Source organism: Dermochelys coriacea, chromosome 5 (assembly GCF_009764565.3).
Source record: "Dermochelys coriacea isolate rDerCor1 chromosome 5, rDerCor1.pri.v4, whole genome shotgun sequence".
Lineage (NCBI taxonomy): Eukaryota > Metazoa > Chordata > Testudines > Dermochelyidae > Dermochelys > Dermochelys coriacea.
The window spans coordinates 51,411,480-51,516,232 of record NC_050072.1 but is presented as its reverse complement, the minus strand read 5'-3'; the positions used below and the strand labels follow the sequence as shown (position 1 = coordinate 51,516,232).

At 41.2% G+C, this 104,753-nt stretch overlaps 1 protein-coding gene across 3 annotated transcripts; it reads left to right on the top strand.

The window, feature by feature from the left end:
- Positions 1 to 3,559: 3,559 nt before the first annotated feature.
- Positions 3,560 to 100,765, top strand: MCCC2 (methylcrotonyl-CoA carboxylase subunit 2). Of its 3 annotated transcripts, XM_043514282.1 has the most exons (18): positions 3,689 to 3,816; positions 10,004 to 10,107; positions 14,469 to 14,535; positions 19,688 to 19,772; positions 23,429 to 23,530; positions 27,244 to 27,371; positions 34,847 to 34,959; positions 42,870 to 42,983; positions 65,519 to 65,583; positions 73,810 to 73,909; positions 75,085 to 75,180; positions 76,621 to 76,693; positions 76,942 to 77,018; positions 83,133 to 83,199; positions 83,426 to 83,582; positions 84,436 to 84,550; positions 92,717 to 92,802; positions 100,359 to 100,765. In XM_043514282.1, the coding sequence occupies exons 3-18, from the start codon at positions 14,484 to 14,486 to the stop codon at positions 100,474 to 100,476; spliced, it is 1,548 nt and encodes a 515-aa protein (XP_043370217.1). In that variant the 5' UTR covers positions 3,689 to 3,816; positions 10,004 to 10,107; positions 14,469 to 14,483; the 3' UTR covers positions 100,477 to 100,765. The 3 variants fall into 3 exon arrangements, with proteins under 3 accessions (XP_038258242.1, XP_043370217.1, XP_043370216.1); XM_038402314.2 differs by lacking the exon at positions 10,004 to 10,107 and having other exon boundaries at positions 3,560 to 3,816; XM_043514281.1 differs by lacking the exons at positions 3,689 to 3,816; positions 10,004 to 10,107 and adding an exon at positions 13,108 to 13,569.
- The last annotated feature ends 3,988 nt before the right edge of the window (positions 100,766 to 104,753 follow it).

Below are 104,753 nucleotides of genomic sequence, written 5' to 3'. Positions count from 1 at the left end.
CTATAAATGAATGGGGAGAGGCAAGGGTCTTAGACCCCAATTCACAAAAGCCACCAGTTAAGTGGGGAAGATGCCTAAACTAGCAAACGTGAGAGGTCAATGAGAGGGGTCTGTTCAAAACCTTGCGGTCTTAGCTTCATGTTTTAAGTCTGGCTTCCAATCTGCTGCTGCCTGCAGTGGTAGGTGAGGGGAGTTTAGGCCAGGCTCTCGTCTAACCCCACAAACGGGCAGATTTAAATACATCATTAGTAACTGGCAGGCCCTGGATTTAGGCTGAGTTTGAGGTTCTAGCACACGCAGTGTTTTCCCTAGGAATTGAAATGGGGGTGTGTGTGTTCAAAATTTACAGGGGAGGGGGGTCAGGGCCAATGAGGGGTGAGACCATGAGGCTGAAGGTGGGCTCTATGACACCATAGTAAAAACTGAAAAATGTTTCATGACCATTTTATTAGATTTTAAAATCATCACACAAATTAAAGTGGACTACTCAAGCCTTCTATGAAGCACTACATCTACATCCTTCTTGATTTCTGGTTATAATTTTGCACAACTCTGTTAATGAACTTCTTGAATGCAATGCATTCATCTTTGGTGGCTTCTCGTACGTCCGATACTTCCATTTCTTAAATTGATACGTTCATTAGTTCATTCACATGATCAGGCAGAAGGTGACTTCTTTCAAAATACAAAATTCTATTCAATGATGAAAAAGAACGCTCAACTGTGGCTGTTGTGACTGGGAGCAGCAAGAGATGAATTCCTACTTCTTTCAGCCAAGGAAACATAGCATAAAGATTGGGTTGAGCCACTAGTGATGATAAAAAAGAAGCTGAAGTCAAATCATCTTTAATTCATCGCGTGATATTCCACTCTGTGTTCAAATTCTCTCTTCTGTCCTGAGCACATGGCAGCTCCATTGCTGGTAGTGCCTCACTCCACTCAACTGTCAGTGTTGTATAAGACAGGGATCTGTAAAAGCTACTTAGAGGTTGAGTAGAATCTAGAAGTTGCTGTTGTAGATTTTTAAGAATCAAGTCTGTGTACTTTTTCAGTTGTCTTAACAAACACTTCTTGTCCTCTTCACTTAAGGATTCAATATAAATGCCTTCATTGGTCAACTTCTGGACTGAAGTCTTTGCTTCTTCCAGTACTTTTTCAATGGATAGCTCTCTGATTGATCCAAATGTAGCTTCTGTTGCTGGACAAAGATCTACTACTGTTGTAGCAGATGCCTGGATGGCATTGTTTAATGACCCAAATGGTTTCAACAGTAGACTTACAAGAGAGAGAATGGCAATAGTCTTCTCTGAACATAGTAGCAAAAGTAATCCACCAGCTTCACTACTTAGATCCATCTCATCTTGGTAGATACTTTTCAAAGTCAGTAATAATGGCTGGAATAATTTTAAGACAACAGCCAAGGATCGCTCATGAGAAAGCCAGAGGGTTTTCCCAGGTTGGACTAATTTGAGCTTCAGTCCCAGTGTATCCTCTATATTTTCCAAGATAGTCAGTCTTTTTGGACTCTTGCTGGAAAAAAAAGAATATAATGAAGACATTAAATTTATAGCTTTTTTAAATGTCTTTTGAAGAGTCTACAGCTTGTACTAGTGCTAGTTGGAGTAGATGGCCTCTGCTGTGCATATAGGAGAGACAAGGGTTACACTTTTCTCTGAGCAAAGCTTGTGCTCCACCATATCTTCCAGAGAAATTTGCAGCTCCATCAAATGCACAAGCAGCCATCTATTTGGGGTCCAGTTGACGACAAGCATTTAACTTTAAGATGTAGGTGTCACAGGTGCAGCCAATCTGTCTTCTATAACTTGAACATTTAGAAATGCATCTACTGGCTTATCACTGACATCAAGATAACGTACATAAGGACTTAATACTTGATGACCGTTTGCACTGATGCATTCATCAGCCATGTATGCAAATTTTTTGAATGGGGTAAGAGGGTTCTCCATTTTTTCAACTGTTGAGCCTTTCACTGTTGCACCATGTGCATCTAGCCAGTCAGTTGAGTTTCTTACAGAAAGATAGTGAGCATTTGCTGGTCTTGTTCGGAACCAGTGTTCAACTTCAGGATGAACAGGTGACAATGCACTTAACGTGGGCCTCCAGTTGGTAGTGTGTGGTATCTCTTGCTTAAATAGAAAGTATGACGCCATGGCCATGTTTGTTTGCATGAACTGTGTTGTGTCTCCAGCAATCTTAACAGCCTCATTAACACTCACTGGTGGTGTCCTTGGTCAGTGGAGACTCTGAGTTTAGAGGTGCTTTCACATGAGTTCACCTCCCACGTGGGGGGTAAGAAGGCACCTTGCTCCTTCCTCCAGCTGCTCACTGTTCACTCTGGCCACTGTTTCGTTGTGCCACAGTTCACTCCATCACTCTGTTGCCAATGGCCCTGTGCCATCACCTTCTGCTGCCACCTGCAACTATGACATCTGTGAGTTAGTCTCCTGAGATTTCAGCTGAGCTCTCAGGGGGGAAACCTTGCTGCTAGTGCAGACTGGGCTCTTCCACAGGAACACTGTCCTACAGCCCCTCTAAGCACTTAGACCTGATTATCAGTGATTTCAGCTGTAGCGGTCACTTAACAGAACAAAAGACTATCTATGGAGCCTAATGACAGGTTTCAGAGTAGCAGCCGTGTTAGTCTGTAATGCATCTGATGAAGTGAGCTGTAGCTCACGAAAGCTTATGCTCAAATAAATTTGTTAGTCTCTAAGGTGCCACAAGTACTCCTTTTCTTTATGGAGCCTAATTAGCTCTGTTTTTAAACAGTGGAGAGGGGCAGGTCAAATAGTACTTGTGACTCAGGCAGATTATCAAGCAACACACCTGTTTCTCCCCCCGCCCCCACCCTCAATCAGCAGAGGCTAAGTACAATCCTACCACCCTTTACTCGTACAATAAGAACAATAACATTTCTTTATGCGCCCCCTCCCCCCCATTCAAGTGATTTGTAACCCAGCCCCAGCCAAAATCTATCCCTTGGGCAACATAGCTTTGTTTGCTGGATACCTACCTAGATTAGGTGTGAATGTAAATACAATTTGGTCCTGAAGCCTTTCGCTCCAGCACCCAGCTCATCACCAGCTGTCAGGGAGAGCTCATTTAGACTTTGCTTTCAAATCATAATTTGAAATTGTTAGGTTGGCCCACATCACCGAAATGAACGCACTGACATGGTCATAAAAACGACAGCTGTATAAGGAAGCTAGTCCATGTTCATACTTTTCAGCTCTAGTCTACTTTTTCAGATACACCTATTTTATCATACACTGGATACGCTTTTAAAGTGTGTATTAATGTTTCAATTTCAATTCACATTTCCAAACAATCACTAAACTGGCAACGCTGCGTGTAACTAGTTCACAAAACTGGGGGTGGGGGTGCTGGGGAAATTCGGGGGTGGGGGCGGGGTAAGAGACCCCCCCCCATGGAGGGGTGTAGGGAAATCCCTGCCACAGGGCGCCGCGGGGCCCGACAGCCGTGTGAGGGGCCGGCGGCACCCGGGCTACTGCGGGGCGGGGCGGCTCCGTTCCCAGCGGCAGCAGCCTCCTGAGGCCGCCGCTCGGCCCCGCGCTTTCCATTGGCTGCGGCGGCGGGGAGTGGCGGGGCCGCCGGCTGCAGGCCGGGGAAGCTGCCGCGGCCGCCCCCCTCGCCCGGAGCTTCCGCGCCGCGATGCTGTCGGGCCTGAAGTGGCGGCGGCTCTGCCGCCCGGCCGCGACTCTGGCCCGCGCGTACCACGGGGACAGGGTGGCCGCGGTGGGCTCGCCGCCTGACGCCGGCTCCCCGCTCTACCAGGTAGGCCGGGCCGGGGCAGCCTCGCCACCAGGCCGGGCTCTGGGGCTTGTCTGGGCCCCGCTTCTGCGCCCGTTGAAAACTGCGAAGACGGTCTGGCCCCGGCTACTCGGCTGTGCCCCGGGCCTGCCGCCTAGCGCTCCCCCTGCGAGGCCACACACAGGGTGTCAGCCCTCGCCCCCTGCCGCCTCAGGGAGCCCCGGAGAAAGGGGAAACGTGGAGGCAGGAACGTCTCCCCGCAAACACACACCTCCGGTTATTGTTTATCTACCGGGGTGGGGGTTGCGCCCGCTGGGTGCCAGGAGCGTTTCAGGAGCAGGTGGCCCCAGCTCTAAGCAGCTTCCACTCTAAGGCCGCACATGAAACGTCCCTTTCTTCCCTCGCTCCCGCCCTTCTGCAAGGGTTTCAGAGCAGCAGCCGGGTTAGTCTGTATTCGCAAAAAGAACAGGAGGACTTGTGGCACCTTAGCGACTAACACATGTATTGGAGCCTCAGCTTTCGTGAGCTACAGCTCCCTTCATCGGACAAATGGCCGGATTCTGATCCCTCGGTATAGCTTGAGTAAATGGGCTTTGTTCAGGAGATCCTACAGTAGTCCCTCTGATAGATCGCTTGGCTAAGGAAACCGAGGTGGAGAGCTAGTGTGCCTTAGTAGGCATTGACTGATGTATTCAAAGCTGGTTTCAGAGGAGCAGCCGTGTTAGTCTGTATTCGCAAAAAGAAAAGGAGGACTTGTGGCACCTTAGAGACTAACAAATTTATTAGAGCATAAGTTTTTTCCACCAGATGCATCCGATGAAGTGAGCTGTAGCTCACGAAAGCTTATGCTCTAATAAATTGGTTAGTCGCTAAGGTGCCACAAGTACTCCTTTTCTTTTCGTATTCAAAGCTGGAAGCAAGGCTTTGCTTGGAAATTCAATGTGAATTGATGGAGTGAGCAGTGTTTTTACTAAGTCAGTATCTGCAGTAAACAAGGAGGAAATCGGTAAAAATATCCTTATTTTGGAAAGGATGGGAAGTTTGGGTTGGTGCAAATTGGCTAATCTGTGCATCATTTTAAAAAGACATTGTTAATTTCATCACACTGCGAACAAAGCTGCGTACTAGTAAACTTGGATTACTTAAAACTGTACATGTTAGGATTCAGTTTACTTTTTAACAATTAAACTGGTTGTGTACATGCATTTTCCCCCAGCTTGAACACTGAAAATCAATCACTTGCACTTTTTGATTCATAGTGCTGTAGTATGTGGCTTGCAGACCCTGTAGGGGAATATGCATTTATTTTAAAATGTTTCCATTGAAATAAAAAAAATCCCCAAAAAACAAAACAAAAAAAAAACTGAACCACCCAACCAAACAAAAACATGTTACAGAAAGATTTCCATTAATCTTCGGTTTTGTTTTGCAAAATGTAAATTTGGGGACAAAACAGCTGACTGTGACACTTTAGTAAGTATGACAGGTTTCAGAGTAGCAGCCGTGTTAGTCTGTATTCGCAAAAAGAAAAGGAGTACTTGTGGCACCATTGTTTCATGTTCTCTGTGTGTGTGTATATAAATCTCTCCTCTGTTTTTTCCACCAAATGCATCCGATGAAGTGAGCTGTAGCTCACGAAAGCTTATGCTCTAATAAATTTATTAGTCTCTAAGGTGCCACGGGTACTCCTTTTCTTTTTGCGAATACAGACTAACACGGCTGCTACTCTGAAACTTGTGGCACCTTAGAGACTAACAAATTTATTAGAGTGTAAGCTTTCGTGAGCTATAGCTGAAGTGAGCTGTAGCTCACGAAAGCTTATGCTCTAATAAATTTGTTAGTCTCTAAGGTGTCACAAGTACTCCTTTTCTTTTTAGTAAGTATATATGATAAACCAAACGAGTCAGAAATATTGTAAGTGTTCAATAGTTACTTTTTACTTTAGTCAACTAAATTGGCATTAGCCATCTGTGTGTGCCCTCAGAATTCAAACTAAAAATGAGACCTGACTCAGTATTTTTTTTTTTAAACAAACTTTTCACTATTTTTTCAAATGTTCATGTATTTTGGCAGCAGTTTCCTATGGGGCGTCAAGACAGGCCAGGTACGTCCAGCTATACTGGACAAGCACATTTACTTGGATACATCTGGTACGTCATTCATGCAGTAAGGTGGCAAACAGTGTTAACATTTTTGTAGAAGTAATTACTTATAGAGCACTGTAAGTATATGTGATGTTTTACAAATACAGAAAAGCCAAGATCCCTGCTATAAGGCACTTACAGTCTGAAACAAAGGTATTTACATGGGATAACACTGCAAACACAAGAAGGCGTAAGGTGAATGATGAAGGTCGCGCTTCCCTTAGCTAATATTTGTCTTTATGGCTGTAAATTCAGCAAGACAGTTTACATTTAGAAGGCCAACCTATTTTACAAACCAGAGGGGCAATTTTAAAAAGAGAAAAGGAAAGTTTAAATTCTGGAAAAAGACCCAGAGGACCAGATCCTGTAGCCATTTTGCAAGTGTGGCTTCCAATGGAGGTCTCAACCTTGCAGTAATTGCAGGATTAGTTTGTAATTTCTGCCACCTCAGATTTGCATTGCGGTATCAAGAAGTTGTTATATTAACAACAGATTTGTATAGTATTCATAAAGTAAAGACAGTTTTCTTCTAGAGAAGAATGCATGGCATCTTGCTTGTCCTTTTAGCGTTATATAACAAAAGTTCAGAAATATATGATAGAAGTAATAATGCATACTGCTAAAAGCAACCTTTTAGTTTTTAATTTTTTATTATTTTGCTCAGAGCGTAAGATAAGATCTAAAAGTATTATTGTTGCTGCTTTGTAGAGTAGAATGATTTACTGTTCTAGTTAGAGAACTAGGATTAGAAATGGAGATATTCAAGTCTCAAATTCACTAAGTAGTTCCATTTTATGATATATTAATCCATGCTTGAAAAACCCTTCTACCACTGACAAAGCAGTGGTAGAAGGCATGGGAGTGGTCGCTAAATGGTCTGATCCTGCAAAGACTTAAGCATGCCTCTGTCTTTATGTATAAGAGTAGTCCCACTGAATTCAATAATTCATATTCATAAAATTATTTACATTCTTAATCCTTTGCAAGTTCTTGACCTAAATTGTCAGTTTATGCAGCTTTTAAAGGGATGTGGTCAACTCAAACTCTAGTCAATTTAAAAAATGAGTTTAGTTTCAGCTAGAGTATCTGTTTCCAAGTCCCTCTGCCAATATTTGTGGTTTTTCAATCACTTTTTTTTAAAGGGGGGTTTTATCTCCCTGATACTGTGTGAAAGAGAGACATGTGGGGCAACTGAATAAGGGAGAAAGCATCCTGGCAAATGAACCACATAAGAAAACAAAGAATAAAGAAAATATTTTTTCTTAATCACAGTTACAGAGATTTGGGGTGCTGTAACTATCGTAGGCTTAAAAATAAAACAGACGTGTGATGGTTATTTTATAACATTTTAAAAATTTGGGGAAGTTCCAGAATACTGGAAGAAAGCTAATGTTGTGCCAATATCTTAAAAAAAGGTAAATGGGATGATCTGGGTAATTGTAGGGCTGACTTGATCCTGGACAAGATAATAGTGGCTGCTGTGGGACTTGGTTAATAAAGAATTAAAGGAGGGTAATATAATTAATGCCAGTCAACACAGGTTTATGAAAAATAGATCCTGTCACACTAACTTGATTTTTATTTTTTTTAATGAGATTACAAGTTTGGGCATTTGGCTTGTTACTTTGTGATATTTTGATTAAAAAACTAGAATGATATAAAATTCACATAGCACCTGTAACATGGATTAAAAGCTGGCTAACAGATAGGGCTCAAAATGTAATTGTAAATGGGGAATCCTCCTCCTCCTTGAATGGATGTGTTTCTAGTGGGATCCTGCAGGGTTTGGTTCTTGGCTTTATGCTATTTAACATTTTTATTGATGACCTGGAAGAAAACATAAAGTCATCACTAATGAAGATTGCAGATGACGCACAAATTGGGGGAGCGATAAATAATAAAGAGGACAAGTCACTGATTCAGAATGATCCAGATTGCTTGGTAAACTGGACGCAAGAAAACAATATGTGTTTTAATATGACTAAATGTATACATCTGGGAACAAAAAAGGTAGGCTGTACTTGCAGGCTGGACGACTCTCATATGAGAAGCAGTGGCTTTGAAAAAGATTTGAGGGTCATAGTGGATAATCAGTTGAACATGAGCTCCCAGTGCGCTGTAGCCAAAAGGGGCAATGCAATTCCTGGATGCATAAATAGGAATCCCAAGTAGGAACAGAAAGGTTATTTCACCTGTGTATTTGGCCTTGGTGCGACTGCCACTGAAATATGGTGTCCATTCCTGGTGTCCACAATTCAAGAAGAATGTTGATAAATTGGAAAGGGTTCAGAGAAGATCCACAAGAAACAATTAAAGGATTAGAAAGCATGCTTTATAGTAATAGACTCAAGGAGATAAATGTATATAGTTTAACAGAGAAAAAAAGTTAAAGGGCGTCTTGATTATTGTCTGTATGTACTTACATGGGGAACAGTCTAGTAGAGAAAGTTATAACACAATCCATGGCTGGAAGTTGAAACTAGACAAATGCAGACTGCAAATAAAGTGTAAATTTTTTTAACAGTCAGAGTAAATGACCTTGGAACAATTTACCAAGAATCGTGCTGGATTCTCTGTCACTTACAACAAGATTAGGTGTTTTTCTAAAATAGCGGTTCTCAAACTGTGGGTCAGGACCCCAAAGTGGATTGCTACTCTGTTTTAATGGGGTCACCAGGGCTGCCGCTAGACTTGCTGGGGCCCGGGGCCAAAGCCCCAGTCCCACCACCTGTGGCCAAACCCCAAGCCCACAGCTGGGGGCCAAAACCTGAGGGCTTCAGCCTTGGGCGGCGAGGCTCAAGTTACAGGCTCCCCCCCACCTGGGGCAGTGGGATTCGGACTTTGGCCCCCAGCTCAGGGAAGCGGGACTTGGGTGGGCTCAGGCTTCAGTTGCCCCTCCTGGGGTCGTGAAGTAATTTTTGTTGTCAGACGGGGGTTGCGATGCAATCAAGTTTGAGAACCCCTGTTCTAAAAGATATGCTTTAGCAATTATTTTGGTAAAGTTCTATGTCAGGGGTGGCCAACCTGAGCCTGAGAAGGAGCCAGAATTTACCAATGTACGTTGCCAAAGAGCCACAGTAATACGTCAGCAGCTCCCCATCAGCCCCCCCAGTGCCTCCCGCCCACCGGCAGCCATGCGGATCAGCACCTCCCGCAGTCAGCTGTTTTGCATGCACAGGAGGCTCTGGGAGGGAGAGAGGAGAAGTAAAGGCATGGCAGGCTCAGGGGAAGAGGAAGGGGCAGGGGCCTTGGGGGAAGGGATGGAGTGGGGGCAGGGCCTGGGGTTGAGCAGTGAGCACTACCCGGCACATTGGAAAGTTAGCATCTGTAGCTCCAGCCCTGGAGTCAGCACCTATGCAAAGAGCCGCATATTAACCTCTGAAGAGCCACATGCGGCTCCGGAGCCACATGTTGGCCTCCCCTGTTCTATGTGCAGTGTTATACAGGAGGTCAGACTAGGTGATCACAATCATCCTTTCTGGCCTTAGACTCTCTGATAAAAGAAAAAGCTAATCAATAAGTCTACAAAGAGAATCTTTTGGATGTGAACTGAATTCAGTTTTGTCTCCCTTAGTCTGCTGAGAGCTTTTGCACAACTGCTGCAGCAGAGCGGTGAAATTAACAAGACTGGTCAGTTTTTTGCTTGCTATTGGGAATCCTGTGACACCAGTAAAACTAGCAATAATCAATTGCAATGTGTACTTACTATTAAGGAAAGTGGTGAACAGTAGAAGTAGGTACTGGAGCTATTTGCAAGGTGAGGGGATTAAAATAAAAAAAAAAAGACCGAAAGAGGAATGAAGCATAATAGACCACTTCCCCCCCCCCCCACCAGGAGCCTGGAAAGTGCGGGGAGGGGTGTAGGGTTGTGGAGATGCCCCATACTCAAAGCAGCCAGTAGGCTATAGAGTGGTAGTATGTGAAAGAGAGTATCTCTCTTCCAGCAGCTGAGGGTAGAGGCTTTAGTCTTTTCAGATGCTTATTAGCCAAAGGGCGATAAATAAAGATGGCACATATAAGCAGTGTCCCAGGAAAGCACCTTGCTAAGAATATGAAACCTTTTTCAGGAGCTGGTATGGGGGGTTGAGAGCTGGATTTTTTAAATCAAACTGTGTCCTTGGATCTTGCTGATCGGTCCCCACCCACACATCTTTTATATCAGCTCTGAGTAGTAGGTGACTGGCAAAATTTTAAAGCCATGTATTAGGACCACATATTTTCACTTTTCAGTAAAGATATTTTAAAATGGATTTCTCACCTTTCAGTAATAACTTCAAAATGCATGTGATGATCTTTTGCAACAGAATATGACTTAGTATGAAATTAAAATAACTCAAATGAAAATTGTCTTAGTGTTTGTTTGTTTTCTGTGTGTATGCACTTCATCTCTTTCTTTTCCTTTTCCTCTCCATCACCATTGTGCCCTTTCTGTAACTAGAGGAGTGAGTCAGGGTATTGTGTTGACCTGAGAGAGCTTTATTGTTGTGAGACTCATTAGATATCTGGGGGACAACTTTGATTGACAATTCTAAATTTTCAGAATTAAACAGAGTGGTTCTATTGATATTAAAGCAGAGTTCTATATTTTCTAACTGGGTAACAATAAGATAACTCAATATGAATGAGTACACAATAGCTATTGTCTTGTTTCTTTGTCTACTATACCCTATATGTGTGTGTGTGTATATGTAATCTATCTATCTATATTTAAAAATAGCAACTCTTATTAGAGTCTTTAAAAAGCCATATTGGAATACGGTGGGATAGTATCTTTAATTACTGAGGTATGCTGCAATAATAATTTTGTGCAGTGACTCTGGCAAACAGGGCAGTAATTATGAGCTCATTAATGATTACTCACATCCAAAAACATTAGAGCCCGTTTTATTAAAAGAAGGTATGTTGGTGAGGACACCAGGATATTTTTATTCTTTCTTTGATAAGCATCTTGGTGTCTTTAGCCTATACTAGGGCTGTCGATTAATCTCAGTTAAGTCAAAAAAATTAATCACGATTAAAAAAATTAATCACAGTTTTAATCGCACTGTTAAACAATAGAATACCAATTGAAATTTATTACATATTTTGGATGTTTTTCTGCATTTTCGTATAGTATTTTGTGTCATAATTGAAATCAAAGAGTATATTTTTTATTTAAAATATTTGCACTGTAATAATGATAAACAAAAGAAATAGTATTTTTCAATTTACCTCATACAAGTACTGTAATGCAATCTTTGTTGTGAAAGTGAAACTTACAAATTTAGATTTTTTGGTTACATAGCTGCACTCAAAAACAAAACAATGTAAAACTTCAGAGCCTACAAGTCCACTGACTCCTACTTCTTGTTCAGCCAATCAGTAAGACAAATCATAGAATCATAGAATATCAGGGTTGGAAGGGACCCCAGAAGGTCATCTAGTCCAACCCCCTGCTCAAAGCAGGACCAAGTCCCAGTTAAATCATCCTAGCCAGGGCTTTGTCAAGCCTGACCTTAAAAACCTCTAAGGAAGGAGATTCTACCACCTCCCTAGGTAACGCATTCCAGTGTTTCACCACCCTCTTAGTGAAAAAGTTTTTCCTAATATCCAATCTAAACCTCCCCCATTGCAACTTGAGACCATTACTCCTCGTTCTGTCATCTGCTACCATTGAGAACAGTCTAGAGCCATCCTCTTTGAAACCCCCTTTCAGGTAGTTGAAAGCAGCTATCAAATCCCCCCTCATTCTTCTCTTCTGCAGACTAAACAATCCCAGCTCCCTCAGCCTCTCCTCATAAGTCATGTGCTCTAGACCCCTAATCATTTTTGTTGCCCTTCGCTGTACTCTTTCCAATTTATCCATATCCTTCTTGTAGTGTGGGGCCCAAAACTGGACACAGTACTCCAGATGAGGCCTCACCAATGTCGAATAGAGGGGAACGATCACGTCCCTCGATCTGCTCGCTATGCCCCTACTTATACATCCCAAAATGCCATTGGCCTTCTTGGCAACAAGGGCACACTGCTGACTCATATCCAGCTTCTCGTCCATTGTCACCCCTAGGTCCTTTTCCGCAGAACTGCTGCCGAGACATTCGGTCCCTAGTCTGTAGCGGTGCATTGGATTCTTCCATCCTAAGTGCAGGACCCTGCACTTATCCTTATTGAACCTCATTAGATTTCTTTTGGCCCAATCTTCCAATTTGTCTAGGTCCTTCTGTATCCTATCCCTCCCCTCCAGCGTATCTACCACTCCTCCCAGTTTAGTATCATCCGCAAATTTGCTGAGAGTGCAATCCACACCATCCTCCAGATCATTTATGAAGATATTGAACAAAACGGGCCCCAGGACCGACCCCTGGGGCACTCCACTTGACACCGGCTGCCAACTAGACATGGAGCCATTGATCACTACCCGTTGAGCCCGACAATCTAGCCAGCTTTCTACCCACCTTATAGTGCATTCATCCAGCCCATACTTCCTTAACTTGCTGACAAGAATGCTGTGGGAGACCGTGTCAAAAGCTTTGCTAAAGTCAAGAAACAATACATCCACTGCTTTCCCTTCATCCACAGAACCAGTAATCTCATCATAAAAGGCGATTAGATTAGTCAGGCATGACCTTCCCTTGGTGAATCCATGCTGACTGTTCCTGATCACTTTCCTCTCCTCTAAGTGCTTCAGGATTGATTCTTTGAGGACCTGCTCCATGATTTTTCCAGGGACTGAGGTGAGGCTGACCGGCCTGTAGTTCCCAGGATCCTCCTTCTTCCCTTTTTTAAAGATGGGCACTACATTAGCCTTTTTCCAGTCATCCGGGACAAATAAGTTTGTTTACATTTGTAGGAGCTAACGTTGCCCTCTCTTTATTTACAATGTCACCAGAAAATGAGAACAGGCATTTGCATGGCACTTTTTTAGGTGGCATTGCAAGATATTTACATGCCAGATATGCTAAACATTTGTATACCCCTTCATGCTTCAGCCATCATTTCAGAGAACATGCTTCCATGCTGATGACGCTCATTAAAAAAATAATGCGTTAATTAAATTTGTGACTGAACTCCTTGGGGGAGAATTGTATGTCTCTTGTTCTGTTTTACCTGCATTCTGCCATATATTTCATGTTATAGCAGTCTGTGATGATGACCCAGCACGTTGTTTATTTTAAGAACACTTTCACTGCAGATTTGACAAAACGCAAAGAAGGTACCAATGTGAGATTTCTAAAGATAGCTACAGCACTCGACCCAAGGTTTAAGAATCTGAAGTGTCTTCCAAAATCTGAGAGGGACAAGATGTGGAGTATGCTTTCAGAAGTCTTAAAATAGCAACACTTTGATGCGGAAACTACAGAACCCAAACTATCAAAAAAGAAAATCAACCTTCTGCTGGTGGCATCTGACTCAGATAATGAAAATGAACATGTGTTGGTCTGCACTGCTTTGGATATTTTCGAGTAGAACCCGTCATCAGCATGGATGCATGTTGCCTGGAATGGTGGTTGAAGCATGAAGGGACATATGAATCTTTAGCGCATCTGGCACATAAATATCTTGCGACACGGCTTCAACAGTGCCATGAGAACACCTGTTCTCACTTTCAGGTGATATAGTAAACATGAAGCGGGCAGTATTATCTCCTGCAAATGTAAACAAACTTATTTGTCTGAGCGATTGGCTGAACAAGAAGTAGGACTGAGTGGACTTGCAGGCTCTAAAATTTTATATTATTTTATTTTTGAATGCAGTTTTTTGTACATAATTCTAGATTTATAAGTTCAACTTTCATGACAAAGAGATTGTACTACAGTACTTGTATTAGGTGAATTGGAAAAATACCATTTCTTTTTTGTTTTTACAGTGCAAATACTTGTAATCAAAAATAAATATAAAGTGAGCACTGTACACTTTGCATTCTGTGTTGCAGTTGGAATCAATATATTTGAAAATGTAGAAAACATCCAAAAATATTTAAATAAATGACAAATTGTTTAACAGTGCGATTAATCGCGATTAATTTTTTTAATTGCTTGACAGCCCTAGCTTATACCTAAGTAGTCAGCTGGAATAAGTATAGAGAATCTGAGTTTTAACTTCTCCTCAGGCTGGGACTTGAACCAATGAACTTTTGGCACAAAGTAGGAGTACTAGCATTTGAACTCAGTCCTTCTGATGTATGTTATAATGATTAGTTAAAAACAAAACTTAAAACTTAGGTGAAAAAACCCGAGCACCCTTCCCCTGCCATAGCCTCCTTTTATGGATAAGCTGATTTCTGATGGACTGAAACATAAAACAAGTCTTCTGAGAATCCAACTCCACTAGAGCTCTTGTGAGGCTTGTTTGAAAGCACTTTGAGATGCTTGGATAAAAGATAAGTGAAAATTTTGTTATTAGTGTAAAGAAAATATAAATTTTTTTGAAGAGGAACAAACAATGTGATATCACCAGTAACTAACACATTTTCCTGTGACATGATTCTCTATTAAAATATAGTACTGTTAGTGTTGGTTAAAGTTTAAATGCTCATCTTTTTCCCCTATCTAGGAAAACTATGAACGAATGAAAGCATTAGTAACTGAACTCCAAGAGCTAGCAGAAAAAATCAGATTAGGTAAGTTCTGTGGATGTGATTTTAGAACATTATTTAAAGTAGCCCTGGATTTATTTTTTATAGAATTTATCTTAACTGATCTTATTTTTTAATAACTGGACAAATTTATGTGCTGTGTGATGGGGTTTCTTGTGTCAGTAGGTGGCAGGGCTCATTTATGTTCCTAAAGCTCATGCTTCAGGGCTTCACCCAGCCACCTGCAAGGGTCAGGAAAGAATGCCCTCCCCTCCCCCTCCCACCCTGCCCAAGAAAAAAATTTTCTGCAAGAGTTTTTGGTCTCTTCTTCTGAAGCATCAGAGATGGTCATGGTAGGAGATGGGATACTGAACAGGGTGTGCCAGTGATCTGAGGTGACATTCTCTCTCTCTCTCTCAGCCGGCTGTTTCTTTCTCACATGCTCAGGGCCTAACTGATCATCATACGTGGTGTCAGGAAGGAATTTTCCCCCAGATTGACAGAGACCTGTATTTTCACCTTTCTCTCTTGCATTTGGGTGCAGGTCACTTGCAGGATCTTCTAGGTCAGAGGTGGGCAAACTATGGCCCGCTGGCCACATCCAGCCCGTGGGACCCTCCTGCCCGGCCCCTCAGCTCCCGTCCCGGGAGGCTAGCCCCCTACCCCTCTCCCACCATCCCCCCTCCCCACAGCCTCAGATCACTGCGCCACCAGTGCAATGCTCTGGGTGGCGGGGCTGTGAGCTCCTGGGGCAGTGCAGCTGCAGAGCCTGGCCTGACTGGTGCTCTGTGCTGCACGGTGGCGTGGCTGCCTCCAGCTGGGCAGTGCACCTGTAGCGCAGCCAACCACTGGTGCTCCAGGCAGTGTGGTAAGGGGGCAGGGAGCGGGGGGGGGGGTTGAATAGAGGGCAGGGGAGTTCAGTGGGTGGTAGGTGAGGGTGTGGATAGGGGTCGGGGCGGTTGGGGTTGAATGAGGTCAGGGGTCTGGGGCGGCAGTCAGGAAGGAGGGAGGGTTGGATGGGTGGTGGGGGGCAGGGGTTCCAGGGGCAGTCAGGGAGAAGGGGTGGTTGGATGGGGCAGGGGTCCTGGGCAGGCAGTCAGGAAGGCGAGGAGGGGTTGGATGGGGCGGTGGGGGGCAGTCAGGGGTGGGGGTTCCGGGGGCGGTCAGGAGACAGGGAACAGGGGGGTTGGATGGGGCAGAAGTCCCGGGGGGGAGGGGCCATCAGGGGGTGAGAAGCAGGTGGGGAGATAGGAGGCAGGGGCCATGCCATGCCTGGCTGTTTGGGAAGGCACAGCGTTCCCTAACCGGCCCTCCATAGAATTTCCGAAACCCGATGTGGCCCTCAGGCCAAAAAGTTTGCCCACCCCTGATCTAGGTGTATTTCACTTAATCATTTCCTTGTGATTGTAGATCCTTGGCCATTGGTGCACTTCAGTCCCTCCTATGGGGACATAAGTCTAGTCACCTATGGGCTGTAATGCTTTGGTCCAGTTTCAGTTGTTGGGTTTAGTGTGTGGGGGCTGGGTGGTGTTGGTGGCCTGTGATATACAGGAAGTCAGACTAGATGATGTGGTGGTCCTTAAACTCTTTGATTCATTAATAAATCATACATTAACCAGGTGTATACTATTTACTCAGGTACAATGTGCTAACTGTATTCCTGAAATGTAGAGCTATTCCTATTTGAGTCTAGCTCAGCTACCTTACATTAGTTGAAAACTTTGAAGGGATAACATCAGGTCTAATTTGGTTCAATAAGGTTTTGCCATAATAATAATAAATCTTAACAAAAATCTAACACCAATAACATGTTTCCATGACATTTTAAAAAAATTGCAGTGAAGTTTTTAAATTAATGTACCCTATGTTTGCCATTCAAATAACACAGCTGTGTGCTGGTGCATAAGGACCTGAAACAGACTCTAAAGGAAAGTGAAGTTGACTTGAAATGAAATTAATGAAACTATATCTTGTATCTGTATCTGTATCTTTCATTGTCTAAGCTGAGAGAAAGGCAAGAAGTAAGCAAACTGAATAAATAGTAGAAAGTTGATTATTAAAATGAAATAATTTTAAATTCCTAACATCTTAGGAACAGCTAAGTATGTTGTTTTAATGAATTTAATGACAGTATTCGTTTAAACAAATAGGACTGTTAATAAGAGACTTTTACTGATATGTTTCTGAGTAGCAGCCGTGTTAGTCTGTATTCGCAAAAAGAAAAGGAGTATTTGTGGCTCCTTAGAGACCAACAAATTTATTTGAGCATAAGCTTTCGTGAGCTACAACTCACTTCATCGGATGAATTCAGTGGAAAATACAGTGGGGAGATTTATATACATTGAGAACATGAAACAATGGGTGTTACCATACACACTGTAACCAGAGTGATCACTTAAGGTGAGCTATTATCAGCAGGAGAGCGGTGGGGAGAGTGGGGGAACCTTTTGTAGTGATAATCAAGGTGGGCCATTTCCAGCAGTTGACAAGAATGTCTGAGGAACAGTGGGGGGTGGGGATAAACATGGGGAAATAGTTTTACTTTGTGTAATGACCCATCCACGCCCAGTCTCTATTCAAGCCTAAGTTAATTGTATCCAGTTTGCAAATTAATTCCAATTCAGCAGTCTCTCGTTGGAGTCTGTTTTTGAAGTTTTTTTGCTGAAGTATTGCCACTTTTAGGTCTGTAATCGAGTGACCAGAGAGACTGAAGTGTTCTCCAACTGGATTTTGAATGTTATAATTCTTGACGTCTGATTTGTGTCCATTTATTCTTTTATTCTTCTACATAAAAGAATAAATTGTCACAAATCAGACGTCAAGAATTATAACATTCAAAAACCAGTTGGAGAACACTTCAGTCTCTCTGGTCACTCGATTACAGACCTAAAAGTGGCAATACTTCAACAAAAAAACTTCAAAAACAGACTCCAACGAGAGACTGCTGAATTGGAATTAATTTGCAAACTGGATACAATTAACTTAGGCTTGAATAGAGACTGGGAGTGAATGGGTCATTACACAAAGTAAAACTATTTCCCCATGTTTATCCCCCCCCCCCGAACTGTTCCTCAGACATTCTTGTCAACTGCTGGAAATGGCCCACCTTGATTATCACTACAAAAGGTCCGCCCCCCACCGCTCTCTGGCTGGTAATAGCTCACCTTAAGTGATCACTCTGGTTACAGTTTGTATGGTAACACCCATTGTTTCATGTTCTCTATGTATATAAATCTCCCCACTGTATTTTCCACTGAATGCATCCGATGAAGTGAGCTGTAGCTCACGAAAGCTTATGCTCAAATAAATTTGTTAGTCTCTAAGGTGCCACAAGTACTCCTTTTCTTTTTACTGATATGTTTTTCACTTCACCTGTTTTCCCTTCTTCATTCCAGTCTGTTGCTATGCTTTTTGCCTTTATAACCAGTCAACTGGGCAAATACACTAACTGACAACTTGAAAAGAAGTGTATCAGGTCTAGTTTACACCTAAAAATTAGATTGTCCTCTCTACATTGCTCAGGGCTTTGAAAAATTTTGTGGCCTGTGAGATATTGTTATGTTGACCTAAAACCTGGTGTAGAAGCAGCTAGGTCCGTGAAAAAATTTTTCTGTTGGTTTAACTACTGCCTCACGGAGATGTGGGTTAACTATATAGATGGAAAAAACCCTTCTGTCAATGTAAGAAGCAACTACAGTACAGCACTGCAGCTATAGCTGTGCTGCTGTAGTGTAGATATACCCTCAGTTTGCAGAGATGACCTTTGAGGAACTTAGCCATGCCTTGTACTATAGGAAAACTACAAACACAGGGATTAATCTTCAATGATAGTAAAATCCAAATTGACTAATTCCAACTAAGTGAAGAATATAAAATTTAAAATCACGGCTGCACAACTAACTGTTGTAGACCTCCAACTGCACAACTAACAGGGCTGGACCTCCAACTTCAACTCTGCCCCTTTGTTTGTCTGCAGTATGAGAGTTTATTTGTCAAGTTGCTATTTCTCAAATTTTACAATACAATTTCTTCCACAACTTCGGAAGGGAACAGAGTTAAAGTTGCATGTTTAATTTTATCGTTATTACTTGCTTGCAGGATTGGGCTCCAGATTTTCTTCTGGGAAGTGCTGAATATCGTTGTTTCCCATTAATTTCAATGGATGTGAAGGGTGATCAGTGACTCCCAGTGGTGCTCAGGACTAATAGGATAGGGCTGTTTGTTTCTGTGACTCTTCCTATGTTTTTCCCTCAGATGGGGATAGGAGAAAAGCAAAGTATTGAAGTCACTCTCCTTTATCCTGCTCACTTAAATTCCTCCTGAGCATTAGTTTACCCTTCAGTCTGTGGAATTCACTAAAGTTGTGAAGTCTATAGTGTAATGAAAAGGCATAAAAGCATACAAAAATGATTAGGTGGCTGTCTGGCATAATTCTAAAGGGTAAAAGTGTCTCTCTTTCACCCTGTCAATAGGAATGGCTCTCACTGAATTAGCCTTCACTGACATCTGTGGGGTTAGTTTCTGAGGAAATATAAAATGATACATGCCACTGCTACTAAGGGGGTGAGAGATGTCAGCTGGCAACAAGTGTTGGAATGGTGTTAAACGCCAAGGAATGAAAGGTATAATTTAGGGTAGTCCAAAGTGAGATAACGAAGTAATGGATGAAGAGGAGCAAAAGGAAATGTAGGCTGAATGTTAAATGCTGTACACCCCAACTGTGAGGTCTTCTACGCTCTAGAGTAATCTCCCGAGAAATCTCCCATCAGTTGAGCAATTTAAAAGTGAACTCAGAAAAGCAATTTAGAATGTGCTGTAGGGAAATGAACACAACCCATCTCTCCTTCCTATGATCCCTGAAAAGTAAGCTTTTGAGTGCTCTGTTAGTTCATTGTCAAAATGACAACTCCAGATGACAGCAGCAGATGAGCTCTATTAGCTGAGAGTTTATTTGCTTTCAAACTTTGTTAGTAAAGAATGTAGAAAAAGTAACTTGGAACATATGACAAACAGAATTATCTGCATCATCATCTTAAATCAGTCATCTAAAATGTAAGCTCAATTAAATATATTGTCTCTTTAAGGTCTGTGTTTTTGTAATTGAGAATTCAGATCTGTTTTCATTCTAAGTTAAATGATAATAGTGATTTATTCATTTGTGTGTACAGTAGATCTAATGAATGATCTTGTATCACAGGGGGTGGAGAAAAGGCACGGAAGCTTCATACATCAAGAGGAAAGCTGTTACCCAGAGAGAGAATTGACAGACTCATAGATCCAGGGTGGGTAATTTATTTTTGGCTATAAAGCATCAAATACTCTTTTGTGTTGTGTAAACTAACAGAACTGTCTCTTTTTTTGAAGTTCCTAAACTACTGGCAAGCAGGGTGGATTTGATTTAAATCAAATTGATTTAAATCACTAGTCAGGAAGACTAGATTTAATCATGGATTTCTACATAAAAGTGCATTCTTGTTGGTTGTTATAACCTCCATACATGTTCTTCACAACTCAGGTTTCATTTTTAGAAGGTATACACCATAAATTTTTAAAGTGATTTATTTTGAAAACTTTTCAGATTAGTTTTACAGCTGTATCAGAAAATGAATGATTGTTTGGTTATTTCATTTACCAAAAGTAATTGAAGCAGATATTTATGAAGTCATTGGGAGGTGAACTATCTCCAATTCAACAGGTTAATCATTAATATTTGGAGGATTTTCTTGCCAGGTTGTATTAGGAGGAGAACATCACCAGACAGACATTTAAATTGTTTTATTTAACTAAAACAACAATATTATGTATTCAACAGCAAACGTATAATATTTTAACAAAACAAACATGAATTTTTGAATTTAGTTAAACGTTCAGGTTTTTTAAAATCAGGTTCAGTTTTGTTAAAATTGTTTTTAACTAAAATAGTTAAATGAAGTATTTAAAAAAACCCAACAAAAATTAAATTGACTATGTTAGCCTGGTCAACATGAGAAACTTAAAATATTGGCTTCTGCAGCTGACTCAGTAATCTTCATCTTCATTTTCCTGTTTGTTCATAATCTAGAAAAGAAAAACAAGCTTTCCTGCTTTTTCAGGTCCCAAACTATTTCTCAATTTGGAATGAATTAGTCTAAAGAAAGAAAATTTTCTTTCTACACCGGCAGAAGATTATCACTTCAACAGTCTCTGAATCCAAGTGCTTAAGTGACTTCCACCAGTTCACTGTTTATGACTTTCTTTAAAACATCATAAGCCAACATATAATTCTTGAATGGTTCACCCTTAGCTCTGAAGTTTATTATAGTTGTTGTCATGGAGAGCTGATTGCTGGATGTCCATGTCACAGCCAACTCCTCTTCTTCAGCAGTTAAGGTTTGACCCTGGTACCGAGTATTGAGAATATTTGCAAGAAAATGAGCTGTAGAGAGTGCTTGTCCCATTAGTTTTTTTTAATGCTTGTAATTTAACTCTGTCAGCTATTTCCCTGCATTTTGTTCAAGGCTACAGAAATAGGCTTCAGGGTACTCAGCATGTGTTCAACATTTCTCTTAAGCCCAATGTTGAGAACTTTGGCTGTGACAGTGCCATCTATTTTGTCATGATTTTGTTCACAAACTGTCATCAGATTGGGCCAGTTCTTGATATAGTGCTTGAAACAGTCCACCACTGAGTTCCATCGCACGTCTTGTGGGAGAGTTAGCTTGGTTTCTTCCATTTTTTTTCAGAGCAGCTGTTGCAAAGTGGTTGTTACGGAAGTATTTTGCAATTTCAACATCATTAGCCTTTATTTCTGGAACACTGAAGTCTTTGGCTAGGAGGTGTGTCAAATGAGCACTGCAATCGTATGTTGTTAGCTTGGGAATCTCTTCTAAATTTCTTCTCATCTTGGATACATTTGCAGCATTGTCTATGACCAAGCTGCATACTCGACATTTGAATTTTTTTTCACAGTTTGTTATAGCTTTTACTGCTACTTCTTGAAAGTATTCTGCTATGTGTGCATTTCCTGATGTATCAATTGTTTCTGTAAGGAAGACATTTCCTTCTTCTGTTGTCACACAAGCACATACAACATTCTGGACATTGCTCCACCCATCAAGACTCAGGTTAACAATTTCACCCTCTAGACCTTTTGCACACTGCTCAATTTCTCTTCCATACACTTTATCCAGCAATTTGCCTGCGACATCTGCTCCATTGGGTGGACTGTATCCTGGTCTTAATGACTGAACCATGTTAATGAAGTGTGGGTTCTCAATCATACGGAAAGGAGAGTTTGTTGCATAAAACTGGGCAATTTTTTTCATCCATTGCCTCTTTTTGTAATCTGCTGGTTCTTATCACAAACTTATCTATGTTTGTTTCTGGATGATGGAGATTTTTCTTCCCTTTTTGCTACAGGTGATATACTGTGGCTATGTGACACACATGATGTGACTGAAACACTATCATTGGCAGATAACTCTGAAACTATAGAAAATGATGGTGATCTTGAAGGTAGATAGTCTTCAGAATCCTGCATGTTGAGGATGGATTCTCCTTAACAAAATAAGTCAATGCAGTTATTTAATTATTATTAGCATACTGCTCATTTAGTATTATCATTGCATTCACTGACACTCGGTACTACTTTAAAGGTGAAATTGTAAAAGGAAGATCTCGCCTATTTCAGCTATTTATTTTTTATCACAACTGCATCTAAAGTAACAACTATGTTCTTTGATCAAACATGAATATTCAAGAATAGTCCAGAAGGAAGACAGGCAGTCCTTACGAAACAAGTATGAAATTAAAAAAGTTTACCAACCTGAAGATCCTGCATGTTCAGACATGTTCCTTTCATCATCTTCAATGCAGCTACCTCCTGAGAAGGAACGCTTCTCATGATGTTGTTTCATTTGGGCAACCAGGCCTTGCATTTCTCTGTTGCACTGTTTGCATTTTGCACTCATGCCTGTCTTACCCACAAGTAGGGGAACTTCATTAAAATATTCTCAAACTGGGTCTTTTTTATGGCCTGCTGCCATTATAGATTTTCCCTTCTAGTGAGAGAATGGTATGGTAGATCTCAAATCAATGAAGGGTACACTCAGAAAGGCTTCCAGACTTCTGGAATATGCTGCTCAAACAGTTTCACTTTCACTTTTACTGCCTGTCCCTCTCTTCTCACGTTTATCTCCAGACTTCTTCTCCTTGTCCAGATCTATTCCACCCCCCAACAATCTTCTATTCTTTGAACTTTTTGAAACTTTTCGCTTTCAGAGAGAGGTGAGGAGTTGACTCTGTGTACACAAATTTGCAGAGGGACAATAGGATTGAGGTCTGTTATTTCTCACCTCTATATATTATTTATTTATTTAAAACCATTTTTGCTGTTAACAAGCACGTTATCTCTGAAGACACAAATCCACAGTTTGAGAACTGCAAAACTAAGCATTTCTGATGGTATCTTCTGGATAGAGCACTGAGTCCCATTGGGTATGTAGAGATTAACCTAAATAATCTATACGGAAGCCCCTGGAACCCCATAAGGTTGTGTCCCTGTTCCATGAACTATTGGAACTCATTTACAAAACTTTTCTTAGACGTTATATGACTATATTGTCTCATACTATAGAATTAGAATTTATAATCCCTATTCTATGATGAAATATCTTTGAGCTATATTGTATCTTAATTAAAACTATCTTTAGATAGGTTTTTTCCTCAAAAAATCCAATTTAAATAAAAAAAAATCCAATTGTTTTATTTATTTTTAAAAATCATTGATTTTTATTCACCCTGCTGGCAAGTAGTGTTGGTTCGAAATTTTGACATATCAATTGTTTGGAAGATGTATTGCAAGAACACATTTTAAAACCATGAACTTTACAAAAGAAAATAATGTTTGTCAGGCTGCTTCCGGTTAATAATCTTGTCAAAATGTTTGTCATTTTTTTAGGTCTCCATTCTTGGAGTTCTCCCAGTTTGCAGGTTACCAGTTGTATGGTAATGAAGAGGTACCGGCAGGAGGCATTATCACAGGCATTGGAAGAGTGTCGGGGTAAGTAATTGCCAGTGATCTACATATTATGTCTATTATGCAAGCAAGAGGATGTTTTTGTGTGATTCCTAGTTCCAGCTCTGGGAGCCATCTAGGCCTGTGTTTCCAATATTAAGTTGAAGGCTTTCTCGTATTTCACTCCTGTGACCCAGAAGATTACTAAAATGACTATTCTACCGATTTAGTTTTGACTTCAGGGAAAGGATTCAGCTGGGTTCTTATTATTCTTATTCGTAGGGCTTGTTTACACTTAAAATTCTGCGGCTGTGCTGTCTATGCCAGTGGGAGAGGTTCTCTCATCAGTGTAGGTAATTCACCTCCCTGAGAGGTAGTATCTAGGTTGACAGAAGAATTCTTCTGTCAATTTAGTGCGGTCTACACGGGGGTGGGGGTGGGTGGATTTAGGTTGGTTGTGGATTTTTCACACCCCTGACTGATGTTATGATGAGATTACTGGTTCTGTGGATGAAGGGAAAGCAGTGGATGTATTGTTTCTTGACTTTAGCAAAGCTTTTGACACGGTCTCCCACAGCATTCTTGTCAGCAAGTTAAGGAAGTATGGGCTGGATGAATGCACTATAAGGTGGGTAGAAAGCTGGCTAGATTGTCGGGCTCAACGGGTAGTGATCAATGGCTCCATGTCTAGTTGGCAGCCGGTGTCAAGTGGAGTGCCCCAGGGGTCGGTCCTGGGGCCCGTTTTGTTCAATATCTTCATAAATGATCTGGAGGATGGTGTGGATTGCACTCTCAGCAAATTTGCGGATGATACTAAACTGGGAGGAGTGGTAGATACGCTGGAGGGGAGGGATAGGATACAGAAGGACCTAGACAAATTGGAAGATTGGGCCAAAAGAAATCTAATGAGGTTCAATAAGGATAAGTGCAGGGTCCTGCACTTAGGATGGAAGAATCCAATGCACCGCTACAGACTAGGGACCGAATGGCTCGGCAGCAGTTCTGCGGAAAAGGACCTAGGGGTGACAGTGGACGAGAAGCTGGATATGAGTCAGCAGTGTGCCCTTGTTGCCAAGAAGGCCAATGGCATTTTGGGATGTATAAGTAGGGGCATAGCGAGCAGATCGAGGGACGTGATCGTTCCCCTCTATTCGACACTGGTGAGGCCTCATCTGGAGTACTGTGTCCAGTTTTGGGCCCCACACTACAAGAAGGATGTGGATAAATTGGAAAGAGTACAGCGAAGGGCAACAAAAATGATTAGGGGTCTAGAGCACATGACTTATGAGGAGAGGCTGAGGGAGCTGGGATTGTTTAGTCTGCAGAAGAGAAGAATGAGGGGGGATTTGATAGCTGCTTTCAACTACCTGAAAGGGGGTTTCAAAGAGGATGGCTCTAGACTGTTCTCAATGGTAGCAGATGACAGAACGAGGAGTAATGGTCTCAAGTTGCAATGGGGGAGGTTTAGATTGGATATTAGGAAAAACTTTTTCACTAAGAGGGTGGTGAAACACTGGAATGCGTTACCTAGGGAGGTGGTAGAATCTCCTTCCTTAGAGGTTTTTAAGGTCAGGCTTGACAAAGCCCTGGCTAGGATGATTTAACTGGGACTTGGTCCTGCTTTGAGCAGGGGGTTGGACTAGATGACCTTCTGGGGTCCCTTCCAACCCTGATATTCTATGATTCTATGATTCTATGTCATTAAACTGATCTAATTTTCTAGTGTAGATCAGACCTTAGACAATACATGTAGCAACATCCCTATTAACTCATTTGAAAGCTGCATTGTTATCTTTCTGATGAGAAATAAGTGGTTAATTGTGCCAGGACATAGGTGAGGTAGAAAGGCAATTTTAAACATGTGGAAAGGTGTCCTGGATTAAGAATGGGGTTTGTTCATTTAAAGTCTCTCTAAGGGAGATTGATGCACTTGTTAAAACTAGTGTAATGGGATATTACTTTGGGGATGATGAGCCAGGAAGCTGAAGGAACCCGAGGAGGGTAGTGATTTTATCTAATGCCTTCTCATGCCACCCACAATGTATGGCTTAATGGCCAAGCTCCTCTCGTATTTCTTTCTTAAAAAAAAATATTCCGATCAGCCATTTACCTTTCTTCAAAATAAAATCTCTTTTAGTAAGGGCATTCAAATGGCTTGTGGCTTTAAGGGGATGCCACTGAGGTGGAACTGTTCTTTGGTTTTGTTTCTAATAATGAGGAGGGTTTTTTTTTTTTTTTTTTTTAGTTTTAAGTACCTGGGTCACTCTGGGAGATTTCTGGTGTTTTTGGATTTCACCTACTCTGTTCTAACATAAGTTGGCTGATCAGTGAGCAACTAACTGTTGCTGCTTTGCTTTCACAGTCTGTCTGGGTAATTCATAGATTCATTGGTATGAATCCATGGTAGATTCTAGGTAGAGCCACTCACAGGCTCTTCTAGCATGAAGTTATGGTGCTGCAAAGACAGAATGGCTCAGAGTTAAGTCAATAGTTAGTTAGTTAATAACAAATTTTTTAAAAATCAGCTTAAATATCTACAAGAGTCTTAGTGCCAGATTATCAGCCTCAGCTAAGGTTCTGAGGGGAAGAGCAGATCACATGGTGCTCCACTGATTCTAGACTGGTGAAGTGATCCCTGTTGATGACTGCAGCTCGCGTAGTTTAGAGCATCCTTGAACAGCTCAGAACTGGGTGATTGAAATGTATCTTAGAAACACCTTTTCTACTCGACTACTACTAGCTTCCCTCAGCTGCTCTGAGCTGAGAACCTGTCTCTTGTTCTCTCAATAACCCAAGAAGCCAAGTTAGTTTATCTGGAACTGAAAAGAAATAGTTAACAAAATATATTATTAATTCATAGTTCCTTGGTTCTAAACTCCCATGTTGATGCTAACACATCAAGAGCCTCATTTCTGCCATCAAAGATGTATCTATCTAGTCATGACTGTTGATTACTATTTCCAGTTTCATCAGGAATGATGACAGCAAGTATTTTATTTTCAACCAGGTTCCTACGTACAGTTAAGAAAATGATGTATTTTTTTCTTCCAAAAGTATATTAGACTGCGAATTTCCAAAGTGTATTTAGCTACAGTTGATTTTAAATCCAGCATGTATGTTATGTTAAAATAAACACTTTCTCTTTTTGTTAATGCCTTGTGGGTGGCCTTATGTTGAAAAGTAATATCACTGTTGACATTGACAGTGTGGGAGCCCTGCATTGTAAACTATTTTTTTTTTCAGCTTATATACTGCTAATCAACAGAACAATTGCTTTGCCACATGAACAACAATTGAAGCTATAAAGTTGTTCCTTTAGTTGATGCAACTGTAAAGAAGGTTGGGGGACTGCTTTATAGTTTGACACACGACTGTCATACTATGGGTCCCCCTCTCAGAATATGAATGCTGCCAATACAGAACACAGAAATGGGGATTTTTCGAGAAGGACATGCACATTGCAACAGATTTTGAGAGTGTAAGAAAATGTTTAACAGCTGTGCACAGTAAAATGCATGCAGCTTTCTTTAAAACTAGAGATTTCAGATGCTTCTTCATTAATAGTATTTTTTATAAGAACTGGAAGCAAATATGACATGAAATCACATGCAGCCTTGAAGAGAGGTATTGAACAGTGAAACAGTTTAAAGTGATAAACATTTAATGCTGATGGAAGTTGTTGCTGTTATCATGGTTATAGTGGTAAAGTAGGTCAGTTGGGAAATATGTTTGGTTCTCATAAAGTTTCTACTTTTCAGAATGGAGTGCTTGATTGTTGCTAATGATGCAACTGTCAAAGGTGGTACCTACTATCCAGTCACGGTGAAGAAACATTTACGCGCTCAAGAAATTGCAATGCAAAATCATCTCCCTTGTCTATATTTAGGTAAGTCCCATTACAAAAATAGTAAATGGCTGTTGTTAAACAAAGGTCGGGGATTCTAGCTAGAAGACTGCATTTTTAAATGGACGCCATCAACACTATATCTTGACTTTAATAAGGCTTTTGATGCCTCAAATGACCTTCTCATAAATAAATTAGAGACATATAGCCTAGATGAACCTACTATAAGGTGGGTGCATAACTAGTTGGAATACTACTCAGAGAGTAGTTATCAATGGTTCACAATCAAGCTGAAATGGCATATCAACTGCAGGGATTTGTCCTGGGTCCAATACTGTTCATTATCTTTATAAATGATTTGAATAATGGCGTAGAGAACACATTTATAAATGTGAACAGTACCAGGCTGGGAGGGATTGCAAGCCTTTTGGAGGACAGGATTAGAATTCAAATGATCTGGACAAACTGGACATATGTACTGAAATAAATAGGTTGAAATTCAGTAAGAACAAATGCAAAATACTACACTTGGGAAGGAACAATCGGTTGCACAAATACAAAATGGGAGTGCTGCAGAAAAGGATCTGGGGTTTATAGTGGATAATAAACTAAATATGAATCAACAATATAATACCATTGTAAAAAAAAGTGAACATCATTCTGGGATGTACGGTAGAACCTCAGAGTTAGGAACACCTCAGGATTGGAGGTTCTTCGTAACTCTGAAAAGTTTGTAACTCCGAACAAAACTTTATGGTTGTTCTTTCAAAAGTTTACAACTGACCATTGACTTAATACAGCTTTGAAAATTACTATGCAGAAGAAATATGCTGCTTTCCCTTTATTTTTTTAATAATTTACATTTAACAGAGTACTCTACAATATTTGCTTTTATTTTGTGGGAGGCTCTGCTGTTGCCTGATTGCATACTTCCAGTTCCAAATGAGGTGTGTGGCTGACTGGTCAGTTTGTAACTATGGTGTTTATAACTCTGAGGTTCTACTGTATTAGCAGGAGTGTTATAAGCAAGCCATGAAAAATAATTCTTCCACTCTACTCAGCACTAATAAGGCTTCAGCCATAGTATAGTGTCCAGTTCTGGGCACCACACTTTGGGAAAGATGTGGACAAATTGGAGAAAATCCAGAAGAGAGGAACAAAAATGATTAAAGGTCTAGAAAACATGACATATGAGGAAAGATTGAAACAAGTGGACTTGTATAATGTTTTAGATGGGAGTATTTCAGTGCTGAAGAATTCATATTAAAAATATACTACCTCACAGTAAGCACATTTAGCACACAGATGAAGAAAAGACTGAGGGGGGGGCATTACATGCTAAGTCTTCAAGCACATAAAAGGTTGTTATAAGGAGGAGGTTGATAAATTGTTCTCCTTAATCACTGAGGACAGGACAAGAAGTAATGGGCTTGAATTGCTGCAAGGGAGATTTAGGTTAGACATTAGGAAAAACTTCTAACTGTAAGGAACAAATTACCTAGCAATGTTGTGGAATCTCTGTGACTGGAGGTTTTTAATAACAAGATAAATGAACATCCGTCAGGGAAGGTCTAGATCAGTGGTTCCCAAACATGTTCTGCGGCTTGTGCATGGAAAGCTCCTGATGGGCCGGGCTGGTTTGTTTACCTGCCGCGTCCGCGGGTTCGGCCGATCGCGGCTCCCAGTGACTGTGGTTCACTGCTCCAGGCCAATGGGAGCCGCTGGAAGCGGCGCGGGCCGAGTGTCATAGTGGCTGCTGCTTCCAGCAGCTCCCATTGGCCTGGAGCAGCGAACCGTGGCCACTGGGAGCTGCGATTGGCCGAACTTGCGGACGCCACAAGTAAATAAACCGGCCCGGCCCGCCAGGGGCTTTCCCTGCACAAGTGGCAGAACACATTTGGGAACCACTGGTCTAGATAATACTTAAACATGTCTCAGTGCAGAGGACTGAACTAGATGACCTATTGAGGTTCCTTGCAGTCCTACATTTCTAAGGGTATGTCTTCGCTACAAATTTAGGTCGATTTTATAGAAGTCGATTTTTAGAAATCTATTTTATACAGTCGATTTTGTATTTCACCACTAAGCGCATTAAGTCGGTGGAGTGTGTCCTCAATACTGTGGCTAGCATCGACTTATGGAGCAGTGCACTGTGGGTAGCTATCCCACAGTTCCCACAGTCTCCATTGCTCATTGGAATTCTGGGTTAAGCTCCCAATGCCTGATGGGGCAAAAATATTGCCGAGGATGGTTTTGGGTACATGTCGTCAGTGCCCCTCCATCCCTTCCTCCCTCCCTTCCACCGTGAAAGCAACGGTAGACAATCGTTTTGCACCTTTTTTTCCTGGGTTACCCATGCAGACGCCATACCACTGCAAGCATGGAGCCTGCTCAGCTCACTGCTGCTGTTGTGAGCATTGTAAACACCACTTGCATTATCCTGGAGTATGTGCAGAACCAGGCTAAGAGACGCCAGCACAAGGGCATGAGGACATGGACACAGACGTTCCTGAAAGCATGGGCTGTGGCAATTGGGACATCATGGCAGCAGTGGGGCTGGTTGACACAGTGGAACGCCGATTTTGGGCCCGGCAAACAAGCACAGACTAGTGGGACTGCATAGTGTTGCAGGTATGGGATGATTCACAGTGGCTGCGAAACTTTCGCATACATAAGGCCACTTTTCTTGAACTTTGTGAGTTGCTTTTCCCTGCCCTGAAACGCAGGAATACCAAGATGAGAGCTGCCCTGACAGTTGAGAAGCAAGTGGCGATAGCCCTGTGGAAACTTGCAACGCCTGACTACTACTGGTCAGTTGGGAATCAATTTGGAGTCTACTGTGGGGACTGCTGTGATCCAAGTAGCCAGTGCAGTCACTGACGTTCTGCTATCAAGGGTAGTGACTCTGGGAAATGTGCAGGTCATACTGGATAGATTTGCTGCAATGGGGTTCCCTAACTGTGGTGGGGTGATAGACACCTATCCCTATCTTGGCACCGGACCACCTTGCCAACCAGTACATAAACTGCAAGGGGTACTTCTTAATGGTGCTGCAAGCACTGGTGGATCACAAGGGACGTTTTACTGACATCAGCATGGGATGGCTGGGAAAGGTGCATAACGCTCGCATCTTTAGGAACTCCGGGCTGTTCGAGCAGTTGCAAGAAGGGACTTACTTCCCAGACCAGAAAATTACCATTGGGGATGTTGAAATGTCAATAGTTATCCTTGGGGACCCAGCCTACCCCTTGCTCCCATGGCTCATGAAGCCGTACACAGGCAGCCTGGACGGTAGTAAGGAGCAGTTCAACTATAGGCTGAGCAAGTGTAGAATGGTGGTAGAATGTGCCTTTGGACATTTAAAAGCTTGCTGGCGCTGTTTGCTGATTAGGTTAGACCTCAGCGCAACCAACATTCCCATTGTTATTGCTGCTTGCTGTGTGCTCCATAATATCTGTGAGAGTAAGGGGGAGACATTTATGGCGGGGTGGGAGGTTGAGGCAAATTACCTGGTGGCCAGTTTTGAGCAGCCAGACATCAGGGCGATTAGAAGAGCACAGCTAGGTGCACTGCGCATCAGAGAGGCTTTGAAAACAAGTTTCATGACTGGCCAGGCTATGGTGTGACAGTTGTGTGTGTTTCTCCTTGCTGCAAACCCGCCCCCTTTGTTGATTTTAATTCCCTGTAACCACCCAACCACCTTCCCCCCTTTGATCACAGCTGGCAAAGAAAATAAAGTAACTATTGTTTTGAAACCATGCATTCTTTATTAATTAAAAAAAAAAAAGTGAGATAGCCTGGGTGGGGTGGGGTGCGGGAGGAGGGGAAGGACAAGGCCACATTGCTTATTGTAGCCACACTACAAATCAAAACTGTTTGAATGACAGCCTTCTGTTGCTTGGGCCTTCCTCTGGAGTTGAATCATAGAATATCAGGGTTGGAAGGGACCTCAGCAGGTCATCTAGTCCAACCCCCTGCTCAAAGCAGGACCAATCCCCAATTTTTGCCCCAGATCTCTAAATGGCCCCCTCAAGGATTGAACTCACAACCCCGGGTTTAGCAAGCTAATGCTCAAACCACTGAGCTATCCTCTCCCCCAGGAGACTGGGTGCCCTCCCCCCCCACACGTTCTTGGGTGTCTGGGTGAGGAGGATATGGAACTTGGGGAGGAGGGCAGGTGGTTATATAATGGATGCAACGGAGGTCTGTGCTCTTGTTGGCTTTCCTGCAGCTCCAATAGATGCTTCATCATGTCCGTTTGCTCCCCCATTAGCCTCAGCATTGCCTCCTGCCTCTGCTCTTCGCGCTCGCTTAATTCTTTCCTGGCCTCTGACACTGAATGCCTCCATGCATTAAGCTGTGCCCTATCAGTGCGGGAGGACTTCATGAGCTCGGAAAATATGTCATCGCAAGTGCATTTTTTTCGCCTTCTAATTTGTGATAACCTCAGGGATGGAGATGATGGGGGAGCATAGAAACATTTGCATCTGGGGGGAGATAAAAAGGGAGAGTAAAATTTAAGATGATACATTTCTGAGAACAAAAGGGAGACTCTTTCACAGTGAATCAAGCAATTCACAGCAGACAGCACCTGTGCTTTTAGGTACAAGGTCGCATTTTGCCTTTTATATTGAGTGCCTGTCGGTATGGTGACACATCACAAATGGCTGGGCAACAGAATTCGGTTTCCAGGCAGCCATGGTAAGCCTTTTGGTATGCGGGGTTGGCTTCTTACGCCTTCATAACATGTGGGAATGGTTTCAAACTGCAGCGTCATCCTTTCCCATAGTTGGGTTTCACATTTTAAAAGGAGGGGCTGCGATTTTCAGGTGGATGTGCAGCACACACCTCCCCCCACCCTAGCACATGGCTATTCTCTGGGATGATCCCTTCATCCCTCCTCCTGCTCCATGGCTATTCTCCGGGATGATCCCTTTTAGCCAAGCGCAAACAACCCAGCATGAACGAGGTCCTTTTACTGTTCCCTTACAAAAATTCCCCTATTTCAACCAGGTGACCATGAATGCGATCACTCTCCTGAGGCTAACGCAGAAAGATAAAGACCGAATATTGCTTGAATGCGACCAAAACCCGGGACCATTCGCTGCCATGCTTTCTGCTGCAGACTACTTGCTACTGGCTTGGCGAAGTAAAGTGTCCTACCATGGAGGACGAAATAAGACATCCCTCCCCAGAAACCTGCAAAGGCCTTCAGAGTACCTCCAGGAGAGCTTCATGAAGATGTCTCTGGAGGATTCCCGCTCCATCCCCAGACACGTTAACAGACTTTTCCAGTAGCTGTACTGGCCGAGAATGCATCCCAATTCTTCAGGGCAAATCAAACATTAAACATTATTGCTTTTAAATGCTGTACTGTAGTTACAAATGTGCACTCACCAGAGCTGCCTTCTCCGGCTTCGGGGTCGAGGATCCCGCCTTGGGAGGGTATTGGCTCCAGGATGATGATGGTCCTGACTGCCGGGGAGAATGGATTCACTGCTTGCCTGCTGTGCATTCTCCTCCTCCTCCTCCACAAAATCCTCCTCCCTGTTGCCTGAGACTCCCTCCTTGCAGGTGTCCATGGACAGTGGTGGGGTCTCCCCATAGAATGTCATACAGCTGATCATAGAAGCGGCATGTATGGGGATCTGACCCGGAGCGACTGTTTGCCTCCTTTGTCTTTTGGTAGGCTTGCCTGAGCTCCTTGAGTTTCACGTGGCACTGCTGTGTGTCCCTGTTGTAGCCTTTCTCCACCACGCCCTGTGCAATTTTGGCATATATATTAGTATTTCTTCTTTCTGATCGGGGTTCGGCCAGCACAGATTCTTCTCCCCATGCAGCAGTAAGATCCAGTGTCTCCCTTTCGGTCCATGCTGGAGCTCGTTTGCGATTCTGGGGAGGACTGAATGGTCACCTGTGCTGCTGAGCTCGCCACGCTGACCAAACAGGAAATGAAATTCAAAATTTCCTGGGGCTTTTCCTGTGTACCTGGCTAGTGCATCGGAGTTGAAAGTGCTGTCCAGAGTGGTCACATTGGAGCACTCTGAGATAGCTCCTGGAGGCAAATACCGTCGAATTGCGTCTGCACTATCCCAAATTCGACCCAGCAAGGTCGATTTTAGCGCTACTCCCCTCTCCGGGGAGGGGTACAGAAGTCGATTTTAAGAGCCCTTTAGGTCGATGGAACAGGGTTGGTTGTGTAGACGCATTCATTTTAAAATTGACCTAACACGGCTAAATTTGACCTAACCCTGTGGTGTAGACCAGGGCTAAGACTGATATACCCCCATATTTGACCAATCAAGTGTTTTGGATTTCAGACACGTTCAAAAATACAATGCTTTTTGATGATATACTTATCTGTTCATTTCTTTTATAAAGGTAGTAAAGTGAACTAAAGACCCAGAGGAATGGGTTATTTCATTTTACTACCTGTGTAACAGAACAAAGCAAAAGAGCCCAGTGGGGAAAAGTTGTGTGCACACACCAACTGTAATTCAAGTTGTATGTAAAAGACAGGAACTGAAGTCATTTTGTTGTTTTATTATTTCTGTTGAAAGGTTCTCTTAGAAAGTTACTTAGATTTTTTGAAATACTCCCATCTAAAAAAGAATAAAAACTCAAACTTCATCTCTAGTTTCTGTTAATAGCTTTCTACAATTTGACATTTTATTTTTTTAGTATATTCCATCTCAATGTGTTTTTTTACTCCGTTTGTTTAATCAGTCAAAAAAGTCAATAGTTGAGTAAATTTTTTTTTAATTTTAGCATGCTTAGACATTATTTTATTAAATAAGCAAATGAGTGTGCTAAATGTGCTTGCTGTGGTATAAGTAGTATATTTTTAATATAAATTCTTCAGTTTAACTTCTTAACGAACAATATTTGGCTTGTAAACTTTTACTGTCAGAGTGAATGGGTTGCCAGTGAGCAATTCTGTGTGATCCTATTCTTTGAAACCAAAGGTATGCTCTTCTGTGATTTATTGAGTTACAAGCAAAGCATTAGGCTCTTGCAACCATTCATGAAGCAACCTTCCTTAGAATGTCTTTCCTTTTATATTGTTTTAATTAAGTGTAGTTTTAATTTCTGCAGCTACAGTGAATGATATTAGATTGTATATATTTAGGAAGGAAATAAGTTTATCCTGGAACACAGAAAATTTAATTTTTAGTTTCCTGTTTTAAGGGAGTGTCTTTTTTAAAACAAACAGATGTTTGTCAGATGAATTTCAAAAGATTTGTAAAGCCAAGTTTAATTACATCTTTATATGCAGCTACCATTAGTTTACCTAAAAATGTTTGGGATGCATAATAGCTGCTCATGTGTGCTCACCAATTTTCCTTTTGCAAATGGAGACGCCTGGCCTGTTTTTCATGATTAGTATGTTGAATATATGTTTTTGCAAACAGGTGACATTTCAAGTAATTTTTAAATAATATAAAATAATATCTCTGTTTAAAATTGTGCAGGAGATAAATTGTATGTAAATCTATTTTTCATTCCACTTGACTTAGTTGACTCAGGAGGAGCAAACTTACCCCGCCAGGCAGAAGTATTTCCGGATCGAGATCACTTTGGTCGCATTTTTTATAATCAAGCACTCATGTCCTCACAAAGAATTCCACAGGTAACTTTTTTTAAATCAAAAATTTCTAGCTACTCTGCACGCCTGCTTCTTCTATCTGGGCTTAAGGCTCATCTCAGCACCTCAGGTTTTTGGCAGCTTAAAGTTTTGCTGACCTGATGCTCAGTGTGGGGATTTGGAGACATTGTAAACACCATGACTGTTCACAGAATGGCATTATGGTTTACAAATAGGCTGTCTTTCTTCTCAGCCTCAAGGTTAGTGATATGACTTAGCTGCTCCTGGAGTGGAGAAAAAGAGAAATTGTCAGCCTGGGATGAAGGGGTGAAAGAGAGCTTTAGGATATCATTTGCAACAGTTGATTATTCTGAATCAATGCTTGAGAGGTGAGGACCCCTGTGCATGATGGTGAGTGTAGACACATATTTAGCTAAGTCGGGAAGAGGTGTATGTATACCATTTTTGTACTGCTGTTGACAGAGGCCATTTTCTAATGTATTAATGATTCATAGAATTACTGTTAGTCATGATGTCTCAATTAAAAATGTTTTTGGGGGTCTTCATGTTTTAGACACTGATATTACTGGTAACATGAGCACTTAATTCTCTGTATTCGTTGCTGCATTCAATAAATTGATATCTAGGAGGGAGGGAGGGAGGATTAATAAACTTGGCAGACTAGCTCACCTAATTAGAAAAACTGTACGTATGGAAATGACAACTGGAATTTTGTACATATTAGATGAGTGTGGATTTTTGCATATTTTTTGCTTTCTGTGGGTATTGTTACTAGGTCTTTTTTTCGGGATTCTATTTTTGGTGAATTTTTATTTTGAACCTTGTTCGTTAGAATAAATTTTACAGTGGAAATCACATGGGTTTTTCTCCTTTCTTTGATTGGCTGAGGCTATGTCTTCTAATCAAGAGGGACAGCTTGGTCCAGCAGAAGCCATTTTTATTTGGATTCTCTGAGAGAGAAACTGTTTTAGCTGACTGTTCTGATCTAGGTCGGGATGTTGGAAAAGAACATTTCCTTCTGGCTGGTGGCAGGCAGTGGCCAAGAGTACAATGTTACATTTGCTATTTTCCCTGCTTAGCAGTCAGTGTCTCTTTATTATGATACAATAAAAAACTTTATCCCAGTTTTACAAAGGGAAATCAATTTCCTTAACAACAGTAAGTTCTTCTCTTATTGAAGATGAGGCCTAGTCCAGCCTTCAGTTCCAGCACATATGTGAGTGGGCACAAAGCTGATGAATCTGAACCTTGGCTATGATTTACAATGAAATTAGACCATAGATAGGAAAAATTAGATTCATTTAAATTTAATTCTTGTTTTTAACTTCAGGGTCTGAGAACCTAAGTGAAACAATTTTCACATAATATTAGGGGGGCGGGAATTATGAATTACATTATTCTCTTGTGAACCCATTTCAAACTGAACTTGGAAGATCTCATTCAGCTCTACCATGGCATATTGAGAATTGTAGCCAACCACTAATATTGATTTTAGAAAATATAGTCTTCAGGGTAGTAAGTTCTGCTTTCTACTATTTTAGCTTTATTCTTCTCCAATACTCCTACATATGATTGTTACTGAATGTCTCCTCTATGGAAAACAGGGCAGAGGCAGCCTTTAGCCCTTAGCCTTTAGCCTTTTCTGCTAGGTATAATTGGTGTCCCACCAGTTCAGTGGAATACCATGACTCAACAGATAGTTATATTGCTATTGTGCTGAATCGGTGAGTGATTTGTTTGGAAGGAGTTTTAACTAACTTTATTCTCACTAATGAGTTCCTTGTAGTCTTTGAAAGAGACTAGGAGGCTTTAGGGAGCATAAGAAGAGTCAGCAGCCAGGCGGGAGACTGAAAATGCTGTGGACATGGTACCATCCTGTGTAGATGGAGTACTTTGTATTAAGCAGTGTGTACTCTACAGGTGCTATAGTGACGTAGCTATTGCACTGTAGTTATGCCATGGTAATACCATAGTGTAGACACAGACTATAGCAATGGAAGGAGTTTTTCTGTCACTGTAGGAACTTCACCTTCTCACGAAGCATTCTTCCATTTCCCTACCTGCTTCTACATCAGGCGTTAGGTCGGCATAGCTGCGGTGATCAGGGGTGTGGATTTTTCTATGCTATGTCAATTTAATTTGTAAGTGTAAGACCAGACTTCAATCAGTAGAAGCCTAGATGATTAGCACTAAAGTGACTCCTGTCATTGTCCAGCAGAGGGATTGTAGTCTGAAGATAGTGACTCAAAATGGGAAAGTTCAAAGCAAGAAAAACGGGGCTGGAGAAATCTTGATTTTTTTAGCAGGGTCCTGGATGCTTTTAAAACATTTAAAAAAAAAATCATGTTCAGTATTTTCCTTAATACTCTGAAGTAATGAAATGTCTAACATTTAAACACATTCAAAATATAATGCATTTATAATGTTATATTTTTCATAGTTTGACCATTATATGGCATAAAAATAGAGGAAACATTGGGTTTTATATAAGCAAAATGCTGACTGCAGGAAAGAAATTACTTTTGATTAAAACATATCAATCCCTCAGATTAATATCGCAACGGTAATAGTTTTCTGAAAGCATTTACACAGGGAAAGAAAAGTGGAAAACATTTTTATTGCAGCTCTTATTACTTTAGGCTTGTTTTAGATTCTCTATCAAGATATCTTTGCTTTCCCTGAAAGTTTTTGTTTTTTATATTTATTTCAAAGATATTTGTGTTTTGAAAATCTGTTAATGCGTAGCAGTGACTTAGATTATCTTTCTTGTCTGACAAGACATTTTCTTAGACTTGTATTGAGAAAATACAGTGCTAGGTTTTTTTTTTCCTATCCATGTTAATCATGTTAATCATTGTTCTTGGCTTGATGTCCATTGTTGGCAATATCAATACTAAAAAGTTGTGTTCTGCAGAAAATCAGACTGTTGGCTGCAACTGGAGCTTAATCTAGTTTGGCAACACTTACTCTACTTGACTATTCTTATTTCTTTTTGACTGAAATGAATCCAGAATGGGTGCCAATCTTGATTATACTCTGTTACTAATTAAGATAAAATTTATTTTTGAACATGTTTTCCATTGCGAGTGCTACTTTCAACAGCCATGTTTTTTTCTTTTCATTTAGACAAAAAGCGGATGTGAATTAATATACCTTAAAATTTCCTAACAAAGCACTATGACCAAATAAACTTCTCTCTCAACTTACTGCGGTTAGACATACAAAATTGTTTCTCTTGGGCAAGAAAGAGTATCCTCAAAAATAACTTTTTAGCTTAGATATTGCCTTCACTTTCTATAACACTGGTGCTGTCCATGACACTGGTGTCACAGTAGAATGCAAATGCTTCTCTTTCTAGATTCATAGATTTTTAAGGGTAGAAGGTTCTACTATGATCAGGGCCAGCCCAAGACCAAACGGTGTCCCAGGTGAGAAGCATCTTCAGTGCCCCCTCCATTTGTCAAACTTTTGACTACCTTATTTTTTATTGCATTTGCAGCCCATTTCATGACTTTGATGCATGATTTGCATGCATGAGTTATCCCTGTCTTATAAAACGATAAATTTGCACACTAGGATCTGTAAATCTGTATTTATTCATGCCATATATAAGCAAATAAAAAAATTGTTTCCTCTAAGCTTATAGAAACTTTAATTTTAAGAATAACTGAAATGTACTGACATCAAGAAATTGAACTGTGCACCAACATTGGGTGGACCAGTATTAAATAGTGTTACAATAGGTGACAGCCTTAAATGTTGACTCTAGACATTTAGTTCAAAAGGTTGCTTTTCTCACCTTTGCCATCGTGAACTGAAGCACAGTATCCAAGAGATCCAAAGACTGGCCAATGCCATTTTCAGGTGATAAAATAGCAAGTGATGTCACTCATTGGCAATATGTTTTATCGATTTGAAAATATGTTTTAATGAGCTGAGCTTCAAAAACCTGCACTCACCACTCCTAGCTGTGACCAGCAGCATGAGCAGAATCCTCAAAGCTATCTGCACATTAGGAAAAGTATCCTTCAGCTCTGCATCATGAATGAGTTGGAGAACTTGCAGGGGAGAGTGCTTTCCGTGTGGCAAACTGTGATGGATGTTGTCCAATTTGACACAGAGGTCTTTATCAATGACATCTGAAGATTACCCAGGTGTCAGTGTCTGGTGAAGGTCTGTAGAATTGTTCATGAGTGTTTTTCTGTATGCCGAAAGCTTACTAAGGTCATACATCCCTCCCAGGTCTTTTTGTGGAGCTTCATTTGTCTGAAACTTTCTTCAATGGGCATTCGAGCAGTGTCAATGAGTGAGCAAAAAAAAGTTCCCTCTTGAATTTTTCTTCTTAGCTTCCCATCACCTCATCTTTGCCCTTGAACCAAACTGTCTCTTCTTCCGATGAATACTAGTTTCCTTGAAGACAGGCTCAACTGCTAAGTTTTCTTTTGCAGCAGTTATGGCAGCTTCAAATCTATTGTCTCTGTAGGCCACAATGAAATCAAGGCAGCTTCTCCTCATAATAATGGTCTCAATGTCCATCGACTGAGTTTATAATGCCTTGCTTACAATGTTTCCTGTAACAAGATATTGTGCCAAATCACACTGAGACTAGAAATTTGAAGTCAATGATCTGTTTTGCCAGGTGCTACTTGTGTCAGATTCTGGCCTGGTGATTGTGCCAGTTCCATCAGGGCATCATAAACCTTAGTCACTTAGTAGCTCACCGGCCTTATGCTGTCATTCAGCTTTCCCAGCGAGTATCACTTAGTGGCTTCACGGTCAGATTTTGTAACATTGGCCATGAAGATCTTCCACCTGATAGTTGATGCTGAAAACAGGACATATATTCTTTGTAGTAATCTGAAGAGAGATACTGAATCTAAAGAAGATGCATCTGACACAACCAGATTGAGGGAATGGCAGCCACAATACATGAAGAAAGTTCTTGGATTTAGCACAAGAATCCTTGCCTGGATACCACTGTTTCTTCTTTTCATGTTCACACTGTTGTTGCAGCCTTGGCTGCGGCTTTTATTTTGTTTTCATTCAAAATGTTTATAAATAGTTCTATTAAGCCTTTTCCAGTAGAGTTGTCCACTGACCTTCTGGCAAGGAAGGTGCTTGATAACAGAAGGTCAGTCAATTAGTTTTGAATTGTTTTGCTGCAGTAATGGTCCATAGCTTCTTTATGAACTACTTGACATAGGTGCTCACACATGATATCGTATTCCCAAGATCTCTACCAAACTGAGGAAATTACTGTTATGTTCAGCCTGGTCTATGTTCTGTTTCAGATATTTTCCCATCAAATCTGCTCCCTGCTGAAAACTAAATTGCAGTTGAGCTTTTTGCTTCCTATATTGAGCTCCTGAAGGCTGCTTTGGAGGCATCTTTTATTTTCTATAGGGGCAAACAGACAGTAATAGGGAGAGCAAAAGTCTATGTTCTGCAGTCTTAGAAAGTCATGAAATATTATGTGGTAAGGATGGCAAAAAAAAGTAACAGTATTTCTTTTATGTTGTTGCATAGATAGGGGTTTGATAGATATCTCTGGCATCTCATTTAAATATTTTCTTTATTAATCACTACTTACATTCTTCAAGTCTTAAAACACAAGTACACTTTCACAGTTATACAATAAAACAAGGTTTACAATATTGCAGCTGGGCTCTCACTTCACTTCAGTTTGTTCTTATATCTCGCTGACTGAGTGGCGATGCCCCTACCCCTCATATACCTGCGAGGGCATGACTGACAACATTTTAGGAGGTTGGAGGAAAATTTAGGTCTCAGAAGGTCTGGAAGGTTCCACAAGATTCTACAAAGGAATGCAATCAGTTAACTAGCTCTGTAGTCTAGCGATTTGGAGATCTGTTTTACTTTGGATCCCAGAATTTTGAAATCCCATATTTATATTGAAAAATTATTAACACAACTTGTATATCAAACAACATCATAAAAAAACAAAAGCCCCTGTGGGGGGAAAGAGGAGAGGGGGACCATCATAAGTGGTACTCTAAAGGAGTCTTTCATTAGGCTTGTGGATACCTGATGCTGTCTGATAAAATGTGTAAGAGAAAGTCCCATTGGTTCATCACTCTGTCCTAGGTGTAATTTAGTGCACAGGATGCCAGTTGATGAAAAAGCTCCATGCTAGGAGGCGTAATAGCATAATTCAGGCCTGTTTCAGGTGCAGGTGAAGCCCCTGACCATCTATTTTTGAAGAGCGCATTTGCTTTTTAATAGCAGCCAGTGGCAGATTAGTCACTGGGTCTACAGGACCTGTGTCGGGTGGGCAGGGTAGGAGAAACCTCCCAACTCAACTCCCCGGCAGCAGTGCCAGGTGGGCAGGGCAGCCCCCATGCGCCCCAACTGCACTCCTTGGCAGAAACTGGGGGGCGGTAGGAGAAGCCCCTAGTGCCCCCCATCCCTGGCAGAAGCCTGGGACTGCAGTGGACGTCGGGGAAAACTCCTGCGTCTGACCCCGTTCCCAAGCAGAAAAATAAAAATTTGTCCCGAGCCTCGCCCCTGCAGAAGCGTGGGGGAGGGAGTGGCAGGGGAAGCCCCAGCACTGGGACCCTAGCTGTTGCTCGGGGACTAGAGGAGCTCTCACTGCCTGCTACGGCCTCAGGGCTGAGGGAGCTCTCACTCCCCGCTGGGGCCGTGGCAGGGGGACAGAGCTTCTTTGGTCTTAGGGCTGTAGCGGGGACCAAAAAATACCAAATGGGTTGCGGGGCTGCAGTTGGGGGGATGGAATGGGGGGGTACCCTGGGTGGAATGGGGCGGAGCCCTGGGGAAAAGACAGAAAGGGGTGGGGGCGTGAGCTGGATCACAGGTGGATTGGGTCGGATGGGGGGGCGGGACCACAGGTGGACTGGGTCGGATGGGGGCCCCCCCACTTTCTCTGGCTCGGGGCCCCAGGAAACCTTAATCCACTGCTGATAGCAGCCATTAAGTTATTGCCAGTGTGTAACAGTGGAAGATTGTGTGTTTTCGCTTTTTATTAATATTATCCCAATCTCTTTCTGTGGTTCAAACTGTATTTTCAGTAGGTGAGAGAGCAAATAATAATACATTAGACAATGGTATGCTTTGCACTGCCTGGCATTTCTGTGTCTTCATTAGTACCCCTTTTTTTGTTTGCCATATGACCACTTTGTTCTGCAAGCTGCTTTGAAAGGATTTTCACTTTCTTGTGAATCCTTTTTGAAACTGGAGCTGAGAGAAGACTTCACTCTAGTATCACAGGCTGCTCTTTATTTATTTATTTTTATATATATACGTTTGTTTTTGGATTCATAACAATCCACCCATCTGATGGTATCTGGGGACAAGCCAGTTCTTTAAAAACACCACTAAATTAACTCTGTCTGTAATAATACTTAGACTTCACCTCGCCATTAGAAATAAACATGACACCAATACCATATCAGGCAAAAGCCTGAGAAAAGCGGTGTGCATTATGTTTTGCTATTAAGATCAACAAACGTGGGCTTTATTGGTAGACTGCTTAGAGGAGCAAATTAATTCCCACTGAAATTGAGGCACCTTCTCGGAAAATGTCCTGCCCTCAGTCCTCGGATACTTAAACCAAGGGATTTTGTGCTTATGTATATCAGCTGATCTCAGCTGTTGACTTCAGTGGAGCTGTGCTGATTTTCAGCAGCTGAGGATTTGGTTTAAATAATGAGAAAGCCCTCACATGCTAGGACTATGTGGGTCATAAACACACCTAGAGTGATTCCATGTAGTTTCCAAAGAAATGCTGAAAAAAATCAGAAAAAGGTCCTATCTGTTCTGCATGGACATTAACAATCCCATGTCACTTCTAGTGAGCCTTTGACAAAATCTGCACAATAGAGATGAGTGAACAGGTGCCTTTGAATTTCAAAGAGTTTAGACTTATTTGTTAATATATATTGCTGTTTTTCTTTCAGATAGCAGTGGTAATGGGATCCTGTACAGCAGGAGGAGCATATGTACCTGCAATGGCTGATGAAAGTATAATAGTTGGCAAGCAGGGAACAATTTTCTTGGGAGGACCTCCCTTGGTAAGTAGTCACATCTTTTTAGCAACATCATTTAAAACAATTTCTGCCTTTGCGTGTCTGAAAATTGTACAGCTGTACAAGTAACTCAGCCTTTCTCTATGCCCTGTTTTGCTCCAAAGAAATGAGTAACTTTTAATTAAGATTACTTTTGCCTTTTAAAATTTTAAATCAACCCTTTTCTTTCTCATACTCATCTGCAGTAGCAGTATAACAAGTGTATAATTGAGATTATGTTAAGCTTTTCATAAGAGAGACGTAAACTATCCTGGCAATAGCACTTTTTGCCAATATAATTGCATCTACTCTAGGGCTTATACTGGCATAGCAATGGAGGTTAAATAAAATAAAAATTAAAAAAAAAAATCACACCCCTGCCTGACATAGTTTTGGTGATATAAATTTTAAATGTAGGCCTTAGGCAGGCAATTCTACTTTAAATTAACTACGGGATGCAATTTAGAAAAGAAGTTAAGATGTGGTATTTGCTGAATGTTAACTGTTAAAAAAAAAATCAATAGAATACAATTAAATAAGGAATTAGGTAGAGTCCCCAAATTACAAGAGGCACTGGAAATAGATGACATGCTAAAAACAATAGATAAAATCTTGGCCCCATCAAAGTCAGTGGGACTTTTGCCATTAACTTCAAGGGGGCCAGGATTTAATGTGTAGGACCTTTTAGAACTAAGGGCTTGTCTACATGGGAAAGTTGAGCAGAATAGCTATTCCATTTGGATGCTCTATTTCAGAATAAAAGTCACTTCATTCTGGAATAATTTGTATGCTCACAAAGCACACTAATGATTCTGGAATAGTTTAGTCCACGATAAACTATATTGTTAAACAAAGTGATGTAATGCAGCACTTTGCTCTACTGCTAGATGGTGGAGTGTTTTGGGAATAATCTGAGGGGCTGCAGTTGCCTAAAATTAGTAGACACCAAATATCTCTCAAAAGTGCTTCCATTTGAGTATGTAAAAATGGGGAAATCAGCTGTTAATCTATTACTGATTACATCACACTACCCAATTCCTAGGTAGACAGTGATGGAGGACTCTGGTGAGGGAGTTTGCTTGTGTCAGCCAGTTAGGTCACAGGGAATATATAACAATGTCATTTCTAAGTATAGCTAGATGGAAACAAGATTTATTTTTTTTAATGAAAATTATTCACCAAACAGTTGTGCATGATTCCATAACTTTTCTCCTTCAGGCACAAAATTACTGCTACTAGCCATTTTTTCACATTCTGTGTTTATTTGAATGGCATTGTTCTTATTCCCAATGTCCACCCTGGCATTTGAAGCTATTCCCTTCACTTTAGTTTTATTTAGTCATATTAATCAGGTATTTCAGTATTTTGTAAATTTACTTGACTCCATGTACATATAACTCCTGTGAGGTTCAAAAATAAGCATATATAGTTATTAAACATATTTCTGTGTGAACTTGATATTCCTGAACGTTAACAATTCTTTCCAAACCTGTCAACAGAAACATCATTGAAATGTGTGCGTGGGAGGGACATGAAGCACAAAATCATGTTGTTGTTTAGCATGGGAAAGTATTTTCTATATTCTTCTTTGAGAGGTGTCCCTGTAGGTGCACCATTCCAGGTGTTGGTGCGTCCCTGCGCCTGCGCTCGGAGATTTTTACAGCAGTATTCATACCGGTCGCGCATGCACAGAGCCTGGCCCCACGCTCTGAGTGAGTAATGGTACGCGTTCGCGACCAGTCTCCTCAGTTCCTTCTCTACCGTCCTTGGCCGTAGACGGAGCTCAGCAGACTCATTAGAGACTTTTCTCTTCCTTCGTTCATATACCTTCCTTGTTAGTTTGTTTGTTGCCGGTAGTCATTAGATAGCAATTTTCCTGTCTTTCTCTAAAACTACCAAAAAAAAAATTTTTTTTTCTTCGTTCCTGTCAGAGGCAGCCGCTTCCGACATGTCTGGTTCCCCCAGGCTTTAAGCGCTGCTCTAACTGTAATGATGCCATCCCTCTTTCGGATGGCCATTCAAAATGTGTAAAATGTTTGGGGGAGTCCCACATCCCCCCCAAAATGTGCCCACTATAGCAAATTTAAATCCAGGGCACATAAGGACAGGGAGCTGAGATTAAAATTGCTCCTCCTTCAGAAATCTCTAGGGTCAGCTTCAGACCCAGGCACTGACTCAGCTACATGCCGCAGCCCTCCCACCTCAAACAAAGGCAAGAAGACTGCAAAAAACAAGAACCCTCTCTCACCCGCAAAGGGTTCTTTGTGGGACAGGTCTACAGCCTCCCTCCCGGCGCTTCCCCGGCTGAGCACTTTCGACGTGCTGGGCTCCTCTGGCGCCGCGCGAAACCTGCCTGCGGCTGCAGTGATAACACAAAGCTTCAGTGCTGAGGCTTCAGGCTTCCAGTTGCCTGCCTCTCTTGTGGCACCGTTCGGCACCGTGACAGAAGCGGTGCCAACATATGTTGACATGCCTGACCCCCCGCAGGCTATTCTTGCTCTCCCTGCACGGTCTCCCACAGAGCTGATTGGCAATGAAACAATGCTCTGGACAAGGGTGCAGAGGAACCATTCTTCACGGCAGATTCCTCTTGCTCACAGAGGAGCTCCAGCACTACAGCTTATACAGTCAAGGGTGCTGGTGTCACCTATTCTGCAGTCACTTAATGCCTACCTCTCTCCAAATGCTCAGTCAAGGTCCAGACAGCATTCCTCCAGTGATGAAGAAACTGGTCTGCAGAGGGAGTTTTCACCATATCAAATCTCCCATCCTCAGACCCCAATCAATAGAGGTCATAGAAAAATCACCTCATCATACTCTCCGAATCCTGCCCCATGGTGTGTGAACCCCTGGATAGCACCACCCATTCCCTTCCCACCACAGTGGCAATATTGGGCTCCACGAGCATCTTATCCTTGAGACCACACTCGCTACACCACTACAGCCAGGCGCAACACCTGCCTGCCATCGCCAGCTGATGAACCTGCCGCTGACATAAGGGTCCAGGCAGCACCATCACAACTACAGGATCAGTCCTGACCTGCCTCCAACCCGTTAGAGCCACTTGTTACGACTGATGAAGCCCTATTGCCTCCTCCGCCGTCATCCTCAGACGACTTCTCAAAATTTCAAGATCTTTTCAGAAGAGTTGCTAGTGAGTTAAGAATTAGCTTGAAGAAGGTTCCTGAACAGCAGCATGAGTTGACGGACATCCTACAACCCTCTTCTTCCTCTAGGATTGCATTACCGATCAACGCAGCCCTTTTGGAACCTGCTACGGCCATCTGGCAGACTCTGGCTGCAAGCCTACCAACTTGTAAGCAGGCGGATCATAAGTACTTCGTCCCTTTCAAGGGCTCTGAATTCCTTTTCACTCACCCAGCGCCAAACTTCGTGGTAGTAGACGCAGTCAACCAAAAGACCAAGCACCAGTTTCCCTGCTCCACCCCATCTGACAAGGACAGTAAGCGATTAGATCTGCTCGGATGCAAAGTATGCACATCTTCTGTGTTACAGTTTCACATTTCTAATTATACTGCCGTTCTGGCAAAATATGACCACAAAAATTACAACAAATTCCGGAAGAAAAGAAACAACAATTTGCGGCTCTAGTTTCTGAAGGACAAATCATCTCATGAACTGCTCTTCAAGCGGCTCTCGATGCAGCCAATACTGCACAAGATCTACAGCTACAGCAGTTGTCATGCGCCGAGGTTCATAGTTCTCCTCCTCCTTCTTTCTTTGAGAGGTCCATTGAAGATCTTCCCTTTGATGGTGACAAACTCTTTGCCTCCACGACAAATGACGTACTTCACTCAATGAAGGACTCAACAGCAACTCTCCGGTCTCTGGGAATTCAAACCCCTACGACCAGAAGGCGACAGTTTAGATATCAACCTTATCAGCACCCACACTACCCCACAAACACCCAGCAATTCTATAGGTCACATGAGCAACAAGAACAACAGCAACGCCAGAGATCCAGATACCAGTGTCACCGCCTGAATTCTTCGGCAGCGTCTCAACCCCGTCCAACTAATAAAGAGATTGGTCGAGGGTATAGAAAACAATGTTCCCACTTCAGCGCTTACACCCCTTGTCCCTATTTTTGGACACCGCCTAGGTCATTCTCCCACCAATGGCAAAACATTACCACTGATAAGTGGGTTATAGAGGTCATCACAATTGGCTATTCTATCCCTTTCATATCTTTGCCTCCCACCCACCCACCCTCCCTGTCCTTCTTCAGGGACCCCTCTCACAAGCAACTGCTCCTCCAAGAAGTACAACACCTCCTTCTATTAGGAGCAGTGGAACTCATTCCCGAACAACACAGAGGAAAAGGGTTTTATTCCCATTATTTCTTAACAGAAAAGAAAACTGGGGGATTGTGACTGATCCTCGACCTCAGCAGGCTCAACAAATTTATCAAAAAGCAAAAGTTCAAAATGGTTTCCCTTACCACCATAATCCCAGCACTGGAGCAGGGCAATTGGTTTTCACCCCTCGACCTACAGGACGCCTATTTTCATGTGACTATACATCCAGCTCACAGACATTTCCTTCATTTTACCCTCGGCTCGACACATTTTCTATACAGGGTGCTACCCTTTAGCCTATCCACCGTCCCCCGAGTTTTTTCCAAGCTCCTAGCCGTAGTCACTGCCTACCTAGGAGACAAGGGGTCATAATATTTCCTTACCTCGATGATTGTCTCCTCAAAGCCACAACACTCGACGAAGCGCTTTGATTCACGCAGCTCACCATCGCTTGCTTCCTCTCCCTTGGCCTACAAATAAACAAAAACAAATCTACGTTATCTCCTACCCAGCACCTGGAGTTCATAGGAGCATACCTCGATTCCCGGATGGGATTAGCATTTCTCCCTCCCGACTGCTTCAACACCATAAAACTACTGGCCAGGAAACTTTGCAACAGTCCTCAGATCACAGCTTGAGACTGTCTACAACTATTAGGTCACATGGCCTCGTGGTCAAAAATGCATGACTATACCTGAGGTGCTTCCAAGCGTGGTTGGCCACAGTTTACAGACTGAATGTACATGCTTTAAACAAGCCTCTATCCATACCCTTCGGAGTCAAAGACTCTCTCCTATGGTGGACAGTTCCCTCCAAGCTCTGCTCTGGAGTCCCCTTTCTACAGGATGCTCCATCCCTCATAATGACTACCGATGCGTCCCTCACAGGGTAGGGTACACACATGTCCCACCAAACAGCTCAGGGGCTATGGTCTTCAACAGAAACCTCCCTACACGTAAACATCCTGGAGCTTCGAGCCATACGCAACGCCTGCTGTCATTTCCTCCCATTGATCCAGAACCATCATGTACGGATAATGACAGACAACCATGGTTTCCCTTCCTCACCAGAATGTCAGTTCGCCAATTTTGTTGCCTCTCTCTCTGAACCTCCTATTGCAGCAACACGGCCGATTTCTTCATCCCAAACTGTCCATGCTTCATCTCAAAGCTTGGTTCCTACATGGTTCTCCCAAGACAAACTAGTATGCTCTGAGCAGGTTCAAAGAGTGCTCCCACATAGCAGAACACAATCTACTTAAATCACTTATCTTTGAAAATGGAAGCGATTCACACGATGGTGCTCAACTAAACAACATCCTCCTACTTCTGCACCTCTTCGGCTCATACTTGACTACCTATTAGACCTCAAGCAATCAGGTCTTTCTTTCAGCTCCATCAAAGTCCACTTAGCTGCTATTACAGCTTTTCATGACAAGATCGACGACACCTCTGATTTTGCTCATCCAATCACCAAGCGTTTTCTTAAAGGGCTACAATCCCTATACCCGGATATTAAACCTCCTACTCCTCTGTGGGACCTTCACTTAGTAAAATCATGCTTAACTCAACAAAAAGAGCCTAGCCACTTGCTCCCTCTTACACCTCTCTATGAAAACCGCATTCTTAGTGGCAATCACCTCCGCCAGACGGGCAGGAGAAAAATCAGCTCTCATGACAGACCCATCTTATATGCTATTTTTCAAGGACAAGGTTACCCTCCAACTACATCCCAAGTTTCTTCCAAAGGTGCATTCGTCATTCCACATCAACAAGCCGATACACCGACCAACCTTCTTTCCTAAGCCACATACAAACTCTTTTTGAATTCACAATGCATGCATTATATGTATGCAGGGCTTTGTCCTTCTATCTGGATAGAACCAAGCCCTTTAGGAACTCTTCCAGACTCTTTGTCTCCATTGCGGAGCGCTCCAGAGGGACACCTGTTTCTACCCTGAGACTTTCAAACTGGATTTCTGAGTGTATCCGACTGTGCTACCAGATAAAGAAAGTTACACTTCCTGTCAGCCTCAGAACTCACTCCATTAGATCTGTGGCTACCTCCATGGCTTTTCTACGCAAAGTACCTCTGGCTGACATCTGCAAAGTGGCCACTTGGTCTTTTGAACACACATTTGTTAAGCATTATGCCCTTACTCAGGACCCTCTCTCTGATGCACGATTTGGCAGAACTGTTATCTACTGCATTCTTACCAAATCCGAAGTTCCTGCCTCCTTTAGGTATACTGCTTTTAAGTCACCTGGAGTGGAGCACCCACAGGGACACCTCTTGAAGAAGAAGAGGAGGTTACTCACCCTGTGCAGTAACTGATGTTCTTCGAGATGCGTCCCTGTGGGTTCTCCACTACGCACCCTCCTCCCCTCTACTTTGGAGTTGGGGTAGCCTCCGTTGTAGAGAAGGAACTGATGAGACCAGTCGCACACGCGTACTATTAAGATACACTCAGAGCAGGGGAGCATGTTCTGCGCATGCGCGACCGGTACGAGTACTGCTGTAAAAATCTCCGAGCGAAGGCGCAGGGACGCACCAACACCTGGAGTGGAGCACCCACAGGGACACTCATCTCGAATGTCAGTTACTGCACAGGATGAGTAACCTCCTCTTTTTATTTCAGTGGAGATTTTCCAGTTTGAAGAAAAGAACAAAGTAATCAGCATAAACAAATGTAATAATCAATAGCAAGTACTGAATGACAAAACTATGCCATTTAGTGCTAATTGATTTGTTGTTCATTTCCTTTTAGAATTTCTCAGGCACTAATTATGTCATTTAAAATGCATTAACCTAGTCTTTTTTTCCTTTTTGTACCTTGTAATAATCCTGTTCACCAGAATGGTATCTTATTGATTATATGTAAACTCAGAACTTTCCTCAAAATTAAGGATTTTTATGTACACTTATTTTATCTGTCTTAATTGGAAAGATGATCAGGATTTTCTTTTGGACAATGGCATAAATGTGAACAGGCATGTTACTTGAAAACAGAAATGTCAGTAAGAGCAGATGACTCTTTCCAGACACTCCATGTAACCTTTTATTGAGGGGGAAAAAGCTTAGTAGGATTAAAAAGAAATAGACGTTTATGTGGCTAAAGATAACATCCATAATTATATTAGGAAGGATAAATTATCAGGGCATAAGCCACCACTTTCTAATGGAAGTGATCAAGAAGCTTCTCTTATTGGCAGGTAATTCCATAACTATCTACTGTGAGGTTTGTTGCATCTTCCTGTGATGCATCTGGCACTGGCCACTGTCAGAGACAACATTTTGGACTACATGGATTGTTTTTTGATTTAGCATGGCAATTTCTATGTTTGTATTGAATTAACAATTACATTATAATATATAAAAATCAGGTCCAAAATCTTTTATTTTCTTTTTTCACAGTCTAGCTTTCTGTTATGATCAGTATAATTATAAATATCTAAATGAACTAAACACCTTTAAAAAACATTAAGTTTTAGATTATTCCCAACCCCATCCATGTCAGACGGTCTTCACAGTGTGCTGTTCTCCATCTCCATGCCAACTGGGGCACACCAAATCTTTGCTCTGAGCCTGGGCTTAGGACTCCCCCTCAGGAAGAACTATCCAGAATTCTCTGCCACTAAGCAGCATACATGGCAGACTCTAAGTCTCTCTTTGGAGTGGACCTTTGACAAAATTTGTAAAATACTTTAAACTAATTCTCTCTGTTTCTTCTTTGGCTTTGAGGTTCTTCTTCTCAAAACTGCTGAACTAAAAATGTGTATCTTTTGGCTTTCTGAGGAGGATATGAACTGCCACTCCCCTCCCACTAACAAAGAGCAAATGGGTTGTAGGGAAACCTGCTCCTGGCTGGCATGTGCAAGGTGGTCAAGCCGGCCATAGAGATACTAACCCCCAGCCGGCATGTGGGTGAGGTCCATGACAAGGCAGGCAGGTTGCAGGGAACCAGGCTCCCAGCCAGAGAATGAGCAAGGTCCATGGCAAGAGTCAAGCAGGCTACAGGGAAAGTCCTTTTACTGAGACCAGGCCAGAATCAGTGGTATAGAGACAAGTGTTTGATTTTCAGAGCCCCCCTGCCTCCTGAATTTTGGGAAAGGCAAGGTCCCCCCACAGCAACCAGGAGTAAAAGATTCCTGCCCCCAGCCAGCACAGGCAAGGTCTGTGATCAGATGGTTCAGAAGGTCATAAGTATGCCCCCTTCCCACAAACCATTTTACCTGCAAGGCCTCCGCTGCTGTGATGGGGCCTTTCTGATACTGATAAGTCATTTTTGTCACCAGAGACTCTGGCTCACTTCTCATTCTGTGTGGATGTTCCCCAGTCAGTCCAGACCCAGCAGTAGGGAGCATGGGGCAAAATGATTCAGATCTCCTTCCCTAGGAGATGGACCTACCTCCTTTCCCCTTCCAGCCTCAAGGGGTCCTATAGAAGACCATAAAGGCTCAGGTCCTCAAAGGTATTAAGGCTCCTAACTTATTGCAATCAGTAGAGGTTTGGAGCCTAAACACCTCTGAGAATCTGGGCCAAAGTGGCTACTGTTCTCCGTAGGGAGACATGCACGCTATTTGTCTGCAGACTAATCTTTTCAGTCTCCCTGGTAACATGCTCTTCCCCTCACAGGGCCCTTTCCCTCAGGGTTTGGCTCAGGAACTGGTGAAGGAAACTGCCCCCAAAAGGGGCAGTGTAAAATCTTAAAACCTCTCCTGAGAGACTCTGCCCTTTAGATCCTCAAAAGAGGAGAACTTTGTAAAGTCGGGGCTTTCGATGAGATACCTCAGCCTCTCAGCTAAGCTTCCCAGAATTAAGCACAATTGGGGCTCTAACTTCACAGGTGCTTATGTTTTTAGAAAATGAAATAACAGCAAAACCCTGCAAAATTGAAAAAGATCTGTGCAGTTCTTCAACTAGTTTATGAGGGTGTCATTAAGGTGGAGTGAGAATTCCCTGTCAAGATCTAATTGTACCTGATATTAAACCTGCTTCAGCCTCATAACAGAAAGGGCATAGTCAGATCAGCCAAGGGAGTATTCCTGCAAAAGCAACAGAGAATAAGATCAGCAATTAGGCTAAAGCTGGTGTGACAAAGTTCCTTCTCTACCTTGGTGGGTCTTGCGCTTATTGGCGGATTTGCTCGCCTCGGAGATTCATGGCAGCCCTCAGTTTGGCCATTTTCGTTAACCCACAGTCCAGGTCAACTCCTCCTGTGTCTGATCAGGAGTTGGGAGCTTTGGGGAGAACCCGGGCCCGCCCTCTATTCCGGGTTCCAGCCAGGGCCCTGTGGAATGCAGCTGTTTAGAGTGCCTCCTGGAACAGCTGTGTCAGCTACAAATCCCTGGGCTACTTCCCTGTGGCCTCCTCCCAACACCTTCTTTATCCTCACCATAGGACCTTCCTTTTGGTGTCTGATAATGCTTGTACTCCTCAGTTCTCCAGCAGTACGCCTTCTCACTCTCAGCTCCTAGTGCCTCTTGGTCTCAGCTCCTCACACGCGCACCACAAACTGAAGTGAGCTCCTTTTTAAACCCAGGTGCCCTGATTAGCCTGCCTTTAATTCATTCTAGCAGCTTTTTGATTGGCTGCAGGTGTTCTAATCAGCCTGTCTGCCTTAATTGTCTCCAGAAAGTTCCTGGTTATTCTGGAACCTTCCCTGTTACCTTACCCAGGGAAAAGGGACCTACTTAACCTGGGGCTAATATATCTGCCTTCTATCAGTCTCGTGTAGCCATGGCCCGACCCTGTCACACTGGATACAGGAGCCTTAGCCGTGAGAGTAATGACTGTAGTCTCTGTGCTCACCTGGAGGCCATTGTGAGCGTGCACCAACACCCAATCTCCCTACTCCAAACAAACAAACAAAAGCCCTACTCCATAATATCTCCTTTAAACAAGATTTTCTTAGCAACTTTTTCAGGACGGTTGCTTTACCTGACTGACTTTCTGTACATTCAAAACTTCCAAAGACATGGCTTGGGGGTAACTATAGCGCCACTTGAGGGAACTGGAATTGCAGACTACCATCTGATATACTACCAAATATTTTGTTGGTAAGCTCTTTGGAGGGAATAGAGACAAAAGTCACTGAGGCACCTTTAAAAGTTGCTCTTGGTTCCGGGTTTCCCCAATATTGGCAGATCCTGCGCTCCATGAAAGGAGCTTCAGGGCACGCCTTCCTGTGTGGGTGATTGACCTCAGAAAATGAGTGCTTGAGATAGTTAGGGAAGGATATTTGATAGAACTCACTCATTCTCCGAGTGACAAGTTTATCCTTTACTCAAGGTAAATTAAAATAAACAAATACTATCAACAAGACCTTTGTAGCATCAGAAGATGAAGGATGCAATGATCACAGTTTCTTACACTGGAAAAATACAACACGTTCTGTGGAGAGACTGGCATTTTGGTAAAAGCACAAGATTCTATGTAGCACAAAGAGAAACAATGTCATGCAGCCCATTTTAGATCTCAGGTCCCTCAACAAGTCCATAAGATGGTCAATATTCCATGTGGAAATATTGAGCATTATCTTCTCAAAACTTCAGAACATGAAAATAAGACTCCTGGAGATCTACTGAAAATATGATTGGGGAGAGTCGCCCAGAGATACTTTAGTGTTTGCTACAGTAAGAAGTACTTTCAATACAGAACACTTCTTTTTTGGACTCAAAACTTCTACATGGTTTATTCACAAATGCCATATGATCCTTCCCGTCAAGTGAAAGTCTAACCTTATCTGACAATCTTCTCGTTACATTATGCAGAGCCCAGCAGTCATCACTTAAAAACCTTCAAAAACGTGGCTTTGAACGAACAAGTGGAGGGACTAATTACAGCCTTCATAAAACTCCAGCATCTCAGTTGTTGTCCATGACCATCTTTATTTAAGAAGAGAAAAAGAAGATGGTGTTTGATTTTCCAAACATTAGCACGTCTCTCTGAAGATAAAATCTAACTCCATTCAGACTAACACGGCTGCTACTCTGATTCCTGGGATAGTTGATCTCATGTTTCAGTACCTGGCATAATTCTTGCTTTGCTTCCAGACCCCAATTATTGTAAATCAGTATATAAAGATCTTGGTCCAGATCCAATATTAGAATCTCTTGGTGAAATCATTCTTAATATTTAGCATTACCTGATGTCAAATCCAGAGAAGCCTGTTCATCAGCACAGATACTAGAACCCATATAGGGGAACATATTGTGACTCCTATGTGTCTTTGGGAGGGTACAATAGAAGGAGACATGGAGTATAATATGTTGCATATGATGGACCCATTTCTCCAGAAATGTGATGTGTATATAACTGAAAGAAGACAGAAAACATTCACAACTGCTTATAGTACTAGCCTTGTTCATGTTCTGGGTAGAAACTCTCACTCTGTCCCTCAGGAATCTGTGCAAAGAAGGAAAGTCAGGCTGGCTCAGCAAGACACACATAGAACTGAGTGAATGCAATCTAGACCATCTAGCCTTTGTGCATCACAGGCCAGGTTGGAAGCCTATGGATACACACAAAACACAGTGCAACAAAGTGTGAACACATGCATCCTATATTCACACCCTGCACATTATTGTAATAATCTTTGTACAAAATATGCCTTGTGAGGTATCACTTGAAAAGTAATAACTCATTGGTTAGTAATATGGTGACATGTATGTAGCAACATTATATGTAAAGTTATGAACATAACCTGAAATTATGACTGAAATGTGGTTACCATAATGGATAAACCTGTTTCTCAGAGAGAAAGGACAAGATGACGGCTCTAGTCAGGAGTCATCAAAGTTGATGGACTGTCACCTGCCAAGTGATCATTTTTTTGACGAAGAAGAGGGACAGTAACAGATTGATCTACATTTTAGCAAATAGCATGGAACCTCTTTCACCATGAGACTGCATGACTCCAACCTCACAGTGGGAATGAACTTTACCTAGAGGTAACCCTCAGGAAAATGCATTTTAAAAGGTGCTTGGACTATAAACTGAGGGGCAAAACCACCTCAAGGTATCTCTCCCTCTTTCTTTTTCACCTAAGAAGACAAAGGAAGTAGCCATTTGACTTTGGGAGAGATCCTGACCTGAAATTTGCTCAGCCCTGTTTCTGTGAGCATGTGGTAAGGATCTGATCTTGACCCAAGTCTAGTTTGTTTTTTAGCACTAGAAAGCATTTCATCTTGTAACCGTTTCTGACTTTAATGCCTTGTAGTTGTAGTCACTTACAGTCTATCTCTTTGTAGTTAAATAAACTTGTTTTATTCTTTAATCAAACTAATCCAGTTTTGCATTCAAACTGAATTGTTTGGGTCATTCCCTTTAAAGTAGCAAACTGTTGAATATTGTTCTCTTACAGGAGCAATGGACCTACCATATCAGGACTGTCCAGGAACGGACTGGACAATGCAGAAGACAAGTTTTGGGGGACAATTCGGGACTGGGTGTATATTGTTGTAACCAAGGCTGCTGAGGTCAGTGTTGCTGGCAGGCAGCTATATGCAGACACTCAGGGTATGACCTGCATGCCGTTCGGCTGTTTGTGAGGAGCTCAAGCAGCACCCCAGGTTGCAGGTGAGGCACCCTAAGTTGCAGAGCAGGCGCTGACACAACCCCTTATTGGTCTAGATTGCACCCCAAATGTGATACAGGGATTTTTCCTGAACCAAAATCCAGTGCTGCTTAACTCATCAGCTGGGAAGCTGAAAGGAAGGAACTACAGTCACACATTCTAAGAAGGTGATAAACGCCCTCCTAGCATCTCAGAAGTAATTCACAGATGATGTCTATATATCACTTGTGTGTTCCTTGTAACACTCATCTAATCCTCATCGAGGCTAAGTCAGCTGAAGCAAAGGATGTTCTAGAGTTTTTACAAGATGGCCTTGAGCCCCATGGTCAGGCTAACACTTCTTGGAAAGATAAGTCATCAGTTGCAGGCACATTGCACTGTAAGAAATCCATCCATCACGTAACAGATTTCCTATTAGTCCTCTGGCAATGTGCAGATTCTTGTCATAATCTCAGTCTGTGTACCAGTAAAACCACTTTTCAGTTTCACAGCTGGTAGCTCCTGTTCTCGCTGAAAGTATCTTCCCTACTCTCCACCTCCTTGTCCAGTGAGGTGTCAGAGCTTGGTGTGCTGTCAGTGAAACTTCAGTTACATATTCTATCACACATTTTATGAACTAGCCAGGTGTCCACCCCCAACGTCACCACAATCTTCCTTATGTAATAGGAAGTGGCAATATTGTCCTTCTGGGTGAATCCAAACATCCCAAGGAAGTAGAATACTTAATTTAGATGTGAAAAGAGCCTTCAGAAGAATAAAGGTGTGTATATATAGCTGCACCATTCAAAGCCTCTGGTCCAACTGTTCTCATTACTATGCACTTGTGAAAAGAGCAGTGATTTTGTGGGAAAGAGATCACACACATCTTATGAGGAGAGCTGTCAGGCTAGTAGAGGGCCTTCCATCTACACTTGCTCAAATATTATAGAGTCGCCATCCTCACCCCTGCTGATTCACTGTTTAGTAGAAGAATGTTATGGAACAGGGTGCCCCAATAACTCTTAAGGATATTTCAGTCCTACATAAGTAAATTGAATCCACCTTTCTTCTCTAGGGATGATATACTGCTTTCTGTATCCCCCCCGTGAAGACTGTCTGACATGCAGAACACTGAGAAGGGGAAAATTCTGTCTTACCTCTATGAATTTTCATTTGAGGACTCTCCATGTCAGACAGTCGGACTTTCCCTTGGAGGACTGTATTATGTTGAGAGTTTTCTTATGGCTATTACTCGCTTGTTAAGTAGTTTGAAAGGGAACAGGATGTTTATACAGGAAATCCCTAAATTTCATGTTAAGGCTTTGCTGCCTTAAGGTTAAGGTTGGAGTTGAATAGCACTTTTAAATAGTGTTTTTTTAGCTCTGGAATGTATCATTCTAGAGGGCTCTTTCTGAGAGATGGGTGGTCCTCAGCGCAGGCTCGGAGCAAAGATCTGATGAACCCCCAGGAGCCATGGTGATGGGGAATGCCCATTTGTGAAGACTGTCTGATATGTTGGGTCCTAGAACGAAAATTCACAGGTAAAACAGAATTTTCCCTTTTTGTCATAATGTTCATTTGAGTCCAATAATATGAAATTCCAATGAGATGTAACAGAAGGTTGTGTTTTATGAAAAGTACCATTATTATAATAAACTAACTTTCCCATAAAATGTTTAGATTTATCAGATATATTACAAGATACTGAGGTCAAGAATTTTAAACATAGGGGCCCAGAGATAGCCTATTAAATCTTTATGTACCCACCTAAATAAGTGGCCTTTCAAATCCTATGAGCATCCGGCAGTTCCCATTGAAGTTAAACTGAATCTGTTAGTTTTTGGGTCTGGAATAGATATTTAGACATAATTTAGTACCCAACAAATGCTTCATGTGTCCCGTCTTTCTTTTTCTGGCACTTTGGGAGAGGGTGATTGTAGGTATACTGTGAAATTAGTGGTTTATTTATTTATTTAAATTCTTTACATTTTTTATGTTTGTTATAATTTATTGTGAAAGTGCATAGAGGTTTTGATGAGCTCTTCTGGCTGTTTATAAATCAAAATAAATATGCCAGACTCTGAGCTGAAATTGCAAGAAAAACAGTATAAAAATGAGAGGGTGTGTGTCTGTAGACAGGTTTCAGAGTAGCAGCCGTGTTAGTCTGTATTCGCAAAAAGAAAAGGAGTACTTGTGGCACCTTAGAGACTAACAAATTTATTAGAGCATAAGCTTTCGTGAGCTACAGCTCAAGTGAGCTGTAGCTCACGAAAGCTTATGCTCTAATAAATTTGTTAGTCTCTAAGGTGCCACAAGTACTCCTTTTCTTTTTGTCTGTAGACAGTGAACTTTAAATAAAAGGTAAAATGGGTTGCAGCCATTGTTTGCTGCTTTCTGGTATATTAAGGACTGAAAGGTTTGGGATTTTTTTTAAAGGCTTTTCTCTTGTTTTATCTTGGATATATCAAGAAGTCAAGTCTGATTTTCCCTCTGTTTGCTGGAGGATTTCTTGGATGATTGAGAGTTGTGAATAGCTTTGTTAGCCTCTAAAGGTAGGGATGGAACAGTTGAATATTTAACAAGACAGCTTTTCCCCTAGTACTTGGGGGTTTTTTTATGTTGTTTTCTCAGTTCTTTATAAACATAACATAACTTCTCACTGCTAACAATCAGGTTTCATTTGCATATCTTCTCTGATGTTATAAACCTCCTGCTTCTCCAATCATCCACAGTGTTTTCCAGGAAAAGCATAGTAGTAAGGAAGTAATTTCCCTTCTCCAAACTTTTCAGGCTACAGTCGACATAAAGACACGAAAAAGGCACAAACCCATTTTGTTGCTTTGTAGATGACATTTAAAGTTGGGGAAATACATGCTTGTAATTATACCAAAAGGCTATCAATCTCCAGAGGCAGCAATGAAAATGCAATAAGGTGGATCAGGGAACTGTTTGATTTGCAGTGTGTATTGATATTTTATTTCATATGATTCAGCATGCTGCAAGCTTCTTGAGCTGCTCTTATTTTATGTAGTGTATATAAAAATTTGAACAAAATCAGAGGTTATTTGGGTTCTCTTCCCTGAGTTTTGTATATGTGAGAGATAACTAGGACTGAGGCTAGACAAGAGGTCTTGGCATTTGTGGTTGGCAAATATTTAATAGTTACATTACAGAGAACCTGGATCTGACCTTTCAAGAGGATTTTATCTAAAAAACTTGGAATATGAGAAAAATAACTTTTTATATATTGCAAAATAAACAATAAAGATGGATTTAGTACTGAAAATACCTCTGGTGATCTGAGTTTAGGCACTGAGAATAAGCATTTATTACTGGACATTTTGGTTCAATAAGCAATCATAAGCCAAAGATCTAACTGGCATTTTTCTTGAAGCTGTGATTTGTTGTGGGCTAACATTGAGTCTAAATGTATTTACATATTTTATTTTAACATAATTAGAGTAATGAATAGCCCAGGGGTTGGTATTGGGACAAAATGCTTTTACCTTTTGTGACCGGATTCCCCGGGGAGCCAGCTGAGGTCACTCAATTAGGGTGGACTGCAAAGAATGGGGCAGACAATCCCCAAAGCTGGTGGATATTCCAATACTTAGATTTACCAAGCCAGCACAAAACAGCTTCTTTATTACCTCTGGTTACCCAGAAGCCAACAAGACAGTTCCCTTAAAGTAACCCAGCCTCAGGCCTCCATCTAGACACCCAAGTCAGATATGATGAGGATTAATGAAAATCTTCTTCATCATATAAAAAAGTTCTACCAATCCCAAGGGATCAGACGCATTACCTCCCAGGTTAATGAATATTCCAGATCTTACCCAAATACACACTTACAGCCAATTCTTATTAACTAAACTAAAATTTATTAAAAAAGAAAAGAGAGTGAGTATAGGTTAAAAGATTAGTATACACACAGACATGAATCAATCTTGAGATTCAGATTCATAGCAGAGATGGTGAGTTTGTAGTTGCAAAGAGTTTTTAGACTTTAGTCCATAGGTTATTGTTCAATGTCTAATATCCTATTCAGGGTGTTCCAGTTTAGGACTGAGATTTCAATCTTGTGGTTTAAGCTTCCCCTGCACTGAAGCATCAAGCAGATCTGAGATGACAGGATCAGGACCCAAGGGTCTTTTATACATTGTTCTAACATTCACTTGACCATACAGTCCTGGGTAAACAATAGGCTTTTAATGTGACCTCCTGTTTCCTAAACACCACTATTAGTTAGTTACACAAATTAACATAGGGCAATTTATCCATTAGGCAGTCTATCACAAACTTCAGAGAGACATATAAACAATGACATTATTGCACCCAAGATTCATCTAAATGTTAACATTCCCTTTTGATCTCTGAATCAACAGCTATAGTGACAGACAGGATCCGTCTGTTTACATGGCTAACATTTGAGTACACAATTAGAAAAGGAGTACTTGTGGCACCTTAGAGACTAACAAATTTATTAGAGCCTAGTGAGCTGTAGCTCACGAAAGCTTATGCTCTAATAAATTTGTTAGTCTCTAAGGTGCCACAAGTACTCCTTTTCTTTTTGCAAATACAGACTAACACGGCTGCTACTCTGAAACCTGTGAGTACACAATTAGTATCACTTCTAACCATATAGGTTTGCTTTTCAAAGTTCTAGCCTATCTACCATAGAATGATCCTAATTACCATTTCTAACATGTCTCTACAGGTTGGCTTTGGGTTAGTTAGCCTGCAAACTGTTTAACCCTTTCTGGCCATGTGTTATACTTTGTATAAGATTCGTTGCAATTATATAACAGTGGTAGCAACAATGGTTTGCATGATTATATTTTAATTAGATAACCTCACACCTTTTATGTGGTTAGGTGTAATCTGGCAAAGTTCCTAATGGACATCTAGACAGTCACATAATCAGAAAAATACCATAACCGCTGATAGGAGCTCAGCAGAGAAACCAAGTATTGAATGGTCACAGAAATTGAATTATTCTTTCTCCTGAAAATGTAGCTTATCCGGAACAGGTTCCTCCCTTCCCCAATTATTGGGCAGTGTGAGAAAACTTTCAGTGCTGCCTGTACTCTTCCTGACCTGTTTAGTAGTTCAGTAGAGGTCTTTACTCTCTAGGATCGTCAGGTGGGCCTCTTTTACAAGTACTAAAAACTCATTTTATGTAAAACACACAAAGAAGTGATGTGACGACATTACAGTGGTGGGCACTTACATTTCTGGAAAAAAGGTGGAAAACGTGGGTTTTCTTTTGTGTGATCACATGCTCCCTATTAACACTTAATGTATTACAGAGTATTTCACATCCTAGTGGATGCAATATAGTATAAAGTTCCTATTTTTAGCCATAGGAGGGACATGAGATATTTGACCATAAACTAGTCTCATGTCCAAGGCACTATTTTATTCCTCTTGGGTCAGTATAATTGTAGAGAGAAAATTCCACTTTTGGAGAAAGAAAAGTTTTTTAAGCAGGTTGATTTTTAAAATAAATGCTCAGACATCTGGAATATTGGTGATGATCCAGGCACAGATGAATCAATGGGCAGAGGTCCAATGTTACGCTTATAGGCACATAATTATCATCATACCAGAGCCATGTGATAAATTATGAAAATAGGTGCAAAGTAAAATCTGTCACATGGGTCTGTAACTTATCACATGTATATCACCACCACATGCATGTGGAATGTGCATATATCTCACACTCATAATTTTTCTAGCAATTACTTGGAAGAATTTCTACAAAAATACTTTTTGACAACATTCAGGATACTTATTTTATAAAAACGAAGTTTCCAAAGATGAAGAAATCTCTCTATATAAATTTGTCTCTTGGCAAATCTCAATCCTTGCAGATTGAGCACCACCTAGATGGATCTCTACCTAGGCTCTGAAGATGGCCTGGATGGTTACTCACTTTACGTCCTTCATTGGCAATCTTATTACACCACCAGATTTTTTGGTGGCCATATGATTGCTGGCCACGTAGCAGCATTCTTGGGTAAACTTGGTCTTCCATCTTAATATGTCCTTACAAAGAAAACTGGTAAAAAAACAAAAACAAAACCAGTGCTGATAAAAGTTACTGCTGGGTTCAACTACGAATATCCTCATTGTTAACCTTGTCCTGCCACTTAATATGTAGCAGCTGACGAGGATGACAAGAATCCAAAACATCAGTCTTCAGCCTTCCACAGCACTCGCATTTCACGGCTGTGCAATAAAGTTGGTATAACTGTGGTTCTATAGATCTGCAGCTTTGTAGCATACTTGATGTCATGACATCCCTCTAGAGGTTGCTGAAGGGACCAAAATATGGCAGCAGCTGCTGCTACATGAGTGTCAACATCTTTTGAGTATCCTCTAGCACTATCTATGATGCTTTCCAAGTATATGATAGTTGCCACCTGCTTGATGTTCCATCTAGACAGGTTAATACTGGCTGGTTGTGTTCTGGAGCTGAAGGCTGTGTGATGGTAATTGCCAGGGGCTTAGTTTTATATGGATTAATAACCAGACCAGTGTGGTCTGCTTCTTGCCTAATCAGACTGGCCATCAGCTGTGGCATAATGGCCCTTTCACAAGGTTTCATTGGTTGTCACCTCAGTAGCAGAGAAACTCTTAGCCATTTCAGATACAGGGACAACTGACCAGATTGGTGCAGGTGACTGGCTTCAGTATAAGCATCCTTCTGACTTTTTATATCTGTAATAACATATGATACCAGATTCCTTGCATACATTTTCATAACTTTCATCAGTGTTCACTGTAGCTTAACATAATTTTTTTTCCTGATAAATGGCATAATTCCAGTGACCACAGTAGTAGTTACAGTTGTTTTCCACCCCATTTTCAAAACTCATTGATACAATCACTGGAATTATAATCAGGCTCCACTTCTTAGCACTTAGTCAGTGGATGTGAAATACTACACACAATAGCAATATATGATGAATGTGTGTATTTTATATATATGCAGGGATTCAGATATGAAAGTATTATCCCTGTTAATGAATAAGTCAAAATTTAATAATTTTATGAGTATTTTCTTATTGCAAGTAAATGGTTTTTAATTTAGTTAATCAGATTCTTGGATTAAATTCAGAATTTGAAATTCAAAAAGTGATATGAGAATAGTGATATTTTTCTCTCCCTTTGTCTGCTCTGCCACCTACATCCCTCTTCCTTTGAACTACACAGTGTTTTTTTCAGCTTTGGAGAAATCTTTATTTATGAAGCATTTATGCTAATTATTATTTTGGAAAGGTACATCAATAGATGTGTTTCAATAGTAATTAATGCAAAAAACATGAGATTACATTGTTTTATTATAGGTAGGTTTCAGAGTAGCAGCCGTTTTAGTCTGTATTCGCAAAAAGAAAAGGAGTACTTGTGGCACCTTAGAGACTAACAAATTTATTAGAGCATAAGCTTTCGTGAGCTACAGCTCACTTCATCGGATGCATTTGGTGGAAAAAACAGAGGAGAGATTTATATACACACACACACAGAGAACATGAAACAATGGGTTTATCATACACACTGTAAGGAGAGTGATCACTTAAAATAAGCCATCACCAGCAGCAGGGGGGGGAAAGGAGGAAAACCTTTCATGGTGACAAGCAAGGTAGGCTAATTCCAGCAGTTAACAAGAATATCAGAGGAACAGTGGGGGGTGGGGAGGGAGGGAGAAATACCATGGGGAAATAGTTTTACTTTGTGTAATGACTCATCCATTCCCAGTCTCTATTCAAGCCTAAGTTAATTGTATCCAGTTTGCAAATTAATTCCAATTCAGCAGTCTCTCGCATCATCAAGGATCTACAACCTATCCTGAAGGATGACTTATCACTCTCACAGATCTTGGGAGACAGACCAGTCCTTGCTTACAGACAGTCCCCCAATCTGAAGCAAATACTCACCAGCAACCACACACCACACAACAGAACCACTAACCCAGGAACCTATCCTTGCAACAAAGCCCGTTGCCAACTCTGTCCCCATATCTATTCAGGGGATACCATCATAGGGCCTAATCACATCAGCCACACTATCAGAGGCTCGTTCACCTGCGCATCTACCAATGTGATATATGCCATCATGTGCCAGCAATGCCCCTCTGCCATGTACATTGGCCAAACTGGACAGTCTCTACATAAAAGAATGAATGGACACAAATCAGACGTCAAGAATTATAACATTCAAAAACCAGTTGGAGAACACTTCAATCTCTCTAGTCACTCGATCACAGACCTAAGAGTGGCTATACTTCAACAAAAAAGCTTCAAAAACAGACTCCAACGAGAGACTGCTGAATTGGAATTAATTTGCAAACTGGATACAATTAATTTAGGCTTGAATAGAGACTGGGAATGGATGAGTCATTACACAAAGTAAAACTATTTCCCCATGGTATTTCTCCCTCCCACCCCACCCCCCACTGTTCCTCTGACATTCTTGTTAACTGCTGGAATTAGCCTACCTTGCTTGTCACCATGAAAGGTTTTCCTCCTTCCCCCCCCTGCTGCTGGTGATGGCTTATCTTAAGTGATCACTCTCCTTACAGTGTGTATGATAAACCCATTGTTTCATGTTCTCTGTGTGTGTGTATATAAATCTCTCCTCTGTTTTTTCCACCAAATGCATCCGATGAAGTGAGCTGTAGCTCACGAAAGCTTATGCTCTAATAAATTTGTTAGTCTCTAAGGTGCCACAAGTACTCCTTTTCTTTTTATTATAGGTAGAAATTCTATCACTCCTAAATTACACTGTCAAATCCTTTTGACAAACCCAAGTTACTTCACATCGTCTTGTTATTTTTAGGAGGATCACCCTTAATTCTGACAATTTTCTTTTATAAAGGTGCTCTTTTTAGAAAAGGTTTCTTGTTAAATTATTTTGTGGTTGTGAGACAAGACTCAGTAATGCACAGGTGGACTTAGATTGTTTTAAGGTTAATTATAGAATAACTAAATTAAACATTTGACATTTGTAAAAGTTTGTCAAGAAAATAACTGAATATTAGAGTAGATTTTGAATCAGAAAATGTATAAGCTAGTACCATGTGCAAGTAGGGAAATGGTTTGTCTAGTGACATTCCATTTGAAAAAGGAATTATTTAATTTTGGCATTGGTATATTCCAGGAATTGAATACAAGTCTGACATTTGTGGTTCTCACTTGGAACATTTATGGATAGAGCACAGCATCCCATTTGACATTAACATTAGCTTTGTGAAAAAGAGCAGAATACCTGTAGCTAGATTAAAAATGGTTTACACTAATAATCTATTGATGAGTAATAACTTTTACAAGGTATGCATTAGGTGATGGTTTTAATCTAAAAAATAATGGTCAGGTAACACATATACCCACACACATTAGTATAAGAAAGAGCTTTGTGGATATAGAGCTTAAATGTAAATGCTGAATAATGAAGGTATGAATTCCATGAAATTTGGGTAATTTAAAAAATACCATTTTAGCACATTTTAAATACTATAGCAGGAAAATATTGCAGAAACATGACTGAGGCTAGTTAGTGAAGAAACATTTGGAGAGGATCTCTTTTTAGTACTAAACTTTTCTAAACGTTCATGTGAAGTAAGTGCAAACTCTTTCCCTGATTCTGCTGTTTATATGCTATAGGTTAAAGCTGCAACTGGTGAGGAGGTATCAGCAGAGGACCTTGGAGGTGCTGATCTTCACTGCCGGTAAAACAAACAAAACCCCCTGGAGTTTATCATTTTCCACATACCCCCTTTAGTTTTTAATGGGGCTAAAAATGAACTGATCAAAAGATTTTTCTAAAGCAGGTTGGTCCACCTAGTTTAGTATCCTAGTCCAGCAATGACCAATAGCTAATTATTCTTCTTCAAGTGTTTGTTCATGTCCATTCCAATCAAGTGTGTGCATGTGCATGGTAGCCGGAAGATTTTTCCCATAGCAGCCTCTGTGAGGTCGGCCTGGGCACCCCCTGGAGTTGCGCCTTCATGGTGCTCCATATAGAGCCCTGCCCACCCGCCAACCCCTCAGTTCCATTTTACCGCCAGTGACAGTTAGCTGGAATGTCCCATAGCCCTTGCTTAGCTAGTGCCTTTATCTCTGTTTTTTGTGTATAGTTCTCTCTAGTTAGTTGTATAGTAGCTAGTTAGAGTTAGTTGGGGGTTCCCCGCCTTCCGACTCCCTGGAACTGAGGTATGCTGCGGTCCCTGGGTTTCAAAACCTGTGAGGTCTGCACTAAGTGCATGCCAAAGAGTGACCCCCACACTTCTTGTCTAAGGTGCCTAAGGGAAGGTCACCAAAAGGACTGGTGTAGGATCTGCCACGAGTTCCATCCCAGAACTATTAAAGAAAGGGAACAGTGGCTTAAGTTCTCCTAATGGAGGCAGCTCTTTGCCCCCACTCACACCCTGGGTCGGGGGGCCCTACACACGGCACGTCGGTGGGGAGTGCTCTGGCACGGTCATCCTGGGAACCGGTGCTGAAAAAGGACTCCTTTTGAGATGCTCAGCACCGGCACAGCTCCTCTCGTGGCCAGTTGGCCAGGCACCAGTCTCAGTCGCCGGTGTCACAGAAGAAGAAGAAGCTGGAGAGAGAGCATTTTTCCCCAGCTAAGTCTAAGGAGCCAACAGGTGTGAGACCTCAGTTGGGCCACAGCACTAGATCCCCGGACAGGGCCGAGTTGACTCCTGCCCAGGTGAGGCAGTTGAGTCTGGGCCAATCGTGATCGCCAGACTCTACTGGCCAGCAGCTGTCGCTCCCCTTGACACCGGTGGCTTTGTAAGCAGCTCAAGACTTGCTGCATGCCACAGTGCCATTCTCGCCCCCTAGCACAGAGGTGGCTCCATCCCTGTCTGCATCACCGTGACCCCAGGTGCAATCCAGAGGGAAGCTGGCAATGATATCCTGGCATTCTCCTCTGTGGCACCCTCCAGCACCGACACCTGTGGAGAGAGAATCCAGTCGGTCCCTGAGCTTCCGCCACTCGGTGCCCCGAAGCATGGCTCCTCCGTGGTCTTCGTTTTTGGAGACCTCAGAGTTGGAGTCAGATACCTACTGTTCGGATAAGAGCAGGAGCAGCAGGTCCAGGTCGCAGTGGGACAGACAGGCTTACCCGGCGCCGTGGCCACCGCAGTAGCAGAACCCCTCTCAGTGGCCTTTCTGGACTTCCTGGACCTTTCACCAGAGCCAGGGAAGGAACCAAGGGTCCCACTCAGCAGCGACTTCGGTGGCTTCGGCCACCTTTATCCCACCGGCTGAGCAACCAGCCACTGAACCACTGCCACCAACGTTGACACCATTGACTGTGGCGCCGTCGCCGGCTCCGGGACCAGCTTCGGCACCACTGTGGCTTCAACACTGGCATCAGCACTGGCCTCGACAGCGGCTCCGATGCCGCCAGCAGTACTGACAGCGACCCCGAGTTCTATGCTGACAGCCCCATCACCAAGCCAGGCACCATCCGTGTCTGCTCCTGCACGGGACCCCCAAGAGTCACGGGATCCATTGGGTGCCGCTGGCAGGGAGCAGTTGCTATTATTTGGGACTTCCTCCTTGTCGTCACCAGACGAGGTGCTGGCTGGTACCACCTTAGCCCCGGCGCTTGAGGACAATCGGGTGTTGCAGCACTTGGTGCACCAAGTGACCCAGGGTTTGGGCATCAAGGCAGAGGAGGTAACAGAGGACTCCAATCCCATGATGAATATCCTCGCGCTCTCTGGACCTTCCCGTATTGCCCTACTGCTCATAAAAACTATTGTGGACACCAGCAAAACCCTGTGGCAGACCCCAGCCTCATTGCCACCCACTGCCAAGTGCAATGAACTATGATATTTTGTACCCTCTAAGGGTTATGAACATCTTTATTCCCACCTGCAACCTGATTCGCTTGTTGTGGATGCTGCTAACCAGCGTGAGTGGCAGGGTTTTCAAGGCCCCTTCCCTAAAAACAGGGAGGCTAAAAAACCTTTACCTTTTTCCGGAGGAAGGTCTATTCCACGGGTGGATTGCAGCTCCATATTTCCAACCAACAGGCCACTGTCAGTCAGTACTCTTTTAATACTTCTATTGCAATGCCAAAATTTGCTGAGCTGCTCCCTCTAGACTCCCATGCCAAGTTTTTGGCCTTGGTTGAGGAGGGCAAGCTGATCTCTTGAGCTTCCCTCCATGACGAGAGTCATGGCTACAGAGGTGGTCATGAGAAGGGGCTCCAGGATCCAGGTCTCAGGTCTCCTGTATGAGGTTCAGCAGACCATATGGGACCTCCCCTTTGAGGGTGTAACTCTGTTTTCGGAGAAGATAGATAAAAGGCTACACAGCCTAAAAGACTCTAGAGCCACCCTTAAATCCTTAGGCCTACACACTCTTGCCATGCAGCGGAAACCTTTCAGGCCTCAACCTCCTCCACGGTTCTACCAACAGGACGACTCCCAGAGAAGGACTAGGAATGGCAGAAAAAGGCCATACCCATCCTTAGGCCAGGGCTCTGGCCAACCCAAACCATCCTCTGGCCCCAAACTAGCCTTTTAAAGGTGTGGTCAAGGACGGTGCACCAGAACAAAAACTGGATCTACCTTTTCCTCCCGACTGTCCCCTTTCTACTGGGCATGGTCCCGTAGGACTTTGGACTGCTGGGTGCTCCGCAAGGTGGAGAGGGGATACTCCATCCAATTCTGTGCCCTCCGGCTCTTCCACCTCCCTTACCCGTCTCTCTTCAGGGACCCTTCTGATGAGCAACTCCTTATACAGGAGGTGCACTCACTCCTTTCACTAGGAGCAGTGGAAAAGGTTCCTCAGGAGCAGAAGGGCAGGGGTTTCTATTCTCAGGATTTCCTAATACTGGAAGCCAAGGGCTCAGACCCATACTAGACCTGCAAGAACTCAACAAATTTGTAAAGAAGTTCAAGTTCCACATAGTCTCTTTGGCCTCCATCATCCCTTCATTGGATCCAGGAGACTGGTATGCCGCCCTCGACGTGAAGGACGTGGACTTTCATATAGCAGTAACTGTCCCACAGAAAATACCACAGGTTTGTGGTAAACACCCACTACCAGTTCACAGTCCTCCCATTCAACCTGTCAGCAGCGCCTCGTGTTTTTACTAAGTGCATGGCATTTGTGGCTGCGTTCCTGCGCAGACAGCAGGTACAGGTGTTCCTGTACCGTGTCAACTGGCTCATCAAGGTCCACTCCAGGTCTCACGTGGAAGCACAAGTCTACTTCATAAGGGCTATGTTCGACAAACTGGGCCTTCTTCTGAACGAGGGGAAATCAACACTGTCCCTGGTTCAGAGGATAGAATTTATAGGGGCAGTACTGGACTCGACTCAAGCCAGGGCATACCTTCCAGAAGCAAGGTTTCGGTCCCTCGGTGACATCATACAAGGTCTCAGCCAGTTCCCCTCCAGCACAGCAAGAAATTGTCTGAAAATCATGGGACACATGGCTTCTTGTACCTACGTAGTACAGGTTTCAGAGTAGCAGCCGTGTTAGTCTATATTCGCAAAACGAAAAGGAGTACTTGTGGCACCTTAGAGACTAACAAATTTATTAGAGCATTATGCTCTAATAAATTTGTTAGTCTCTAAGGTGCCACAAGTACTCCTTTTCGTTCTACGTAGTACAGTATGCCAGACTCAGACTTTGACCTCTTCAGTCATGGCTAACGTTAGTGTATCAGCCAGTCCGGGGCAGCTTGGACAGGATTGTAATCCTGCCTTGCATGCTACTTGACTCCCTCCTGTGATGGCTCGACCCATAGATAGTATGTGCAGGGGTCCCCTTCACCAGCCCTCAGCCGTCCCTCTTGCTAATGACAGATGCGTCAGCCTTGGGCTGGGGAGCACATTTGGGAGACCTCAGGATACAAGGCCTTTGGTCTCAGGCAGAACTTGCTCTCCACATCGATGTCAGAGAGCTCAGAGCAGTACGCCTTGTGTACCAGACTTTCCGAGACCACTTGATAGGGAGATGTGTATCAGTTATGACAGACAACACCACGGCGATGTTCTAATATCAACAAACGGTGTGCGTTCCTCTCCCCTGTGCTAGGAAGCTCTCATGTTGTGGGACTTCTTTGAAGAGCACTCAATACATCTGCAAGCATTGTAGCATCCTGGAGTGCAGAACGAGTTGGCAGACTAATCTCAGCAGGTTGTTCCACGGCCACGAGTGGTTCCTTCACCCGGACATGGTGACCTCAGTCTTCCATCAGTGGGGCTTTCCTTAGATAGATCTGTTAGTTACGTGAGGCAACAGGAAGTGCCAGCAGTTTTGCTCCTTCCTGAATCACATCCCGGCCTCCATCGTGGATGCGTTCCTCCTCCCATGGGGAGGCCGTCCCCTGTATGCGTTTCCGCCTATCCCTCTCATTCACAAGGTGCTCCTCAAGATACGGAGGGAATAAGTGTCATAAACATACATCTAAGGGTAGCATAAAATCCCTCCTTTACCTGTAAAGGGTTAAGAAGCTCAGATAACCGGTTGGCACCTGACCAAAAGGACCAATAAGGGGAGAAGATACTTTCAAATCTGTGGGGGAAGGTTTTTGTTTTGTTTTTGTTTCTTGGGTGTTCTCTCCAGAGACAAAGAGAGAGACCAAGGAAGTAATCCAGCTCCTACTGAAATGATACATCTCATATTATAGAAATAGTAAGTAATAGCAAGGAATGCATTAGATTTGTCTTTTGTTTTAGCTTGTGAATTTTCCCTGTGCTAAGAGGGAGGTTTATCCCTGTTTTTTATAACTTTGAAGTTTTGTCTAGGGGGGAGTCCTCTGTGTTTTAAGTCTTATTACCCTGTAAAATTACATTCCATCCTGATTTTACAGAGGTGCTTCGTTTACTTTTTTTTCTTTATAATAAAGTTCTGTTTTTTAAGAATCTAACTGGTTTTTAGTGTCCTAAAAAGCCAAGAGTCTGATCTGTGCTCACCTTGTTTAGCTATTCTCAAGCCTCCCCAGGAAAGGGGGGGAAGCGGTTTGGGGGAATATTTTGGGGAAACAGGAACTCCAAGTGGTCCTTTTCCTGAATCTTTGTCTTACTCACTTGGTGGTGGCAGCAGTACTCATCCAAGGACAAGGAAGGATTTGTGCCTTGGGGAAGTTTTTAACTTAAGCTGGTAGAAATAAGCTTGGGGGTCTTTCATGCGGGTCCCCACATCTGTACCCTAGAGTTCAGAGTGGGGAGGGAACCCTGACAACAAGCTTTGGTGATATTGTTAGCTCCAGCCTGGCCCCACCAGCCCTGGTACACATCATTCCTGGAAATGTCCGTGGAAGCTCCAATCACCATGCTGCTCTTCCCAGATTTACTAATTTAGGATCATAGTCGTCTCCAACACCCTAACCTCAAGTTGCTCCTCCTTGGCAGTAGGAAACCTTCCATGAGAGCCACCTACTTTGCCAAGTGGAAGAGATTTTCAATCTGGTCAGCGCAGCACTGTTCGTCCCCGATGCTCGCCTCTGTACCATTTATATTAGACTATCTTGTCCATGTCATCAATAAGGGTTCACTTGGCCACCATCTCTGCCTTCCTCCCTGGCGCAGACAGCCACTCAGTCTTTGCTAACCCTATGGTCAGCCGCTTCCTTAAACGTCTTGACAGGCTATACCCGCATGTCCGACAGCCTGTCCTGGCTTGGGATCTCAATCTGGTCCTTTCCAGACTCATGGGACTACCCTTTGAACCTTTGGCAACATGCTCCCTGCTCTATCTGTCGTACAAGGTATTGTTTCTCATAGTGATAACCTCAGCCAGAAGGATGTTTGAGCTCAAGGCACTGACATCAGAGCCCCCTTACATGGGTTCCATAAAGACAAGGTTCAGCTCAGGCCTCACCCAGCGTTCCTCCCAGAGGTTGTCTCCCAGTTTCACATCAACCAGTTCATCTTCCTCCCAGTGTTCTATCCTAAGCCACACTCCAGTGGCAGGGAGCAAAGTCTTCACTCATTAGATGTCCGCAGAGCGCTACATTGAGAGAAAGAAGCCATTCTGAAAGTCTGTCCAGTTATTTATGGCAGTGGTAGACAGAATGAAAAGTCTTCCTGTCTCCTCTCAACGCATCTCATCATGGATCACGTCCTGCATCCATGAGTGCTACAACCTGATGAAGATGCCTGCTCCTCCGATCACTGCACACTCCACCAGGGCTCAGGCCTCTTCAACTGTGTTCCTGGCACAGGTTCCCACCCAGGAAATCTGCAGAGCAGCAACGTGGGCCTCCATACACACTTTCACCATGCACTATGCGATCACGCAGCAGGCCAGAGACGATGCAGCCTTTGGAAGAGCAGTGCTCCAGTTGGTAGACGGCTCTAACCCCTGAACTTGGGCTTGTGAGTCACCTGATTGGAATGGACATGAACAAGCACTGAAGAAGAAAAAAACTGTTACTCGCCATCTCATAACTGTTGATCTTGGAGATGTATTATTCATGTCCATTTGAATACCCACCCTCTGTCAGAGTAGCTGGCAAGAAGGAACTGATGGGATGGCGGGTTGGCAGGGCTCTATATTGAGCACCATGAAGGTGCAAATCCAGGGGGCGCCCCGGCTGACCCGATGGAGGCTGCTTTATGAAAAATCGGCCGGCTACCGTGCATATGCGCATGCGCACACCTGATTTGAAATGGACATGAACAACACATCTTGAAGAACAACAGTTACGAGAAGGTGAGTAACCATTTTTTCAGAGAAAGACAACTCACTTCCATAACTTACCAGTCCAGTTATTTAAATGTACACATTTAATGCCCACAGCCCCCATCCAATGATAGTAGTGGAAATTGTATTGAAAATGGTGTCCCTGTGCAATAACGAAGGAAATTCTAGGAAGTCTCTAGGTACCATGTTTGACCTCAGATTCCCAGACTTTGTAGTGTTGTATTTTACTGGTAATACTTTATTATCGGCTATTCAAGATTTTTTTTTTTTTTTAATTTAAGACTTGGTATTTTTTATTTTGGCATTTTTGAGATTATTGAATTGGTAGTATTATAAGAACTTGTATGACAGACTCATTCTATTGTTGTAAGTATGGCAGTGTGGGTATCATATGTTGGAACAAAGTTTTTGTTATTATATATCAACTGCAATAACATGTCCATTATAGGTATATTTCTATTGTGCATTCTGTGTTTTATGCTATTAGATTATTAAATCATGGAAAAGGTCATACATCTTATACCTTCTAGGATTCTTTCCTTTATGGTCAACTGTAGCTTATTGTACACTAAATCAAAATGTCCAATGATAAAAGGAACATTTGTAAAGAGTCTATACTATCAAAATTGAAATAACATATACTTTCACGTTCTCAGAATGGGAAGGGGAAAAAAAAGCAAAATGTAAGCATTCCTTTATAATAAAAGGAATAAATAAGCTCCATTTGTACTTCAGTTTACTGGTGATTGAAGTGTTATTGTTAAGGTAATTAATGATATTTTAAAATCACTGTCAAATTTCTCCCATGATTTCAGTTATTTTCATTCACTGTTTTAACTCATATTTTAGAAGTTTAGTATTGAAATTTTTCTTCCCTAATAGTTCTTCATTCTTCAACATGCATTGTTTTTTATTGTTCACTTACTTATAAATATTGGGTTGCTCAAACTAGATTTTATTTTAAATATTGAAACACTTTGTATTTTAAACCGATGTAAGGAACTACATGGATGGTGCAAAAATATACAAGAAAAGGGGAGTGCAAATATGATGTCTGCCAACTTTGTGGTCTCTTTACAAATGTAAAAAAATTGAAACTGTATGTTAAGTTAAGTTCCTAAATATGGATTTGGGAGCCTGGTTTTAGGCATCTAATTTTTAAAATATTGGCCAAAGTATTTTAAAAACTCTCATTTTTATCAGTTTTTTGTGTATGTGTAGTGTATATTACATACATAATAAATATATATATATATATATTTACATTTGTACAGAAAGTCTGGTGTAACTGATCACTATGCTTTGGATGATAATCATGCACTTCATCTAGCTAGGAAAGTTGTGAGGAGTTTAAATTACCAAAAGAAAGTAGATGTAAGTATATATGTGATTTTTTTTTAACATAATACATTTTCTAAATTGTATAATTTTTCCTTTTTTTGCTGTATCATAGCCATGTTGGGCCCAGGATATTTGTGAGACATGGGTGAGGTAATATCTTTTATTGGACCAACTTCTGTTGGTGAGAGAAGCTTTTGAATAACACAGAGCTGAAGAAGAGCTCTGTGTAGCTCAAAGTAAGAGATATTATCTTACCCACCTTGTTTTTCTAGTTTTTCCTTATTATTTTATAGTGCATTGGTATGTCTGACATTAAATACATTTTCAACATTGAAAAAAAACATGGTTCCTGTCCCAAAGAGCTAAAGGTCTAATCTTGCAAGTATGTGCTCCTATATGCAGTCCCAGTGAAACTGATGGGACTACATGCAGGAGTAAGCAGGGGTTTGGGGGTAACTGTTTCAGAAATATACTCAAAATTAAGGTAGGCCCAATTCCACAACATACTTAATTTTAATCATATGAGCAGTCAGTCCCAGTGACATCAGTGGGACCTCCTCATGCTTCAAGTCAGGTAAATGCTGAAATACCTCCTTGAAACTGGGTTTTAGACAGTAATGAACAAAGGAAGTGGAGAGGGAGAGGGTGCACTCAAATCATTAATAATTCAGGCTCATCACGTGTCTTGTTGATTTTAAAATAACAGGGTAGGTTTGATGTAAAGGGTGAATGGCTTGTAGTGGAGGAATTGGCTTAGGTCAGAGGGTCAGACTGAGGAGATAGAGTACACTGGCTGAAGGAGGAGAGGGTATGTAAACATAAGTAATGGCCTGGAAAAAATCTTTTTCGGTTTATAATGTGCCAATTACCCTGGTATCTAGGTGGGGACAGGGTGCAGATATGCAAAAGGGAGAAAGATGCAAAAGTTTTGGTGAAGTGGGAGGAATGTGGAGCATGGGCAGAGGTGACGTGCACTAGTAGGAGTTAGGGACAGAAAGAAGGAGAGGAGTGATGCTGTTCAGATCCTTCAGTGTAAGGGGCTTGAACTTGATGCAAAACAAGGTTGGAAGCCAGTAGAGTGATTTGAGCATGAGTGGTGAAAGGGGAGCTATGAACGGGGTAGTTGGGAAATTAATTAGGCTGTTTTGGCTTATCATGGTGTGAAATAATTTCTTTGTCATTTTAATAGCTTTATTAAATTGTTACAGGTGACTATAGAACCATCAGAAGAGCCTTTATATCCTGCTGATGAATTATATGGAATAGTTGGGGATCAGCTTAAAAGAAACTTTGATGTCAAAGAGGTATGGATAAAAATGTAGCTGCAAAATACACACACAAAATACTTTTTGCACTGAGTTTCCTTGCAGGAAGGCATGCTTCATTTATTCCTCAACATTTGTCTTCAGAATACAGCTATTGGGCTTGATGAATCTTCCATTATTATAGGATCTTCTAATATTTTAAATGTTCTTGTTTTGGTAAGCCCAGTAAAATGTCAATGCATTGTTAAAAATTTAACACTTTTCTATTATTCTCTTGAAAATACGATTAACAAAGGTTAGAGTTTAAAAGTATTTTTAAAAGGTTGCCAAGACTACAGTTAAATAATAGGTTTGCAGATCTTCTACACCACGTGGCCACTGCTTGGATACAGTATTTTAGCATTCTTTTTTTGCTAATTCTGTAGAGCTAGATGCAAAGAATTCTGTCCTCATTTAAGGATTCTGGAGGCCTCAAACATAACAGAAATAGTTCAGCTCTCCCAGCCACACAAAGGTGTCTCACCCTGCAGAGTGCTGCTCCCCAATATGTAGTACGACTGTGCACATCTACTGATCACAACATGCTCTTAAAGGGCCCTTAGGCCTCAATAATAGCTGCACAATCAGTTCACATATTGTTTATGGGTTGGGGAAGAGGACTGCATTCTCTCCAAGCCCCCCTACATATGGTCCCACGTGCAAAGCCTATTGACTCAAACTTTGCCTGCAAGACCATATTTGGTCTGTAGTTAAGAGTCCTGGCTTGAAACCTCCTTTAAATACTTTAGCAGGAAATATGAATTCTCACTTTCATTACAGGGACACTGAAGTACTTGAATACTCCGATTTCCTATTCTTTAAAGTTGACATTTCTTTTGCCATGTGTCTTGCTGGTTATGCTCATATGCTTAGTCACAAAACCGAATCTTGGTAATTTTAAAACTGATCGTCCATTGTTGTATGACAGGTCCCAAACATAAGCAAAGCTTCATATGCATGTACCTCTAAAGAGAATGGCAAATGCATGTGTGTAGCTTTTTCTATCTTTGAAATTTATAGTGAGTGTATCCATTTGTGGTTAATATGACTGGAAAAAAAATAGTTTTTCTGTCTGACATGGGAGTAAACAGAAGAACTTGCTTAAGATTCAGTTTTGAAGGTGTGTAAAGTTTGGGACCTGATGTTTTCAATCTTTAAATCTCCTTTAAAATAGACCCTCTTTTGATGAAAATAGAGGTAAAGCATAACTTATACGGTAAAAAGGTTCTTTCCCCAAAGCCTAATTTTTGTCTACCATCAAAATAAATACATAAATCAGAATGCTTGACATCTTCTAAATGGAATGAAGTTATTTTAAAATCTCTTGAATACTTGATGACAAGTTAAATGTCAAAGTGCACCCTGTCTTTCTAAACAAATTTTAGTGCAAACTAAAATAAGGAGGGGAAACTAATTTTCTTCTTTTTCCCCCCCCTTAAGGTTATTGCTAGAATTGTAGATGGAAGTAAATTTGATGAATTCAAAGCCTTATATGGGGATACATTAATCACAGGTATTTAGAACATATATTTTTTTAAAAAATTATTCTGTAAATATTTCTCCCAGTTTTACAGGTGGGATAATTTTGTTTGGCTCACCCATTGTGCTGAGCTTTAAAATTATTTAATAATAAAGGGTTTTCTTTCCTCAAGAGAGACGACATTGCATCAAGAAAATAGTATTAGCTCTGCATTTTTTATAGTGAAGTCAATGTACCTGAAAATTTGTAACTTTTTGTTGTTTTTCTTTTTTCCTGTTCAGGATTTGCTAGACTATTTGGTTACCCAGTAGGAATTATTGGAAACAATGGAGTTCTCTTCTCCGAGTCAGCAAAGAAGGCAAGTTTAATGTGTTATTGAGTCTGTCTTCAAATTTTAATTGAACATTGTTACTGAGAACTCAACTATTGAATCAGAATTTCCAAGGGGAAAAATGGTCTTTTTTTGTAATAACTGATGGATGTATCTTTGTGGGTATCTGATGTGAAAATGAAATGACCAAAATTCCTTGATAGATTTTGAAAGTAATTTACTTTATTTTATAAAAGGTGATGTTACCATAACTGATTCAGATAAGAGGCAGACATGGCAACAGGAAAGTATAGTTACAAGAAGAGCAATCAAAGCTATGTGGATATGTCACAGTTGAAGTAATAAATTCTAAAACCTCCAGCTGTTACAGGAAAGTCAATACAAATGCTTTAAAAAGTAATTGTTAGGTGAAATTCTAAACCTTTAAATTGAAATATTACAGTAAATCATAATTTTTCTAGTGATAGATAAGAATTTAGTTCCAGTCAAAATTTCTAATGTACTCTTATTCTCATTCTGGTACCCAATTTGTTGACTTACAATAGGTTTGCTTTTCATACTTCTTCTTGGTAACTCCTGAAAGAAACTAACTAATAAAATTAATATACAATATACATCCTTGTATCTTGTTTACAATCTCGGTACAATGTATTTTTGTTCCTTTTTTAAAAAACAAAAGTGTTACTCCAATACAATGTTCTGAATATGTCAGTGCTTTTACACAAGGATCAGGGAACAGAGAGGCTCTTTAGGTGAGAAGGTGGCTATTGGCCAAATTCTGTCTTATTTAAATAAGGGATTCTGGATTCTTTAAAGAAACAGATAACAAGGCCAAACTGAATTTCTATTTTGGGGGGAAGCTGGACAATAGTAATCATATATCCTGGTCTCTTTTGGTGAAATCCTCACAGAACTGGTGAGGAAGTTAGTGCAGGAAGACTGGGGGAAAGAGAGAGCTTTTGGGAGAAAGTTGAAGGAGGGAAAAGATTTTGCTTGGCTCCTAGGTGGTATGAAACAAGGCACAAAGGTGAGCTGCATGTAATGGAGAATTTTTGAACTTTAAGGATTGCAATAAATAAGACCATTTTCTGGTGACATTTATTTTCTACAGTTCTCTGCAGCTTTAAAGACCTCATTGCCCTTTTATGCCTTCAGTATTCTCTGGTGATTAGTATTGCAAAAGCTTTCCTATCAACAAGAAAGCAAGGGAGTACTTTTTCTCTCTTTCCCCTTATTATTTCTGCCATTGCATCTGGCACTATAAGAGTAGTTTATCAACCTCCGATTACCAAATAGAGTACATGTTCAGAACAGTGAAATGATAGTGTTCAGAGTCCTCCCATGAAACTTGGTGGCAACTCTTAGCCACTTCTGTCATCAGACCTGTCCAACCCATATTCTCCTGTTAAATGAAAACTTAATTAACACAGAGTTACTGTTGCCCAGTAACCGGTGACCTTCCAGAACATCAAATTCAGCACAACTCACACTTCTGAAAACCGGGAAAATAAAGAGTTAAGGTAGATGCCCATGCAGCCTCCACTTTGCCCTCTGGAGCTGGCAATAGTTATTGAGAATTATCTGCATTCACTCCGGCTGCATTAACTGTGTGAGGTGTAGTGTACTGAATGGTGAAGGAGTGAATTGGAGCAGTTTGGATGAGCTGTCATAGTGATATGAGCAAGGTCCTGAGAAAATAACAGTTTTTAAAAAATCCACAGCAGCATCATGAGTAAATGTTCAAGTTTCATGGGCTATGTATGGCCACTGAGACACCCCACCCCAAGGTTAGTAGGGCCCCCTAAGATCCCAGAGCACACAGTGGTCAGGGAGAAGGGCTCAGACCCCTGCAGAGGGATTGAGCTCTCCCAGATCCCAGTGCATATACAGAAAGGAAGAATTCAGAGCTGACAGCCCCCCCATTCCTAAACCCCCAACTTCCTGTGCTACCCCTTCCCTTTCATCTGAGTCCCCTAAACACTCTTCCTTGCCCAACCGCCCATTCCCACTTATCCCATCTCCATAATACCCCCATTCCTCGCTGCGACCCAAACCTCTTTAGAAGCCCTAATCACCTCTCCCCTGCTCATGAACATTCACATGTGTAATTTGTTTTCTTTTAAAAATAATTGCAGCACCTTCTGAATATTCCGCTGTGTTCAGATTGCATTTCTAACTTCCCACCCTCACCCCAAACCAAAACATCAACAACCTACCCCCCCACACCTGGACAGAGGCAGATTTTTCACAATTGTTCATAGTTCATTCTCAGATTTCTGCCCAGGGTGCATTTCAAACTTCAGAGTTGCTAGAATCTGTGAACTCAATGAAATACTATTTTTTCCCCCTTGTGACTGTATTTTGGGAACACCTTGCTCAATGACCCCACATGTGGATCACTAACCCTACAGTACAATGAGGCATAGCAAATTTTAAGACAATCTGTGTAAGCATACGTATTTTAGAGCACTAAGAAGAATCATCCTTTTAACAAGAAGGACTTCCCAACCATAGTGAGGGCAGAGCTGGTGCTCCATTATAATATTGTATGAAATTAGGAGGAGACTAGAGCCTCTCTGCATCCATCAGCAGCATAGCAGCTTCAGAGGTGTTCAGTGGTCCATTTGTCTCAATGAGATGTTCTTAGCTGAAAGAGAATATCACATGGAGATGAGTACAGCCTGAAACAATAGCTCTGAGACATGTAAACTGCTCCTTTCATGTCAATGAGTGCTCCCCTCCATCAAGTGCTGGAGAGTTTCTGATACCCATTCCTCACTCCTCACCCAGTTTCAGCAATGTGTTCTTGGTGCATGACCCAAGCATGCCTGTTCTAAGCTCCCCACCCGGAGGGCAGGATTCCGGCTCACCTGGGGGAGGGAGAGGGGCTCACACCCCAGAAAGGCAAGGTCCCTCCAGAACCATACTCACATGGGGAGGGGAGCAGGAAAGGGAAGTTACACCCATGTAGATGGGCTGGGGTTTCCCGATCTTGGCGCACATATGGGGACAGAGAGCTGGGCTCAGAGACCATGGAGGGGCAGGAACCCTTAGATCCCAGCTCACATAGCAAGGTAGGGAGAGGGACTTACATTTCCCCCAGAATAAAAATTTCCCTTTGACAGAGGCAGAAAGGGAGCAATATGCCTGCTTTTTTTTTCTTTTTCTTTTTTTTTAAACTTCAGATTTCTGCCCTAGGTTGGATTTGAGTTCACTGGGAATAGAGTGTTGCTCAGAATTGGTAACCCTAACGTGTCCTTGAAGCCATCCAGGTCCTGTGACATAGAGATAGTTTTATTGACAGTTAGCACTTCACTCTGTATATTCTCAGCATAATCCATTGAGTGCTTAAACCTTAGGCCAGGTCTACACTACAGACCTATGTCAGTATAACTACACCACTCAGGGGTGTGAAAAATCCACACCATTGAGCAACGTAGTTAATACCCAGCTAACCCCCCGCATGTAGACAGTGCTATGTCAATGGGAGGGCTTCTCCTGCTGACATAGCTACTGTCTTTTGGGCAGGTGGATTAATTAGGCTGATGAGATAAATTCTTTTGTTGGTGCAGTAGTGTCTTCACAAAAACCCCTTAGTGGTGCAGCTATACTGCTGTACATGAAAACAAGCCCTTAATGTGCCTAACTGGAGAAGCAAACTCTGTTTCAAAAAATGTTTTAATTTGATTTTTCCCAAAGGGATGGTGGGTGCCATGCACTCTGTTGGGGTAACCGTTAAGCATCTGAGATCTTGATGTGATGATCTGAGCCCTGTCTTGGTCTCTGTATGTGAGCAAAAAATGTTGCCAGAACCTGTTAACTTTAAGAAAAGCTGTTTTTTCCCCTCTAGGGGGGCTGTATCTTGGGAATCCCTCGTTCAAATGACCCCAAATTTGGATCACTGTCTGTACCCTCCTTCCCCATGAGGCACATCAAATGTCAAGGCAATCTGATTAACTATACGGATTAGAGTATTTAGAACAGTCAAACTGCAAACAGAAAGCTGGTCTTAACCCTCACTAGAGCAGAGCTGTTGCTCTGCTCTATTTTTTTTTTAATATATATAAATGAGACCCTTACGTAATTTTTAGCTTAGTCTGTACAACATATGATTTATCTTCTGTAAGGGCCATAATCTGATAGTGTGTGCTTTCTTCATTACATTATTTTTAACAGTTCCAAAACTATACAGACCTATTTAAAACGGCAGACCTTGCCTACTGTGGCTTTTCCCCATAGTGATTGCTAGTTTTTTGAGTGCTTCTGTGTGTATTATCACTGTTTTTTCCTCTTTCCTAGCAACTAGGGGTTATTTGGGTATTGTGAAAAGGTCAGGGCTTTTTGTTACTATCATGCACCCGCAAGGGGTTTATGGTCTGAAAGAATGGTCATTAATTTAACTCTATCAGCAGAGGATTAATAAGGTTTTTAAATGAAGGAACAATATGAAATATTGACTGAAAAGCCAAGTCTTTCATTTGTGTCAGGTTTACATTTTTCAGTATCAGTACAACCATCTGCTTCATGCCCTTTCAGTTTAATTTATACTGATATCACAGCATAGATTTTGTGTTACAGAATTAAGATCCCCTCTTCCCCCCCCCCCCCCCCCAAAAAAAAAAGAAAATGCGTCAAAGCCATTTCAGTTTGTTGGTTGTTTTTTCATGTTTACCTAAGAATGTAAAGCATGCTCTTTTTATCTTTACATGTGATAAAACTAACCATATATAATAGGCTGAAAGTATGAAAGCTAAAATATCCTTGGCAATGACTCTCAGGCATATATAATCTTGTGGACTATCTCGCTACTCTGATGCTTTGTAAATACTCTGCATTTTTGCCTTGCCTCACTGATCTTGGCCATGCTCAGTGAGCTAGTGGGTTCTTTGTCCTCCTGACCTGCTCGCCAAGTCGGTCAGCATTTCAGTCAGCATTCAAGTTCAGTTAATTGTATGGGATTCCTCCAAACATAATACAATAAAATGTTTTTTTTACCTGAACCCTCATCACCCACCCCGCAACAACCAGGCCTTTGGAAATGCTAGAGTTGGGTGGACAGGAATGGACAAATTCCCAAAGGCTGCATGACTGTGGGTAGGTTTGCCAAAGATGGTTTAGGCACAGTTGATTTAATGTTGATTTAACATTAATGGACAAAGCCAATAAAATTAAGAAAAAGTTTCGTAGTTTTTCAAATTCTTGAGTGCAGCCCCCAAACTGCCTTTGCTGCTGAGGTTCTCTTGGAGCCTTTCCTCAGGCAGGTCTGCCTCTCTGGAACTACAAGGAGCAGTGACCTCAGCCTGTTAATGGCTTTCTATACAGCAGCATTGTTCTTGTTGCCTTAGGCTATGCCTGCACTACAGACCTTACAGCGGCACCCTTGTACTGCTGCAGTTGTGCCACTGCAAGGTCTCCTGTGCAACCACTCTATGACATAGCACTGTTCATACCAGCACTTATGTCAGTCAGGGGTGTTTTTTTTTCACACCCCTGACTGACAAAAGTGCTACTGTAGACATAGCCTTAATTTTGTTACCTGCTGTTTGCTACACCTGTTCTTTAAATTAACCCCACCTCTAATGGCAGCAATTACCAGCGTGTAACTGATTGCAGAGGAATCTGCTGCCATTTCTTCATTAGGTAAAATCGCCCTTAGTTAGGAAATGAGAAGAGGGAGAATAAAAAGACAGAATTTCCTCTGTGCTCCATGGAAATGATGGAGAAATTGAATAGTGCAGTAGTTTGGAAGACTAGGAAAGGTAAGGAACTGAGGATTTGGGTAGATTTCACTGGAAGGAATTTAAAAATGTGGTTTCACTCATAACTGTGTTTTTTATCTTTTTATTTTCCATTATACAGTATTAGTTACTTTATCTGTGAACCTACGCATTAGTTACAGGTTTCTGTTTCCATTGAAGTCAGTGGAAGTTTTGCTATTGACTTTAGTGGGAAGAGAAGTAGGTCCTGCCCCCAGAGTGTCACCTGTGATGAAGGGGACAAGCAGGGCCTGCCCTTGTTCCCACTTGAAGCCTATGGCAAAATTTCCATTGGAAGTAGAGTAACAATAACATCAAACAGAGTGACTGTAGATATTGCTTCACTTGTTCATCTCTTAACAGTTTACCTTTACTCTGTTTGCAGGGAACTCATTTTATTCAATTATGTTGCCAAAGAAATATTCCCATTGTGTTTTTGCAGAACATCACAGGTGAGTAAACCTGACTAATAGGCTTTGTTGCTGGTCATTCAGGTTCAGGCATTGAAGCAGCATCTATATGTATATTATCTGTATCTCAATTGCTCAGAAACCAGCCTGTCTGAACATATAGGCCCGTTCCCATCAATGATTTATTATAATATGGTTTTGTTTGAGTGAGTGCTGTATAGCTAGTATTTAGCAACTGAAAGATCTTGTTCATCTTAAAATGTATTAGGTTTCATGGTTGGTAGAGATTATGAAGCTGGAGGAATAGCAAAGGATGGAGCCAAGATGGTAACTGCTGTAGCCTGTGCCAGTGTACCTAAAATAACAGTAATTATTGGCGGATCCTATGGTGCTGGAAACTATGGTATGTGTGGAAGGGCATATAGGTAAGTATCACTCCTGATTATAATGGGAAGTAAAGGTTTCATATGACTTTCAAATTCCATTACCCCAAAATTAATTTTAACTCTGGCAGAAATTGTGCTGCCTTTGTTTAGAAAGCATCTTGCACATAGTGGGTGTGACCAGCAGTAAATAATAGCTGTAGGACCTTGTGGAGATTGTTAGGCTCATAACTTAACTATTATTAAAATGTTGTGGTGGAGGAAATTTTCAGGAAGAAAAATAGCTAACTTTTTGAAAACAAAACTATTGCTCCATTTCTAAAAAATGAAAAATGGCTGCTGTTTTTTGTGCCTCTCACAGCAACGATAGTGGGCTGGATCCTGTAACCCTTATTCATACGAGTAGTGCTTATTTGTGTGAAAATCCCATTGGATGCAGGGGGTCTGATCGTATGAGTAATGTTTATAGGATCCACCCAAAAATTTTGTTAGTTTTTTTTAGTCTCTGTTCATACTATTCAAATAGTGTTTTTTGATGGCATCAATGCCTCTGTTTCTGAAGCTGCAGTTGTTAACTAAAGTAAAGAGTCATGTGACAGGTTTATTTGTTCTGTCTTGTGTGCTTTTTTCGGGGGGGCGCTTTTTGTGAGTGAGGGGGATGGAAGACAAATGTTTAAGAAATGTAGAACCTTTAAAATAGAAACAATGGAGCATATTTTTCAAACCCTATAACATGATGTTACAAACAATGGAGTATTGTTCTAGCTTAATTTACATTTTTAAAATAATCAATACAAATAACAGAATTGTTCACCTCAACAGTGTATTTTTTAATTCTCTGGTAAAAAGCTGATCTTTGTTTTGTTTTAAGTTTGTTTAATGTTGTATTTTTCAGTCCAAGATTTCTTTATATGTGGCCAAACGCTCGCATCTCAGTGATGGGAGGAGAACAAGCCGCAACTGTTCTGGCCACAGTAGCTAAGGACCAAAAAGCAAGGGAGGGGAAACAGGTACTGTCACTCTCTTCTGCTCACCCCTGATAAGATCCGGACAAATGCCAAATGAAAGTAGAGACTCTTGTGTTATGAGTACCATCATTGTCATCTAATCTTGCATTGTAGCTGGCTTACATTGTAATACCTTTCCTTTGAGCTGGTAGAGTGCTATCACACAACATTTTGATTAAAGAACTAGAACAATATAAAATTCACATGGGGCCCATTAAATGGATTAAAAGCTGTCTCACTGATAGGTCTCAACATGTAATTGTAAATAGGAAATGGTCATTGAGCGGGTGTGTTTCTAGTGGGTTCTCAAAGGGATTGGTTCTTGGCCTATGCTATTTAACATTTTTGTATATGACCTGGAAGAAAACATAAAATCAGATGACGTGAAGAGTGGGGGAGTGGTAAATAATGAAGAGGACAGGTCTCTGATTCAGAGTGATCTAGATTGCTTGGTAAACTGGACTCAAGCAAACAACTTTCATTATAATGTGGCTAACTGTTGCTAGGAGGCTTATTTCTTCACCCACTTACTTCCCTGGTCCTTCTCACATGAACAGAGAACAACAATACCTGAAGTTCAAAGGTGCAAACAATTCGATGTTTATTGGGGTGAACTTCCAGCAAGTATGATTCCAGTTTCTTCCTTAGTGTCCCCGTTCCCAGCTCTGACACACAGAGCCTTACCTGTGTCCCTGTTCCTATTCCCCCCCTTAGTAAAACATGATTCCAATTTCCCCACCCCCATTTCCCCCCCTTACTTCCTGATTGACTGTAGACTATATAGTAAAACTTGAGTTCTGCTTAGCTATACCTTAACCTATCATTCTACTGAAAATTAACTAACCATTCCTAAAATATTGTAACATAATTATTTAACCAATAATATCCCATCACCTTAATTAGCTTACACCCAGCAAAATTAATTAAACAGCAGACAGAAACAATCACAGAACCAGACAGAGATTATGCAGATAAACAATAGGGAAATGGGGACTACAATGATAGAACAACACAGAAATGAGGATTTCACATCCTAGCTATTGATAAGTGAGTTTTTGCCAGACAGGATGCTATCAAACTAAGTTCCTTTTACATCTTCTAGGCACTTCCCTTTCTCTGGAGGTGATGGACATTGTATTCCTAACAGCCCAATAGCACCTTATTTCAGTGAGACTAGTTTGGAATGTAAAGATGTGACCGTTCACTTCCCAGCTTATGGCTTCCTCTGCTCTTAGCCAAACATCTTAGCCTAAGAACAGGGCCTCAGACTGTCACAGTGAGAAAAGACCTTTAAACTGGCTGATAGTGATTTTGATTCTTTCTTTTACACCTCTAGAACTAGCTAAGTGATAAGAATACACATAAATTCTTAGAGTATAGGCCTTTACAGACAGGCCTGAATATCTATATCCTAACAGATGTAAATATATACATATAGTAACAAAGAATGTAGGCCATAGCTACAGGATGGGGGACTCTATCCTGGGAAGTAGTGACTGAAAAAAATCTGAGGGTGATGGTGGATAAGGAGCTAAACATGAACTCCCAGTGCAATGCTTTGGCCAAAAGGGCTAATGCAATCCTGGAATGCAGAAACGGGATTCTTGCGTAGGGATGGAGAAGTTATTTTATCTTCGCATGTAGCACTGCTCCAACCACTGCTGGAATACTGTGTGTCCAGTTCTGGTGTCCACAATTCAAGAAAGATGTTAAACTGGAGCAGAAACAGAGACGAGTCATAAGAATGATTGAAGGATTAGAAAACATGCTTATGGTGATAGACTGAGCTCTTTGAGTCTATCTAGTTTTACAAAGAATGTTAAGGAGTAACTTGATCAGTTCATAAGTACTTACATAGGGAACAAATATTTAATAATGGGCTTTTCAATCTAGCAGAGAAAGGTAGAATACGATCTAATGGCTGAAAATTGAAGCTATACAAATTCAGACTGGGTAGAAGGTGTGCATTTTTAACAGTGAAGGTAATTAACCATTGGAACAATTTACCAAAGGTTGTGGTGGGTTTTCCATCACTGATCATTTTTAAATCAAGATTGGATGTTTTTCTAAAAGATCTGCTCCAGGGATTATTTTGCAGAAGTTTTATGGCCTGATTTATACAGGAAGTCAGACAAGATTATCACAATGGTCCTGTCTGGCTTTGGAGTCTATGAATCTGACACTTAACAGTTTAAGGCTTCTGTTAATGCTGCTCAGTGGTGTGACTAAAAGGGGGTGTTCATGCAATGCTAGTGCTTGCATCTTCCCTATAGCAAGCGACTTGCCCTGTTTCCACTAGCTTAGGAGACAGTTACTTAAAAAAAAATTTTTTTTTTCAGGTTTTCTCTCTCTTTGGGCCCTAGGGCAGGATCCTCAGCCCTGCCTCAGCTTAGCATTTGGAGATTCCCCTATGGGGGAGATAAAAGAGGAATATCTGAAAGCACAAAGTGTCTTTTTCCAATTAGGTTTGCAATGACTGATTTCACCATTTTCATTTGAAATTTGTGGTATTTAAATAAGCCTGCAATTGTTTTGATTTAACGAATAGGCAAAGGAATTGAAAAACATCACTTTTGACTGTTTTTATATTATATTTCTTATGGTTATGTCAGGGCATCTTGATCACTAACACGAAATGGTAGATACCTATAGTTGCCGTGGAAACTGAATACATCCTCATATGTGAAATGATCTGTTTCAATGTATTACAGAATAGTTTGGAGTCAAATGTAGAAAATAGATATTAATAATGAAGTAGAAAATGGACATTGTCACTGGCTATGGAAGTTTTCCTTATTATCTATTAAACTAATACTTTGCATTAAAGTGTTTTTATTGTAATATATCATACTTAAGAGTTTTTTATTGTGAATAACGATCAGGATAATGACGCTTTTGGATTTTATCTCCCCCATATGCTTAGCATTCCAATTGCGTATAGCCTGAATACTTGGGCTCTATATGGGTAGAGAGAAATTTTACCTTCCTCTCTCTGCCTCTTTTTTCCCAATCTGTAGAACTGAGATATTACTGTGAAGAGACGTTTTGATACTGAATTACAGTTAGTTTGTAAAATGTTTTAAAAACCTCAAATGAGACATGATATAAGTGTCATTTCATGTTTTTGTGGTTATAATTAAAGAAAGCCAGAACTTTATATTTATTAGCATTTATTTGATGCCAAATACTGTAGTTGCCTTACAAGGCTTAAATTAAGAATGTCAGGATGACAGTAAAAGATCAAAAAACATTCTCCCCTGTATTATAGTCAGCTAGGAAACCAGGACAGGCACCCCTGTTCAGCAAAGCACTTGAGTATGTGCTTGAGTTTCATTGGTGTAAAAAATTACACGAGGCTCAGGCCAGCAGAGAATCTGGACCGTTGACTTCAATGGGACTGCTCACATGCTTAAAGTTAATCAAATGCGTACGTGCTTTGTTGGATCAGAATCCCAGTCATTTGGGAACATCTGGCCAAAGAAGTGCATCTTAAGGTCTTTCTGGAAGTGGCTAGGTTCATCCTTACCCTTAATTTCACAAAAAGAAAAGGAGTACTTGTGGCACCTTAGAGACTAACTCATTTATTAGAGCATAAGCTTTCGTGAGCTACAGCTCACTTCATCGATGCATCCGATGAAGTGAGCTGTAGCTCACGAAAGCTTATGCTCTAATAAATTTGTTAGTCTCTAAGGTGCCACAAGTACTCCTTTTCTTTTTGCGAATACAGATTAACACGGCTGCTACTCTGAAACCTTAATTTCACAGACAGTGAACTCCAGCAGTGTTGGGCTCGAGAAATAAAATATTATGTATTGACAGAAGCAAATATATATATATATATATATATATATATATATATATATATATATATATATGAAAATAAATAAATGGTCAAAATATTAACATAAGCACGATGTGTTTTGTTTACTTTTCAAAGTAATGGCTTGCAAAATTTGTTTTTTTTTTTAAATAACATTGTTCCAGATTCTCAGCTGATTCAACAAAGAACTTAAAAACATGCTTAACTTTAAACGTAGGAATAGTCCCATTCATGGAAGTTGAGGGAGCAACACCAATTTGTGACAGCTGAGAATGTAGCCTGATATTTATACTTAATGAAAGCTTAAAAAAGGGGGTGGGGGTGAGATCCTCCTTCTGTTCTAGTCCCTTTAGACCACGTGAAAGGTCTGCAGTGACAGACTGGGGCTCTAAAAGACCTGGATTTGCTGAGGGAGGATTTCCCCACTACAAGCACTGCAGATGACAGCTGTAGGGCTGCCTGCCAAGCGTCCCCTCACAAGCTCTGGCGTAGGTGGCATACTGGGATAACAGGGGTGTATTGGGGCTGCAGTATGGGAGGCTGCCATAATTTAGGTTCCCAGAGTTATTTAAATTACATTATGTCTGGAGCAGCCCAAGATTATGAGGGTGCAAAGGTGGCTTAAAGCAGAATCTCAGCTGAAAGAGAAGTCCAAAACCTGGTTTATTTTACTATTTTTCTCATTTAAAATATGGCCTCAATAATATTAAAATAGCAAATCTCAAATTACAGCACTTAAAAACTCTTAAATACATGACTAATAAGCAACTGAAAATGGAGATTTTATTAGAAATTTTTGACGTGCATTAGGATAGAGTTGTCTTACCCTTTTGTATCGCAAAATTGTCAGGGTGCCTATTTTAATTTTAATGCATGTCACTTGATTCGCTAAAGTGAGAATTGTGGGTGGAGCAGGGTGAAAAATGCCTGGAGATGGTTTATGCAGTGTAATTCTAGCCGTGATGGTCCTAGAATATTAGAGAGACAAGGTGAGTGAGATAATGTTTTTTATTGAACCAACTTCTGTTGGTGAGAGCGACAAGCTTTTGAGCCACACTTAGCGGGGATATGATAGAGGTCTATAAAATCATGACTGGTATGGAGAAAGTAAATAAGGAAGTGTTATTTATTTCTTCTCATAATACAAGAACTAGGGGCCCCCAAATGAAATTAATAGGCAGCAGGTTTAAAACAAACAAAAGGAAGTATTTTTTTCACACAATGCACAGTCAATCTGTGGAATGCCTTGCCAGAGAATGTTGTGAAGGCCAAGATTATAACAGGGTTCAGAAAAGAACTAGACAAGTTCATGGAGGGTAGGTATTATGGACAATGGCTATTAGCCAGGATGGGCAAGGATGGTGTCCATAGCCTCTGTTTACAAGAAGCTGGGAATGGGCAACAGGGGATGGATCACTTGATGATTACCTGTTCTGTTTGTTCCCTCTGGGGCACCTGGCATTGGCCACTTTGGTCTGACCCAGTATGGCTGTTCTTATGTTCCTACACACAGCTCTTCTTCAGGTCTGGGAAAGGTATGAACATCACAGCTACACGAAAGGTGGAACAGATTCTTTAGCATAAGTAGTTAGCACATATTCTAAGGGGCTGTTCAAAGTAGAGTGGCCTGTTAACACCTCTACAGTCATAGGACACACTTGAGGAAAAAAATCCAAGACTGTTACCTGGAAATCATGCAAGAAATCCAGAACAACTATGACCCCACCCCACCTCCTCACCTCCCAGTGATAGCCATCCAACACAAAAATAAATAGTGGAACCAATTGCAACTACTCCACAACCCACAGAACGCCACCTCTGGGAGAAACCATGGCACCATACCCAACGCATGGACACCACACAACACCCAAACTTCATCACTTTATCAAGACTACCATTCACTGGAGCTGAGTTATCTGTACTCTCTAAGGGACTGAACTTCTGCCCAACTACAGAACCTGATATCATACTAATATGTGGAAAACTAGAAGAATTCTTCCGTTATCTCTGCCTCAAAGAATTTTTTCACAACAGTGATGACACCACTCACAATTACCATATCCCCTCCGACAATCATAAGAAAAAGGAATTATCTGACTGGACACCACAGAGCAGATGAAACCACGCTCTTGATCACTGCCTTAATTGCTTCAGGGAAAAAAATTGACTCTGAAATCCTTAACAAACATAATATTTCCACTGCCAAGAGGATAGCCATTCAATCCCTGAAATCTAACTACCAAATAATGGTCAAACCAGCAGACAAAGGAGATGCCATTGTAGTCCTCAACCATGATGCTGCATTAATGAGGCCGACTGACAACTATCTGAAGTCACCTACTATAAAGAACTCAGAGAAGACCCCACACCACAATTTACCCAGCAACTTAAGGATATCATCAAATCCTTCCCCAAACAACTCCAGGAGAAACTCTGTTAACTCATCACCCACGAACCTAACCCATGAACCTTCTACATGCTTCCCAAGATACACAGACCAGGGAACCCAGGCAGAGACCCATCCTATCTGGCCATGGCATTCTTACTGAAGGAATATTGGGACTCTCATAAACCATCCTCAAATTAATCTCTACACAAAGGGCCAGCTTCCTCCAGGACACAACTAACTTCCTCCACAAACTCCACAACATTAGCAACCTCCCTCAGAACATCATCCTTTCCACCGTGGATGTCACTTCCCTGTACACCAACATCCCTCAGAATGATTGTATAGCTGCCTGCCTGAAATATTTACAAGACAATGGACAGCCCTCAGATATTCACCCCAAGCACATATCCAAACTCATCCATTTCATCCTCACCCATAACAATTTTACGTTCAACAGCAAACTTTCTCCAAACCATGGGAACTGCCATGGGTACTAGGATGGTTTTCCAATATCCCAACCTCTTCATGGGCCACCTTGAAGAAGAATTTCTGGACAAATGCACCATGAAACCAATGATAAACCTGAGATACAAAAATGATATTTTCATCCTCTGACCAGACATTTAAACTCCGTCATAGATTTCCACCATAGCTTCATCAACCACCACCCATCCATTAAACTCTCTCTGGGACGCTCCCACACTAGTATAAACTTTCTGGAAACCACAATCAGCTTCAGCAATGGAACCCTACAGGCAACCATATACAAGAAACCCAAAGATCACCACATCTAACTTCAGATACCTAGTAACCACCCCAAACACACCAAGATATCTGTTCTCTACAGCCAGGCACTCAGATACCACAGAATACCACTTTCTCCGAGGAGAAAGTCTGGGATATACACCTTAACACATTTAAAATGGCCTTCACCAAACAAGGACACTCCACCAGAAAAGTAGATTACATTATGGAATGGGCCACCCAAATACCTCGGGAGAACCTACTTCAATACTGAAATAAAACTCATTCCAAACTCATACTCATAGTTGTCACCTCCCATCCCATACTGGAACTCATATGGGTATCATCAAACAACTGCAACCCATACTCAGTGGGGACCACATCCTGAAAGATCTTTCCTGAACCCCATTTCTGGCCTTCAAACAGCCCCCCAACTTTTCCAAGCTCATAATCAGATGCAAGCTCCCCACAGACTAGGACACACCAACTCAAAGCGGCACCAGACCCTGCCAGAACAACAGATGCAAAACCCGTAGACACATTTCCACTGCTACAATGATCAGCACCCCCCACAACACAGCTTTCAAGATCCATGGATCCTATACATGCCAATTACAACGTGTAATTACCCCAATATCAACTCTGTGGTTAAATGAGTCAATCACTATGTTCTCTAATGAACTTACACAGGAAAATGATCAAAAACAAAAACACCCTATCACCTGTGGGTGAACACTTTTTTCACAAAGTGATCACTCTCTCTTACTATCCATCCTCATCCTCAAAGGAAACCTGAACAACACTTTCAAAAGATGAGCCTGGGAGCTTAAATTCATAACTCTGCTAGACATTAAAAATCATGGACTGAACAGAGACACTGGATTTGTGGCTTATTACAACAGTCTGTAACCCACTATTTTTGTATGTGCTAATTACTTATACTAAACAATCTGTTCCATCTTGCATTTAACTGTGATGCTCTGAGTAACTTTCCCAGATCTGAATTGCTGTGTGGGGGCTCGAAAGCTAGTCTCTCTCACCAACAGTAGTTGGTCCAATAAAATATATTACCTCACACACCTTGTCTCTGAAGATAGTTTAGCAAGTCACTTCTTTACTGTTGTTTGAGATGGGGATCCGATGTCATTGTGTAAGTAGGTATTTTGAAGAATTTCTTGTACAGACAGTGTTCTGTTACTCGCTTTATTCCTTACAGTTATCTGAGGAAGATGAAGCAGCTTTGAAGGAGCCAATCATTAGGAGGTTTGAAGAGGAGGGAAACCCTTATTATTCGAGTGCAAGGTAACATATAAATGACTATTCCCAGAACTCGATGATATAACCAGAATGTGTTAACGCCATTTAGATCTTAATGCTGAACAATGGATCAGTTACACAGTTTAAAACAATCTGGAACAAGGGTTTTGTTTAGTGTCCACAGATACTATGCAATCCAAACCATGGGTTCCATCTATCTTGTCTCTGACAGCGGCCAGTACCTGATGCTTTAAAGGAAGGTTTCCAGAATGTAGCAAGTTAGTTGTGTACCACTATGTATGTGGGGATGTGGCGGAGAGGGAGATTCTTTACAGATTCCTACAGATGGTCATAGGACCCTATGAAGCATGACATTTGATTTCTAATATCATTGTTGTAGCTTGTCGAACTAAAAACATCAAGGATGATAAACTTACTCACATTTTTAAATAAGTGTCCAATTTTGTATTTGTGAATATCTGATCTTCCATGGGTTACTTGTGCACTTGGTACTTGTGCACTTTATTAATTCTAAGTATGCTTCCTTTTTCAAAAGGTTATAAAGGTTGGTCTTGTATATTTTGAATACCTCAGTTAAATCCCTTTTAAGTCAAATGCCCTTACAGGCTAAATTATCATAGTCTTTGCAACTTTTCTTTTCATGTAAACCTCAGCATGTTACTATTTGTCCTCCTTCTTCGGTTCTTTTTAATTTCTTTTTATAGCTTTCTTGAGGTGAGGTGATCAAGTATATGGGCATGCTATTCTGGAGGAGGGCACATACCATTAAAATATAAATAATGTGTTCTCTTTTCCTTTTATAGTGAGCATATATACTGCAACCTTGTGAAATTTTTGACACTTCTCTCCACTTCTAACCCCATATTTAACTTCTTGATAATGACTGATTCTTTACTGATGCCACCACTAAAATTTTATGCATGTGTTGATCTTCTGTTGCATTTATTATTGTAAATCATTTTCGTCGCCCTCCCGTGCCTCTCATTGCTTAGGTCTGTTCAAAATGCTGACAGGAAAATCATCTTCTGATCACATCAGTCCCCCTATGAATCCTTCTAAAGGGTTCCTTACCCTTATGCTATCAAATTCACGTTTTTTGTCTTTACTTACAAAATACTATATCATTTTTCCTTATATCTCTGGCTGTATCTACACTACAGTTGCTGCAGTGGCACAGCTATGGCGTTGCAGCTTTGCTGTTGTAACACGACAGTGTAGACACTTGCTACAGTGATGTAGGGTTATTTTTCCATCACTATAGGTAATCTACTCCTCCGAGAGGCGGTAGCTAAGTCAATGGAAGACTGGGTGTTAGGCAGACCAAATATGTCACAGGGCACAACATTTTTCACAGTCTTGAGTGACGTAGCTAGGTCAATCTAATTTTTAAGTGTAGACCAGGCCTCTCTTTCTATTTCCACTATTCCTAACCATGCCCTACACTCTTCTCTCTCTTGCCATATGGTACCACTGTAGTCTCTTCCCCGGCTTGCCTTATCTCTCATCATGCTGCCTGCTTCTCCTTGTTCTCAGTTTCACTAATGGCAATGTACGGAGCTTATAAAAAGAATTGCACCGTAGTTAAAAACAAGCGTTATTCCAAAATCTAATTATCTATGCTTTAAGTTTTACAAGTTCTGATTTAGCTAGCTGTAGTGGGAGTATATTGTGACTCCTGGTGTCTTCCTTCAAATCTCTCCTTAAAATTCAAGTAACTTGCTCCTACCCTTTTCTCACCAGTGATTCCTACACCCTACCTTAAGTGAACTGTTGTCCACTATATAAATTATTTTTAATGGCAGCGACCCCAAGCATATTTACTTTCATCTTTTGCTTATGATAGCAAATAAATGAATACCTTTGAATAAAGATATAGACTATGCTAAAAGTTAGCAAGAAGTTTCTCTTTTGGTAAATCCCTGGAGTATGCTTAGAATTATTTAATTCCAGACACACTCTGTCAGTAGGGGTAAATTTGCGTTGTTACAATTGTAAATGTGATTAGTTTAACCATTTTAATAAAAGTATGTTAACAGGTGTTTGTAAGCAATAAGCTCCTATATTTAAGCAGTCTCTATCCATATGTCAGCTCCTAGTAATTATGGAGACACAAAGCAATCTGTTTTGTTTTTTTTACTCTCAGGTAAGTGCATTATTTACGAAGTCATAAACTATTACTAACTTACATTGATTGGTGACATGATGACTTGCACACTTAATCTATTTTTTAGCCAATTGAAGCTTTATAAGATTTGCTCTGAGTATAGATAGAGACTGTGGACCAGGTCCTCAGCTGGTGTAAATCAGTGTGGCTCCATTAAAGTCAATAGAGCTAATTTGGTTAGTACCAATTGACGATCTGTCCTATATCACTCTCTTACAAAGCCTCAGATTTATCCCTCAGGCAGAGAGAAAAATTACAGTAAGGATTTTAATTTTTTTATGATTGGATTGTAAATGGAAGAATTTTTCACTGAACTAATTACATTAAAAATTACAGTTAGGGTGTCTGTATTTAGACCAAATCCTTAATCTGCTGGAGGAGAAAATGAACTCTTTGATTTTGTTAATCTGTTCTTTTTTTTTTTTACATATCCACTGGAATCTCATTCATAATCTCTTTGTACTGAGGACTGAAAAATTATTGGATTTATTAGGCGTGCAATATGTGTACAGTTGTGATGTAAAAAACAACTCTATTTCCCCCAAAACAGTCAACAACCCATTGTTCATATTTACAGCAATAGTTACGTGTAAGGAGAGAGATTTAAATATTAGCCCAGGGCCCACATGTTTTAAAAATGGGTGTTTCCATCCTCAAAAGTGTCAAGTGATTTTTTGGGTGCCTGGCTTGCGACATCTTAAAGGGTGCTCAGCAGTTTCTGAAAGTCACACTCCTGCAACTTAGGTACCTAAAATAGCTAGTCATTCTGAAAATTTAGGCCCAAACCCATATTTGGATACCTAAATAAGTGGCCTAATTTTAGTGGGAGCTGCTGAGCACTCAGCAAGGAACCTAACTTTAGGCATCCTTTAAAAAAAAAAAATAAAAATCTTCACCTAATTCTTCAGTCAAGGGAGAGCAGTTTGTTTGTTAATAAAATACTGTCCCAAAATGAGCTAGGAGCTTCACCGTCATAAAATAAGACAAGTCTCTGGCCTGAAGACCTTACAGTCTAAGGGCAGGTCTACATTTAAAATGCTGCATCAGCACAGCTGTGCTACTGTAGCACTTAAGTGAAGATGCTCCTACATTGATGGGAGAGCTTCTCCTGTCAGCATAGTTTATCTCTTCGGTGAGAGGCGGTAGCTATGTCGATGGAAGAAGCTCTCCCACCAACAGTGCTGTCTACACCGGAGGTTAGGTCAGTATAACTATGTTGCTCACGGGTGTGGATTTTTCACACCCCTGAGCGACGTAGTTCTACAGATGTAAGTCTGTAGTGTAGACCTGCTCTAGGACCCTGAATATATATGGTTTGGGAGCCCTCAATTCCCACCAGTTCTTTTTTTCCTGTGGAAAGAATTGGGCATCTTAATAGGTTTGTCTTCTATCTGTGCCCAGTATTCACACCTGTCCCCACCAATCATGAATTGTATGCCTACTCCCTTCATACACTTCATTTTCCTCAGTAAGATCTCAGAGTTTGGAATACTGGATTAAGACACTAAGCTTTACACTACTATTTTTGTTGTTTGGTGGCCTAGTCCAGTCACCAGTGATATCAAATATTATTTACACCTGAGGGAATTCTGCTCCAAAAATTAAAAATTCTGTTATATAGTCTCTGTCCGTGCTCTTGGGGCCTGGTTCAAAGCCCAATTTACTTCAGTGGGCTTTGAGGCCCTTGAGCAATAAATTTGAAAGTAAAGGGGAAAAAATGCTTTATGGTCTTAAAATGGAAGCATATTTCCCTATTTGCTTTGTGTATACAATTTTGCTTATAAATTATAATTTGTTATCTTCAGGATGTCAATATACTTCCCCTTAGTTGTGTTTTCTAATCAAACTTTAATCAATTGTCTGAATAGAACCTTTCACTCTGAACAGTCTTAATTAACGAGAGTCGTTAGCCAGCTCTCTTTGTAATGAGCTATATTAATCTGCTTACAGGTTTCCAAATGGAGTTTAATCAGTTTATGTTGTAACAAATTACATGGGCCTTTTTTTTTTCCGGTCTGTTTGTTTCTTTTACTCAGAGTCCCTGTTCTGAATATTTTATGAACATAGATGTGATTCATGTTTTAGCACTGGGTTTTTAATAGGCTGTTTAGTGTTATGTCCCAATACAGAAGACAGCTTTCTTTAAACAAAGAAAAGCAGAAGGTAATGGTGACCTTGAAAGCAATCTTTACCTTATACAGTGTAAAATCTTTGAGGCTGTCAATAAAAGCTAGTTTGTCATTACAAAAAACAAGTATTCTATTAAAAAAACGATGTGTAAAGTTTTGAAAGGTCTTTATTAGAACAATAGCCTTTTATAAGGCTGAATTTCTGAGGTTAATTGCTTTGGGCCAGCAACACTTTCTTAATATAACTTATCCCACAAAAATACAGTTACATTAAACCTCTTTAATGAAATTTGAAATATTTCATTCAATGTTGATGGTTTTACTAAAAGAGATTGAAAAATCATTACACCAAATAGTGAGGTATATCTCAATATGGCAGGTCCCTCCCAGAGGGACTAAACAAACATGTAACTATCAGAAAATTGAAATGAAATCAAACTTAGAACAAAGAGAAATCACTATATGTAGTTACATTTAATTATCCTTTTAAGATTATGAGGAGCATGGTGACTGAGGGTTTGATCTCATGAAACTAGTTCACTGGATATCCCAATGATTATCCAACTGTGCCAAGAAATTAAGCTGATCAAAACTAAATCAGGTTCTAATGGATAATGAAATAAAAATAATACATTTTTATGTGAAATTTGTAGTGAAAATTGCTGAAGTGTTCTTGGTAACGTGTATTCTCTGATGTTACAAAATGTTAGCCATGTATATCTTAGACTGTGATCCCACTGACATTTTCTTAAACTAGAGTTTTATGCATAGATATGAGACACACTCATTATTCCAGAAGAGTTTAAGGCCTGACCTAACTTCCATTAAAGTCAATGGAAACACTCCTATTGACTTCAGTGGGAGTTAGATTGGTCCTCTAGCTCTTCTGGGCTCAAGAGTTTTCTAATTTTCTAATCTACTTTTGTTTTGTGTTTCACTGCTGTGGCTTAAGGAGAAAAAGCACCTAATTTGAGCACTTAATTTTTCAATGTAATATTATTGTTAAAATACACCAAAAGGTTGTAATTAATGAATGATTATTATTAAAATCCCCAATTTAGAAAAGCATTTAATCACATTCTTAGCTCAAAGCATGTGCTTACACTCTATCAAATTTAGTAAGACATAAGTGGGCATTTAAAGTTAAGTGTGCTTAAGTGATTTCCTGAATAGGGATGCTTTCCTGAATCACATCCTAAGTGCTGACAACATATGTTATGCTATCCAGGACACTAGCGCAAACAGTATGTCGCTGTCCTGCAACAGGATCTGCTAGTGTGACTCCATGGGACTCCATGTGCCTGCTAGCAGCTCTCATTGTGGGATAGGAGCCAGACGGTACACCTACATGGCAAAAAAACAACCAAACAAAAATGCCAGGGAAGCTAGTCTCAGAGCCCAGTCAACTTAGGCTCATGGAGCTTGCTACAGGGCTAAAAAGAGCAATGTAAATATTACTGCTCTGGCTGAGGGCTGGGCTTAGAGGCCCAGCGTCCCTCGCCAGATTTCAGAGCCAGGGCTTCTCCCTTATGGGGAATGTCTACACTGCTATTTTTAGTCCCTTAGCATGAGTCAGTTGCCCTGTGTTCTGAGACTCGCTGTCATGTAGATGTGCCCATAGAGACAAACAGAGAGAGGTTAGCATACAGACGGGAAAATCCAGAGAGGGGAAAAGGTTAGGCAATAGGTTTGTAAGTTTTTATATTTGTTAGTGTTTATATAGTTTGTTTCTTAGGAGCATCCTAGAAGAAGTGAGTTTCTGGATATCCTGTTTTGTGTGTACCCAAGTTGTAAAAGAGAAATGTAATTAGATATTTTAAAAATTATTTGCTGTGACTTGGTGAAAGTGACACTAACAAAAAATGCTAGACTAAGACAAATTTACAAAATTGTTGCAAACTTCTATTGGTGACTAAGACTCATGAGTACTTATTCACATACAGTATGCAGTTCTCTTTATTCTGTTCTTTAGTATTGAGATAAGTATGCTAAATGTTTTCTTTCCTGTGTAACTTGATTTTTTAAAAAAAAAACAACTAATCCTCAAACGATATAAAATTGACAACTTGAAACGTTAGCTAGAAGGGAAGACTATTTTTGCTCTTGATTAAAAATTTTAGTGTTGGCTACCCATTGTTTCAAAATAACATGAAAGGACCATCACTTTCAAAACAAATTTACCAAAAGCAGAGCAGTAATTTAAAGACACACAATAGAATTGTCAGAGATGTCAATAACGTAATGATCTCAGAAAAGAATACAAAATAAGTTGCTCTCTTTGGGCATGGGGAAGGGAATCCCTTTTTTTTTTAAGATATTTCATGTTGTATTGCAGTCCCTCAGCTGGTTAAAATTCACATTGATTTAAATGGACTTTAGCTGCAATAGGACTTCGGTATCTGGTTCTAAACAAAGTGCCTAGGGAAGTTAGCTGTACAACATATACAATTTTTAGGACTTTTGGAATTTTTGCTATGGAGCTCATTTGGAGCGGGATGGAATCTTTAGGCACTTATCCTGCAAACAGTCCCATGTGTGCTTAACTTCAATTGGCTGCTTGCATGCTTAATAATAAGCAGGTGCAGAAGTGCCTGAAAATTTGAGGGGTTAGTTGTTTGGAATTCAGGGGGTTTTTTTGTTACTGTGGCATAGCTTTATGAATTCATTGATTTCAGGGACTTCACTATGGCACAGATTAATTTACAACTGTTTAGAAATAGACTTCAGTAAAGAAGATTAGTGAAATAATTGTTGGCAGTCCATAAAAAAAAATACTCCCACACTTTAAATCCTTGTGCTTTCATAATTAAACATTTTGAGTTGACAGCTAAGCTAAGCCAAATAACATTTATTAATGATGTTAGTTTACTTTTTAGAATATAGTTACTAACAGGCTGGGGAGCCATTTTCATGACATTGGGATCTTTTCCATTTATTTCTCTTGACATTTTTTTCTCTTGAATTTAGGATGCCATTTTCATACTGGAAAAAATAGTATGAATAATCCCAGTTAAAGTAGGTAGAGATTATCCTAGTCATTTATTTAGAACTGTATAGTTAAATCTAGAAGACAAATTGTACAAATAATAAAAAAGTAGGCATGAAATTTTGCTTTGTTGCATCAGCACAAATATGAAGTAGCTCAATTGTCTTAAATCAGAATTTGGCCCTTTTTTTATCCACTCCCTCCAATAGAAATATTTATTTACTTCTGTCTGGCTGAAAGCCTATCTCTTGTAAACTGTTTGTTTATATAATTCTTCTTTTATTGTTTGGTCTAATTTCAGGTTATGGGACGATGGAATTATTGACCCCGCTAATACAAGACTTGTTTTGGGTCTGAGTCTTAGCGCAGCACTAAATGCACCCACCAAGAGGACAGAATTTGGAGTTTTCAGGATGTGATTAAATGACTTTTCAGAATACCCTTGTACATTTTTAATCAAAGTTAAAGATCAAATGTACACAGGTAATTCTGAGGAGTACATACATTTAGATTTTTGATGTAACAATTTTCATACCATGCTTAAGTATTTTTTTAAATATCATCTGGGATCAGTGCATACATCATTTCTGTAATACTGAATCTTGCATTTGGGTGAATAAATTCTAACTATCAGCATTAAGCTAGATCCGTTTGTCAGAGAATTACTGCTATAATCTCTTAACCATTAAAATTACATCCATGAAATGAGTTCCGTTTCTGATGTTTCTCTGTGTTTGCTCCTTTTAAGTTCGCATTTTACCTCCAAAATGTGGAAGTTACTCTTGCCATCTAGAACTGGGGTATCGCTGAGTGTGCCTGACCCACCAGCCTGGGATCCCTTTACACTGTATTGCTGTGGCAAGTTCTCAAGCCCCCTCCAGCACACATTCAGGTAGGGACACACCCAGCTGCAGTTACATACAGAAGCTGTGAGCAGCTCTGCATGGGAAGGCTTCAGCTAAGGAACTTCCCAGTTATTCAGGTACACCCCGCCTCTGAGGTGTAAACCCAAAATTATACTGTCTTGCACTGCACAGGAAACTGTACAGCGTAAGCTCATGAAATTTGACCCCTCCCTCAATGTGAAGAGGAATATACATAGCTTTCTGCCCCAAGTTATGATTCCCACATGCACTGGTTTTAGACAAAGCAAAAACAAGCTTATTAACTATAAAAGATAGATTTTAAGTGATTATAAAGGATAGCAAACAGATCAAAACAGATTACCTAGCAAATAAACAAAAACACAATCTAAGCTTAATATACTAAATAGATTAGATATGAATAGCAGATCCTCACCCTAAGAGATGATACAAGCAGGCTCCAGAATCTTAAGAGCCACAGTGATGTCACTCCCCTGCCTTGTATAGCTTTTGCATATGGCGTGATCCTTTTGTTTCAAAGCTTGGTTCCCACGTCAGTCAGTATAAAAGCACTGGTATACCAAGATCGAGTCCAGCACCAGTTTCGTGTAGCCTCACAGCGGCCGTGAGTCGGAGCTTGTTTGTAACATCTTCAGGAAGGCTCCCTGCCCCCCAAGGTGGGCAATAAACTTCTAAGGCCTATTGTTCTTCCTAATGGTTCATTAACTTGAATGGGCCCTTCCCATTAGCCATCTAGACTGAGAGCATTTTGTCTAGTGGGTGTTCCCCATGTGTAAACACGATTGTAATGCAGATACATAGTCAATATCCCTAACTTCAGATACAAAAATGATACATGCATACAAATAGGATAATCATATTCAGTAAATAATAACCTTTCCAATGATATCTCACATGACCTATCCTGCATAAAATACATGATGATTATATTATAATCATATAATATCTCTATGAAGAATATGGGGTGCAGTGTCACACCCTTTCTGGCAGTGTGATCCTCATAGGTAATTGTGGCTTCACATGGGCTCAGCAGTCTGCCCACATGGCTCATGATGCCAAACTAAGCACATGCTTAAATCTCATTGACTTTAATTGGTTTAAGCACATGCGTAAGTGCTTTGTTGAATCAGGGCTTAACATTTCAGTGTAATGTGATGCTTTGTTAGAGTTCTAGGGCTAACATATTTTTGTGTATTTTTTAATATAATGTAGCTTGCAGAGCCTGAATGTCAAGCATGGCAATTACTCTTTCCAGAGTTAGGGGTTGAAAATTGTGCCTTGTGTCACTGGAGAAAGGTAATTTTTCCTTAGCTTGGTACTCCAAATGCCCTAACCTCAGGTAGATGAATGCCAAATGGGTTGGCTAGTGCTGCTACTCATGACGGGATCAAATACCTGCATAATTCAGCTACTCAGATGCTGATCCTCTCTCATCCCTACCCTGGCCTGTGGGGAGAAGAAAGATTGCCAACTAGAAGAAAGCACCAGGAGAGCATGCCAGTGCTGGCTTTCCCTGGCTTATGGAGTAGAGGGGAGAAGTTCCCCTGGTCCCAGTAGGGTGAAGGAAAGAAATTCATCCAGCTACCTCTCATCTATACTTGTTGGGGAATGGGAGAGCAAACTGAAACAGGCAGATTGTCTGGAGACGTGGTTACTGAGTGGTACCTGAATATTGAATACATGTAGCCCAACACGGGGCCAAATATTAGGTCCCATGCATACCCCCGCTTTGCACAAAAGTCTAAGATTTTCCCTGTGTTGGTAAGTGTTCAGATATCAATTCCTTCTAGTCTATAAGAAGTTGTTAATTCTGTGTCATTAAAAGGTTATTTCCATAGCTCTAGATATATTCACCTCAATGCCATACTAATGTGGACATTCTTAATACTGTATTTTGACCCTTACATGTATAGTTATAAGAGGAATATTTTAAATTTTTGTAGTTAAAACTGCAATAGGGCAAAGAACTGTATTTTGTTGTTTGTTCTTGTATTTGTTATTGAATAACACAGTTTTATAACCGGGATTGGACATGCTCTTTGCCCCATGCAGCTTGCTTCTGAAAATATGGAGAGGCTATCCTTAAGCCCCTATGAAAATAGCAGCAAGACTGTGTATAAAATAAAGCCTAGCAAGCATGCTTGAAAACAAAAATGAAGGTGAATATATATCACCAATGACTGCTCAAATAGCTACATTACTTCAGGCTTTCAGGCTCTTGCCTCCTTTTTATACTATTTCTGTCAGATGATCTGTCTTTCAGCCACCTGATCTGTTAGACCAGTTATTTGAACAGCAGAGGATTACTTTGGCATAATATACTATGTGTGGAAGTATTCCCACAGAGAGAATAGTAATAAATAATTCTAAGTAGGGAATAAGAAAAGGAGTACTTGTGGCACCTTAGAGACTAACAAATTTATTAGAGCATAAGCTTTCATGAGCTACAGCTCACTTCATTGGATGCATTTGGTGGAAAATACAGAGGGGAGATTGATATACACATACAGAGAACGTGAAACAATGGGTTTTATCATACACACTGTAAGGAGAGTGATCACTTAAGATAAGCCATCACCAGCAGCAGGGGGGGGAAAGGAGGAAAACCTTTCATGGTGACAAGCAGGTTAGGCTATTTCCAGCAGTTAACAAGAATATCTGAGGAACAGTGGGGGGTCGGGTGGGGGGGGGAGAAATAACATTGGGAAATAGTTTTACTTTGTTTAATGACTCATCCATTCCCAGTCTCTATTCAAGCCTAAATTAATTGTATCCAGTTTGCAAATTAATTCCAATTCAGCAGTCTCTCGTTGGAATCTGTTTTTGAAGCTTTTTTGTTGAAGAATAGCCACTCTTAGGTCTGTAATCGAGTGACCAGAGAGATTGAAGTGTTCTCCAACTGGTTTTTGAATGTTATAATTCTTGACGTCTGATTTGTGTCCATTTATTCTTTTACGTAGAGACTTTGTTTTTATGTAGCTATCACCTTCAGCCCCCAACTAAAACCTCTCCAACGCATCATCGAGGATCTACAACCTATCCTGAAGGATGAGCCATCACTCTCACAGATCTTGGGAGACAGGCCAGTCCTTGCTTACAGACAGCCCCCCAATCTGAAGCAAATACTCACCATCAACCACACACCACACAACAGAACCACTAACCCAGGAACCTATCCTTGCAACAAAGCCCGTTGCCAACTCTGTCCACATATCTATTCAGGGGACACCATCATAGGGCCTAATCACATCAGCCACACTATCAGAGGCTCGTTCACCTGCGCATCTACCAATGTGATATATGCCATCATGTGCCAGCAATGCCCCTCTGCCATGTACATTGGCCAAACTGGACAGTCTCTACGTAAAAGAATGAATGGACACAAATCAGACGTCAAGAATTATAACATTCAAAAACCAGTTGGAGAACACTTCAATCTCTCTGGTCACTCGATTACAGACCTAAGAGTGGCTATCCTTCAACAAAAAAGCTTCAAAAACAGACTCCAACGAGAGACTGCTGAATTGGAATTAATTTGCAAACTGGATACAATTAACTTAGGCTTGAATAGAGACTGGGAATGGATGAGTCATTACACAAAGTAAAACTATTTCCCCATGTTATTTCTCCCCCCCACCCCACCCCCCACTGTTCCTCAGATGTTCTTGTTAACTGCTGGAAATAGCCTACCCTGCTTGTCACCATGAAAGGTTTTCCTTCTTTCCCCCCCTGCTGCTGGTGATGGCTTATCTTAAGTGATCATTCTCCTTACAGTGTGTATGATAAAACCCATTGTTTCATGTTCTTTGTGT

What these genes read in the sequence shown, in the direction of transcription:
- MCCC2 (XM_038402314.2), top strand. Translation starts at nt 3,694, where the DNA reads ATGCTGTCGGGCCTGAAGTGGCGGCGGCTCTGCCGCCCGGCCGCGACT. An exon ending in TCTCCCTTGTCTATATTTAG is followed by an intron (nt 27,372 to 34,846) that starts GTAAGTCCCATT and finishes CACTTGACTTAG; the next exon opens with TTGACTCAGGAGGAGCAAAC. An exon ending in GGTGCTGATCTTCACTGCCG is followed by an intron (nt 65,584 to 73,809) that starts GTAAAACAAACA and finishes ACATTTGTACAG; the next exon opens with AAAGTCTGGTGTAACTGATC.